At 35.6% G+C, this 144,179-nt stretch overlaps 1 protein-coding gene across 10 annotated transcripts; it reads right to left on the reverse strand.

Moving 5' to 3' along the window:
• Positions 1 to 461: 461 nt before the first annotated feature.
• On the reverse strand, positions 462 to 102,984 carry ZNF280D (zinc finger protein 280D). 10 transcript variants are annotated; one of them, XM_054451081.2, is made up of 22 exons: positions 102,818 to 102,910; positions 77,252 to 77,295; positions 77,071 to 77,139; positions 74,127 to 74,273; positions 71,169 to 71,234; positions 70,929 to 71,068; positions 63,636 to 63,753; positions 59,912 to 60,082; positions 59,653 to 59,762; positions 52,991 to 53,214; positions 49,386 to 49,543; positions 48,304 to 48,404; positions 47,417 to 47,563; positions 39,667 to 39,801; positions 37,520 to 37,827; positions 37,237 to 37,377; positions 29,250 to 29,312; positions 25,224 to 25,342; positions 17,067 to 17,193; positions 13,711 to 13,756; positions 5,491 to 5,546; positions 462 to 2,402 (listed from the first exon to the last, which is right to left on the reverse strand). In XM_054451081.2, exons 3-22 carry the CDS (start codon positions 77,096 to 77,098, stop codon positions 1,778 to 1,780), a joined length of 3,030 nt encoding a protein of 1,009 aa, XP_054307056.1. In that variant the 5' UTR covers positions 77,099 to 77,139; positions 77,252 to 77,295; positions 102,818 to 102,910; the 3' UTR covers positions 462 to 1,777. The 10 variants fall into 10 exon arrangements, with proteins under 10 accessions (XP_054307056.1, XP_063508715.1, XP_054307057.1 ...); XM_063652645.1 differs by lacking the exon at positions 17,067 to 17,193 and adding an exon at positions 25,037 to 25,073; XM_054451082.2 differs by having other exon boundaries at positions 77,071 to 77,132; positions 102,818 to 102,857.
• Positions 102,985 to 144,179: the final 41,195 nt, after the last annotated feature.

The following is a 144,179-nucleotide window of genomic DNA, read 5'->3' on the forward strand; positions in this document are numbered from 1 at the left end:
CCTGCTCTTCTAAGGTTTATATTATTCCAAAAATCTTCCATGATACAGAATTACATTTTAACAAGATGAAGGATGACAGCTAACGGCTCCTTCTCTCCCTATCTTTTCTTGGGAGCAGGAAAGATAAAAATATTAGCTCTCCTCCCCAAAATACTCAAAATAATTCATAATATATTTTGCCTATTTAGCCTCTTTAAATTGTTGAGCAGATAGAAATGTATAATATTAAATTCTATTTCTCTTGAAGTAAAAGAATTTATAAAGCAAATCTATTCTCACAAATATTACCAATATTGTCCCCTGTACTTTAAGTCCTAATTTAAAATAATGTATCAGCAGTTAAAGAATGTAGAATGGAATCCTCACTACTAACACTGATATTAAATTTCTTGAACAAGTATATAATTTCTAAAGGCACCAAAGGTAATCTGAATCAAGCAGTGATTGGAAAAATAGAATTATTCGGGGACAGATTTTTATTGCAAATATTTACTCAAAAACTACTATATACAGCAGAGTTTTAATCGCCATTTAAAACATTGAACATTCAGTGAAACAAAATTTAAGAATCCAAAGCACATTTTAAGAAGTAAAAATGAAGCATTTTAAATAAAAGTTTATTAGTATTTCAAAGCAAACTACGGTTCTTCATATTATTCATTTCTATATCTATTATATTCTAGATGATAAAAAAACTGAAAAATCAATTTAGCAGCCATCTTATAGATAAATTAGGCTAAATTTCCAAAACCAGTTCTTTTACATCACTGTTTTAGGTCCCATTTGAAGTTTTTATTTTACAATTACAGAAAAGTCACTTAAACATGGCTGAATACATGCCAAGACATGTTTTCAGTTTACTGCTTTACAATATCTATATTATACCATACTTTGGTTTGGCTTCCAGACCATTTTTATGGGCCTATTTCTAAAGAAGATCATTAAAACAATATTAAAAGCATAATAGCTACAGGAGTTTCAACAATGGGTTTCTACTTTACATTAATACAACTAATACATCAAAGAATTTCTACACAGCTTACACACTGACAAAAAGCACAAATATAAATTTATATCTTAATAATTCCACTTTCACTGAAAGTTTAATTAAGGTAAGCTTACAGCCTGGCAGGCTAACACTTGTATGGAGGTACAAAGATTCAAATATTCTGTTTACATGCGTCTGACTGGAATGTTATATTAAATCCAAAATTAAGTTTATGTTCTTCCAAATTCTCATTAGATCAGTTTAGTACTCTAAGCATGCTCCATTTACCAGCATCATCCTCATAAATAAAGCCTTCGTTAACAATGCTAATCAGCCATTGTTTTACATCCATTACTCCCCAAAAGTACATGGTTTCCAAATCCCTTCCTCTCAGTTAACTGAAAAGGATATACAGGTAATAAAGATTTTTAGCTTACGATTGATGGAAGTTTGAAAGGCTTTATAAATATTACTAATATCATCAATTCATGTCAGCAAGCAAATCCCATTTCCTTGAAAACCATTAAATGAGACCTTTCCACTGCAAATTTAATTATCATTAAAATCCTGTTCGTGTTTTTAAAAACTTTTTGGGAATCCCTACTAATCATGCTATTATTGGTGAATTGATTTGTTTGATAACATAGGTTGAACATACAGGTAAAGTGTATGTGTGACCTCCCTTACATATTTCCATTTCTGAACCTACAACAGCACCACTGAGCTCACCTGATAGCACTGTTCCAAATGCCCTTATCGTTGGTACACTGAAACTTAAAATGACTAATTTCAACTTCTTTCTTTTTCATCTTCCAGGTCTACTGTTGCCTCTGTTGTGCTAGGGTTATTTCCTCCAGGAATGTCATCTGTTTGATGAGACACTACTTCATCAGTCTTGGCTGAAGAATCACCACTACCTTTCTGAAGAATCTCTGTGGCTTCATACTCAAGTACCTCGGATGGAGTCAGAGGTTCCAAATGAATACTGCCTTGCTCGCTAACATCAGAACTAACAGATTCAGGTTCATCTCTTTTTCTCAAAAACTGATCAATGCTTACATTATCTGATGCTAATCGCAAATCCTTAATATTCTTTGAAGAAAATCTGGCTTCACTGGAGTTGTGATCTTTAATCTGATCAGATAAGATTATGTTTTCTGAACTTTGGCACATCTTCAACTCCATTTCCTGACAAATGTGTTGTATTTGTTTCTTCTTTTCCACTTTATCTGCACCAATATTTGAATCACAACTGAAGATGTTTTTTGAGCCAGTTTCCTGGTCTGCAAGACAGGTTTCATTTTCCTTATCTGAAACCGTTATGCTTTCTTCACTTTTTGTTGTTGATGAGCCTTCAAATGAATTTGCATTACATCCATTTTTTTCTTCTGAAGAAGCAGCTTTATCTTGTTTACTGAAAAATAAAGTCATTTATTATGTATTTCTTCAGAAAGCAATGTTTTTGAACACTATCAAAATAAAGACATGCTCTAAAAAATAAAAAGTCAAGGTACATTTGCCCACCAAAAAGGAAAACAAGTCCAAGTTCCCAATCCTTGCTATGGCAGTAAAATTTAGAAGGAGGCCGTTTTCTTAGGCAAGATTCTGAGAAACTCTGGAATCACATACTAAAAGATGTCTATCAACTAGTTTTAGTCCTGGCTGTCATTATTTTCATCTGTTCATATCTCTTGCCTGTTTCTAGTTCAAATTTACGTATTTTTATTAACTTGTAAAAGTACCTAAAAAAAAAAAAATTTGGAAAAAAATCTATTTTTTTTATGTTTTTTTTTTTTGTTTTTTTTTTGAGACAGGGTCTTGCTCTGTCACCCAGACAGGAACACAGTGGTGCAAATGTCTCACTGCAGCTTTGACCTCCTGGGCTCAAGCAATCCTCCCACCTCAGCCTCCCAAGTAGCTAGGAATATTGGCGCACACCACCAAGCCCAGCTATTTTTTTTTATTTTTCATAGAGACAATGTCTTGCCATGTTGCCCAGGCTGGTCTCCTGCGCTCAAGCAATCCTCTTGCCTTGGCTCCCAAAGGGCTGGGATTACAGGTGTGAGCCACCATGCCCAGTCTCCTTTACGATTTAAATAGCTTCTTATGTTTAGAATGTCTTTCCATACATAAAATCAGATAAGCATTCAAACATATTTCTCTAATTTTTAATAGCCCAATTTAAAAAAAATAAACACATGCCTGAAAAACTATATGTAAATATATAACATACATACACATCTGAGAGTGTGTGCATGTTTGTACACATATATATGTGTGTGCTTCTGTGTGTTTATTCTGGCCCTGATGTGTTAACAGAAACTATCTAGTGAATCACAAAATATGAGAAACAAGATTTCTAAGAAGATCACCAGTCCATTATCTAGATCTAACTAAGGATGCTTATTTTATGAAAATAAATTTAATGATTACATATACCTTATTTCTTACACTTAATCTGACATTTAGACATATTCCAATGAATTGCACAAATATCCTAGCAACATTTCCAAAAGATAATTTATTATTTACTAAATTATTATTTATATAAGGCTATTTCTCTGCTATTTGTTTTGTTCTACTGATTTGTCTTTAGACTATTCCTAAACCAGTAGCACCCAGTTTCAACAATTATTGAGTAACAATATACTTTAGAACTAAACAAATCACCTACAATCTACAACTCTTCCCGATAAATTTCATACTTTTAAAATGTAAAAGATACTTATCAAGGATGCTCATTAAAACAACATTTAAAATAGTGAATACAAAAAATCTAATATCTTTTTATCTTTTTTTTTGTTTTTTTGGGACAGTCTCACTGTGACGCCCAGGGTGGAGTGCAGTGGCATGATCTCGGCTCACTGCAACCTCTGCCTCCCGGATTCAAGTGATTCTCCTGCCTCAGCCTCCCGAGTAGCTGGGATTACAGGCACGTGCCACCAAGCCCGGCTAATTTTTATATTTTTAGTAGAGACGGGGTTTCACCATGTTGGTCAGGCTGGTCTCGAACTCCTGACCTCGTGATCCACCTGCCTCGGCCTCCCAAAGTGCTGGGATCACAGGCATGAGCCACAGCACCCAACCAAAAACCTAGTATGTTATCCAACAAGAAAGGAATGATTAAATACATTATGGTATCAATAGTGAGAAAAATATAAATCTTTTTTTAAGTTTGTCAGTTTCCGAAACAAATCCCATGTTTATTAAATTCGTAATTTAATTTGTAAAATAGTCTATCATGTAGTTAATATATTATTTTTTATCATGGAAAATTTTGCTTTTCTTCATTTGGATCCTGCCCATTTCTCTCTATATATATAGATATAGATATTTTTAAGGCTAGTCAAGTGAATCAGTGGGAGTGGAGAAGGAACAAAGAACTCTGCAACTGGCTGTGATCAATTATTTGTATCATTTTTGTTACATTATGATTGAGTGAGTTTGTTCACTATATTTTGTAATCATACGTTAGTGGTAGATTAGAAAGATTCTGATTTTTATACCAGGTTACTTTAATCAATACTCTCATTAATTGAATCACTTAACTCATTTTTTGGATCTTAACTGGTCAATTACATATGGAAAAAATTATTATTTTTTTCCTCATTTCAAATTTGTATAATTCTTAGTTTTGTTCAGATCATAATGCACTAACTACAATTTACAGAAAATGTTAAATAATACAGAGATGACTAGTCCACATTTTCTAACTCCTTAGTTGATTTTTTGTTAACATTCACCCAAGAACTTACAAAAAATTCAAGGTGAAGAAAGGGCGAGATAACTTTACTATTGAAGTATAAGAAACACCTTCATAGGAACTTAATCCATAACTTGCTTTTAGGGACAAAAAATTAATCTCAACAGACTAACAGGCAACCTACAGTAAAATATACAGCATACAGATATAAATGGGTGAAATTACTTAAAAGGCAAAATAAAATTACCCTTCTTTGGAATAAAATTCTAATTGGAATGTTCAGATTCTCTTCTGCTAAAAGACTGTGAAACAGCTTGTGTTCTTTAACATTCTACCAAAGTATGAAAATTTTAAAAGCCAATCCCTGAATTTTGAAACTATTGTGATCCTACCATATAAGTAGTCTTATAGCTTTTTGAAAATACTTTAAAAAAATCTTAAGATTACCTATTTGCAATAACTGTTCCTGTCCAGTAACACGTAGCATCTTGTAAATGTTTTCATTTAATAGGGGCAAAGAAAATCTGCCAACATTTTACTCGCTAGTAAGTAGTTTTTCAAAAATTTAACAACATAAAATATACTCTATATGTTTAAAAGATTTAAAAACAAAGGATATAGAGAATATTTTTCTTGGATTAAAGTTTTTAAGTTTTATTTTAATTAAGAGCCATTACAGAAAATAGCACTATATACAAAAATTTAAATAGTCCTTTGCCAGTTAACTGTGAAATAATGCAGCTCAAGTGTTATTTTGTATACTTGAATTTTATGAAATTCAGTTTTTCCTTATATTTACCTTTCAGAATTTGATGTTTCTGTTTCTCTTTCAGCCATGTTAGGTCTTGCAATTTCCTGAAATAATTAATAATACTTTTCTTTTACATTCACAGTTAATCTTAAAGAAAACTATTTTTATTATACTAAACTCTCTGGATAAAAGAAACAAGTGTGCAACTTAATATAACAAAGAAATAGAAAAATAAATTATTAAATATAAAATGTAATTAGAATACTCCACAATTATATGCAGGTTTTAAAAATGTTTTTAAACCTATAAAAGTTTCAGTGTACCAAAAGTTTCTGATTCAAGGTAAAAAAGCATTTACCCACTCATGTCAATATCTGCTTTTCGTAACCTCTATTTCAAATGTGGCTCATAATTACAATTACTTAAATAGAAAACTAGTAAAACACAACTTGAATTTGAATAACAAGATGCATCCATAGTATTTTATATAAATATATTAAGCACAGATATTTAGATAAAACATTTCTGAATTTATGATTTCATATTGAGTCACGGTAACCCTTCCACTGTCAAACCAAAAACATGAAACAGTACACAAAGTAAGAAATATTGTACTTATTTCAAATGTTTTACAGGGAAGAAAGAAAAGTGTAAAACCACAGTAAACCATAGGCCAACCTAACAACTTGTAACAATTACCAGCTATGGAGTACATATGATGCATGAAGCAGTATATTAAGAACTTTACATTCACTATCTCATTTAATCTACATATTAGATTTTATAAACACTATTTTAATACATGAGAAATAAGACTTGAGTGGGAACCCAAGGCAATACCACAATAACTGGTAAAGAACCAAGGCAATACCACAATAAGTAGTACAGATTCAAATCTATATCTACCTCTTAACCACTATGGTAGATGTACTCAAGCCTGTGAAATTGATAATGGTGTATTAATCACACACACTCATCTACTCACCATCTCAAAACCCTGCTAAAACAAGGGCAAAGAAATAAAATATTTTTACTCATAAAGATGAAGAAAACACCAAAGTATACTAATTGCTAAACAGATTTCACCAAATGTTTAGAAATAGGAAAGTCATTGGAAGAGTGGCTACTGATTTAAGCAGTATGGAGGAAGTTACAATCAATGTCTGCAGTGGAGGAGTGCAAGGAGAAGAGATCAATTTGCCCAGAGAACCAAAAACACCTGGTATTTGCAGGTGGTCAGTCTACTATTTAGTACATAAAAACAAAGCATTGCTGGGAAATCTAAATGCTCCTTCCCCGCAACTTACACAACAGGCACTTATCCCTTCCCTTACCAAAGAGGCTAAAACTTAACTTCCTTCCTTCCCTTTTTTTTTTTTTTTTTTGACAGAGTCTAGCTCTGTCACCTAGGATGGAGTGCAGTGGTATGATCTCAGCTCACTACAACCTCCCACCTCCCAGGTTCAAGCGATTCTCCTGTCTCAGGTCCCTGAGTAGCTGGGATTACAGGTACCCACCACCATGCCCGGCTAATTTTTGTATTTTTAGTAGAGATGGGGTTTCACCATGTTAGCCAAGCTGGTCTCAAACTCCTGACCTCAGGTGATCCACCCACCTCGGCCTCCCAAAGTGCTGGGATTACAGGCATGTTCCACCATGCCCAGCTAATTTTTTTTATTTTTAGTAGAGATGGGGTTTCACCATGTTTGTCAGTCTGGTTGTGAATTCCTGACCTCAAATGATCTGCCCACCTCGGCCTCCCAAAGTGCTGGGATTACAGGAGTGAGCCACCGTGCCCAGCCTAAAAGTTAACTTTCTGAAGTAGAGATAGTCTAGACTTATGAACACCAGGAAAAGCAAAAGGCAGGCATGAGATACTGAGAAAACAAAGTTTTAGTAAAAGTCCACGTACTTAACAATCCCTCTCCCTGCCTGGCTTCCAGAATGCCAACAGCCAGAGAACTCACTCCCCAACCTAGCACCCTCAGCTAGAAGCTAGATTTCTCTCTGGAGAAAATGATCAACCCCAAAGAAAAAATATTCCAGAATGAATTTTATTTTTTTAAGAGACAAGATCTCACTCTGTCACCAAGGCTGGAATGTAGTGGCACGATCATAGCTCAACTGCAACCTCGAACTCCTGAGCTCAAGCAATCCTCTCACCTCAGTCTCCTGAGTAGCTAGGACTACACAGTATGTGTTCACCATGACTGGCTAGTTAAAAACATTTTTTTTTTGTAGAGACGAAGTCTCCAGTGTTGCCCAGGCTGGTCTCAAACTCCTAGCCTCAAGGGATCCTCCTGCATTAGCTTCCCAAAGTGTTGGGATTACAGACATGAGCCACCACACCTGGCCTCTCCATAATGATGTTGAGACCATCCTCCTCAACAAAGAATCAGTCAGTTCAGCACCTAATTTTCCCACACTGAAGTCTACGCAATTTTCATGCAGATTGCGCACACAGTACAGTGGACAAATCCAGAGGGCAACACATTGTAATTCATATCATCCGTTCCCAAAGTATGATATATGGACACCTGGGGAATCCAAGCCACTTTCAGGAGGCATCTGAAGTCACAACTCTTGGCATACAAACAGTAGTGTGTAAAAATGGTGGCAAATTAATATAAATCAAGGCAGTAGCACCAAACCCAACGTGTACTAGTAGTCATTGCATTCTTCACCACCATACACATTGTATTCTTCACACCACATCGAGACAAATTCAAAAAAAAAACTTTATTAAATCTCAATCTTTGAGCTCATATCTTTTTAATATTTTGTGTGACAAAATGCAAAGAAAGTATGCATAAGACACAACCATTGCCTACTGAAAATATTTGAGTCTGTGATTGAGTTGTGAGTTGTACTTAACCACATTTTTTTCATAGAACAGGATCATTTTTATTTTAAAGAATGACTGTCAAACTATGAATATTTAGACTTGAGTTTCAGTAGATTTTTTCTTTTTGAAAAATTAACAAAGTGACCCTGTCATATCAAGGAAAACAACTGACAGTATTCATTTCCAGTAATAAAATCAAGCAAAAACTCCTACCCACCGCTGATTAGATTAATGCTAATATTTACTGTGAGTGCTTGATATTATATAATGAAATATTTCAACATTTGGAAGATCCAGGGCACTTAGAGGGCCAATATGTTCCAAATGACCAATGCATGACATTACAAAATTAGGCATGGATAAAAGATCCATTCAAAATGTAAAACAGACAAACAGATTTTGATGTAACAAAGCAAAAAAAGTCAGTGATATGGAGTTAGATTCCACAGTGCAACAAGCAAGAAAACTTCCACTTTTGGTGTAGTATCAAAGGAGAATAATCACAATTATTGGAAAAGATTATTAAAGTACTGGGTGAGGCTGGGTATTCTTCATACATTTCAACCAAAAGAATATATCACAACAGATTGGATTCAGAAACATGAGAATCCAATTTTTTTCTACTAAGCTTGACATTAAAGAAATATGCAAAAGTGTAAAATCAAGCCATTCTTTCTCACTAAATTTCTGTTGCTTTGGAAAATAGTTATTTTTCAGAAAAAATGTTATTTATGTTAACATATATTTATTATTTTTATTTTTGACAATAGTTTTTAAATATCATTATTTCAATTTCTAATATGGTAAACATCAGTAATTTTTGAGACTACAAAGGATATATTTAAATAGTATCCGCAGGAGTTCTGCAGTGTTCAACCTGAATGGCTATGCAAGATAGCCCTGTCTCCATTCAAACACATACGGTTTTCAATGATTATTTTAGCCTCATTCTTTAATTATGTATGGGCGGGTAAGGATCACCACACAACAAAATATACACCTTAACATGAAAAGTACCAAAATAAACAAAAAGGAATAAAGAAAGGGGCTTGCAGACATCAGATACATTGCTGGGTACAAAAGAAAAAAGTATATATAAAATATTTAATATCTCCAAAGAGGTATATGTTATTATATCCATTAAACAGTAACAAAAACTGTAAAAAAGAGAACTAAAGAACAAATAAAAAGTTACAGAGCTCTTCAAAATTACAAATATGGCAACTAAAATAAGTAATTAAGTTAAGAAAATTATTTAAAAAGATTGAAACAAAAAAACAAAAAGATAAAAGGCCAGAAAGAACATAACATACAATTAAATGAGCTAAAAAAAAAAAAAAAAAAAAAGAGTTGATGCAGGAGGCTCAATGTCAGAACAATAGGAGTTTCTTAAAAATAGGAGAACACAGAAAATAAAAGCTAGCATTTACCACAGAAATAAAACAAGAAAACTTCTCCCAAACAGAAATCTCCAAACTCCAAAGGTTTGTCAGATGCCTCATGCAATGAATGAAAAAAGGATGGGTGAACATATCATGCAATTTCAAAACACCAGTGACAGAGATAATCACTAAAGTTTCCAAAAAGAAGAAAAGTAACCTAAATACCAAGAAACTGGAGCAAGACATGCATTAGACTTAATACAAATACTGGATATAAGAAGACAGTAAAAACAACATTTTAAAAACTGCATGGGAATTGTTTTTATGTACTTCAGCCAAACTATCATTTGTATATTTTTAGATATGCAAAAACTGAAAAAAGATGCACACCTTCTGAGGAAGCTAGTAGAGGACACAATTCATCAAAATGATGAGTAAGCCAAGAAATGAGGACTAATTCATGGTTCAGCAAACAGGACATCCAATACAAGAGAGTGGCAAAGGATAATCTTGACATAACAGAACTAAGCACAGGCTTAGAGAGCAACTAGTTGAAGTTGAGGCAGGAAGTCCGGGAGGAGATCTTCAGACCCCTTCACTCCCCAACAATTTTTTTTTTATGTGTGTGAACACTGGAAAAACTATTTCCAAATATTAGAGACAGAAATTGCAACATTAGAAAAAAATACAGCATTAGGTGCACAGAAAACTAAACAAACGAGTAAAAAAGATACACATTTTTAACTCCAGAAAAATAACATAAGGTATAGAAAAGGAAAAGAAATCCAAATGTCCAACAATGATAGACTGGATTAAGAAAATGTGGCACATATACACCCATGGAATACTATGCAGCCATAAATAATGATGAGTTCATGTCCTTTGTAGGGACATGGATGAAATTGGAAATCATCATTCTCAGTAAACTATCGCAAGAACAAAAAACCAAACACTGCATATTCTCACTCATAGGTGAGAACTGAACAATGAGAACACATGGACACAGGAAGGGGAATATCACACTCTGGGGACTGTTGTGCGGTGGGGGGAGTGGGGAGGGATAGCACTGGGAGATATACCTAATGCTAGATGACAAATTGGTGGGTGCAGCGCACCAGCATGGCATATGTATACATATGTAAATAACCTGCACATTGTGCACATGTACCCTAAAACTTCAAGTATAATAATAATAAAAAATTAAATTAAATTAAATTTAAAAAAAAGAAATCATGGGGTACTTTCTGGCTCAGCATAACAGTCTCAAAAATTTTGATGTAACTATTCTGCAATCAGTGCTATACCAAGGCATATTGAAGCCTGAGGCAAAAGAAAAAATGAATGCCCCTATAAGTTTTGCTTTGTGTGTGATGTGTTTTTGTTTTGTTTTTTGTTTTTAGCAACAGGGTCTCATTTTGTTTCCCAGGCTGGTCTCTAACTCCTAGACTTAAGCAATCCTCCCACCTCTGTCTCCAAAGTGATGGGATTACAGGTGTGTGCCATTGTGCCCAGCCTGTTTTTGTGTATTTAAAAATTTTTTTTTCTAGAATGTTAGTCAGAAAAATATTGAAAAATTTAAAAGTAGGAGAATTAAACTCACATTAGCTTAAACTTAAAGATTTTGCTTATGCCAAACAGTATTATTTTATTCTCCTGGCTAATGGAAGCAAATGCATCAACAGTACATTTTCAAATCTAATTCTTTTCTTATTTTGTTTTCAAATGAGCAAACTGTCATGTACAATTTCTCTTGAACAAGTGACAATCATAAAAAAAGTTATATTAACTTCAGTTTACAGTTAAGCTTCATTTGCAGGATTCCACTGTGGCTGGAATTGTTTAAAATTTTTTAATACCATTTCCAAATCTGTTTAAGACTGCACTAAGCAAAATATGTTAAGAAGGTTTAGAAGACCCAAACACAAACTTGATTGTATGTTACTGATATCAAATGCTGCTTTAAACTATTTCATATAGAATTTCTATAGAATTTAAATCGTCAGAATATTTAAGTGCAAACTTAGTGGCTCGTCTTTGTAAATCAGATATATTTATACAAAACAACTTTTCTCCAGTTTAGAAATTCTAAATCTGAAAACATTTCACTGAATTTTTTATATATCTATATAAAATATGAAATTAGGGCATTTATAATCTTAATTTCTATTTAATAAGCACTGCCCTCATAATTATCAATACTCTTCACCCAGTGACTCATGCATTTCTCATTTGTTTACTTTTTTCATTTATTTTAAAATTTGAGAAGAATATGTGTATCTCTTGCTCAAGTTTTATGTTCATCAAATACACTTTCAAAATTACCTTCAATTGTTGTAAGCAAAGGGATAGACCTTTTATTAAGTGTGTAGCTTTATATGTAGTCATGTTTACTGATTGTAAAGCTTTAGCTTCTTCCACTTGGCTCAAAATATCCATACAGATAATCTGCATAACACTTTGTAATCTATTTGTACCAATATGCTTTCAATTTCAGCATAATGTATTTTGTCATTTGATATTATATCTTTTAATATTTGATAATCATCTTTAATTTGTGTGCAAAGTGTCTCAACTGCATTTATCTTGATGCCCATAAGGTAACTATATGTGATTTTAATGTCATTTTTAGACCAGACAAGAATATCCCATTTGCTCACTGAATTCCCCTACCCCTAAAATATATATCCTTTGTACAATACTAAAAAAGTTGATCATATTTAAATTCACAGAATGCAGCATTTTCTCCTGTTAAATTATGATGAGTTAAACAAGGAACAAATTTGGCATAATTATTTTGGGGGCAAACAGTGGCTTGTATACCCCTGTATAAACCCGAAACATTTGCTCCATTATATCCCTGGCCAGAATTTTTAATGTAAATGTGATAAACAGAAATGAAGACTACATAAAGAAATGAAGAGCATAGGAAATGGTAAAAATAAAGGTAAATATAAAGCTAATTTTAAAGTTTTTAATTGCCCTAAAAAAAACTGTCTAAAGTAAAAACTGTAATACTGCATTCTGTGTATTTACAACATATTTAAAATTAAAATATACAATAAGAATAGAAAAAACACACAAATTGTCAATATCATGAATGAGAGGGGATATCACTGCAGATTCCAAAGATTACAAAGACAATAAGGGATACTATAAGCAACTTTCTCAATATACATAAGATTAGAGTTCAACATATTAGGTAAAACGAACCCATTCCTCAAAAAAACTACAAACTACCAAAACTCCCTCGAGAAGAAATAGATTAAAAAATTAAAAAACCTGCATCTGTTAAAGAAATTTGTCGTTAAAAAATTTTTAAACAAAAGAAAACTTTCTATGGTACAAAAGAAAGCTGCTTGGAAGAAGGCTGATACTTCTGCCTGGGTTTCAGTTATATTATGCACCATTCAAGACAAAGTATTCAAAAGATAAATGCCAAATCTACCTCACTTCATTACACTCAGAAAGAGGCAAACAATCATTAAGTAATATCAACATAAATTGACATCAAGAAAGCAAGTAGTTGAGCAAAACTATTTCCACACACATCTATTAGACTGTCCGGTAAATAACATTTATATGATAATTCTGAGTTTTGCATTCAGAGTACTTGTTTAAAACATATTTAAGATACATTCAAAATATTTCTATTTTAAAAATTAGTTTAACCTTTTGACAGTTAAAATATCCCAGAAAATTAAACCTGGAAAGACTAATTTTTCCAGTGTGCCAAGTGATTGAGGTTTTACTGATTTGGGGATTTTTAATTCATAAATTTATCTCCATTACTCACTAGTTGAACTAAATAACAGGCAAGTGAAATATAAGATGTCTTTGTCAAAACAAGAACACCTTAAAATTTTACTTCGGGCTAGATATTTTTATATGTAAGGAAAATTTTAAATCTCGATTTTTTTCTTCCTCACAACATCCCAAATATTGTTGATGTATGCATGCTGAAATTGAAAAAAATTTTTATATCATACCAATAATACTTTCAAATGTATAAACCTTTAAGGTATAAAGTAAAACAAACTTTACCTTAGACACAGGTTCTTGTTCCTTTGTGGGAGCTTCTTTTTTTAATCTTGAAAACAAGATAAGTATTGAATATTTTATTTTATATGTACGATGGTAAAATATGAAACAGTTCTTTCTCTGCCAGCCTAAAATAATTAAAATGTAGATCGAAACTAATGTACATTTTATACTTTAATAGTAAATTGACCTCTGTAAATGTTTTAAGGTAAAAGTTAAATGTATGAGACTAAATAGTAGATTCAATAAATGTGCTAAATCAATAAAGACATTTATTTCCTTGTTCTCTAAAAACAAGGGCATTTAAGAAATGTTCTCTTTGCTAAGTACAATTTAAAATAAAAGACATACACATTAGTAAAACAAGAATTACTCTTTAAAAATTAAAAGCAGGTTATATGCTTATATAAGTAATATGCCTCAGTATTTACGATTACAGGACTTAAAAAGTGAAAAAAGATAAATATTTTATCTATTGTGAAATTCAACATGATAATGCCGTTTACATATATATTATAGTCAACTTACTCTGGAGGCAGTAAAATCACAGAAGTAATTAGAATTTTGAGGAATATATTCTCTTTAAAACCTCCATAAGCACTGCTCAAATATTAAAACTTCTTGATTTCTAAAAATATTAATTATAACTTATTAAAACATTAACAAAGGTATATGCCATCCAGAAAATCTTGTAAAATAATCAATTTAATCTAAGAGCTAGCTTATCCAAAGGATCTTTGTTTTAGAAGCTGCAGAAATGACTAAATATTATTTGTGATATTATATATTAAACTCAATTTTAATCTGTGTAAGTAGGGTACCTACCTGATCTGAAATGTCATTAATCAAGAGTTAAGTTATACATAATTTTATGAAGGCTTAATAGCTATACCTAAGGAATAACATGTTTAACATAAGCAGCAACTATATTATCTTAAATTTCATTGACCAAAAAAAAGATATCTAATAGGATAGAAATGTCAACCATCCTAAAAGCTACTCTCACGGCTAATCAATGAAACAGAGTTGGCAAAACCCTCCTTCTTCATCCATCCTTTGAGGGCATATTTGAAAAATTAGGGCTATAAATGTTTATACTTTGTTAAATATTAATAATTAACTGTATGAAATTACTTATCTGTACTTTAGCTATTAGGCAAAACTGCTACTTAAAATAGATTATGTCCTTTGTAAAACCACTATATTGGCAGTGCACTACAATAATTTACAACCAACTTGTTAAGCCAATTGAAATGAATAAAACTTGCACAAAAAATTGACAAAAGACACAAACGTCAATCATTTTGGGGGTTAAAGATTTTGTAATTGTCTCAAGTATTTAATTGTGCACAATACTTATAAAGATGAGATCACATCAAGTATACAGTATAACTTCACTGCTTTAATGCAGTATAAAGGAAAATAAGTTTTAAGAATAAAATTAGTTATGAAGTAGTAAGAAAACATGAAACATTAGTCTAAAAAAGCAAAAAGCATGAAAAAGCAAATTAATGAAGTTTTGAAATAAATGTGTATATTACAACTCATTTTTATTTCTAAGCATTTAGTTATTTTAAATTCAGTTTGAAAAACAAATTGGTCACAGAACAATTTAAATATTTCATGAAAGATTTTTCTCCCTCAGCTCATCATTGTAAATGTTATAAAAGTAAGACCTTTTATATTCTTATAAAAGAAATATTACCATGCTAATCATTTTAGCATATGCCTATTATAATAAATTAATTGTATGCAGCTATTAAAATGAGCCCCGTTAAGTATGTTCATTATTGCTGGCATTTCAACAGAGGAAACACAGTCCTCTTGCTATCTCTGCAATGGAGGTTGGTGACAGAGGTTTTTATTACTCTTTATTGTACTGGCAGGAAACTGGTAGGTGAGAACAAAGTAAGTTATTGAAATAACTTGCATTAAGAGGCCTATGATTTCAATCTTGTTTTGTGCCTTTTACCATATTAGCACTCTCTTTAAGGAACAGAATCATAATAACTAGTGAACACATTTAGAAAAATAAATCTTAAAAATATTTAGAAAAGCACACAGTAAATTTTAAATTATAAAATGCATCACTAAAATGTACACTCAAATTTTGAACTACAAAAGTATACTTTAAGACTAATACTACTAACACATCATTAACACTTTTAGAAAAGAAAAATTTTCTTACCTATAATTCTTATTTACTAAAGAGACCTGCTGAAATAGTCATTATTTTAGACATTCAATTACTTTGGTAGAAGACAGGAAATTTGCTAAGCTCAAAGTTCTGAGCTAATGACCCACCATTAGATAATTATACTTTTCACCTGTGAATGTTACAATAATTTTTAATAGAAAAATACAGTGTAGTATTTATAGCAAACACTATTTAAAATTTCAATGCAAAGAGAACAGAATGACTGACTGGTGATCAATTTCAACATCATTAGTGATCAAGATTACAAGAAATAACTTTTCCCCTCTATGAAAACCTGCTGAAATAGATCTTTCTGATGTATTTCTACAGGACAAGCTTTTCCCTCTAAACACTAAAATGACCCTATTTGCATTTTTCTGCAGGTCTTAGGAGCAATCCATACAAAATTTTTGTTTTGTTTTGTAGACGGAGTTTCGTTCTTGTTGCCCAGGCTGGAGTGCAATGGCAAGATCTCGGCTCACTGCAACCTCTACCTCCCAGGTTCAAGCGATTCTCTTGTCTCAGCCTCCCCAGTAGCTGGGATTACAGGCACATGCCACCATGCCTGGCTAATTTTTGTATTTTTAGTAGACATGGGGTTTCATCATATTGGTCAGGCTGGTCTCGAACTCCTGACCTCAGGTGATCCACCCACCTTGGCCTTCCAAAGTGCTGGGATTACAGGCATGAGCCACCATGCCCAGCCAATCCATACAAAATTTAACATTCTGGCTCACCTCCAGTAGTATGTTCCTTTGAGGTTTCATTCACACTATAAACATACCATGGGGTGAGGGGAAGAACTGTAAGGGGAAAAATATTAAGATTCATTTCAGCTAGGCCACATTCTTTCTTTCTGATGACATTTAAAAGCCAAAAATTTCAATGCTGATGTTAGAAATGTAATCTTTAAGAATATTTGTAAGCATACTAAAAAAGTTGAAAAGAGGCTGTAAAGCAACCAGTAGTAAAGTCAGCCAGTAATCATGACCTTCCACTTAGCCCAGGCATGGTGGCACATGCCTGTAATCCCAGTGCTTTGGGAGGCCAAAATGGGAGGATTGCTTGAGACCAGGAGTTTGAGACCAGCCTGGGCAACATAGTGAGACCTCATCTCTACAAAAAAATTTTTAAAAAATTAGCCAGGCGTGGTTGTACATACCTGAGTCCCAGCTGAGTCTCAGGAGGCTGAGGCAGGAGAATTGCTTGAGCCCAGGACTCTGAGGCTGCAGTGAGCCATGACTGCACACTGCACTCCAGCCCTCTGGCTTGAGCAAAACAGCAAGACCCTGTCTCAAAAAAACAAACAAAAAACAAACAAACAAAAAACAGCAAAATAAAAAGACCATTCACTGAGACATTCAGGGACTAAATCTAATATAGTAATCATCAGACTAAGAAATAACAGTAAAATATCTACTCTACCATTTCTGATCATTTGTTCTGAGAATTATCAATATATTTATATGTGGAAAGGATGCCTGAGCAAAACATTTACCAGGTTGTACATATTTCAGGGATTGTACTAAGTGTTTCAGTCCAAAGTTAAAAAAGACTGTCTCTCCTCTCAAGGAGTTCACTGTGAAAAAAACACAATGAAGCAAATGTTTACATTATGAAAAGGTTTAGAAAAGACATCTTTGTTCAGAGACCTAAGCCACTATGAAAGGGAAAGAGGCAAGGAAGCAGTGAAGATACTACAGTGAACTTGGTTTTGCAAAAAGAGCAAGAATTACCAAAGCAGAGTAAGGAGATCCAAGGCAGAGAAAAAGCAAAGAAGTATGAAACAGAGAAAGTATGAAAAAGCAAAGAAGTATGAAACAAGATGACAATATGAGAATTGGTGGTCTCATATCACTGAAATATCAGGCACAAAGCAAAGTAGTCCAAGATGAAACTGAAAACATACAAGAGCCTCTTCAGGGAAGGTCTTGATTGCCATGCTAAAGTGTTCATGCTAAGAACTTTAATGCTAATAGGAAAGTATGACCAAATTTGTGCATCAGAAAGACAAAGGTCTGTATTGGTAGAAGACAAGCTGAGAGTCCAGTTAAGAGACAGTTAATGACTTTCTCAATTAAAACAGTAACAGTGTCAATGGAGAAAAGGTTGGTTTAGGGAGATGAGAACAAGTTAAAACCAAAAGAATATAAGTATACACTGGATAAAGGTAAATGTGGAGAACAAATATGACCCCCTCAAATGCCTGCCCTGGGTGGTAAGAGATTATTCATGATATGGAATTCAAAGGAGGGAGAAAGCATTCTTTGAGGGAAAAATAAATTCAGTTTTGGACATATTGGATTTGTGGTGCTTACAGAACACTCATATGGAAATATTTACCACTCAGACCTGCCTCTTGTGTATCTCATCCTTATACACAATTCCAACCACAACTTCTATTTATTTATTTATTTTATTTTTTTAAACAAGGTCTCACTCTGTTGCCCAAGCTGGAGTGCAGTGGTACGATCACGGCTCACTGTAACCTCCACATCCCAGGCTCCAGTGGTCCTCTCATCTCCATCTCCTGAGTAACTGGGATTACAGTCACACCACAACACTTGGCTAATTTTTATACTTTTTTGTAGAGATGGGGTTTCACCATGTTGCACAGGCTGGTCTCGAACTCTCGAGTACAAGTGACCCACCTGTCTTGGCCTCCCAAAGTGCTGAGATTACAGGTGTGAGCCACCACACCTGGCCACCAACCATCACTTCTCTTCACATAACTTCAAAATCAACATCCAGGGAATGACTCCTCGATTTTTAATACAATTTGTTATTTTTCAAACAGTTGACAATTCAGTTCAGAAACATCACAGTGTATTAGACTTGGGTCCTAAGAGATTATATTATTCAACTACCCCCATCTTGCAGATGAGAAAATCTGAGGCCTAAAAATGCTAAAGTTATAAAGCCATTAAGCAATAGAATGAGGATTAAATGTGTGGGTTCTACTTCAAATTTCCACTGCACTGCCTCAAGCCAATTCCTCTCCTGTGCACCAGGCTCCCTTATGATCATGCCAGGAAAACTGAAAACCTTAACTGATCTCTCTGCCTCTATGTTTTCCACTCTAAAACATGCTGAGTATCACTGCTAAATTAATCCCCCTAAAAGACCAATTTATACCATTCTTTGCTCAAATGTTGTATTGCCCAAACATCATTAGGGCAGTATTTCTATGAAGTTTGAGCAATAGAACATAGGATTGGGACAGTAAACTGGTATGCTAGATTACTGTCCCAATCCTATGATTGTGTCAGTTGCTGCCTACCCTTCTGCAGAAAGAGGGCCTTAACACTGAAGCTTAGTCCTCTCCAGTTTCTGGGCCAATCACAAACAAGGCAGGATGTACACCTGGAACTACAAGCAGAAGCAGAGAAGCAATAGAGGATACTACCGAGTAGTTTACTCTCTGAAGACAGACTGACAGAATTTAAATTGAGGCTCTCCACTTAACAGGTATGTGCGACCTTGGGCAAATTATTTAACATATCTGTATCTCAGTTGTCTCATCCATAAAATCAGACAGTAACAGCTCATATCTCACAAATATGTGACAATTAAATGAGTAAATAAATGCAAAACACTTAGAAGAGTGTCTGCCACACTGTATGTGCTCAGTAAATGTTAGTTATTACTGTCATGGGTATGGGTAGAGTATAGAATCAATCTTCTTGCTCAGAATCTGCTTGAGAGTATACAACAAATTTAGTATACCATCTAAATATCTCTACTCCCATGTTTCCACCTCACCCTCAACTCAGCAGACATTAATTTTGATTGCTGGTCTATTCTCCTTAGGACCAGTTCTATTTTTTCTAGTATGAAATGATCTGCTAATCTTAGAACACCAGGGTATGATTTGGCCATCTAAAGCTATTATAACAAAGGGCAGAAAAATCATTTTAGACAGACAGAAGAAAGAACTAGGTAAAGACAGAGAGACAAGAAATAAAAAAGACCAAAATATTCATGTGTAAAAATGTGAATAAAAAAAATAAGACTGTCAATGTAGGCAGAAGATTTTAATGACAGTCTAGGACTCTATTTTATTATTTTGGTTTGTTGGTAATATTGAATTATACCCTGGATATTTCATTTATAATCTATAAGCAACAACCCTCAGGAACCAGAGACTGAAAAAAATGGTGGTAACCTCAGAGTCACTGGTAGAGATTGGTACAGTTTGTCCTAAATGAAAGACTACACTAAAGTTTCATTTATTTTTCCATCTCACTGGGTCTCAAATTCTCCCTGCTTACCAGATATCAAAGGCAGAAGTCCAAATTGCCAGAAACCACCACATCTTGATGCACAGGTCCTACCTACTGACTTGCAATTACATACCAGGAGCAAATACATTAAGTCTATTTTGAAAAGGAAGAACTATTTTACAGTTCCTAAAGATCGGTTTGAGATATTAATGTCTATGATAGGATGACAGAATCTAGGGGCTACAATCCCGGTCACATTTCAAAAGTTTAAAGAAGGAAACAAGCCCAAAATGAACTCAATAGATCAGTTTGGTTTTTTTTTTTTTTTAATCTTGCTAAATAAATGAAATGAAGACTCCCGACAATTTTGAACACATAAGAGCTATAGAGTTATAATTTAGGATTATGACCAGAGCCAATAATTCCTCCAAGTAAGTTCAAAATTTCACAGGAAAATAATGGAATGAACCCTTACAGATCTTCAATGGTCACAGATTCAATGACAGTAAGTATCTCTTAACAGAAATAATATTTTAAAATATGAGATTTATAGAAAAAGGCTGCCATTCTGTTCCTAAGAGTTTACTTACTGCTTACATTTATGAAAGATAATTCATAACTTATTGGTTTGAGAATGGCAGAATAAAGTGCTATTTCACCTTGAGAATAGGTCCAGATTCTCTTCTGATACAGCATTTCACAAAAAAATCCCATAATGCAATATATACATGATATTAGTGGTTTAATTGATTATGAAATCAGTTGACTATAGGCCCTGTAAAAAATGTGGATTCAGTGTCTACATTTCTAATTCCCTTATTCTGTAATTGCTTTGGTGCTATAAACCATGTTTTATTCATATTTCCAACACCTGACACAGAATCTTGCACACATAAAAAGTAGGTATCAATGTTCAGTGACAAAGAATATATGGGAGGGTTATCTATATCATACTGTGAATGAGCCATGTAGTTACTACTGGTGCTAAGTATAAAGCTCATTAAATTAGGGGGATTTAATAAAGTATAATACACACATTAACCTCTGTAAAACACATTTTACATATTTCTAACATCTTCAAAACAAAGATATTTTCAACTCGATTTCACAGAAAAAGAAACTGAAGTAACTTTACCTTAAATAAAGTTAGTGAGGCAGCTAGGTCCTTTAACTCTAATATTTTGACTGTCAATGTCTTTCCCATTGTACTTTGCTTAGAACAAACAAGGATGTCACTCAGAGAACTAAATCAACTTTTAAAATCTCTTCAAATGGTGGCTTTTAGGATATTTGATTCAACAATAAAATAGGGAACCAGTTAAGTAGCCTAGTTTAGCAAACTTGAGTTATTATGTATTTACCACAGATTCTTACACTCTCAAGATCTGTTAGAGGAAATTATCATTCTATTCTCAACTTTTTGTCAAGAAAAAGAAACTTACAAAACTCAAACCTTTACTTCTATTTTGTTATAATTCATCCACCCAGGTAGATATACAAGAAAACAGAGGAGGGGAGAAATGGAGGTAAGGGAGAAACAGAAAAGAACAATTTCATGACTGAGTTTGACTTTGCCTGTTTCATGTCTTCACTCAAATGTCATCTCTCAGTGACCCCTCACTAAATTAAAGATGGCAGCCTTCCAACTCCTACCCCATACTCCTTTATCACCCTTCTCTGATTCATATTTCTCCATAGTATTGATCATCATCTAACATATTATATGTTTTATTTACTTTTATTGTCTTTCACAAATATAATGTAAGTTCCATAAGAGCAGAGATTACAGTCTATATTTCTAGCAACTAGGACAATGCCAGGCACAAAGTAGATGCTCAATAAATATTTGCTGAATAAATATATGATGCCCAAAGAGGCAAAGTGTTCTGCCAAAATGTGACAAAAATAGGGCAAGAATCTGAGCCTCTGTAGTTTAATAATTATTTTTCTAAGAATGGTGATGGACTCAAACTCAACCAATCACATCTTTTAATCAACAGTAACCAAAAAGCACATATGCATGAAATGGCTATCTGACCAGATGAATAAACTGGAATAAAATGATGGTAAGGAGGGATCAGACTCAAACTAAAACTCATTGGCACCAAACTGAAAATTCAACTAATTGCTTACAATAAGCAAACTTTGTACTGACTGCCAAGTGTTTTATTTGAACCTTTTTTTTTAAAATGAATTTACTGGTGAAAGAACTTTAAGAGTTCATACTTTAAGAAAATGAATGTGATACATACTATAAAAAATAGAAGTCTATGTAAGACCACAAAGCAGTACAGTCGTTCCCTGGTATTGGTAGAGGATTGCTTACAGAACCTGCCCCCACCCCACAGGTCGCCCCTACCTCCGCAAACCTCCACCAGGAATAACAAAATCCTCAGATGCTCAGATCACTTATACAATGCAAATGCTATGTAAATAGTTGTTATATTGTATTGTTTTTTATTTGTATTTTTATTATTGTATTGTTATTTGTTATTGTTTTTCCCCCCAAATATTTTCAATCCATGGTTGGCTGAATCTGCAGACACAAAACCCAAGGGTATGAAGGATTGACTGTACTCCTACATTACTATATTAACAATGTGGTTTACCCTATTTTTGAACTATGACCAAGGTAAGGTGAATATCTGTAAATGAACTAATGTTAAAAATGGAAAAAGTTATTTTTTCTGGATAAACTTTTAAAAACTGGGTAGAGAGAGTAGATAACAAAAATTCCTAGAGACAAATAAGGGAAAAAAAAACCTAGTATATCACTAAGTCCACTACTAAGAAACAAACCACTTGTGGAGATTTTGGAAAACCTTTCACTTAAAATATAAATTAGTTTGGAAATTCAGAACTATTAGATTCAACTCTTTTGATAATTAATTGCAAGAAACACATCATATAATATGTGGTCCTCTAAATTGGCTTTAACTGGTCATCTAAACTGGCCTGCCTATCCTTATGGCTATTAAGTTCACAAAAGGCATTTTGCTAGTCTTTAAAATTTAAGAAATCAGTAGAGTATAGTAACCTTTTCATTGTGCTGCAAGAAAAAAAATGCAAGATATACTAAGTAGATATAGCACTGTCTGCAGCCAAGTAACAAGGCTTCCATATAACAATGAGAGCAATGTTCCTATTTATAAGATAAAATCTACACCCTTTATTCATTAGCAAATAATTCCTGAGGCACTTAAACAATATAATTTTTATTAAAAGGATAATAGTATAAAAAGTGTTTAGATCTATATTCAATGTAACTAAAATAAACACATGACAAATTTAAAATATATAAAGGAAAGAAATACATGCATTACTGGTTACCATATGTATGTTTTTTAACATGTTACCTTTACCCAAAGGAGCTACATTAATGGCTAAGTAGACATTACATCTTAGACACACAAATACGTAACTTTAAAACTGGCTCTTAAGGTCTGCAAGTAGTATTGCCAATTCTTTACACCTAAGAACTCACAATTAAGGTAATATTAAATAATAATCCCAATAGGACAGAGTATCTAATAATGTTTAATGGGCTTAGTAACAGCCAAATTTAAAATCTACAAATAGACAGCTACATAAAATCTGTAGAGAATTCTAAGAAATCTCTTGGAGTTCTTAAAACAAACACTAAACAAATTTTAAATAATATAATATAAAAACAGACATCATAAAATAGACATTAATAAATTTTGAGAACATAAAACCAAGCTATTAAATTAATTTTTAAAAAATCAAAATGCAAGAATTGGTATTGTTAAAAAATTACAGAATTAATACTGGTTAATAGATTTTATATGTCAGTAAAAATAACTGCAATTTTGGAACATAATTTTGGAGACCTGTTGTTCCAAGGATATGAAAGTAGCCATGGTTTCCTAACAACTAGAGTTTTTATATTCCTTGGACTGCATTCATGCTAGAGAAAGATTTAAAGGCAGCAGCCAAAATGACTAAACTTCAACTTGGATGCTGAAGCAGTGGTTTGATGGGCTTTTCTTGGTCATGACTGACTCATAAGCTTAAATCATAAGCCAAAGCCCCCAGTGGGAAGTATGCTCAATTTGGTGGGCCTTAAAGCCATCTCTGGCCAAATAACATCAGCCTTATGGGAGGCCAGCCATGTAGAAAGGGAGTCTCCCCAAGATCTGATTTCTTGAGGCCACAACCTAAGAGCAGGTCCCACAGTCAAATTATTCACATTCCTTGGAAAGAGAGAACAGGCATCAGTTGTGTCCATCGAAGGGGGACACTGTCCAGGTATACCCTGGACGTTTTTTGAAATCTCTGGGCTGCTTCTGCATCTGAAAAATAAGAAAAATAGCACAATGACAGACAACGAATGAGGAAAAAGACAATTATCTGGCCTAAAACTTAAGACGTATAAGAAATTAAGAAAGCAGACAAATAGACAAAAGACAAACAGCCATATAATTTGGAATCTATTATTCTGAAGGCAAGTACAGCAGAGAAAAACAAAAATTATTGTAAGCAAAGAAAAGACCATAGCAACAAACGTTATTTTTAGATAGCGCAAACTGGAGAAAAAAAAAATGTGTTAAGATATGTCAACCTGACACAAAGATAAGGTGGAATAAGAATCTAGTCCCATTTGAAAGCTGAAAAGAGCTGAATAATGAGAGCTAGTGTCATGAACTTGGCTGCTCAACTGCCTTTGTGTAAGAAAACATCTCAGAACTTTGAACTTAGGAAATTCCAACTTGTCTTGCACCAGGTCACGAGCTCCATAGAGCAGGAACCTATTTCAACAAGCAGCTTTAAAAAAAAAAACAACAACAAAATACTTTAATACTTTTCATTCGTATTAATGATACATTTAAAAATGCAATAGTGCTAAAATCCATCAAAGTAAAATGCACTGAATAAAAATTAAACTTACTCAGAAAGGTGCTCAGAAGTTGGAATACAAACAGAAACTGAAATTAGAAGAAAAGTTTTACATTTACAACAGCATATGAAATATGATGAGTGAGAATAACGATTTAGTAAAGAGACCATATTGTGGATGACCAAAAATACTGGAATAAAAGTCAAAAATCTAAAGTAGCACTGTTACATATACGTACCTTTCTGCATTACCACTTGGCAAGTGTGAGTTTTATGTCGACTTAAGTGTGTAGCCATATTATCTAAGCCAGAAACATCACTTAGGAAATCACAATTAAGGCACACTAGAGTAATGCCCCTAAAAAAAAAAAGCATTAAAAAAAGATTTTTATCTTTTATGAAAATCCATTTACAAGTTTGATGATTATTTTTCCATAATTTGCTTTTTGTGCCATACATAACTATAACTTCCCATTTTTGTTATATAAATTTGATACAAACTGAAATTATTCTCTGGAAAATGACATAGCCATGTCCAAATTATGCTACCATTTATTTACAGAAAGTATTTATTTTATACTTTTACCTGTCATACCAATTGTTAAAAGTTAGGAGTCAGAAGACCTAGAGTCAGTCTTGGCTCCACAACCAACTTGTGCAACTTAGGCAAGTCACATTCTATTTGTCCTCCCACGCATCTGCAAAGTGAAGATAGCGTATTCATTCACTTGATATTTACTGGAGCTATTTTTATATATACTGTACTACTAGGTATTGTGAATATAATGGTGAACAAAAAATAGTACTGTCTATGCTCGAATGGAGCTTACTTAGAATCTGGTGTTTTATTCAGTTGGAGATAAAATCAGAAGAAAAATGGGAAGGCTTTAAAAACAGATCATGTTTTAGCCACCATCGATTGTACATTATGTGTCAAGAGTTTTCCCATTTATTATTTCATCTGATTCTCACTACAACCATCAAGGTTGGTATTATTCTTACTTAACACTGAACTAGCTAAAGTAGTTAATAAAATACTAAAATCCACAAACTTGAGTTCCTCATCATCTCAGCACTGTGAACTAGGGAGTCTCACTCTGTCACCCAGGCTGGAGTGCAGTGGCGTGATCTCAGCTCACTGCAACCTCCATTTCCTGGGTTCAAGCGATTCTCCTGCCTCAGGCCCCTGAGTAGCTAGGACTACAAGGCTCATGCTTCCACACCTGGCTAAGTTTGTATTTTTAGTAGAGACGGGGTTTCACCATGTTGGTCAGGCTTGTCTCGAACTCCTGACCTTGTGATCAGCCTGCCTCGGCCTCCCAGTGCTGGGATTACAGGCGTGGGCCACCGCACCCGGCCTGAGTGCTGTAGTTCTTAAATGAAATGTGTAATTATTATAAATTTTTAAAGAGGTTAGGAAACAATTCCCTAGTTATCAATACTTTATTTTTGAGTACAGGAAGAGTTTTTGTCCTCACTGGATCTAACTGCTTAGCATTTGCTATTTGAAGTATCTGAATATACTTGACATAAAGTACATTAAGATTCTAATTTAAAATACATTTAGACTTGTGTGATTTTTAGCTGAAAGGTGTTTTAAAATATTAAACCTGTAAAAATACTAAAATGCTTCAGATAACTTAGCCACTATATGTTTAATTTCTTATAAGAGTTAAGCACTTGGGAGTTTGTTACACCAAGCATTTAAAGTGCTATTTAAAAGAAAATCAATTATGTTAAATGTACAAATGATGTTAAGTTGCCTAAAGTAATTTGAATTGTAAACAGAACTCTTGAAAAAAATTTAGTCTATTGAACTAGAATGCCCCGTGCCTCTTCTACCAGTAGAAACAATACCCATCCTTTAAAGCCAAGTAGGCCTAATACCTATCCAGATCACTACAAGAACTGTAATATTTTTCCTCTCTGAAATAACTCTCATCGCACTTATTAAAATTCATAGTTATTTATGTTCACACCTTAACTCCCACCCAATAAACTGTACTGTGCATTCCCTGAAGGCTGGTTCCAACACTGCTTCATCACTGTCATCTTTACAGGACCTGCTACTTTATGTGCACGACAGATACATAATAAATAGTTACGGAATGAATAGTCTATTTCAATAAGAATAATTACATTAATCATTGTCATATAGAATTATAAATATGCTAAGCTCCATTCACAGAAATTGAACAATTTTCAATTTGAGACTACCCAAGTTTAGCGAAAAAACATCCCAGATCTTTAAAATCACATAGTTCATTGAGAAACTAAACACACAACTGAGCTTGACAACAATGAGGTAAAAACTGAATTAAACTCTCATTCTTAGAATGCAATAAAACCATATTCACTCTTGTAACTGTTTTTAGTAAAGGTAACATCTAATGTAGCTTAATTATTTCCCTAGCTTCAGTAAATATTTTAAAAGTAGTATTAACATTTTAAAAATTGAATGATATTTTCTCTCCCTGTGAGCTACTAGTCTAACATCACAGATGGGACCTATTTTCCACGTACATCATTTTCAATATAGACATTAATTTATTCAACAAATATTTACTGAGTGCCTACTATGTGCCAGGCATAGACAAAAAAACCAAACCACACACCATGTAGTGAGAGAACACAGGCAATAAGTAAAATAAAAGTATGTTAGATGATCTAGAGAAAAGTAAAACATAAAAAGGAGATAGGGAATGCTGGGATAAAGCAAAGGGAAGAGGATACAGTTTTAAATTTTGTAGTCAAGGAAAGACTCACTCAATCAAAGTGAGGCCTAAAGGAGACAAAAGAGCTAACCATACAATATCTGGGGGAAAGCAAACTAGGCATAGGAAATAATAAATGCAAAGGTCCTGAGACATACCATCCCCTCTTCTACATTTTCCACTAATCCAAAGCATCAAAATAAGTATTGGCTAAACTTATCTCTACAGATCAGCTTGGTGGAACAAAGACACTGACATTTCAAGGAGCAATGGCAACATAAAATAAACAAACAAAGTTCAAGAAATCAGAAGAATAGGAAACAATAGCGCTCAGTGGATTCTAAGTGTGTGGTATAACCAAAGATAACTATCAATGCCTTTTATTGACAGTTCTTTCTGTATAGTAAAATTGTACAATTCTCTTTATTTTCAAAAGAAAATATAAGAATTATAAAAATCATATACTGATTTCAAGAATTCCAGTGGTTAAAGGAAATTTACTTCAAAACTAAAAAAGTGTTCATTCCTTTACCAGATAGCTTAGCTATCTTTTTAATATTCAAATACTGTTGGAGAGCCTTATTTTTGTTCTCATTTTACAATGCAAATGCATCAAGGTTTCCTCTGGACACCACCTTTCCCCTGAAATAAATTCAGCAAGAGAACAATGGCTAATCATACTTCTGGTCTAAGAACACAATGAACACAACTCTCTAATGTTCAGTAGCAATCATTTATATTTTCAAATTAGGTACCCTAACATCAGGTTTAAAAAAAGTTATAGCAAACCACAATGAGATACCACTTTATACCCATTAGGGTGACTATAATCAAAAAGAGATAATAAAAAGTGTTGGCAAATATGTGGAGAAATTGGAACCCTCAAACACTGCTGGTGGGAATGTAAAATAGTGGAGCTACTTTGGAAAACAGTCTGGTGGTTCCTCAAAGGCTCAGCATGGAGTTATCAAACAAACCAGCAATTCCAATCATAAGTATATACTAAAGAGAAATAAAAATACATGTCCATACAAAAACATGCACACACATGTTCACAGTAGTATTATTCATAAGGGCCTCAAAATGAAAACAATCTAAATAAATAAACTATGATATATCTTTACAATGGATTATGCAGCAATTTTTAACAATGAAATACTGATACATGCTACAACATAAATGAATCTTGAAAACATTATGCTAAATGAAAGAAGTCACAGAGGACCACATCATGTATCATTTTTTATATGAAATGTCCAGAATGGGCAAATATTACACAGACAGAAAGTAGACTAGTTGATGTTTAGGGATGGGGAGCGCTGGAGAGAAATGGGAATGACCACTAATGGGTACAGGGTTTCTTTCTGGAGTGATAAAAATGTACCAAAACTAACTGGTGATTGCTGCAGAACTCTGTGAATATCCTAAAACCTGTCAACACATAAATTGTATGGTATGCTAATTCTACCTCAATAAAGCTGTTGTGTTAAAAAAAATTTAAGTCATTACAATTTTTCAATAGAAAGAGTAAAAAAAAGATCAACTAGTTACCTGAGATTTTCTGAATGCTTCTTAAAAATACAAAACCTTTTGCTTGGACGGTTACTATGAAAGCTGGAGAAACAAAAGAGATTGTAAAAACTTTATTATACAATAAGTCACATTAATTTATAACTATATTTCAAGTCCATACTTAAGTTTCTAGTTTTTAATGAAAGATTATAATGTAAATAATAAAATAATGCCTGTCACTTCCATTTAATTCAATATTTTATCTAATATTCCATTTTACCTATTATATTCTAATGACACTATTTTCCTAGGCATATTCTTAGATGGTTAGCACTGTACCTTACCATTATATTAAAAAAGGAAATACTGAGAATTAAGAAAATGTAAAGAGCATCAAATTAAATATTTTGATTTACTAAGAGTTGAAAACAATTCTAAATTTTTGTTAATAACACGTGCTATAATATGAACAGTTATTAATAGTAATTCTTTTTTATTACTCTCCAATTTTAACGTTTGTGTAGGGGGAGTGGGGTAGGATCCAAATGATCTGGGAAGTAAACAGAACTTGAGCTAAATGCCATTGTTTACCATCTATAAATTCAAACATTTACAGTGTTCCTTGTAATTACTAGTAGGCTTTTTTTTCTTCTTAAGAGATGGATCTCACTATGTTGCCCAGTTGGAATCAAACTCCTGGGCTCAAGTGATCCTTCTGCCTCAGTCTCCTGGGTAGCTGAAACTACAGAGGGAGGCCACCAAGCCTGGCTTTCTAGTAGAGGGATTTTTATTAAAAAAAAAAAAAAAAAGGAACTCATGAGTTAAAACAATGTTTCCTCTAAGCACAGAAAAGAAAACTAACCAAATTTTGTAGCCCATGATAATAGCTTCTACATACCCTTTTTAATTCCAGTAAGGAAAGTTTCCTGTACTAGAAAGCCAGTATTAAACCAAAAGCATAAATATCACCTAACAGCTTACAGTTGTCCCTCCTCACCACCGTTATCCACGTTTCACTTTCTGTGGCTTCTGCTACCCACATACAGCACAATAAGATATTTTAAGAGAGACAGACTACATTCATATAATTTTTATTACAGTATATTGTTATTATAATTGTTCTATTGTTGTTAATTATCTTACTGTGTGTAATTTATAAATAAACCTTTATTATACATATGTATGTATAGGAAAAAAAAGTATAGTACACATAGAGCTTAATACTATCCACAGTTTCAGGCGTTCACTGGGGGGTCTTGGAATATATACCCCAGCAGATAAGGGGGACTACTGTATTTCAAAATGTAGTCTTCCCCCACCAACAACCCCATCCCCCGTGACAACCCCTCAACCTACAAAGGGCAGAGGAGCTCAGGAATTTGCTTTAACAAGCATTTTCAGTGATTCACACATACGCTAAAGCTTAAGAAACAGCAGCCAACACACCTGGGTCAATGCTTACTCTCAGATACAAGGTAATTGTCCCCAGAACCGCATGTATGTATAGGAAAAAAAGGAAAAAATATATATATACATATATTCCTACCCATCTATCTGCAGCTTTCCTTCATGCAATCACAGACTCTGTATGTGTCACTAGCTATAATCCCCAGAAAATATCCTCAGATTTCTAATAGTCATTTCTTCAACCTAGGAGTAATTACTATTAGAGTTTACAAATTTAAGATGGTATCACAAAAACAAAGTTTTGTTAGAAGAGTACATTGGGAAGTTGGAAAGCCCTGAAATTATATGCAAAAACTTGTATACCCAACTATATTTCCTCAGAGAAATAAGTCCAAGATTTTGTTTGATTACTAAAACATGTGAACCAAAATAAGTTATTTTTAAATGAGATTTAAAAGCTCTTTATTCTTTCTCTTCAAACAAGGAGACTATTTTTGGCTTATTTATCTATTAAATATAAGAGGAGAGAAAATATTACAGTACAGGGTCTTTTGATAGCCTCTGCATCTGTCTACAACTTATACCATATCATAATGTTGACCATTTTAAATTTTTAGTTACCTGAATTGTTTTATTAGAGTTTCTCATCTATAAAAAGGGATTTCTACCACCTGTTTGATTTCTCTGTATTTAATTCCATACTTATAGTTTTGTGTATCACAGGAAGGGAAAAGTGAATTCACAGCTCACACATAAAAAGGAAAAAAAATACTACCCTTCTTCCTATTAGCTCTCCATAAAGGTAATAGTAATATAGAAATAAATCTAAGAAAGGTTTTTTATTACAATATAGTAAAAATATAATGTTAAAACCTAATTTAAAAAAAAAATCCCTTACCTGGTTAGCTGACAGTATATAATTATCAAAACTCATTAAGCAATTCTCTAAAAATAGGTGAATTTTATTGTGTATAAATTATACCTCAAGAAAACTGAGGTCAAAAACCTCCTCTAATCATATTTTCTTCATAATCTTGATTCCATATAAGTAACAACCTTACTTTCTAAGAAACACAAAAGGAACAATTTCCTTAACAATTTTAAGACATTAGGCTAGAGGCTGATGATACAACAACAAAGGCAAGCTGCCTGCCCTAGAGTTTATGGTTGCTTGGGGGGAGTGTTTGGGCGAGAGAGGGGACGGCACAGAATGAATGCCCAATAAATATTTGCTAAATCAATGAATACATGTTCATAAATAATTAACACAAGATAAAAGTCAATAGTGACACATACAGAGTTTGTGGTTGAATGAAGGAAAGCTGCAGACAGATGGGGTAGAAGCCAGCTAACAATTAGGAGTTCACTGCAGTTAGAAGATTCTTACTGCTTCACTTCCAGGCAAAGCAAAGAGTAACTGTGAAGATACAGAAGGATTTTCAAGAGAATAAAAGGAGTTGAAGGAGTTGAAAAGTAGTTAGGAATTTGATATGGAAAGGTGTTATATTTTCCAGAAAATCTGAACTTCATCCTATCAATGTTAGGAAAGGATTTAGGCCAAAGAATGACCTGCCCAGATTTGCCTACAGCAAAAGAAAGGATGAACTGGAAAAATGGGGGAAAACTGTAGGCAGAAGACATAATAATAGTCTAACTAGTCCTATGATTATCATTTAGTGTCAATAAATTTATGTAAAATTTATAATGAAGTCAAGTAGATCTTTTTAAAATTCAGTACTGTCTTACCTACTGTGTAAGAAACAAATTTTTATACTAGCTTTCTTTTTCCTTGGAAATTTTAAAAATCATCCCTCAAAGCCTAAGTGAAATTTACAGAAAATCTTCCCCTATTTCTTGTTTAAAGATTTCATCTTTACCTCCTCTGTACTTTCACAGTCATTTGTTTATCACAATAAGCTAGGTAAATTTATTTCCCCTTCTAAATTGTGAAAATTACAATCAAGGACTCCCCCAATCCTAATAATGACAACTTAGAAATTAATAGCTATCATTACTTGAGTATCTCTTAAGTGCAAATTGTTATTAAGCACTTTAATACAGTTTTTCTAATAATCACAATAACTTTCTTTTCAAGAAATGCAATCTGAGAGTCAGATTAAGTAACTTGTTCAAAGTTCCACACATATACAGTGAAGCTTGGATTCAAATCCAGACTTGTTTGATTCTTCACCCCCAGCTTGCCATACTTCTTATCAAATTGTATTAAATACCTTACTAGTAGGTACATAATAAAATACATGAACCTGGTTGAAATAATAAAACTCTGCTACAAAAAAGAGATATTGCTTATGTATGTTAACTTAATTCTCTTTTATGTAAAGAAAAATGTTTCTTATACATCATTTTGAGGAATAATAGCAACACTATAGAGCAATTTAAATGCATATTTTTCAGATAATTTCTATTACTACCTAAAAGCTATAAGCCAATAAGGTACAATAATTTAAAGAACTGAACCTAAAAAATGCTGCTTAAAAAAATTAAAAATTACACATTTAATGATGCTTTTCTTTGAAAGGATCTTACTCAAACAATACTCCAACTGCTTCAAGATTTTTGAACACCTTCTGAGATTTTATTTAGGACCTTTTATAATTAAAACAAATAATGACTATCACCTGCAGTTTGTAATGTGCTAGGTGATATGATAAATACAAAGACCCCCTTCTTCTCTAGAAGATAATACAAACACAAATAAATACAATAAAAGGCAAAATAGGGCCAGGCGCGGTGGCTCATGCCTGTAATCCAGCATTTTGGGAGGCCGAGGCAGGTGGATCACCTGAGGTCAGGAGTTTGAGGCCGGCCTGGACAATATGGTGAAAGTCCATCTCTACTAAAAATACAAAAATTAGCCAGGCATGTTGGCGGCACCTGTAATCACAGCTACTTGGGAGGCTGAGGCAGGAGAATCGCTTCAACCTGGGAGGTGGAGGTTGCAGTGAGCCAAGATCTCGCCACTGCACTCCAGCCTGGGTGACAGGTAACAGAGCAAGACTCTGTCTCCAAAAAAAAAAAAAAAAAAAAAAAAAAAAAAAAGGCAAAATAGATGAATAGTACACAACTCAAAGAAAGTAATGGCTATGGTGATCAGACACTTGAAAAAAGAAGGTAAACTGAGAGGAAAGAACAGGGTATTCTGGGAACTAACAAGGAATACAGAATAGTCACTGTAGAAAACAAACATGGGGCCAGGTGCAGAGGGGGCGCTCAGCTATAATCACTGCACTTTAGGAGGCTAGAGTAGGCAGATCACTTGAGCCCAAGAGCCCATGACCAGCCTGGGCAAAATGGAAAAAATCCCATCTCTACAAAACAACAACAACAAAAAAATTATCTGAGCATGGTAGTGCATGCCTGTAAGTCCCAGCTACTCGAGATGCTGAGGTGGGAGGATCACCTGAGCCCAGAAGGTTGAGGCTGTAGTGAACTGTGATGGAGCCACTGCACTCCAGCCTGCGTTGGAGTGACACCCTTTCTCAAAAAAAAAAAAAAAAAAAAAAGGAAAAAAGAAAGAAAATTAATATGGAAGAAACTATACTCTGTGGAACATTAACCAACTTACAGGGATGGACTGGGGCAGGTATGACACCAAAGGGAAAAAGACCAATGAGAGGCTACAGAGTTACTACAGGATAGGAATTAAAAGTTCTCGTGCTTTGGAGAAAATTAGGCTTCTGTATATATAAACCTCAAACTTCTAACAAGAATCAACACTGCAGAGAAGAGTTTGCCATTCAGTGGGATGCACCTAATGCAATGAGGGAAGCAAGGGTACCACTGAGGTTGAGAAAAAGACAAAAAGACCTACCAAACCCTAAGAGTGGCAATGGAAGCTTTCAATTCCATATGACACTAAGAGCTGTGTGTGATGACAATGAACAAGAATTTCTTGTATATTGCAAACTAATTAGAAGAGTATATTTTGAATGTTCCCATCACAAAGAAATGATACATGTAGCTGGGCATGGTGGCACACACCTATATAGCTACTCAGGAGGCTAACACAGGAGAATCACTTCAGCCCAGGAGTTTGAGGTTGCAGTGAGCTTTGACTGCACCACCTAGCACTCTGGGGTGACAGAGTGAGACCCCATCTCACAAAAAAAAAAAGAAGAAATGAAGAAATGATAAAATTGGAAGTGATGGATATCCCTGGGTTTATTACATACTGTATGCTTGTAACAAAATTTCACATGTACTCCACAAATATGAAGTCGTCTCTATAAAAATTTTTAAATTAATTAATTTCACATGGCTGTCAGGAACATTAAACAAATTAAGTTTTAAAAAGTGAGTGACAACAATGTCAAATACTCTAAAGAAGTTACAGAGGAGTAAGAATGAAAAACAGTGACTAAATATGGTGATATGTTCATAACAGATAATCTTTAAAAGAGCAATGTTAGTTGGTAGGTGGGGGCAATACTCAAAAGGTAAAGAAATGAATCACAATAAAGCTGGTAGCAAACACTTTTTACAAATGTTAATGGTAAAAAGGAAGACAAGAAATAAGGAAAACAGGCAGTTGGGACAAACTGTCCTCTTCCAAAAAATTTTTTAAATACCTGAAAATGTTTGTAAGCAGAAGGAACCATATAGAGAGAAAGAGATGAAGATCCAAGTTAACTGAATATGGTCATGGTGAACTGGGGGAGAAAGGACAGTTAATGGGGAAGTGACACGTTAGATTTTTAAGATTAATATCTGATTGAAGGTAACAGGAAAAATATGTGGGGTTGAAAAGAGTTGATTTTAGGAAAAATAAAAAGGATGACCCACAATTGACTAATTAATTAACAGGCCAAATTAACAACTCAGAAACTAAAATAAAACCTTTAGGGTACTGAAGAAGGATTAAACAAATGTTGCAGGTAAAAATAAAGAGGTCTTTTAAAAAAAAAAAAAGACCTAATCAGAATTAAAGTTTTTGAAATCAGAGTTGATTAAATCAAGGACCATTCGATAGTCTAGAAGTGAGCACAGAGAAAGTTCAAAAGAGAAGAGGTTCAAATCTTACCTTGGCCTTTATGCCAAGTGAGCATGACTAAAGATGTAAAGGATTCTAGGACAAAAAGCCACAATCAAAACAGATGATCCTGAGAGTAAGGTTGACTACAAAATTAGATGGGTGCTACTAGGCTGGAAAAAGGAGTCAAAGCCCTGAACATCATGGGGTAATGGAAATCCAAAAGGAATGAACAGTTTATAGGAAGAGATTTAAATAGTACTGTAGTTTCAAGAAAAAAAAGACAGTATATGAACTTAACAGCTGATGTGAAATGCTGGCACTAAAGAAGCAAGACACCATGAGGCCAGGCCAATCATGAAGACATGGAAAAACTGAGAGAAGTGCTGAAGCCACCAAGAAAGGTAGGAGAATCCTTGAAAGCAGTAGTTGATAATGACCAGCAAGTAACAGAGAAGTCATGTGTAATCTGCAAGAAAGTCACTTATAATACATTAATTCTAATTTTAAAAAAAATTGAACAAACTTACTTTGAATAAGCAAACTCTCAGGTTTATATCTAAACAACCTTTGCCTACTTAAAAAAAAAATACAAACCCATTCTGAAGGAATAAAGTATTCCCCTAATGAGATCTAAAAATGAAAATAATGCAGACTCTGAAGGCTTTTCCTAACATAGTGTAAATACTAAGTACTCAAATAATCTAAGTTGAATGAATTAATGAAAAAGAATTCCAAAAGTGGCATCATAGTGGAATGGTGTCTCATTTTCACTGAATGGATGCAAGTACAGATGGCCTGACAGATGGATAAAAAGACACTTGGAATACAGAAAGAGAAACAGACTCCACTGAAAATCTTAAAGTCTCTCAAAGTGACTGCTTTAAAGAGGATGACGCCACTCCAGCCTGGGCGACAGAGCGAGACTCCGTCTCCAAAAAAAAAAAAAAAAAAAAAAAAGAGGATGACGCTCATGAGATTGCAAGTATTTATTTAGTAAATATATTTAAAATTTTATAATTCTGTTGGAAAATAACCATTATTGAAACACCAATGGGGCAATAAAAACTTCCATGGAAAAACTATTTCCCAGCCGGGTGCAATGGCTCATGCCTGTAATCCCAGCACTTTGGGAGACCAAGGTGGGCAGATCACTTGAGGTCAGGAGTTTGAGACCAGCCTGGCCAACATGGTGAAACCCTGTCTCTACTAAAAATCCAAAAATTAGCCAGTCATGGTGGCTCACACCTGTTGTCCCACCTACTTAGGAGGCTAAGGCAGGAGACTTGCTTGAACCTGGGAGGCAGAGGTTTCAGCGAGCTGACGCCACTGCACTCCAGCCTGGGCAATAGAGAGAGACTCCATCTCAAAAAAATAAAAAAGAAAAACTATTTCCCTAACAAACCTATTCTAATTTCATTAGTTTAATTTTTCTTAGAATTTTAGTCCCATAATTTCTAGTTACTGTGCTGAGAAATAGAACCAGGCAATATCCTAAAAGTTCCTTGTTAGATCCTTTTAGCTCCTTGAAGAGAAAAACTGGCTTCTAATAGGATAACTTTGTTTTCAAAATAGAAACTTGCTGAACTATAATTTTAATTGGCAATTTACACATTTAATTCATCTTACCTCATCATATGATTTACATAGGCTTTGCTACAGCTAGTGTTGTATCTGCAAAAACTACAGTGGACGTACGTAGGAAAGTGGTTTGCAAAATCTTTTATTTCGGAACAACACTCAATGCATTTGTGAATGCCCCGACGATACCTTAGGGAGACATAAAAAAATGATAAAAATATATTTTAAAACAAAAATAAGAAGGAAGAGCCTTATTAATGTTCTCTTAACTAAAGTATAAGCTTTTATACTTAAGTTTAAATTATATTATATATCAGGAATAAAAGATTACCTTAAATTCCTCAATGCTGTATTGACTTTACTTTTTTTATTGCTACTAGCCAATGTGCTTTGTTTCTTTTGCATATTAGAGATGTTTGGTTTGTATTTAGATTTACTTCCATTAGGCTTACTTGTATTAGGTTTACTTGCGTTGGATTTGATTGTATTAGGTTTACTTGTATTAGATTTTGCAGGATTTTTAGCAGTTATATTTTTAGTCCTTGGAGGTGAGAGCTGAAGGGTAGAAGCACTTGCACTAATGGAAGGTGTAGGTGAAGCTCCTGATTGCAGAGGTCCAACTGAAGCTCGAATAGTAACCTACAAAAATAAAGAGAAGATTTGCTTTAAGAGATTAATCAGTACATTAATATTAAAATATCATGGTACAAAAAAGTTAAAAATCAAGAATTTTGAAAAAAGCACATATAAACTACAATCAGGTAAGTCTCCCATTTATTCTAAATGTTCAAACTATTAAATGATATTAAACTTGATATTAAGTTGTAATATTACATTTTTGTATTGATATCAGTTATATGTTAACACAGTTATCAGTGAATAATTAGGAGTTAATACAAATTATATGAATATACAAAGAGCACATTCCATAGCTATTTTTATGCCCTGACTTAACTTTAAGAAATTCACAAACATAGAGCTCAAAATTTAAATCTCAAGCCTGAAAAATAATTCTAGGAAGGCCTAAATTACCCTTTAACAACTATAAAAGAAACAGATCTACAGTAAATGTGATCTCCTCTTTCCAGGGGCTCAGTGCCCAAGATTTATGCTTAGAAATGTTACGGGAGGAGTTACATCAATTTATTATACTGCGTAGAGGGCTAAATAATATTTAGAATTTTCTTAAAGTAAACTAATACAAAGTTCATCATTTAGTATTCAGAATGAGAAAATGTTTAATTTCATCTGTTGGTTGACAATGAAAAACACAAGTGCCTACCAACATTCTGGTTAATCATTTGACTATACCCTCCTCCTGTATTTGAGGAACAGTCAATAAGGAAGTCCTATGTCATACATGTGCTTGGGTAACATACAATGGCACTGGACCAGCAATCAAAAGGCCTTCCTAGCCATGTGACCTTGAACAAGGAACTTATCCTTTCTATGCTTCTTCACATCTATAACATGGGGTAATTAATACCTGCCTTATTAACCTCAGTGGATTGTGGTACGAATTAGACAACAGAATGTATGAAAAAGTACACTGAAAGTCTAATTCTAAGGTGCTATAAAAACATTTAGTATCATTATCATTAATATTATTATTATTAATAAGGGAAAAAATGAGAGAGGACTGCACTGCTTACATTAGTGTTCTGCATGTCTAGTCCCAACATGGAATGAATGGATTGCAGGGAAGGATGCTGGATAGCTTCTCTTGCTATCATGTCTTCAGAGCATGGCTTTATATTGTTTTAGTTAATTCAAATAACAGACATACCCACATTCAAAGGAAAGTACCCAAAGCCAAAACTAAATGTTTTGGGGATTATTCACTTTGGATTATCCATGCCTCTGTTTCCCTCCACTGGAGCAAATATTCAAGAGCTGACTGTATATAAAGAAGTCAGAGAAAACAGATGTACATAAGGCAAAAAGGGAAAAGTAAATTACAATCATCAGTATGCAGTCAGACATGTGTTTGCTCACTTAAAACACAATGCTATCCAGCAGTAGAACTTGCTTCTCAGAGTAAACTCAGTAATAACAACTGCAACAAACATCTGAGAACCTATGGCACTCAAGGCACTATACCAGATGCTGGGGACACAAAGATAAATAAAACATGATTCCTGATCTCAAGCATCTTATAGTTTAGCAACTAAAGTCAACATATACACTTTCAACTGAAAGCTCAAAAATAGCCTATAAAATATTGAAACAACCCATTCACCCAGGAAAAGTTAATTGAGTTGTACTTTTTAGAAAGGACTACTACTCTAACCTAACAGCTATCACTGAACTCAAAACAATGGTTACAAGTTTTTCCTTCTACACATAAAATTAAAACCTAAAATTAGAGTCTGAGCAAAAATCTGAAGTCATTTAAAAATATATTCAATACATAAAGCCGGGCAGGAGTTAATTTCTATTATCATACAAAATGTTAAAATGCAATATATTTTAACTCACTTTTGTTCCAGGAGGCAATCCTTCTAGTTGTTTAGGTTTTATAAATGTTCGATGGTGTTGAGTCTTATGATCCATTTTCTCCTTGCATGTCAAAAACTGCAGCCTGCATTTTGTACAACGATGTATTCCTTTTTTCTGTTTAGAAAAAAAACAGAAAAAGGGGGAAAAATAATTTCAACAACTACAAATCCTGTGTCCTGAAACTGCTGACTTAATTTTAATGATACCTAAATAATGTAAAAACTTGCGGTGTAACATCTCCTATCATAATAATATAAAATGCCTCATTTTTTAAAAGTCATTACATTAGTATTTGGGTTTCAAAAGTGTTCGCTACCATGTAGGAACTGTACATGAAAGTTCTATCAATAGGTTCTAATAAAACTTCTATTAATTGTGGTGAGAAATCTCTTTCAATTATAAACTTGAAGTAAACACATACTTTGAAAATGAGATGTACTATGTTTTTATCCTAGAAAAAGGAAATTATTTCTAATTTTTGCTATTTCTAGTCGGTTGAAAAGTTGGTAAAATAAACTCTCTAAAACCAAATAAATCTAACCAGACATTTCAAAGAAGGTTATTTTATAGAAATGGTTACATAAACCAATGCTGTCCAATAAGATCTCCTATGATAATGAAATATTCGAGAGCTGTACTGTCCAACACAGTAGCCACTAGCCACATGTGGTTATTGAGCACCTGAAATGTGGCCACTGTGACTAAGGAATTGCATTTTTAATACTGTTTAATTTTAATTAATTTAAATCTAAAAATCCATATGTGGCTAGTAGCTACTACATCAGACGTGGATGAAGACGCATAAAACAGAACAACTGAACTTACTGAGAACCCCTTGACTGAGTCCCTCCTCAAACCCAGTCCTGTCATTATTCTACAGATGGGAAATGGGACCCAAAAAAATTCTAAGGCACTTCCCCATAGCTAGTTAGTGACATTACCAGACACCTGATCCAGTGTTCTTTCTACTACAGATTATCAACTGCAATTTTTACCCTCATTGTTTTATATATATATATATTTCATATATATATATAGTGGTTTTAGAGAAACCACTCTTTTGTCGTTATATGTTGTTTTACATATATATATATACATATGCACATGCACATAATTATACAACATATAATTATAAAGGAATGCCTTATCTAAAGCTGTATCTCTGCCAGATACATCACTATGTCCATTGAAATACAACTGTTTGTTTATTTATTTATTTACTTTTAAGCTCAGGGAACATGTGCAGGATGTGCAGGTTTGATACACAGGTAAACGTGTATCCCGGAGGTTTTTTGTACAGATTATTTCATCACCCAGGCATTCATTAGTTATTTTTCCTGATCCTCTCTCTCCTCCCACCCTCTGCCCTCTGGCAGGCCCAAGTATGTGTTGTTCCCCTCTTTGTGTCTTGTGTTCTCATCATTTAGCTCCCACTTATAAATGAGAAAACATGGTATTTTTCTGTTCCTGCATTAGTTTGCTAAGGATAATGGCCTCCAGCTCCATCCATGTCCCTGCAAAGGACATGATCTCATTCCTTTTTTTAGCTGCATAGTATTCCATGGTGTATATGTACCACATTTTTTTCATCCAGTCCACCATTGATGGGCATCTAGGCTGACTGCATGTCTTTGCTATTGTGAATAGTGCCACAAAGAACATATGTGTGCATATGTCTTAACAGAACGATTTATATTCTTTTAGGTATATACCCAGCAATGGGATTGCTGGGTGGAATGGTATTTCTGTCTCTAGGTCTTCAAGGAATTGCCACACTGTCTTCCACAATGGTTAATTTACACTCTCAGCAACAGTATAAAAGCACTCCTTTGCTCCATAACCTTGCCAGCATCTATTATTTTTTGATCTGTTAATAATAGCCATTCTGACAGGTATGAGATGGTATCTCACCGTGATTTTGATTTGCATTCCCTAATGATCAGTGATGTTGATTTTTTTTTCATATCATTGTTGGCCACATGTATGTCTTCTTTTAAGAAGTGTCCATATCCTTTACCTGCTTTCTAATGGGGTTGGTTTCTTTCTTGTAAATCTGTTTAAATTCCCTATAGATGCTAGATATTAGACCTTTGTCAGATGCATAGTTTGCAAAAATTTTCTCCCATTCTGTAAGTTGTCTGCTTACTTTGTTGACAGTTTCTTTTGCTGTGCAGAAGCTCTTTAATTAGATCTCATTTGTCAATTTTTGCTTTTGTTGCAATTGCTTTTGGTGTCTTCATCACGAAATCTTTGCCTATGCCTATGTCCTGAATGGTATTGCCTAGGTTTCTTCTAGGGTTTTTATAGTTTTAGATTTTACATTTAAGTCTTTAATCCATCTTGGGTTAATTTTGGTATATGATGTAAGGAAGGGGTCCAGTTTCAATTTTCTGCCTATGGCCAGCCAGTTTCCCAAGGACCATTTATTGAATAGGGGAATCCTTTCCCCATTGCTTGTTCTTGTCAGGTTTGTCGAAGATCAGATGGTTGTAGGTGTGCAGTTTTATTTCTGGGTTCTCTATTCTATTCCATTGTTCTATGTGTCTGTTCTTGTTCCAATACCAAGATGTTTTGGTTACTATACCCCTGTAGTATAGTTTGAAATCAGGTAGTGTGATTCCTCCAGCTTTGTTCTTTTTGCTTAGGATTGACTTGGCTATTCGGGCTATTTTTGGTTCCATATGAATTTTAAAATGGCTTTTCCTAGTTCTGTGAAGAATGTTCATGGTAGTTTAATGGGAATAGCACTGAATCTATAAATTACTTTGGGCAGTATGGCCATTTTCACGATATTGATTCTTCCCATCCATGAGCATGGAATGTTTTTCCATTTGTTTGTGTCATCTCTGATTTCTTTGAGCAGTGATTTGTTTAATAGTTCTCATTGCAGAGATTATTCACTTCCCTTGTTAACTGTATTCCTCAGTATTTCATTCTTTTTCTGGCAATTGTGAAGGGGAGTTCATTCATGATTTGGTTCTTGGCTTGCCTGTTATTGGTATATAGAAAAGCTAGTGATTTTTGCACATTGACTTTGTATCTTGGGACTCTGCTGAAGTTGCTTATCAGCTTAAGAAGCTTTTGGGCTGAGATGATGGGGTTTCTAGATATAGGATCATGTCATCAGCAAACAAAGATAGTTTGACTTCCTCTCTTCCTATTTGAATGTGCATTATTTCTTTCTCTTGCCTGACTGCCCTGGCCAGAACTTCCAATACTATGTTGAATAGGAGTGGTGAGAGAGGGCATCCTTGTCTTGTGCTGGTTTTCAAGGGGAATGCTTCCAGCTTTTGCCCATTCAGTATGATACTGGCTGTGGGTTTGTCATATACGGCTCTTATTATTTTGAGGTATGTTCCTTCAGTACCTAGTTTATTGAGAGTTTTTAACATGAAGAGATACTGACTTTTATCGAAAGCCTTTTCTGCATCTATTGAGATAATCATGCGATTTTTGTCTTTAGTTCTGTTTGTGATGAGTCACATTTATTGATTTGCATATGTTGAACCAACCTTCCATCCTAGGGAGAAAGCCTACTTGATCATGGTGAATAAACTTTTTGATGTGCTGCTGAATTCAGTTTGCCAGTATTTTGGTGAAGATTTTTGCATTGAGGTTCATCAAGGATATTGGCCTGAAGTTTTGTGTGTGTGGTTTTTTTTGTGTGTTTGTTTGTTTGTTTTTGGCACAACCAGTTATTTATAAAAATCAAGTGAAGTAATATATAGGGAAGTACCTAGCACAGTTACTGGTATACAGCAAGCACTTCATAAATGAAAGTTCTTTATAAAATTCAAAGCAATATATAAATATGTGTTACAAGTCTATTAATAGCTGGATCTTAAGACTTTTTTTTTTTTTAACATAAGGTCTCACTCTGTTATCCAGGCTGGAATGCTGTGGAGCAGTCTTGGCTCACTACAGCCTTGACCTCCTAGGCTCTTAAGACTATTTTACAAGTGTGATACATTGGATTACATCATAGGTACAGGCAATTTAAACAAATTCACTTATATGTGCTCAAGGAAGAAGAGAAAGACCAAAAAATAGATACCAAAACAACAGAGCAGGTAAAAAGTTCACCAGAGTTGAGTTCCCAGAAATCTTTTCTCCGTCTATAACCACTCAGTAGGTTACATCATCCAGTTTCATGGTTTTTAAATACCATCTATCCAACTGCCTACGTAACATTACTGCTTGATGTCTAATACGCTTCTCAAATCAACCTGAACAAAATTGAACTCGAGATTTCCTTCCTATATCCCTGTCCCTCTCCTACAAAAAAAATCTGTTCCTTATTCAGTCTTCCCCATATCTCAGTATATGAAAACTCCATTCTTGCAACTGCTTAAGACACAAAATTTAATCTCTTTCTCTTACATCTATTGTCAAACACATTAGTAAAACCTGTCAGCCCTACCTTCAAAACCATTCATAATCTTTCCACTTCTCATTACCTCGTTCAACCATTGCTACCATACTGGCCCAAGCCACTTACCTGGACTACTATAAAAACTTTCTATCTTCTCCCCCTAATATCCTTTCTTCTCTATGGACTTTTCTTCCCATAGCTGCCAGTAATAAAAACATGGCACATCTTTTTACATGCTTAAAAATGTCTAGTGCCTTTCCAAAGTCTTGGCTGTGGCTTACAAAGCTCCACATGAATTGGTCTGCATTCTATTGCTATAACCTCATCTCCTATTATTCTTCCTCCTATTAATTTACTCTGCTCCAGCCACACTGGCCTCCTTGCTATTCTTTGAGCATCCCAGGTATACACTCACTTCACTGCCTATATAATGTTACCTCTCCGAGGTAATTCACATGGCGTACTCCTTTATATCCTTCAGAGAGGCCCATGTTTGAACATTCTTTATACAACATCCTTTTTTGACCACTCCTGTACTCCTACCACCTCCCCAATCTTTAGCACTCCTCATCTTCTACATTTTCCTCCCACAGTACTTATTGCCAGCATATACATTCTAACACACACATAAACAAATGTATTATCTTTCTCTACTATAATGTAAATTCCAGAGGGCACAAACTTGGTTTTGTTCACTGCTATATGATACCTAAAGCAGCCCCTAGCACATACTAAGGCACTCAGTAAATATTTCTTAAATGAATAGTGAGGCAGAAAACAAGAGATTAACAGAGAAAATGCATATGAGTAGCATGTACAATTTAGTTCAAAATATCTGCCTTTTCATTCAATGAACATTTGCCCAGAGTCCTAAGGTAGATAGAATATATTAATCTACCAGTTCCTTAGTTGGACTCAAGTCTTCCACATCTCTTTTATGTATGCATGCATCTCAATGCACTCAGGGTGATGAAGATACTTTTTTTTAATAACACTATGTTCAACAAAAGAAACAGTGATCTATTCCAAGTATAAATAAATAAATATCTGTATTAAACTTTTTATAAGTATACTATATTGTTTGGGAGACTTGAGAGATTTACAGGTAATTCTTACTATATGTAATTTCTACCTTTAGACCTAATGCCAATGTGAAATCCAACTCTGGTAGAGCAGTAAAAGCTTGGATGCTGAAGTCTAATTTTGACTCTGCCTTTATTAGACAATGTGACATTAGGCAAGTTACTTTCTCTAAAGCTCTGTCTCCTCATCTATAAAACCGAAATAATAATATACATCTAGTGGCTGAGAGGATTAAACAAGAAAATACATGTAAAGTACCAGCTGATCCCATAAGGTAAGTAATTAGTGTATGTCAACTGCTTGTTCTATTAAAGCTCTAATGAGCATATTTAACAGATCTGGAATTTCTGTCAATATTTCTTAAAAGTCACACAAACTGGGTTATTAACTCTAAAATCACTAAAGACATAATAATATAATCTTTAAAAAAAAGTTACAACTGAATTCTTCAAAGACAATAAAATGAGGCACGGAGTCAACTATTCTGATTGTCTAATACTTTGGTAATAATGTTATCTCAACTACAAGTTTATAATCCCACTCAGCTATGGTTTTCCAGTCTTGTAAATAATTACACAAATTGTAAATACCTTCAAAGATGCCCGATGATCCTTATTAATAGACTGCCCCCTCTTTACTGCTGGCTATCTACCTCCCAGGCACTCCAAACAAAAAAGAAAATTGGCAGCCATGGCAAGTTAAAACATACAACTCAGGGCATGACAACTTGCTTATAAATCACACAGCCCACATAGCGGGTCCTTAACTCTCTACCATAGTTACTATTCTTCCCACATCTCTATCTCACTCTATAGTTTGGCAAAGCACCCGGGAAAGATTATGTTTAAAAGCCCCATCATGAACTAGAGCTACTGCTTTATACCTCATTCTCCCTTTCAAAATTAAAGTCCAAAGATGAAATACAGGGTACCAAGAACAGTGTTTCCCAAACTCTGTTCATAAAGAAATGTTAATAGGTACTGTGCAAATACAGAAGTCAATGGTCAAAGAAGTTTGGGGAATGATACATACTATATCCTTTCTTGGAGATTTACGACGTCCATTGGCATATTAAAAGCTCTGAGAAGTCCTGTTTTAAAAAACAAAACTGCTTGATTTTATAAATCCAGACATTTAATAAACTTATTGATCAGTGATGATTTGGGGGAAAATATCTATTAACACCTGATGGAACACTGTTGGGGAAACCCTAGAATAGATCTTGCCAGAAACTCTCAAGGATGTGTGGCATCCTAGTCACAACACAGGTGATCCCAAATTGATCTGGAAATTCTACTTTCATGATCTTCTCCAATTAAAAACAGTAAGTCAATTTCATGATTAACAAACAACTGAAAATGACAGCAAAGTGAGCACCAATGCTGAATAAATTGGCATGTCAATTTAATCAATAATAAGAGAATGTATTGAGCTTTGTAGTGAGTTGACAAAATTTGATTACATGATCAGATTCAGTAAATCCATCGGCTTCTAATTTTGGCAAAGGCACTGTTGTTCTTTCAAGCACTCAAGAACAGGATTAGTGTTGCATCAAAATTTTTAGCCCAAATAAAAGATGGTTTAATTGCTTCAGGAAAAGAGCCAATAAGCATAATATCAGAATTCAAGGGAGGGGTACAAGCACTAATATTGAGTTCCAAAATTATATAGCAAAACTGGTGGAAGCCATCCAGGGAACAAGTGATGATCTAAATATAGTTCTCTGCCAGAGTTCAAACATTGATCAGTAAGTGTCATTACTATTCCCATGGTCACACAACTATAAAAGACAACTCCAGGTCAATGACAACATGTCTTCTCATAACGATAAGGGGTTAGAAAGTTGAAATAAAGTTTGAAGAGCAAAATGAAAAATAAGATTATAAATCCTCAATCTTTTCTTCCTCAGTTCAAACTCATTTTTCCCTTTGTCCTGATAACTCCCTTCAAAATCATTCTCATATCTACCTTTAGACCCTGAAATAGTCAATCTTTTGGATATTCCACTCACTTTTTTCTTTTTCTCTCAATCCTCGGCTTCCTATTTCTAGCTATCTTTCAGAATTTTCATTATTTATGACCCACACCATCACCAGAAAGCAAGTAAGGAAAAGAAGTGGAAGTTTCACAAGCAATTCAACATGAAGTGTAAATTATAGTGTCATTTGGAACAACTCTGCTTCTCTTGCAGAACAAATCTAAAGATTCTCCAAGTCATAATCAGTTTTTTCACTAAGACAACATAACAAACAAATAAGAAATGGTAAATCTCACCTGATGCTTCATATAATGATGCATATATGGTGTTGCAATTTTAATAACTTTGAGGCAAAACGGGCATAGCAAGTTCTTAGTGTTTTCATGGGATGTTCTAAAATGAGTTTCTACATCAGAAAATGATGATGATCTATAATTGCAAACCTAAAAACAGAAAGAAGGCTTAGTTTAACCTGAAAATTTAAAACTGATATGTAATTACAAAGGAACAACGATGGATAATTTGTCAGGAGAACATTAAGTACTACTAATCTAGCTCTGATGCCTTTGCAACCAAGAATCTCACTAAGGCAACACCAAAAGACCATCTTTGAGACATTAAATGTAGCTTTCAAAGTTAAGGGATACATCCCAAAACAAAACTAGATCTCCTTCTCTTAATCAGATCTTTTTATCTATCACCTTCTGTCTTGACTTGAAGTTTCAAGCTTTGGCACCTCTTGCTCTGTAAAATGTTTTTCTGCTACATGAAACAGCATTCTCCTTTAGATTGTTAATGGCCTCCAGGTTTATGGCAATGGCAATTTATCTTTTCCTTGCTTTCCTCTTCCTTCAAATTCTTCTTCTTCGGAAAAATACTTTTGCCAAAGCATTTGGTAGGGTTCTTTGTATCGAACAGCACTTTGTATTTCCCTTGTATGACTACATTCTTCCCTATGTAGCACAGTAAGTCCATATGTTTGTTTTTCTACATACAACAGGACTCATCTTTGTCGAGTACAGAGATAAGCAAACAAAAGCCTGTGGACCAAACCCAGCTTGCTGCCTACCCCTCATATAATGCATAAGTTATGCCAAGTTGCTGACCGCTCGTCTAATAGGCTTAAATTTTATAACCGAAACAACAAACAAACACTTAAAAAAACAATAAAATGTATGTGTACCTGGCAGACATATGGCATTTCACCAGGTTTATGATTGTCCTTCATATGTTGTAAAAGAACATGTTCTGTTTCAAATGACAGTTCACAGATTTTACAAATAGCTAAATGTGGGAGAGAAACAGTATTATAATATTTAAGATATTCATATAAAAATTAATTTTATACATCTATATCAACAACAATAACAGTAGCAGTAGGGACAGTTGGTGAACAGTTAAATAGCTTGTTAACTATGTGCAAAGAACAGTTCTAAGCACTCACATGACCTCACCTACATTAACTCAACTCCTATTAACAACCCTGTAAGAAAGGTATTTCTATTATCCGCATTATTCAAGTATTAAGTAACGTGGCTAAAATCTTGTAGCTATATTAAGAGGCAGATATGGGATTTAAAACCAAGCTATCTTGCTCCAACATCTGTAACTTTCTTTTTTTTTTTTGGAGACAGTATCTTGCTCTGTCACCCAGGCTGGAGTGCAATGGAGCAATCTCGGCTTACTGCAACCTCCGTTTCCTGGGTTCAAGTGATTCTCCTGCCTCAGCTTCCCAAGGAGCTGGGATTACAGGCATGCACCACCATGCCCGGCTAATTTTTGTATTTTTAGTAGAGACGGGGTTTTGCCATGTTGGCCAGGCTGGTCTCAAACTCCTGGCCTCAAGTGATCTGCCCACACTGGCCTCCCAAAGTGCTGACTGGGATTACAGGCATGAGCCACTGCCCCCGGCCTGTGATTTTTAACTAAAACAGTAGTTCCTTTTCCTATTAAAGTTTAAATGAAGAGCAATGATTTAATATTTTAAAACTATGATACTAGGCTCCTAATTTAGTCCCCAACATATAATGCATAGTTTATGTCAAGGAAATTACCATACTGAATTACTCGCAAGAGGCACTTTAATATTAGTAACTAATTTTATTTAAAAGTTTATCACAGTTAAAACTTGGCCTTTCAATTTCGCCCTCAAATTCCAAAGTCTATTTCTTATTCTCATTTTTCTAACAGGCTTCTTAAGGTTTTCTCACAATTTATATTAACGAAATCAATAATATGGAATATTTACATGTATTGGTAACTTACTAGAAAATTCATGGGGTGTATGTGTACTTTCGATGTGACACTGCAACTGAAATGGTGTGGGAAACTGACGGTAGCAGTGCTGGCAGGTGGTATGGTTTTCCCAGCTCTCACTGCTCTGCTTCTCAAGTTCCAAATGGTGTTTCATGTGGTTCATAAACCTATAAATGGTTGTCAACAGGTGCAAAACTTGAGATTTAAAAACAAAAAGGAAATCTTGCAAACAAGAATCTGAACCTAAATCTTAAAAATATAGATGTATTACTCAAACTCTCAAAAGTCTTAAAGTTGCCTAGGAAAGTATGCACTTTTAAATAATCACTTTCTTTAAGTGGCTAAGTGAACATCTTTTTATCTTTGCTTTAAAATAATTCATTCTTGTAATTATCTGAAAGATCAACAATTTGATATAACTCTTAATCATTATTTCAGATTATTTTTAAAATTGTTTTAGATAAAAGAGCAGGCTTCTGATCCATACTTGAAACCCTATTTACATTTTAAAATAAAATACTAAAAGAAAGGAAACCCTATATCCATACTTGAAATCCTATTTACATTTTAAAATAAATTACTAAAATAAAGGAAACCCTATCACCAAACGCAGCTACAGAGTCAGGAGGAAATCTTTTAAGGCCTTGAAAATATACAATAGATTCCAGCTGCTTAAATGACAAACTACTGGTATTTTTACTTGTATCTTGGTTTCTAAATGCATATAATGGCAGTTTTGATGCCTACAATTACAAGAATCTTTTGTTTTATTTAATGATATTGGTTTTCTGTTAGCACAGACTGTTCATCTTAACTTGCAGACAGTGCCCTTTGTAGGCAACATACATTTTTCAGTTTTACATTCTGCTACTTCAGCTTCCCTAATAGGCTTCTATGAGCAGGAATTATGACCTTCAATGGCAGAGAGTGCAATATAAATGGTAATACATTTAAAAGAGCTTACTAAAGCTTTTTGCTGAATTTGAGAGTAAAGTTATTCAATAAAAACAATAATTTTTAGACTAGGTCAACTGTTAACAATTATTCACTTTGAATCCCTAAAAGAAATTATCTTGCAACTAAGTGATAATGTCATCAATCTAGATAGCAATCATCATGAAGATTATAATATATACCTCTTTTCACAAATTTACAGCACTATTCTCTTTAGAGTGGGCTATGGTACACCTTGAAATATCTTTTCCTCCTTTGGTTTTAACAACAGCTCTACAAATGCTTACAAAAAATCCTGGTCTTGGTTAAATATTTACGTTTAGAGTAAAGATCATGAGCCATTAAACTTTCAGCTCACAGCTTTCGGCACTTAAAGTCTATTAACATAAAATGTTCCCTTAACCAATTCGCTTTTTCCCTATTATTATATGAGTTCCCATCAGCTCATACTTCTCCAACCAATAGAAATGAGGGAAACAGCAAAACCTCTTGCAAGGATGTTCACAGAACAAGATAAATCTAACTATTTTTAGTGACACTCAATGTAGGAAAGAAACTCCATACCACAATATATTGACGTGGCAGAGAACAGAAATGAAATGTTGAGCTATCAATTTCTTATTATTCCCTATAAATATCAAGTTGCCTTCCCAGTTTTTACTGTTAAAGTAAAATATTATATAATACATTTAACTTCTTTGTTCATGAGGTGTTTACCATTAAGGTTACATTTAATAAATGATCAGTATTTTTTAAAATACTCAATTCCTGGATATTATCAGATACAATTTTCTTAAAATCTGTAAATATTATGAAAGCCTAAACATACGTAGCTAGCCTTCATAAACATAACCAAAAAAATGAATTTTTCATTTTCTTTTTATTTTGAGACCATCTCGTTCTGTTGCCCAGGCTGGAGTACAGACACACGATTATAGCTCACTGCTGCCTCAACCTCCCAGACTCAAGCGATCCTCCCACCTCAGCCCCACAAGTAGCTGGTACTACAGCTACTTGTGCGTCACCATGCCCGGCAAACTTTTGTATTTTTTGTAGAGATGAGGTTTCACTGTGTTCCCCAGGCTGGTCTCGAACTCCTTTGCTAAAGCGATCATCCTGCCTCAGCCTCCCAAAGTGCTGGGATTACAGGCGTGAACCACCATGCCCAGCCTCATTTTCATGTTTGATATTAAATGGGCTAATCTTAAAGGAAAGGCCAAAAAAATACTGCTGAAATAACATAACCTCATATTTCAGTACAAGAAATTAAGTCAATGAACCACATTGCTCTGCATTTTACCATATTTGCTAACATGATTTCCCGATGTTGGCATGACATCAGAAATAGGTGGTAGAGTTCTACTGCAACACTGTTTCAACATTTTATCTCAAAATACACTTTCCCTTTTGTTAAACTACTGCAACCATTAGCTATCGATGGCCCTTAAAGCTTGATAAGAGGAGGTAAAGAAATAAGAAAATTCATATAAAATAAGTGAAAAAACTTTGAAAATTATAAAGCACTATCATAAAGAAACCATTAATAACTGTTATAGGTGTATATCACAGTGTATTTCAGGACTTTTATATATGCTTCTTTTTGGACCCAAGGACTCACAGGAAAACAAATAAATGCTGAACTCAGAAGTAACTACAGCTGCTTTGAAATGCTAATTACAGATGACAGTTACCAAGAATAAACACAAAAGGCATACACATATGTATATGCTGTACACACATGCACAAACACAATGCAGATTACTTTGAAATGCACCAAAAAATCAGATAGTTCTAAGAAGGATGAAGAGATACATAATAAAGCAAGTAGAGTAAAATGTTAACGGTAGAATCAAGGTGGTTAAGTGTACAAGGGTCCAATGTGAAATTTTCAAAACTTTGCTTAATATTTGAAAATTTTTAGAGTAAAGTGATAGGAAAAAACCTTATCTAATATAAATATCAGACTACATAATCAACAAATCATTTCATTAAATTTCTTATTACTTTTCTCTTGTTACTAATTTATATAGAATAGTTTCAAAGATTAAAACTGAACGATTATAAAGTACAAATTTCTAATATTTAAAGCATTCATATATTCCACTGGGAATTAAATCCCCAAATTTCTAAAGGTGTTAAATTTTAAAATCAAAACAGACATGTTCCCTAGAACTGATACATCTCTAAAACTGATAACTTTTCCTGCAAGATGAATGTTCTAAAAACTATAAATATAAATTGAAAAATTTGAGCATTACATAGATTAGTATGGAGGAGCTCAACCTGAACAAACATAGAGTGGTTCTTCTTGTAATGTGAAGAAATATAAAATTCAAAGGCAACTAGAAAATAAAAAATGTCTAATAAAAATTCAAAAATCACTACTAAAACAGAAAAAAGAAGTTCATTTTGTCTTAAGTTAAAATAAACAGTCCTTTCTTAAGCTATGTGAAAGAAATATAACTAACTGGATCCAAGAGTCAAACTCCATAACACAAGAAAGGACAGAAGCTTTTCAACAAGAGAATCTGCCTTTATTCTCAGTAGAAAGTGTTAAAATCACTTACCTAGAATGGCACAGAAAACACAAAATAAAGGTATAACATTTTTATTTGCAGCATTTCAATTTTCAATAGAAATAAAAACAAGTATTTACATACCTAATGTTATTTTTTAGAATTTTCAAGCAACTGAAGCATTTAAAGGTTGTGTGAGTCTTCTGTTCTTCCTGGACATCTCCTTCATGTTTTCCATAATAAAAGTCATTAACTAACATGATCAATTTTCCTTTCTCTGAATCAATAGTTGTGTTTTTATTTACTGTACTTGAAAATTCTGTTTTAGCCAGTCCCAAAAAGTTATTTATCATGTCTGGACAACAATACTGAAAGAGAAAAAAAAAAAAAAATACAAGCCTTACTTATTCTTAAAAAAAAAACACATACCAAAAAGTGATTGTGTGTTTACACCTAAGGCCAGACCATTAAAACTATGCTTGTAATATATCTAGAAAAATAGTCACCAAAAATTTGTGGTGCATGTACATAGTCTAAAAATTCAAATAATAAACACCTATTATCTTAATGTAAAAATTCAAAAAGATTTGAGAAACCCTAAAACCAAGACATGGCCATAGCTCTAACAGCTTTACCCTTGCAATTTGCCTTTTTAGATGTAAATATTTAATAATAATCTGTTCCTTAACCAAAAATCATTAATCTCATGTCCAAGTCAAGATGTATAGAAAAGAAATGTTTATATGCCTTGATGTATATATTTAATTATCAAGTGATATACAAAATTTCATAAAGCCTGGTTGAGGAAAAATTAAAATATACAAAAATTATATAATATAGAATAGTCTCCTTAATTAGAAATGTGGATAATCTTCTGTCCCAAATGTAAAATTATCAAATTACAGTGCAAAGTTAGTCTATGAACATTAAAGATTACCCTAAAATACCTATAAATTATGATACCCATAATAGATGATAAATTACTTACTGTTTTTCTATTTTTTTAACAGAAAAGTAGGATAGGATCAGATTTTTTAAACAAACATATAAACTTCGTTCACAGAGTACCTTTTAAACAATGTTTCATATCTCTATAAAAGAGCTGAATAATAAACCATCGACAATCAAAAATGAACAATAACTTGTAGTGAATTAGGGTGAAGGATTTAGTCATTGAGAACAGCAAAGTATCCTTGCTTATCCAAAAAAACAAATAAGCACCTTAAGAGATGAGAACCAAGCTTAGATTTAAGGTTTTATAGGAGGATAGAGTAAGCTACGGAGGGGCATAGCTGAGCTATGGTACAATATCAACTGGTCATCTTTTATTCAGCCCTGGTACCTTTTAGTTTTATTAATAGATCTTCACTGCAACTCCTCATTTGTGGATTAAACATTCTGCAAATATTAAATATGTACTTTAATGCCATATACTATAGTTTGACAAATATCAGGCACCATCTATCTATCATTCTTATCTTTACTCCTCCACGTTCTGTTGCTTTGTTAGTGCCCTAAAAATTTAGGTGGGTTTTTCAGAGCAAAGGAGGTGAGACCCTATTTTTACAGTTCAATAGGCCTTCTCATGTGAACATCCAACATCAGTCAACATTTTCCTCTTTTCCTCCTGAGAGTCATCCAAAAGCTACACAACCAAATTCCACAAATTGGTTTATCATTGAAACTAAGGGTCAGATAAAATCCACAGACTCCATAATATACGAAAGCACTATTCAAAGCAGCCAACATCAGGCAGATGGCATTTAACTAGAAGTAAACCAGAGAAGTAAAGGGGACCCAGTGGCAACAGATCTTAAAGGGTCAGTAAAAATATACATCTTAAAGGTGAAACACATATTCTGAATCACAAGGGTATAGCCTCTGTTTACAAAAACAGGTGCAGAAGCTGAGGCAAGAAGGATGGCAGCAGAAGTACCCCAGACCTGATTCAGTAGAGAGAAGCAGACAGGCAGTGCTACATAAAGAATCAGACACACAAGTCACAATTGCAGGAAGCCTTCTGCCCAGCAAAAAGCTGTTCAAACCAGCTAGCAAGCTGTGAGACTATCCTGGCAACCTATGCTTCCTCCTAAAAGGAACTTGTATAAAACAGCTGGCCCAAGAAAATCCAACTTGTTAAACACGATAGGCACTCACATCTAAACAAAAATACCATGTAATAAAAGAAGGCAAATAACAGAAAAACATAAAATTCTAACAAAAACATCAGAAATATGCTGCCATGGAGCAGATGCAGATGAAAACAGTAGCCACAAATTTTAAAAACATAATGAAGCAATTGTCTCTATTTGGAAGACCACAAAGCAAGAAAAGATGCCAAGACAACAAGATATTTAGAAGGAAAAAAAAAAAAAGAGTGGCAAAATCAAGGGTGAAAGTATAGGAAAAAAATAAAATCAGAGACATGAAGACAAATTAGGAAGGAATACAGTGGTGAGTAGACATTGCAAATAAAATAAAGGAAACATATTAGTAGGAGAAAAGTCCATTTAAAAAAATTAAGGATTAGAAAAAAAAGACATATGCCAGGGAAAGAAGATAAAACAAATTCATATTGGAGATGAAATTGTATGGAATAAATATTTTAAAATACAATTCAAATAAACTGTGCTAAATCCAAATATACAGGTTGAAAGAACAAGGTGTATGCCAGAGAGGACTCACCCAAAATTCTCAACACCAAGTTATACCATTATAAAATTATCAGTCTTCAAAACATAAAGAATGTAGACAACCAAAAAGCTATAGACAGCCAAACAAAAAGATCAAACCACTTATAAAAGGCAAAATAATTCAGCTTGTCCCAGATTCCTCAAAAGCAACACTGAATACTAGAAAACGGGAGCTATACCAACAAAATCCTGATAGTGGGATTCAATTTACTTTATATTAGATCAAACTGTCTTTCCAGAATGGACTATAGTCAAATTGCTTTGAACATGAATGACCTCACAGAAAGATGTTTTCAGACTCCTCCTAAATGAAATTACTACAGAATGAACTTCAGCCAAACAGAAAACCAAATAAACCATGACAAAAACACTGATGATGAACACTGGATATATTTACTGTAGAAAAAGATCAAAACAAATATGACATAAGGTTAAAAAAAAAAAACAAAACACAAATGTAATGTCATATGCCCTGACAATGGAAAAATAATACAATGAACAAATAAAAATTGGGAGAGGATAAAAGGACAAAGAGTACAAGGTCAAGAGTTCATAGATTGCCTCACAGTTCATAAAGGAATATCAGTTAGAGCCACCAAATAAAGTAATATAGGTATAGACATTTTAACAGCAAAGGTAAACAAATGCTCAGACAATATTGACTAAAATCAAGTAGCAAAAAAGAAGGAAAAGATGGGTGGGTTACAAACAGGAAGTTTCATGCTACTTTAATCCTTCCTCATAGAAAAGAACAGTAGAAAATTGCTAAAGGAATAGACTAGTGGAGTTATACATTAAAATTAGAAACATAATCAGGAGAACAAAACTACAACTCTCTTAGAAACCCAAGCTACACACACATAAAGCAACCACATTGTGAAAGGCTTTTAAAAAAGAGAGAAAGAAAGGATTAATGAAAAATTTTAACAGAACTAAGACCAAATAAATCTATCATATTGGTAAATCTAAACCCACTATTAAAAGAAGAGATTTTCATATAGGATCACAAGAGAAAAATCAACTTTGCTAAAAGCAAAAGGCACACCTAAAACAAAGTAATTCAGAAGAGTTGAAAATAAAAGAATAAACAAAGAATACACCAGGTAAATGGAAACCATAACGGGGGTTGTGAGTCTAACATGAATTTGGGCTAAAAGTCACTAACCATTAAAACCAAGAAAAGGATATTTTCTTAAAATGCTAAAGGATACATTCATAACACAGTTATTTTATTTTATTTTATTTTTGAGACAGTCTCACTCTGTTACCCAGGCTGGAGTGCGGTAGTGGTGCCATCTCGGCTCACTGCAACCTCCGCCTCCCAGGTTCAAGCGATTCTCTCACCTCAGCCTCCCAAGCAGTGGGACTACAAGCATGTGTCACCATGCCTGGCTAAGTTCTTGTATTTTTAGTAGAGATGGGGTTTCACCATGTTGGCCAGGCTGGTCTTGAACTCCTGACCTCAGGTGATCTGCTGGCCTCGGCCTCCCAAAGTGCTGGGATTACAGGTGTGAGCCATGACTCCCGGCCTCACAATATAGTTATAAAAGCTAGATTCTTCTATATCATAAACAACAGCAACAACTTTGAAACAAAATTGCAATATATGAAAGAAAATACTAGTAATGAAAGCTGTGGATTGAAATGTGGTGTTTCCCAATCCAGGACAGATCAAGTGGACTAAATGGAAGTGAAGACACAGAAATATAAATATAATTAATAAGCTATATTTGGTTGATAAATATCAAATTCCATACCCCAAAGGAGAAATAATATACCTATTTTCAATCTTCCACATAATATTGAATACCCCTTATACTTTACAAAAAAAAGTATTTGTGAAAGCTTGGGCTTTACCATTAAAGAAACTGAGTTTTGAAAGCTAGTTACGCCAGTTAATTGGTTATACAACAATGAGAAAAAATATCTCAAAGAATTTTCTAAGGATTAATGAAATAATGTGTTTAAAACTCAGTACTGTGTCTGACACATGGTCTCAGAGAAACACATTTTTCTAATTATTGTAAAATATTTGATATTTTAAATATTTTTCCATTGAAAGAAAACATACGCTAGTTGGCAAAAAATAATTCACAAATAATGTAAAAATCACATTCTTTTCAAAATGAAAGTTATTATAATACTAAAACTTTAGCTGATACATAAAAATATATAAACTAGAAAATAAAAAGCCCCCACAGATTTAAACTTTCCCTTCCTAGATTTGGAGACTATTCTTTCAAGATTTCCTTACGATATAAACACATATACTGTTCATATTATCTTCAACTTAGTTCAGTTGTAAGAAATACAATTTCTTACAATGACAGAGATACTTTCCTTATTTAAAATGTCACAGTGTTCTATTATATTAATATGAAAATTCTATGAAGTTCTGGTTGTTTCTACTCTAAGTAATTACAAACCACGTAGTAACACATAAAAGCCACATTTTGGAGAATGTTGCCATTCTCTCCAGATGCAGAGATATATATAACATGCCACAATTTCTGTACAAAATAGAAAATAAGAACACTCATATTTACTTGTACATCCAGAAAGAAACCCAGGGAGCATTCAAAACAAACTAATAAAAAATTATTTTCTTTGAGTCATACTAGGAACCAGGTAAAAACGACACAGAGATAAGATTCTTCACATGTATATCTTTGCAGGATTTTTAATTTTGAATCATGTGACTGTATTGCACCTACTTAAAAAATTAAATAAAGAACGTAGTCTTTGTTTTCTTCATCTATAATGCAAAACACAAAAAAACATCAGAAACCTCATCAAAACATTACATAGAACAGGAGAATTGAAAGTACTTCTACAGGATAATTCTCCTATAAGACCAAAGCACAACGTGCAGTTATCCAGGGCTATACTCTGAGAGTAAGGACAGACCAAATATGGCTCTGTACATGAATAAGAAGACTGTACTTATAATTTTTTAAGTTTCCTTATTTTTTTCTACCTTTTTTGTAGAATACTGAATTTCAATAAAAATGTGTCGATCTCTGAAACAGCAAAAACTTTTCCTAAGTTACTTCTTTGCCACTGCACCCCTCTCCTTCCTTCTTTTCCTTATATAATCTACACTGCCTTTTTTCTGATCTCTTTTCTCCTTTCCTGTCATTTATACTGGGCATGCAAGGGGAGTACAGACCATCTCTACACAAACACAGCACGATACTATAATATCTACTAAAATACTTTAAATGTTACCTAAATCTCATACTTCATTAGTACTTTGAACATTTCTTAAAAACTAAATTCAGGGGCTTCTTGTACCAATAAAAAGCTCAAATTCTGTAATCCCAGCACTTTGGGAGGCCAAGGCAGGCGGATCACAAGGTCAGGAGATCGAGACCATCCTGGCTAACACGATGAAACCCCATCTCTACTAAAAATACAAAAATTAGCCGGGCGTGGTGGTGGGTGCCTGTAGTCCCAGCTACTTGGGAGGCTGAGGCAGGAGAATGGTGTGAACCCAGGAGGCGGGGCTTGTGGTCAGCAGAGATCTGCCACTGCACTCCAGCATGGGTGACAGAGCCAGACTCCATCTCAAAAAAAAAAACAAAAAAAACCTCAATTTACACAATTATATGAACTATATTCTGGACTGAGTTAAAACAATTATTTCATATGAAATGCTTCAACATTTGGAGTTTATACCTGAGAGTTAAAAATTAAAATGTAAAACTCAGATTTTCATTGTGTAATGTGACATGTACATGTTAACATGGACACAAAAATAAGGTAACAGAATTTTTAAGTTATACGCAAAAGTAAAACGTAATAAAATGCCTGTTTTATAAGAAGTTTGAAGAGTATGACCTAATAAATAAAATAATCAGATTAATACATTATTTTTATTTAAAATTAAAATACAATAAGCATACATTATAATATATACAAATTTAAGTTTTAAAATTTGAGGATTTAGGAGGAATTTGAGAATCTATATAATCATTATGAATGTAAATTTTTATTTAAATTAAATGGAAATACCAATGAGATTATTTCTGGACAAACCATTAATTACTGTAATCGTCAGTATTTTTAGAAATGTGCAAACTTTTTACAAATTAAATTTTGAAAGAGTTTTACCTTCATGTGATTTTTCAAAGGATCCAAAAGATTGAAATGAATGTTGCACTTCGGACAAGCTCTTGGAAAAGGTGTTCCATTTTTAGATTGATTTGATGAGGTATTTGTACCTAAAATAAATTCAGAACATTTATGACTCAAAATTCATCACTTTTTAACTTTAAATAACCACTAATAATACTTTTAAAATTTATAGCCACTGCAAAAATGTATGTATAAATACTGTAACTTCTTTTTATGTACCAGATTTCATATTTACCTTTTGCTAGCATAGCCTGGGAAGAAGTCACTGAAGGAGATTTAACTGAAGGTAATACAGCTGAGGAATTTGCTCCAGAAACACTTTCGCTGGGCTTAGGCTTCTTTGGATTAACATTATTTACTTCAGAAGTAGAAGGACGTTTTGATAAAAATGAACTTTCACTCATACCTGCAATAATTTAAATAGAAAAATATTTTTAAAAATTAGAATATTATTTACATCTGAGTAAAAATACTTTGGAGCTACATTAAAGGTAATATAATTGAATTATCATATCATGACAATAATGATAAAACTTGATATGATCCAAACTCAAGGGTGTAAAGAAATTGCACATTATTTATCATGGACTACATACATTTAAATAATTTAAAAAATAATCCCTCTATGAAAGAAAATTCTAAATATGGCTTCAAATAAAGAAATATATAAATAGCTATCACAAAGGGAGCCAGACCAATATTCCAAGCCAAAAAAAAAAAGTATACTATGAATAAGTTCTGACAAATGAATTATCTTTAGATGCTTAAGTGCATTGAGTACACTAGAGTTTGTAAAAAAACAACAATCACCTGTTTCAAAAATTTAGAGATACTCTTAAGATGCTTTTTTTAATTTAACAACTTAAAATGTCTAATGGAAATTTAGTTCTTTCCTACCTAACAAACTGAAGACTGGGTAAGAGTGATCTACTCATGGCTTTGAGTGGTATTACCCATTTATCGCTACGTACAAAGTGGAAATAACTAATCTTGAGTGATAATACTTCATTCATTTATATGAAAGGACACACAGGCCAGGCATGGTGGCTCATGCCTGTAATCCCAGCACTTTGAGAGGCCAAGGCGGACAGATCACGAGGTCAGGAGATCGAGACCAGCCTGGCAAACATGGTGAAACCCCGTCTCTACTAAAAATACAAAAAATTAGCCTGGCGTGGTGACAGGCACCTGTAGTCCCAGCTACTTGGGAGGCTGAGGCAGGAGAATGGCATGAACCTGGGAGGCAGTGCTTGCAGTGAGCCGAGATCACACCACTGCACTCCATCCTGGGCCACAGAGCAAGACTCTGTCTCAAAAAAAAAAAAAAAACAAAGGACACATAATGGAAGTAGTAAGCATAATGATTTTCACACATAATGGAAGTAGTAAGTATAATGATTTTCACACTATGTTCCCCAGAAATTAATGGGTTTGTTTTAGAGAATATATTGAGCATGTCTAAGAGAGAAACTCTTTTTTGTTTTATTTATTTAAATTTTGCATAAAATTTTTATATAAGGATTTCATTCCTAAAAATACTTCCCCATTTGAAAACCATTTTGTTAAGGCTAAAGGATTTTAGTTTTATTTAATGCATTCTCAAGAGAAATGAGGATATTCAGGCTATACCAAGGCTCGGAAAAGTTTTTTTTTTTAAATAACATTCAACTGTACTTTGTAAAAGAGATTCTAAAACTGTACATCGTATTTTAATCCTCACAATTGTACATTAAAAGTAGAAATGGTAAGGTAACTATATTAGAATTATTCCAGGTTTTTAAGTCAGACAAGATAAGTTCAAATCCACACCTTGTCACTCTCTAGTTATGTATTCTTAGCTTAATTTCTCTAAGCCTGTTTCCTTTTTTATAAAATAAGTTATAAATTTACAGAGCTGCTTTAAGGACCAAATAAGATAATGTACTTAAGGCACCCAACAAAACATCTGGTACACAGAAAGCACTCAGTAATAAATTACAGATATTATCATTACTAACAAAATATTTTATATTTAACTTACCTCAGAGGGGAAAAATATAATAATAGATTAACGTGTCAGCTTTTTAATAAGAGCAAACATTACAGCAAAATAAGAGTATTATACTATTTGGCTTCTCTGTTTCATCCTTTTCAGATAACATAAAAATGATTTTTTTCCATCTTCAAAATACTCGATTACTGATAGATATACTGTAGGTACATGGGAAAAATTCTGTATAATCACATTCACATTCTTGTGAGATGTTTAAGTTACCTGAAAAACCAATGAATGCTGGAATTCTGAATTAAGCATCTGATTATATAGGAGGCTGGACAGTAGAAACAGACTGCTTTAAGAACTTTTAAAACAAGAAATCTCAAGGTTAAATAAAATCACTCTGTATGTGTTTTAAATTTTGATGCTTTAACTTATTTCTGTGTTGTGTTTGGCTTGTGCTGCTCCCTACCCTCAACAGCTCTCTCTCTGCTGGTAAAAATCCTATTCTCATTCAAGATTTAGCTCAAATTCAGTTTTCTCCAAACCCCCATAATCTCCCTAGATGGTAGTCTGTTAATCATGTTACTGAACATGTGGCAGATATCATTCATAATTATCATTCAGAATAACTGTGTTGTCAAGTCTTTTAAAGCTTATAATGTATTCTCACATTTCACTTGGATTTGGACATTAAAAAATCCCTAAGTAGAGCAAGAATTAAAGTTACATGTCCAAATGAATGGTTCCAGATGTGAAGAATGAATGCATTCTACAAGAAAAATTAAAATCTCCCTTTTAACAATATGAGAAAACCAAAGTGCTTAGGTAACTTAACAGAGACTACAAAAATCTAAAGAACAGAGGATCAAATCATCCCACTTACTGCTCAGGCTAAAGTCCCACTCACTGAAGTAGAACACTTATACAGAAAGAATAGGAGTCATTATTTCTCTTTATTCCCAAGAAGTTTCAAGAATTTAGACTTTTCCTATGAATAAACTCTACATGCTTCATGAAACCAGACTTAAGACAACTATTTTTTTCTCCCTGTTTCTTTTGGTTCTTACCTATTTCACAAACCAGATTGTTACTAAATATGTAAGTGACACCCAGAGAGGTGAGTAACAAATCAAGTATTAAAAAAAAGGAAAAACAGTTTAAGTTTATAATAAAAGTATTACTATTAAAAAAAAAAACTGGGAGAGGGTTTGGTAAATTCTCCGCATTGATTTGTTAGTAAATCTAAAAATTCCAAAAAATCATGTATACGTACGTCTGTTTAGTCAAATATTTGGATGCAAATTGCTAAGATACAGAGTAACTACCTTGATTACAGGGAATTTTCAATTAGATACAATTATTTTATAGTACACTAATTTATTTTAGATTAATGAAGAACTTTGTTACAGTATACAATCAAAGAACTTTAAATGTTCCTCAACAGGGAAAGTTCACTAATCCTTCAATGTACATTTAATGAGTACTTACTATGTACAAATCACTATTTATTGTTGGCAGTTTATAATAGCACTTTATAATCATATTGAACTATCACGCTGAAACAATTAGAATAGAAAGACATTAAACTAATTAAGAAATCAACTATAACCCTATATTTTTCACACTAGTATCCATAGAAACTAATTAATACTTTTTTAAACAGAGTATTTAGGCTACCTGAGAAGTTCTCTAACTCACAGAAATTATTTTAATATTTCTCAGCTATGGTTAGCTCCAAGTGAGAATGAGTTCAAAGTTGGTTAGCTTACTTAATAGGAAGAAATAAAATATTCTGTCATTAAATAGGATTTTACAGAAAATTACCCACGAAAGGTATTCAAGAACTACTAGTGACGTTCAACCTTACAATATATAAAAAACTTCACACAAGGGTAGGGGCTTCAAAACAGAAAGTCAATCTCATATGCATATTCATCAAGTTTCTTTCTATAATCTTTATGAAAAAAATACTAAAACCAACCTGCCATAGAAAGTGTTGGTCCCCCTTGGTAATGTGATAATCTTGTATCCTGGGTCAAGTCAAATAGTAACTCTGATGACTTATTAGACACAACTCGTGATGAGTTTGTTATATAACCCTGTCAAATAGTTCAAAGGAAAAATAATACATTTATTCAACAGTTATAATTATTTCAATATAATTATATATTATGTAATTTTATATAATTATATAAGAATTTTATTTCATAGACATTTATAAAAGTAAACTTAATTGTATGCCCAATATTCTAAGGAAACCCTTTGATAACTCAATTATTAGTAAGTTAAAAACACAAAGATAATTGCTACTTTGCCAAAATTATCATCTACTGAAACTGAAAGCAAGCTATTACTTAGAGCTGGTTTACTGCTGACTAGAAAACTAAAATGGAGGGCATATTCTTAGTCCAACTTCTTCAAGGTAAAAGAAACATAAATCAACTTATATATCAGTAAGATTGATACACTTTAGATGACTTCTAAAGATTCAGTATCCCCATTAAAGGGCAAATAATAGAACTTAGCAAAATCTTTGGGCAAAAGCAAGGAGAAAAATAAAAACCATATTTACATGACTAAAAAAATTAAAAGCTTCTACACCTCTAAAAACCTCACATCTGAGATATCAGGGCAAACAAATGGAATCAATCTGCAGTACTGTGCATCAGTGTTAAGGATGAATATATCACATAATATGAATTTTGAAATCATCTTTATTGGAGAAATGTATAAGCTATGCATCAGAAAGAGAAAAAATGGGCCCCACGCACTTTCCATCATCCCATAGAAAGCCATGCTAGGCCAGGAATCTTCCGTCTTATCAGGCAAATATGAAAGCAAACCAGTCAGCAGAGTGAACAAATAAGAATGCCAGGCAGACAGGGTTTAGAACAGAAGTTGTTTATGGGAATAACTGGGGCCAGCTGTCCTGCTCCTGGAGGCCTCGGGACTCAAAGGAAGTTTTAGCCCTTCCATCAGCAGAAAGGGTGGTCCAAACTAAAAGGAAGATCTTAAGAAGAGAGGAGTGAAAAGTATGAGATGAATGATAATGGGGTCAAGTATAAAGCAGTATAAAGTTATAATATATATGAGCATACATATATGGTGTACATAATTATGAAAAATATGGTCAATATAACTTAGGGACATACACTCCAATATTATTATACATTAAATATAATCACACACACACACACACACACACACACACACACAATTATACTCCAATACTATTAATACTTCTAAAAGATACTCATTGTGGATGGTAAGCTCTCAGAGTGACTTTTGGACCATTCTACATGTCATAATACATAACAAGCAGATTAACAATGATTAAAAATTAAAGGAAAAAAAGACTATCACTTTAGGAAAAATATGGGCAAAGGACATAAACTGAGAGAATTCAGAAGTCAAATACTAATGAACAACACATACGAAATACCTTTTTTCCAAATTACTAGCCAAAGAAATGCAAATAAAAACAACAGCAACATTTAACTAATGAATTGGCATGTTACCATAATATCTACTATAAAATAAATTAATTAGCCACTACTCTTAAAAGTGTCAAGTTCATGGAAGACAAAGAAAGAATGAACAACTAGAAAAGACGAGGAGATTAGAAAGAAATAACTGCAAGGTAGGATCCTGAATAGGATACTGGGCAGGAAAAAGAACATTAATGGGAAAACTGATGAAATTCCAGTAAGGTCTATAGTTGGGTTAATGTTAATTACCCAGTTGTGATAAGATGTTAACATAAATGGAAACTGGGTAAGGGGTTTATGGGAGCTGTTTGTACTATTTTTTCTGTGTCTAATATTAGTTTGAATTAAAAAGCAATGATAACATTCATTATTGGCAAAGTGGAGCTTATATTTTAGTATAATTTTTCTGCATAAAAGCTTTGGCAGTAGCTAGTGAAGGCTTTAAAAGGTTCACTTCCTTTGTGTGTGTGTGAAATGGAGTTTCACTTTTGTTGCCCAGGCTGGAGTGCAATGGCCTGATCTCCGCTCACTGCAACCTCTGCCTCCTGGGTTCAACTGATTCTCCTGTCTCAGCCTCCTGAGTAGCTGGGACTACAGGTTCATGCCACCACACCCAGCTAATTTTCGTATTTTTAGTAGAGACAGGGTTTCATCATATTGGTCAGGCTGGTCTTGAACTTCTGACCTCAGGTGATACACCTGCCTTGGCCTCCCAAAGTGCTGGGATTACAGGGGTGAGCCACTGTGCCCAGCCGGTTCACCCCCTTTTATCTAATTATTCCATTTTTAAGAATTTATGGTAATGAAATAAAAATGTTTAAGGGAAAATTAGTTATAACAGAAAAACAATTATAACCTGTATGTCTAACAATGGAGAAATGATTAAACTGATAAACTATTGTGCAAAAATTAACTTTTTTTTTTTTTGAGACAGAGTCTCACTCTGTCACCAGGCTGGAGTGCAGTGGTGTGATCTTGGCTCACTGCAACCTCCACCTCCTGGGTTCAAGCAATTCTCCTACCTCAGCCTCCCGAGTAGCCGGGACTACAGGTGCACGCCACCATGCCCAGCTAATTTTCGTATTTTTAGTAGAGACAGGGTTTCACCATGTTGGCCAGGATGGTCTACATCTCTTGACCTCGTGATCTGCCCACTTCAGCCTCCCAAAGTGCTGGGATTACAGGTGTGAGGCACTGCACCCGGCCAAATTAACATTTTTTTAGGAAATGTTCCAAGTAGAATGTTCAGTGAAAAAAGAGAAATATGTATTTGCAAATACTATAGGGTCCTGATACACTCTTCTCACTTTTCTAAACTCTGTCCCCAAATACATATTACCTCATAAAAGAAACATAAAAGTTTTATTATTATAAATTAAGGAATATTCAAGTTTTAAGAATTTTGCTTTATTACTAACTTTTCTATTGACACAGGTTTGTTAAAAAGTTACGGAAACAAGCTATTGATGTAACTCAAACTAATCCTAGAATTTGAGGCCTAATAGGCAGATGTAGGCATTTGGGCCTCAACACGTAGTATTTTCTTTTTATAATGCCCTATGATTTAACAGTAATAAAACATAATCTTACTTCAAAGTAAACATTTTCTCCAAATATTTGTGAAAAAATGGAAAAGTTACTTCTGAGTTTCAAGTTACTCACCTTTCAAACTGAAATAATAATTACAATTGTTTGTTTTAAATGTACTTGCTCTTCATGGTACATGTATTATATCAAGCAGCTGTCACAACAATACTAATAAAGACCTAATATTATTCCCCATTTTATAAATAGGTAAACTAAGGTTAGGTGGGGTCGAGTAAGGCTCCCAGTACAGCCCCACTTGTTGCTGATGGAGCTGGAAATAGAATCCAGATCTGACTGATTACAAAGCCCATGCACTTAAGCTATATCACATTGACTTTCTGGGTGATAATAATATATCCCATCCCTGCCAATCCGAAAGCGATGTTGAGATATGACATTCCATGAAAAAGTAAAAACACACACACAAAATATGACGTAAAATAAAAAACTACTAATTATAGTTTATTAAAATGACTTCCAAAATTCAGAGAAAAGTCACTTAAACAGGATTCTCAATTCATTCCAGAATACTCCTCTGTCATTCTTTGACTGCACAGTAGAATCACACTTGAAGAGTTTTTAAGAAGCTATCATTTCTGGGTTCCACCCAGACCAACTGGCAAAACCTCTCATTTTTTAAAAGAACCCCAAGTACTGGGAACCATCAACTGAGGTGCTTTGATTTAAAAACTATGCCCAAAACATTCTGAGTCAGAAAAGAATCTAATTCCTAACTCTTATAACACCAAACGTACAAACTCTTGTTTTTATTTTTTTTTTCCCCATCCTCGGTCAAATGTTGGAAAGATTTTTACCTAACAAACTACTAAATAATGTTTTCTTTTTCTATTTTTTTCCCTCAAATGCCAAACAGCTTATAACAAGCATAAAAGAAACCACTGAGTTAATTTGATTCCAACTAATAGCAAAGAATTTTTACATTCTGGGTACCCTTCCAGCTATACCTTCAGGAACACCTATTACTTTTTTTTGAGATGGAGTCTCACTCTGTCACCCAGGCTGGAGTGCAGTGGCAGGATCTTAGCTCACTGCAACCTCCACCTCCCAGGTTCAAGTGATTCTCCTGCCTCAGCCTCCCAAGTAGCTGGGATTACAGGCGCCCATCACCAGGCCCAGCTAACTTTTGTATTTTTAGTAGAGACGGGGTTTTGCCCTGTTGGCCAGGCTGGTCTCAAATTCCTGACCTCAGGTGATCCGCTCGCCTCGGCCTCCCAAAGTGCTGGGACTACAGGCGTGAGCCACCATGCACCAGCCACCTATTACATTTTTTAAAACATTAAAAATAGCCTGTGGAACCTTAGATGATTCAAGATAGAGACTCAGCAGTCTCCCTTATTGTTCTTATTATTTAAACAATATACATTTTTAGGAAAATTTACTACTATTTTTCTGAGACAGTGGTGCCCTAACTCTTTGGCTTCAGAATCATCTTATGCACTTTAAAATTGTTGAACCCAAAAAGACTTTTTGTTCACATTGGTTATATCTATCAATATTTTCCATATTAGAAATTAAAACAGAGAATATTTTATAATATTTATTTATTCATTTTAAAATAACAAACTCATTACAGATTAACATAAATAACATTTTAATGAAAAATGACTTGCAAACGCAAAAAAAAACTAGTGAAAAGTGGCATTGTTTCACATCTTTGCAAAGCTCTTAAATATCTAGCTTAATCAAAAATTGTTTTAGTCTCTTATCTGCTTCTGCCTTCGGTCTACTAGGACATGTTGTTTTGGTTGAGGAATATTATTAAATTCTGCCTCACAGGAATATATAACTGGAAAAGGGAGTGTTTTAATAGGGTTTTAATTAACTGTGGATATACTACTTTGATACTATACCAAAACTGAACAGTTGGTACTTTCTTAAAGGTTTGTTGCAGTGTGAAATCTGAAACCGTATCCCAGAACACCCGTTCCATTAAAATCATTGGTCTATCTTAGCTTTTAAATGGATGTTTTACCCATGCACACTTTTGTAGTATATATACTAGCTATGTGGAAAACACTGGTTTCACTGAATTACACAGGTCTTCCAAATGGTGACATAGTTCATTACACAATATTTTAAAAATCATTATTTATGAACACCACCACCCATCAGAAAACTCTTAAAAGTATTCAAAAGCTGCCAAGATCATGGTGGCAAATGAGTTTTCCAAAATTCTAATTTCTGCTTAAAAGTTCAAATTTTACCATTGGTAAGAAATATTACTATCAATTACTTTTGCTGAAGTGACAGGATTGAGGAAATGTTTGCCAAACAATCAAGATTGACTAAGTGTGTGTGGCAGACAGATTCTAAAGTGGCCTCCATGTAAATGTCATTACCCATAATCCCCAGGTCCTGGTATCATGTCCTGTGTAATTCCCTCCCACTGAGTGTGGACAGGACCTCTGACTTGCTTTTAACCAACAGCATACAACAAAGGTGACAGGCTATATATGATTTTTGTGTACGTGATTATGTTACCTAAGACTGTCAGGGCATCTTGCTAAGGACTCACTCTCACCTGCTAGCTTTGAGGAAGCAAGCAGCCTTATTGGGAAGACCTACCTGGCAAGGAGCCAGCCAAAAGCCAACAAGATACTGAGATTCTCAGTCCAACAACTCTTAAGGAACTGAATGCTACCAACCACCATGTGAACTTGGAAGCAAATACTTCCCCAATAGAATTTCAGATGAAACTGCAACTTCAGGGACCACATCTTGAATGCAGCCTTGTGAGATCCTTAAGCAGAAAACCCACCTAAGCCATGACCTGATTCCTGACCCACAGAAATTGTGAGATCATGAGATAAAGAGTGTATGTTGTTTTAAGCTGTGTAAGTTTGTGGTAATATTGATACACAGAAATAATTATCTAACACACCATGGTTTGTCAGTCATTCTTTCATGTAACAACAAAAAAAAATCAGGTAGTTTACCTCACAATTTAATCACACAAGTGCTTTTCCTCAAGACAACCATCATACTTCAGGACACAGAGGTACTTTATGCATACTACCCATGTCATCACACAGAATATTTTAAAAAACACACATTCAAGTGTAGAGAGTTAACAAAACTGATAACATTTTAATACTTCATCAGGGATTGGGTATTAACTGAGTAATACTCAGTTGAGTAATGTAGTTTACTGTGAGTGCATGGCAGGTGATTAATACAGAAACTACAAGTACACTTTGGTGGCACTACCTTGATTCACACTAAGGCACCAGCAGCTTATCCACCATTACTTTAGCATCACCAGTGCAAATGCCAACACAGTGGAAAAGGAAAACAGTCTTTGATTATAATGACAACACTGTTGACCCTCAAACCTCTGAAAGGGTCTTGGAGAACCCCAGGGGATTACAAACTACAGTCTGAGAACTGTTCAAGTAAGGCAATTTTTTCATGTCTAAAAAAGTGTACATTTATATACAACATGTATGTATGTATGTGTGCATATACATATAAACTATGGGTTAGGTTGGATTGAAATCCCAGATCCATCAACTGCCAGCTTTGGGATCTTGAATAAATCTTTCAACCTCTATGAGCCTCAGTTTCCTCAACTAAAAATGAGGATAATAATAGTGTTTATTTCATGGGGATGTTTAAGAACTAAATGAAATGAATTTACCTACAGTATTTAACACAAAGCCTTACACATATTAACAGCTCAATGAATGTTAACTATTACCATTTTCTATTACTTTTTGTAACAAAAAAAGTGGGAGTTTTTTGTAATAGGAAAAAATGTTTGTTTTTTTTAACTAACTGAACTATGAAGGAATGTTTTCAGAATCAGAATCAGCTATGATGATCACTTGACTGTTTTCCCAATTAAGAATACCTGGCCCCGTCTACAATCTTAAATATTTGTCATTATGCAATATTTATTGCTGATTATAATTTTATTCATATTTTGATAGCATAGTTTTCATTACTGTACCTATTTAGGCATACGGCCTGTTATTAACAGGTTGGGTAGTTAGCTCCTTCAGTTATTACTTGGGGTACTGCTTGAGCTAGCAAAAACATGGTGACATTTTCTGATGCTAACTGTGCTTCTACTGGATGACTACTTATGACAGTCCAGAATTGTAACTGGGTACTGTTGATATTGATAAACAACATCCAATGGATCCCTGAGCTGGCTGTATAGTTTTAGAAACACTTACAGGTTTAGAAAAAGGCTGAACAATAACAGAACTATCTGAAGATCTAGACTCAGGATGAAAATTTATTGGTGAGGCAGGCACTGGATTTGATGTTGGATTCGTGTAGTGTTGACTTGTAGGCTTGAATGCAGCAGTAATACCTGTATTTTAAAGTAACACAATATATTGAAATTATTTGTACATAATCAATTTTGTCAAAATACTTCACTTTAAAATTAAAATAGTATAATAATACTGTACCTCGACTGAGTGCACCATTCTTTAGTCCCCTTGAATATGAGCTGGGGTTAACTCTGTTCAAAATATCTATAAAAGATTATATTTATTTTAAAATTCATTGTTTGAATGAAATACCTATTAAGATAATAGAAATCATGAATTGAAAACATTTAAACAGATTTATGGACGGAGTATATAACTAATCACTGATTTAAGAATATAGTTCATTTTAAACACATACATCTTTATCTAATAAAAAAAGAAACAAGATAACCAGACTTTGTTTTACAGACTAAGAACAATCTTTCTCATTGTAACGCAAAATCCAAAAGCCAGAAGGGAATGACAAATCTGACTACAGGTGAGTCAAAACATTGTGCTTGCAAAGAAACATCACATAGTTAAGAAAAATTTTCCAAAAATATATTTATATATAACCTATAATTTAAATGTATATCTTTCTTTGCATGATGACAGGGCTGTTACATACAGTCAGGTTCCTATGATTCAAAATCAAATCCTTGCCCAACCTCTACACTTCATTCACTCCTCTAAAAGCCTTGAAGCTGCATTACAGAAAATCTCATTGGATTATCTACTATTAGTTTTGAGTTAAAAAAGAAAAACTATCAGAGATTGCAGACTAAAGTGAACCAATCGTTTATCATAGCATTTTATTAGTTAAGAGGTTTCAAATTCACCACTACACCAGAAGTCAATCTGAGCCTGCCATGACTTTCAGGATCAATTTAAAGTTCCTCATTCTCGCATGCATGTAAACTCTGTAACTTCTAGCTTATCAAATTATAGTTTGGAAGCATGAGGGTTTGCCTAAAATTGCTGGTTAGAAAAAGGTAAAAAGCACCAAAAAAAACCCAAAAACACCCACCAAATCTCATAAAAATTTCTTTTATCTTCCTCACAGTAGAAAGACACCAGATCCCATTAAGTAATTCTATAAAATAATGGTTCACACAGAAATATGGTTGTTTTCTGATAAGGTCAATGCAGTGCTCTGTAATTAAACACTACAGAAGTCTTATTAGAGAAAGATCTACTCAAAGAACTTGAAACTGTTTTCATTCAGAAATTCAGGATTAAATATTTACTCAAACCATGAAAGAGCTATTGCTGTAGTACTTTTTAGTGGGTGTAGTTTATGGATCACAAGTTTTTGCCCTCCTTTCTTGCAGTTTTATATAAACATTTAACTCATGTTCCATATGTTAACATATTTTATGGCTTACAAATAAAACAACAATAAAACCATTTAAATTATTCACCTTAACACTGTAGAAAAGAAATTCTGTTGTGGTCAATCCCCTTCTTGATGGAATTATTTTAAAACTAATGTACAATGTTCTACCTGAATACCATGAAGAGTCATCTACAATCAGTATAAATTCAACTTGAATCTTAACTGTCATGTTTTCAATAAGAGTTTGAATTTTGCAATATAATATTTCAGTATAAAACAATAATTAATAGAATATTATGTCCCACTATCACCAACGATGCCATCATGCCTAATTCATTTTATAATCCAAGTGGCACTACACTTAGCATTCCATGAGAGATGACCAATGTGCCACAGGAAACAGTATTGAAAATTCAATTGGTGAAATTACTCTCTCTCTGATAAAACTGAATAAAGGTGCCAATCCAAGTTTAGAGGTAAGCGAAGCAAGAACTAGGCTTTCTGAAAATTTTGGTCTCTTAATCACATTTTTAAGCACTACCATGGTAAGTAAACACACACACACACTAGTAAACTGGGTACATAAAATTCTTTGGTAAATTCTCCTGGCTTCAAACAAACAAGTAAATGAAATGGAAAAGAATCTATTTTCTCTTTCTCCCTGAAATTTGTACATTATTTCTCTGCACTGTCATACATTTTTGAGTGGACATTTTAACAAATGTCATCAGTATCTGCACGTTAATATTATAACAATGTCAAGCCCAATTCTCTAATTCAAAGCTAATAAGCCACAAAGGTACCAAGTTGTTCTGCCCAAAAGCCTTAAGGATTTAAATGTACTAAATGCTACATCATCCAAGTACAGTGGCTGTAGACAGCGCCATTCTCTTTCATGAATATAAAAAGAAGTTGCTGGAAGACGGATATGGTCAGAAGCTGCAGCTTCTATTGGTACACCGGCCAGAGTCTGTGCAATCATTCATCACCTATACATTTTGAAGCCATGTATAGATGACACTGCAGTGAGGACTAGATGTGAGAAGTCCCGTTTGAGACTAACAAAAACTCACTTCGTATATTCTGAAATTTTAAGCAAAGCATTCCAAATGTTTTATTTTCTCTTCTTCTGGGTTTGAGAAAAATAAAAAAGAATAAACAGATAAATATGTTACTTAAGGCTAAGTGCAGTGACTCACACCTGTAATTTTAGCACTTGGGGAGTCCGAGGCAGGTGGATCATTTGAGCTCAGGAGTTCGAGAGCAGCCTGGGCAGCATGGTGAGACCCTGTCTCTACAAAAAATACAAAAATTAGCCAGGCATGGTAACACACGCCTGTAGTCCCAGCTACTTGGGAAGCTGAGGTGGGAGGATCGCTTGAGCCAAGGAGGTTGAGGCTACAGTGAGCTGTGACTGCACCACTGCACTCCAGACTAGCGACAGAGTGAGACCCTGTCTCAAAATAAATAAATAAATAAATTACTTAACTCCATTAAAAATTATGATTTCTAATCTCAGAAGACCTCCAGGGTCACCAGCTAATCTCAGTCCATTTCTCTTTTCTGATATCTGATATTTAATCTCTTACCTCCTTCCTCAAGTCCCCAATCACATCCCCATCCTGAGTTTCAAGTTCTTACTGGCCTACCACCCAATCTCTGATACCTAACTCTTTACAGTGGAACATGAACATCAGGTACCTATTAAACAGTTCACAAGTTTTTCTATTAGAAATAATACCTTATAAAGCTTGGTTTCACTAAAATTAGTAAATGCTTACTTGAAATTGCTGGTTTTGAACTTGATATCTCTCCAACAAAGATTGGCTCATCATCATCGTCATCCTCAACTTCTTTTACTTTCTTCTGCCATGGTTCCAGCTCCTCTTCTTCACATTCCATAAACAGTTCTGCCATTTTTGAATTACCTAATTTTCAAAAGGAGAGAAGTAAACCTCATTTTTGAAAATAAAAACATTTTTGTAATACATAGCATTAAATTTAAGATGTACTTTAATAATCTTAATAGCAATTTCTGAATTGATATTTGTAGTCAGTATGTGGTAACAACAGTGAGAAATACAGAGCTTACTCTCTAAAATATTAAATAGTAAAATTTAGATAAACAGATAATCAATGACAGTGGTTATTTACCGTAGACAGAAAATTTGGAAGTCAAATTCAGTGAAAGTGAGTTTCAGTCATATACATAGAATATGATTATCTCTACAAAAAGGATTATACCCATTGTCTTTTAAAAATGTATTCACAAAAGGCAGATAAACTAAGAATAATAGGCAACAGGTGGGAGATAAACTGGATAAACTAAACCATATTCAAGAATGCCAGGCAGGATGGGAGCAGTGGCTCACACCTGTAATCCCAGCACTTTGGGAAGCCGAGACAGACAGATTGCTCGAGGTCAGGACTTTGAGACCAGCCTGGCCAACATGGTGAATCCCCATCTCTACTAAAAATAGAAAAAAATTAGCCGGGCATGGTGGCCCGCATCTGTAATCCCAGCTCCTTGGGAGGCTGAGTCAGGAGAATCGCTTGAATCTAGGAGGTGGAGGTTGCAGTGAGCTGAGATCATGCCACTGCATTCCAGCCAGGGGTGACAGAGTGAGAGTATGTCTTTAAAAAAAAAAAAAAAAAATGCCAGGCACAGAACACAGCAGGGAAGAGATGCTAGAATAGAATACGGAAAACTAATTAGGCTTATTCGATTAAGGGCAAAGTAGATATTTCTCACAGGAAGAATGTCACAAATCATTTCCCAGTCTAATGTTATAGTATCGTCCACCTACCAAAAAAAAAGGCCTTCCCATTTTCCTAAATGCCATCAATATCATGAAACTTTTTTCTCTAAACTGTACTACTTTACTAATTATACAGAGTTCTTCAAATCTAATAATTAAAAATACTAATTTTCATTGGCAAGTCATAACTTAGCATTTGTTTTTTAAATACTTGAAATACCAGCCTTATTGTGTGTCTCAGAGCGATTATTTATACCACTTCTTCTACCTAGAATATCTTTCCTTCTCAGCTTCACAATCTATATCACTCCAGTCTGGAGCAAAGAGAGCAGAGAGTTGATATCAAGTTGAATAATTCAAATCTTTACTCCACTGTTTCTAATCATATGACTCTAGAGAAGTTACTTGAACCTATTTTCCTCATCTATAACACAAGTATGATATCTACCTAATAGAAGTATTACATAGATTCAAGAAAATGCCACATAAAGCATCTAAAATCAAGTGGATACTCAACAAAATATTAACTCCCTGGCCCTCCTAACTCTTGGTTCAATTATAATTCTTCTTGTAAACCATTAGATTTTACTTTCCTTCAAAATCTGAACTACACTGATAATCAATATCATGCAATTCAAGATTTAACATATATGATCTCAAACTGCTATTTTTTCATGTGTCTTAATTTTATATGTCCAAGGTCATATAGGAATACATTTCCCCCTATACATTAGAGGGGCAGTAGGCACACATGGCATATAATAATCTATGGACTAGGCGAAGTCAGAAAATGCATAATTTTAAACAATTAGGGAGACTCGTTGTATAGTAATAACAAAAGTATCATTTATATCCAGTTGGTGTACGTATAGGCTGAACTGTGTTTTCTCAAAATTCATATGTTTAAGACCTAACCCTCACCACCATAGAATGTGACTATATTTGGAGATTGGGTCCTCAGAAGTAATTAAATTAAAATAAGGTTAGTAGGGTGGGCCCTAATCTAGTATGACTGGTGTCCTTAATAGAAGAGGAGATTAGGACACAGATACAAGCAGGAAAGGAGATCACATGAAGATGTAAGGAGAAGATGGAGGACAGGCACAGTGGCTCACACCTGTAATCACAACACTTTGGGAGGCTGACGCAGGCGGATCACCTGACGTCAGGAGTTCGATACCAGCCTGGCCAACATGGTGAAACCCAGTCTCTACTAAAAATAGAAAAAAAATTAGCCAGGCTTGGTGGCGAGTACCTGCAGTCCCAGCTACTCAGGAGGCTGAGGCGGGAGAATCACTTGAGCCCAGGAAGAGGAGGTTGCAATGAGCCGAGGCTGTGCCACTGCACTCCAGCCTGGGTGAGAGTGAGAATGTCTCAAAAAAAAAAAAAAAAAAGAGAAGATGGCCATCTACAAGTCAAGAAGAGAGGCCTCAAACCCTTCCCATATGGCCCCCAGAAGAAATCAATCCTATCAACACCTTAATCTTGGACTTCTAGCCTCAAGAATTATGAGAAAAATGTCCATTGTGTAAGCCACCCAGTCTGTGGTACTTTGTTATGGCAGCCCTAGCAAACTCATATAGTATACAAAGGTCTTCCTTGTTCTTTTTAACAGGGCACTGCCATTGTTAATATACCCAGGACATATTTTTGAGAAAAAAAAATTTTAATACATAATAGCTTTACAATTTTTTTAGAAATAGTTTATTTTTTGTCTATGTACAGAAGAAACATGTATGATTATATGTACCAAATTAGTAAAAGTAGTTTCTTCTGATAATGGGGGAAAACACTTTTATTTTACTTTTTTATTTATATTACTTGTTTTTATGTGAACATTTGTTACTTTAACAATTTTAAGCATTTTTGTTTTTTAAAAAATGTCTCCCAACTTTCATCCTTTCTCCTGAAGTAAAGTGATACGAAAGCCACACATACTAGTATTAGTTGTGGCAGCAACACTTACTTTTTGGTTGAAAAGGGTTGTCGCCCATCAAGCTGCAGAGATGACTTTCTGTAAATTGTCACCTAAGTACTGACACATGATATCAGTCAATTTAATGAGTCACTTTAAGTAACACCAAATATTGAAACATGAAACTTGGGATTCACAAATTATTGGATGTAAGGTTAACCTCTAAACTCACCATGTGACTCCAGACAAGGCAGCAAGTTATTTCTGTTTTCCTTCCTATAAAATAAAGATACCAACTATTAGGGTGGACTTCATTAAATTAGACGTATACATATTTAATCTTTTCTCCTATACAGAGGTCAATTATGTTTGATATATCTAATATACACATATATCAGATATAGTTCATATAGTTCATTTTACATAATTGGTTCATTCCTGAATAAACCCAAATTTAATAAATAAATGGTGATTATACTTGGCACTTAATACTTGAAGAAATGTGACGATTCGTAAATTACAAATAATTTTTAAAAGTATTTAGTAAAAATGAGTAAACACCTTACAATGTATTGTTTTTGGAAATCTAACTTTTCAAATGCTGAGTGACATTAATCTTTAACTGTTATCTTTTCTTTGTATTTCAGAAATACATGTAATTATTTCCACAAGAAAACACAATTTTAAACAAATTTTAGTTTATATCTTTCTGGCTTTTTATCAACTGAAAGGGAACAGAAAATTCATTGGAAATATTTCATCATAGATTAATTCATTCAAAAAATAACTACTCATGGCCTTCTGTATGGAAGGGAATGTGCTAAGCTCAGGGGAAAACAAAAATGAGTAAGTCACATTCCTAGACTTCAGAAGTTTACAATCTAGTATGTCAATAATTTATTTGGCTTTAAAAATGCTGTTAGAATAAACATTTTTAAAAAAACTATTTGAATTGCTTTATTCAAACTGGGAATCTGTTTTTTGAATTTCCACGCACACGCAATAGCATAAATTTTACAAAATAAACAAGCTTTTATTAAACTGAGTTATAAAGCAAAAAACGTCAACAACTAAACAATGGAAATCTAAAACACTGGAATATATAACTAATTCAACCTTCACTTTCCTCTTTATCCTTACGCTGACAAAAGCAAGCTTTCCTACTTTTCAATTTCCAAATTATGTAAACTGAATTAGTACAAAGGAAAAATTATTACTTTAATTTCAGAAGTTATTGTTATTAATTCAGTTATTCTGAGTTACTATCACATAAGACTCTAGTGAATCTTGTGCTTAACTAAATATCCCCTAGTTCTAAAGTTGTACTATTAAAAATCTCTTTAACTCAATTTTTGAATAGCTGTAGCTTGTCCCACTAGCAACAGTATAATGCTTATTCCAGATAAATACATGATAATTCTTGCTTCATATTAAGGACTTATCAATACCAGGAACACAGAATATTTTTAAGATTCACAATTACATATCCTATGGACTCATACATAATGTTTTTAAGTGATCATATAAGTATCTATTGGCTTCAGAATTTTGTTGGTAAGGCACAGAATTCTATGAAAGATACCTGACTTCAAACTATACTACAAGGCTACAGTAACCAAAACAGCATGGTACTGGTACCAAAACAGAGATATAGACCAATGGAACAGAACAAAGCCCTCAGAAATAATACCACACATCTACAACCATCTGATCTTTGACAAACCTGACAAAAACAAGAAATGGGGAAAGGATTCTCTATTTAATAAATGGTGCTGGGAAAACTGGCTAGCCATAGGTAGAAAGCTGAAACTGGATCCCTTCCTTACACCTTATACAAAAATTAATTCAAGATGGATTAAAGACTTAAATGTTAGACCTAAAACCATAAAAACCCTAGAAGAAAACCTAGGCAATACCATTCAGGACACAGGCATGGGCAAGGACTTCATGTCTAAAATACCAAAAGCAATGGCAACAAAAGCCAAAATTGACAAATGGGATCTAATTCAACTAAAGAGCTTCTGCACAGCAAAAGAAACTACCATCAGAGTGAACAGGGAACCTACAGAATGGGAGAAAATTTTTGCAGTCTACTCATCTGACAAAGGGCTAATATCCAGAATCTACAAATAACTCAAACAAATTTATAAGAAAAAAACAAACAACCCCATCAAAAAGTGGGCAAAGGATATGAACAGATACTTCTCGAAAGAAGACATTTATGCAGCCAACAGACACATGAAAAAATGCTCATCATCACTGGCTATTAGAGAAATGCAAGTCAAAACCACAATGAGATACCATCTCACACCAGTTAGAATGGCAATCATTAAAAAGTCAGGAAACAACAGATGCTGGAGAGGATGCGGAGAAATAGGAACACTTTTACACTGTTGGTGGGACTATAAACCAGTTCAACCATTGTGGAAGACAGTGTGGTGATTCCTCAAGGATCTAGTACTAGAAATACCATTTGACCCAGCCCTTCCACTACTGGGTATATACCCAAAGGACTTTAAATCATGCTGCTATAAAGACACATGCACACGTATGTTTACTGCGGCACTATTCACAATAGCAAAGACTTGGAGCCAATCCAAATGTCCATCAATGATAGATTGGATTAAGAAAATGTGGCACATATACACCATGGAATACTATGCAGCCATAAAAAAGGATGAGTTCATGTTCTTTGTAGGGACATGGATGAAACTGGAATCCATCATTCTTAGCAAACTATCTCAAGGACAAAAAACCAAACACCACATGTTCTCACTCATAGGTGGGAATTGAACAATGAGAACACTTGGACACAGGAAGGGGAACATCACACACCCGGGCCTGTCGTGGGGTGGGGGGACGGGGGAGGAATAGGATTAGGAGATATACCTAATGTAAATGACGAGTTAATGGGTGCAGCACACCAACGTGGCACGTGTATACATATGTAACAAACCTGCACGTTGTGCACATGTACCCTAGAACTTCAAGTATAATAAAATAAATAAATACTAAATCTGCTGCCAGAGAATATATCCAACAAAGATGTTCAAGGGAGACATCAAAGGCCTCAGCTCAGAGTTGGCTCTTTAAGACAGCCAGAAAAGGTCAGGCGCGGCGGCTCACGCCTGTAATCCCAACACTTTGGGAGGCCAAGGTGAGTGGATCACCTGAGGTCAGGAGTTTGAGACCAGCCTGGCCAACACAGAGTCAAACCCTGTCTCTACTAAAAAATACAAAAATTAGCTGGGCGTGGTGGCACACGCCTGTAGTCTCAGCTACTTGGGAAGCTGAGGCAGGGGAATCGCTTGAACCCAAGAGGCAGGCAGAGGGAGGTTGCAGTGAGCTGAGACTGCACCACTGTACTCCAGCCCGGGCAAGAGAGCAAGACTTTGTCTCTCAATAAAATAAAATAGCCAGGAAAAAAAAAAAAAGAGGACTCTCAACTTCAACTACTAACTCAGGTACAGATTACATGCCCATATTTAATATACTGTTTGCATGGGGGAAAAATGAATTCCAAGTAACTGACTTAAAATAAATTCCATTCATTTATGGATACTGCCCACATAAATAATTATAATTCCTATTTTATAAATTTTTGGTTTCAGTTTTTATCTAAAATTAAACTATAGCTTAAAACATTTTTTCTATAAAAAAATTAGAAATCAATGGAAATGTGGGTCTAAGTGTTTTAACTATCTGAAATTTTCACTTTCATCCATTGACAGATATCACCCGATGTAATGCTGCTGTGTTAAATAATATTAATACTGCATGTGATCAAGTACAGAGCACATACTACGGACACAGGTGTGCTATATACTAGATATAGTCCTCTTTACTTTCTGATAAGAAAAAAATTAAGCAATTTCACAAACTACAACTGTAGTTTCTGCACATTTAAAAAAAGAATATTGCACTAGAAACCAGGAAAACCAAGTCATAGTACCAGCATGGCCACAACTTTCTGCCAAGTCATCTTCAATTCTAGCTCTCAGGCTTATAGTTCAACTGAAAGATTCTGGCTTAATTCAGCTCAAAATCTATTGTATACTTTAAACATTTAGTAACCATGAAGAGTAAAACATGGTGAAGAATGAATGCCAAATTCAAATTCTGACTCAATCACTTATCACCAATATGATGTTGGACAGGTTAGTTAACCTAGTGCCTTGCTTTACTGCTTTTTATATATACATTTACCATTTACATATACATATAAAATAAAAATAGACATGTCATTGGATTATAGTGAAGATTAAATGAGATAATATATGTAAAACACATCTCAGTGCCTGGCACATAGAAACCACTCAATGATGTTTAACTCTTTTTAACTCTGAGATAAATCCCATTTTAAAGAACTCTAGGCCAGGCATGGTGGTTCACACCTGTAATTCCAGCACTTTGGGAGGCTGAGGCAGGTGGATCACTTGAGGTCAGGAGTTCAAGAACAGCCTGGCCAACATGGTGAAACCGGGACTCTACTAAAAATAAAAAAAATTAGCCGGGCATGGTGGAGCATGCCTGTAATCCAAGCTACTCAGGAGGCTGAAGAAGAATGGCTTTAACCAGGAGGCAGAGGTTGCAGTAGTGAGCTGAGATCGTGCCACTGCACTCCAGTCTGGGCGACAGAGCAAGACTCAATCTCAAAAAAAAAAAAAAAAAAAAGAACTGATCCCAATTCTATTATACTGGAATTTACGTGCTATCAGCTAAGCATTTAGAAATCATTTTGTTTTATGGTCATGCATCACTTAAGGACAGGGATAAGTTCTGACAAATGTATCATTAGATGATTTTGTAGTTGTGAGAACATCATAGAGTCTATAGTACTTACACAAACCTAGATGGTATTGCCTACTATACATCCAAGCTATACGGTATAGCCTATTGCTCCTAGGCTATAAACCTGTATAGCATGTTACTGTACTGAATACTGCAGGCAATTATAACACAAATCACTAGGTAATAGGAATTTTTCAGTCCATTATAATCTTACAGGACCACCATATTATATAATGCAGTCTGTCCTTGGCCTAAACATCATTATGTGGTACATGACCTTCATTACAGTGAAATTTCTCATGATGAAATTTTAGCTTTATAAATATATCTTACAGACTGTGGCTCTCAAATCTATCCTATTTTTCTTTTTAAAAATTTTCATCTTTTTAAAATGAAATGCTTTTTAAAAAAGCATTTCTAATTAAAATATACACCAAAAAAAATTTTAACCGTCATATAAACATAACACACTGTTAAATTATATACTACTAAACTAATAGAATAAGTATCCAATTCAAAAGTACCAACATATAAAAATTAACATTTAGATAAGGTATCTTTATACCATTTCTATTAAGAAAAAAACGTTCAGGCTGGGCATGGTGGCTCATGCCTATAATCCCAGCACTTTGGGAGGCCAAGGTTAGAGGATGGCTTGAGCTCAGGGGTTCAAGACCAGCCTGAGCAATATGGCAAAACCCCATCTCCACAAAAAATACAAGAAAATTACCAGGAGTGGTGGCACATGCCCCTGGTCCCAGCCACAAGAGGTTGAGGCTGCAGTGAGCCAAGACTGGGCCACTGCACTCCAGCCTGGGTGACAGTGTAAGACCCTCATGCCAAAAAAAAAAAAAAAAAAAAAAAGAAAGAAAGAAAAGAAAAGAAAAAACACTCATTCTACATGTATCTTAGTATTTTATTTTCTAAAAAATAAATAAATAAATAGCTGGTAATTAAAACACAAAAGTGATTATGAGGAACATAGTGAATGGTTAGCTTTTTTTTTTTTTTTCTGAGGTGGAGTCTTGCTCTGTTGCTCAGGCTGGAGTGCAGTGGCACCATCTCAGCTCACTGCAACCTCCACCTTCCAGGTTCAAGTGATTCTCCTGCCTCAGCCTCCCGCGTAGCTGGGATTATAGGCGCACACCACCACACCCGACTAATTTTGTATTTTTGGTAGAGACAGGGTTTCACCATGTTGGCCAGGCTGGTCTCGAACTCCTGAACTCAAGTGATCTGCCCGCCTTGGCCTCCCAAAGTGCTGGCATTACAGGTGTGAGCCACCATGCCTGGCCAAATGGTTAACTTCTACATCTCCCCCAATCGCATAAATTCAAGATATACAATCAATAAAATAATCCAAAAAATCACATTATAAACTTAATCTTTCTTTTTGTTTCCCTACCATAAAAATGTTTTAATTGGGGACTGCATTACTAACCAAGAAGTTGGCAACACCAAAACAAGATATGATCAACTTAATAGATACAAAAAAGAAAACTATTTCAAATAGTGAAAATTTATAGTCAAAATAAGTATTGCACATAAAAATGAAGTTCAACTAACTCATAAAGTTAGCTCAAGATAATGTTCTATCTATAAAAAAACTAACAATTTACTTATATACTTAAAATGAGCTTTTCAGTGGAATCATTTAGATGACACTGGCTTATTGGTTCAGTAAAGTTTGATCTTTCACTTTTTTACTCTCAGAAATTTTCCAAGAAATCAGGCATTTAAGTCATTCTACTTAAATCAGCTTCTGTTTATATTCTATTTCATTTTATAAGCAATTCTTTAGTCTTTATGTTACTAATGGCATACTGAAATGGAGGACTATCATTTTAGAATTCCAATCTCAAATGAATAGAGCTTAAAGGATACAAAGTGAATTCTTAACTATGAATAACAATCTAATATTTCAAACCCTGATTTTGTGATCCCTCAAGCACTTCCAACTATCTCAATAAAGTATTCAAAAATTAATTTTTATTTAATGTTCATCACCTTACAATCATATGAAATCTTTTAAGTAAAAAGAGCAATTTTTAAAACTCCTGTTGTATATCCCCTTACTATCCATTGCCTGTTGATTCCATTATGGAAAATTGGAAATTACTGTAACAGGATTAGAAAAGCAGTGAATGATGATACCTACTTTGGCACTATAAGACAAATCTGTGTGATAGCAAATGTAAATCATAAGCGATAAACAATAATATAATTAAAGGAGAGACCTATGATTAAAATGATTTAATAAAATTTAGGTATTTAGCTATGAAATTTTATAAAGAAATTAACTTACTATATTTTTTATTTACAACCTTTAAGCAGATGAAATTTCAAATCAATACTTCCTTTTGTGCCTCAAGTATTTCTTACAAATGTTTTAGTGTTAGAAAACTAAGTATCTTTTTTCAGAATCAGTCCAGTTGTTACTGTTAAAAACCAGTCTTATTCTTGAAAAGGGCACATTCCCACCAAACGAACTTTATTACTAAAAACACCTGATCAGCAGCTAAAACACTGTAGACAAAATACTGGATGATTATAGAATCTTAAGAGACCGTAGAAGATAAATCTCACCCAATTTCTGAAAGATTCTAATTTTTATGAAGACTATTGTTTCCCAATAATAAGCACTCTAAGGAAGAAAAGATCTTTAAAAAGGGAATATATGGATACACCATAGTTTTTATTTTTAAAACAAACCAAAAATATCGAATGTCATTTTTAAAAGACTATATATTTGAAAATCTTAACAGTGAACAGGCAAAGAGAAGGGAAAAGGTTGGAATTCAGTCTTGAAAGAAGTGGCCTTCAAAGGCGATCAGGACTAGAATAGGGAAAATCCAGGTCCTGGAAGAGGCTGCTCTTTCCAAGAATAAAAAGATAGAGCAATGAGGCCAGCTTTCCCTGCCCATCTCCTAACTTGCACAAAAAACTTCATTCTCTGAAGGTAACTTATCAAAGAATTAGCACGTTAATTCTCTGAAATTAAGATAAATCCAGATGGATTCCTTAAAGCCAAAACAATTCTCCAAGTTAGTGAGCTCAGTCAAGACTTTGAAAGGACAATAAAATACTTAATAATATTAATGATTAAGAATTTGAAAAATAATATATTTTCTTTCTAATGCAAGATGCAAATCTCAACACTTTTTTCATAGGATATGAAAAGGACCCTATCTCAAAAAGTTACCTATTAGGGGGATTATGATGAATACATAAAGATCTTATAAAAGAGGATATGGTTGCTATAATTATAAAAACTAAAAGTGGTACAGCAGAGGTTCTTGATAAGGTGTTGGGGGCACCATAGAAATAAAAAAGTTAGCAAAATTTTGTGAATACTCAATTTGTGGAAAGATAAAGACAGTGCATCAAATTCTCATAACAGCCTATGAACCAAAAAGTTAAGAGTTTCTAGGTTAGGAGTTTGAATAAAAGCAATCACACTAGCCAGGGGTTAGGAAATACCCTATCATGGAAGAAACATATGCATTAATCCTTAAAGTAAAAATGTTTTCATTAGCACTTTTTTAAAAAAATAAAACATGTTTACTGAAAATGGTTCAAACATAAGTGTATATAAAGCACAAAGTAAGAATCCTATTCCCTCTCCTGCCCTATTCCCAATCCCACTCACTAGAGTTTGGTGTGTGTGATGCAACAGATAATAGTGATTGAACATAGAGTTGTGGTTAAGGGATAAGAAGGGTATTCCAATGCCTTGAATGACTTAACTAAGGGCAATATTTATAGCAATGATTTGAATAAAAGCTATACTGTGTGCAGATTCAATTTATACATGAGTAGAGAGTATAATACATGTAAACTAGCATAATGAGGCTTTATCCAGTCTGTCCCTAGTTCTAAAAACAAATGAAGGAATATGTTAATTAAATAAATAAATGGAATGAAGCTTTAAAAGATCTCAATAAGAGAATGAATGGTAGTAACAGTTTTGTATTTGCCCAAAAAAAATTAACAAAAATATAAATTGAAGATGTCTGCTGAAGATGTACCAGAAGATCTACATGACAGAAGGTCATTTATTCCAGAAGTGCACATTTGGCCCTCCCTATCCGTGGTTCCACAACCACAGATTCAACCAACCATGAACTGAAATATTCAGAAACAAAACCAATAAACAGTAACAACAGAACAATAAAAAATGCACATTTAAAAAATATATAACAACTATTTACATAGCATTTACTTTGTATTAGGTATCATAAGTAATCTAGAGATGATTTAAAGTATATGAGAGCATGTGAATAGGTTATATCCAAGTACTACACCATGTTATATAAGGGACTTGAGCATCCTCAAATTCTGCTATCCACTGGGGTCTTGGAACCAATCCCTCATGAATACTAAGGGACAGCTGTACTGATTGAACATGTACTGTGTGTTGGGTAGGAATACAATAATGAACAAAAATTAATACATAGTTACTGCACTCATGAAACTTATGGTCTAGAGATAGGGAGAAACACCCATACAAAGAGATGTAAAATGACAATGGTAAGTGCTATGAAGGTTATGAACCTGGAATTATAGTCAGCATAATCAAAATTGGCTTTGCTAAAAAAAAAAGTGATGATTAAGTTGTTATTTGAAGAAAGGGTTGGAGTTAACTAGGCAAACAGGAGAAGGAAGGGAGGATTCCATGAAGAAGGAACTGAATGTGCAAAAGACCTATGGCAGAAGATAAGCCAGCAAATATGAAAAGCTGCAAAGAAACTATTGTGACTGAAGAAAAAAAAAAAAAAGCAAGGAGTTACATGGGAAGAGATAAGACAATAGAGATAGATAAGAGTTAAACAATAAAGCACCTATAGACTGTGTTAAGAAATTCCGTCCTTATCCTAAGAACAATGAAAAACCACTGAGGGATTTTAAGTGGGGACTGATATCAGATTTGTGACACAGTGTCAAAATAACAGAATTTGAGTATTAAATCAGAGCGAAGACTATTTTACCCTATTCTATACTAATCAACACCCCCACTTGAAATACTACATATTGGCCATGATTCTTTCAACTATAAGCAACAAAAACCCAACTCAAACTGGCTTATGCAAAAGGATATTTATTGGCTCATTTGTAGCAATAACTACAGGCATAATTCAAACAATATCATGTGAATCTGGTTTCTTTCTCCATTTCTGGGCTTCACTTCCTCTGTATTGATTCTATCCTCATAAAGGATCTCCATTGAGGATGACTGTAACAGCTCCAGTCGAACCATCTTCAATGTTGAAATCCAGGACAATGACAAGAGGCCCAGCTATGATTGGAGTTGGTTGGCTTGGCTAAAATTACATGCCCTTCCCTAAGCCAACCACTAAGGGAATGCTATGGCATTGTGATAGGTTTGGGCTTACATCACATGCTCTCCCTGGTACCAGAGGGAGAGTCTTAATCAAAAAGCACAAGAATAAAGATTGGAGGAAGAATGGAAAACCAAGTAAGAGTAAATAGATGCTGGGTGGCAAAAATAACAGATGTCCACTACAAGGAATTCAGAACTAGAGCTTTGTCTAGGTCAAGATGAAAGGACTAAAGTTATTTAACCTAAAAAACATGAGACTATAGGGTGGGAGAAGTAAAAGCTATTTACGGAGATTTTAAAGTTTGTCATGAGAAAGAAGGAAAGAAGGTGACTTGATCTTTGTGCGGCTCAAGTAATAATAACAACAACAGTAATATTTACTTGTTTTGAGCACACTAGAGAATTGCTAGTATTGAGCTTTAACATTACTTCATTCCTTACATTCTACTATGTTATCATTATAAATTATACAATATGATAAATATATAATTATAAAATAATTGTAATTAGTATACATTAACATTAGCTAACATTAAGTGCATACATTATTTCATCTAATCCTCAAAAACTCCTATGAGGTAGACACTATTATCATCATCCCCTGTTTACAGCTGTGGAAATTTAGTTATACATGGTAAGTACCTCGCCCAAAGTAACAAAACTTAGTAGAGGAGCAAGGATTCAAACCCAGGCACTTCTAAGACTGAATATTTCAGACACAACACTATTTGCCTCCATCAGGAATACTGGAATATTTGGAATACCGAATTACAGGGAGGCAGACTTCATCTCAATATAAGAACAAAACAATTAGCAGTTAAAATATCAAAAACTAAGATGAACTCTAAGTGAGAAAGATCACCAAAGAAAAATATGAAAAATTTAAGCATTATGTGATTGAAAATGTTCACTTTCAAGATCCCTTCAAGAACCCTTCCAACCCTAACACTGTAAATATTTCCGTCTAGTGGAGGTATGTAAATTTCTGCCTACACTGAAAGATATGGAAGATTTTTCATTATTTCAGTTAAAAAAAAAAAAATCTAATTAGAAATGTTGAATTATGAAACTTCATTTTTGAATTAGCAATAAAATATTTGATAATCAACCTGCTATATCCAAATATTTTCTAAGACCCTTCAAGTACAATATAACGAATGAAGCAGTTAGGTTGAAGCTCAACACTGAGAACAAAAGTCTTGAGTTAATTCAAAACAAGTATATTCTTAAAAAAAAAAGTAACAGCCAATAATCTTAATTTCATTTTAATAAAGATATCTGCGGGCTTAAATCAAAACTCCCACTGAAATCAACTGCTTCACAGACACAGATTCAGATCAAACATCTCAAATATTATAGCATCATGATAAATCAACTTTTTAGAATTTTAACGTTTTTGTAAATGCAAAATTCTTTTAATATAATATTAATACATAGAAAGGCTATGCTTCAACAGACTGCTCAAATCTACAATGAATCTAAATCAGTACAGTTATTAAAAGCTTTAATATGAAAGAAAACTTTTTCACACAGGGTACAGGGAATATCTTCCTCTTCATCACTTCCTCTTCATCCAACTAAATTCTCCTGCAAACCCAATCCAGGTTGCAAACCACTTGCTCTAGTTACTGCTACCCACTTTGTCAGTCAAAACTGAGCTGAGCACAGCAGGGCAGCTACAGCATTATTTACCCCACAGTGCTTTGCTAAAAGCAAGTATCCACCTCAAGATCCCAAAAACCCTCCCAATAGCCAAATCAAATTACCTTTTCTTCATTTGCATTTTCCTTGTTTATCTTGCAGCTATTTTAACCCCACTTCTTGAAATATCATGCTCAGTAATTTTCTATACACCAATAGTCCTGTGTACTCACCTACTTCTTTTTAACTCTTTAGAGATTCTCCAGATCACTTCCTCCTTAAATAATGTAAAAACAGGTTTTCCACAAAGTTTAGACCTCAGTCCCACATAAACTGTTCCCTAACAGCAGATCTAATAAATCCCATAGTCTCAGCTATCAATTCTCAACAGCAGCCTATAAGATCAGAAAATATTCACCTCTGCTACAGTCTGAATGTTTGTCTCTCAAACCTCATGTTGAAATTTGATCCCCAATGTTGCAGGTAGGGTAATGAGAGGTGTTTGGGTGGAAGAGACAAATACCTCACAAATGGCTTGGTGCTGTCCTCAAGGTAATGAGTGAGTTCTCAGTCTATTAGTTCCCACAAGAAATGGTTGTTTAAAAAAAACGAAACAAACAAAACAAAAGCCTGGCACCTCCCTCCTCTTTCTCTCACTTCCTCTCTCTCACCTTATAAATCGCTACCCACACAGACTCCCCTTTGTTTTCTGCCATGAGTGGATGCAGCCTGAGGCCCTCACCAAAAGCCAAGCAGATGCTGGTACCATGCTACTTGCAGAACCATGAGCCAAATAAACCTTTTTTCTTTATAAAATGCCCAAACTCACGTATTTATTTATTTATAAGAGCACAGACAGAGAAAGACACCCTGACATCTCATCTAAGTCCCAGTCCTTCCTATTTTACTACTGAAAACTGCTATCTAGATATTTAAACACACCTCAAATTCAGTAAATGCACACTTCAGAGATATTGAGGGCTCTGTTCCAGACCACCACAATAAAGTGAATATTGCAATAAAGCAAGTCACACGCATTGTTTGGTTTCTCAGTGAATATAAAAGTTAGGTTTACAACTATAGTGTAGTCTAAATGTACAGTAGCATTGTCTCTAAAAAACAACATATATACCTTAATAAAAACTACTTTATTGCTTAAAAAAAAAAAAAAAAAGATAATGCTCATTTGAGCCTTCAGTGAGTCATAATCTTTTTGCTGGAGGAAAGTCCTGCCTCCATGTTGATGGCTGCTGACTAATCAGGGTAGTGGTTGGCTGAAGGTTGGGGTGGCTGTGGCAATTTCTTAAAATAAGACAATGAAGCTGGGCACATCCATTGACTTTTCCTTTTACAAAAGGTTTCTTGGTAGCATACGATGCTGTTTGATAGCATTTGATCCACAGTAGAACTTCTTTCCAAGTTAGAGTCAATCCTCTCAATCCTTGCTGGTGCTTTATCAACTAAGCTGGTGTAATACTCTAAATCCTTTGCTGTCATTTCAACAATGTTTACAGCATCTTCACCAGGAATAGGTTCCATCTCAAAAAAACTACTTTACTCATCCATAAGAAGCAACTCCTCATTCATTCAAGTTTTATAATGAGATTACAGCACTTAGTCACATCTTCAGGCTCCACTTCTAAATCCGGCTCTCTTGCTACTCCCACCACATCTGCAGTTACTTCCTCCACTGAAGCCTTGAAACTCTCAAAGTCATCCATGAGGGCTGGAAACAACTTCTTCCAAACTTCTGTTAATGTTGATATTTTGACCTCCTCCATCAATCACAAATGATCTTAATTGGATCTAGAATGGTGACTCCTTTCCAGAAGGTTTTCAATTTACTTTACCAAGATCCATCAGAGAAAACATAATCTACAGCAGTTATACCCTTACAAAATGTATTTCTTAAATATTAAGACTTGAATTGAAAGTTGAAATGACTCCTTGACCCATGGGCAGCAGAATGGATGTTGTGTTAGCAAACATGAAAACAACATTAATCTTCTTGTACACTTCCATCAGAGCTCTTGGGTGACCAGATGCACTGTCAATAAGCAGTAATATTTTGAAAGGAAAATTTTTTTCTGAGCAGTAGGTTTCAACAATAGGCTTAAATTTTCTGTAATTGACGTTGTAAACCAGGTTTACATCTGGTTCAGTAAACCAGATGTGCTGTCATCCAGGATTTGTGGTTCCATTTTTAAAGCATAGGCAGAGTAGATTTAGATTTTTTTTTTGGGGGGGGGTACAGAGTCTCGCTCCGTTGCCCAGCCTTGAGTGCAGTGGCACCATCTAAACTCACTGCAACTTCTGCCACCCAGGTTCAAGTGATTCTCGTGCCTCAGCCTCCCGAATAACTAGGATTTACAGGCATGCGCCACCACGCCTGGCTAATTTTTATATTTTTAGTAGAGACGGGGTTTCACCATGTTAGCCAGGCTGGTCTCGAACTCCTGGCTCCTGACATCAAGTGATCCACCCACCTCCACCTCCCAAAGTGTTGCGATTACAGGCATGAGCCACCACACCTGGCAGATTTAGCACAATTCTTAAGGGCTCTAGGATTTTCACATTGGTAAATGAGTACTGGCTTCAACTTAAAAGTCACCAGCTTCATTAGCCCTTAACCAGAATCAGCCTGTCCTTCGAAATCTGAAAGCCAGGCATGACTTCTCCTTTCTAGCTCTGAAAGTCCTAGATGGTATCTTCTTCCAATAAATAGAAGTCTATTTAATCTATATAGAAAATATATTGTTCAGTGTAGCCGCCTTCATAAATTATCTTAGGTAGATCTCCTGGATAACTTGCTGAGGCTTCTGCATCAGTACCTGCTGCTTCATCTTATACTTTTATGTTATGGAGACAGTGTCTCTCCTTAAACCTCACGAACTCATCTCTGTTAGCTTCAAGCTTTTCTTCTGCAGCATCTTCACTCTCACAGCCTTCATAGATCTGAAGAGAGTAGGGTCTTGACCTCAAGCCTTTGGCTTAAGGGAATGTTGTGGCAGGTTTGATCTTCTAGCCAGAACATTACAACTTCCTCCATCTTAGCAATAATGCTGTTCCACTTTCTTATCATTCATGTGTTCAATGGAATAGCACTTTCAACTTTCTTCAAGAATGTTTCCTTTGCAATCACAACTTGACTGTTTGGGACAAGAGGCCTAGTATTTGGCCTACCTCTGCTTTTAACCCGCCTTCCTCACTAAGCTTAATCATTTCTAGTTCTTTTTATTTAAAGTGAGAGACGTGCAAATCTTCCTTACACTTGAACACTTACAGGCCATTATAAAGTTATTAATTGGCTTAATTTCAATATTACTATGTCTCAGGGAATAAGGAAGCCCATGGAGAGGAAACTAGGGAAGAGCAGGCTGGCGGAGCAGTCAAAACACACACATTATTATATAAGGTTACCATTTTACATGAGTGCAGTTTGTGGTGCCCCAAAACAATTACAATAGTAACATTAAAGATCACTGATCAGAAATCACCATAACAAATATAATAAAGTCTGAAATATTGCAAAAATTACAAAAATGTGACAGAGACAAGAAGTGCTCACGCTCTTGGAAAAATGGCTGTGATAGACTTGCTCAACATAGAGTTGCCACAAACCTTCAACTTGTAAAAATGCAATATCTGCAAACCACAAGTGAAGTACAATAAAACAAGTTATGACTATATTTCCAAAACTGAACATATCTTCCCCTGAAAAATTATTTCTACAGCATTATTCATAATAGCCAAAAAAGCAGAAACAACCCAAATGTTCAACTAATAAATAAAATGTGGTATATCAATACAATGTAGCATTATTTAGCAATTTTTTAAAATGAAGTACTGATACATGCTACAACATGAAACCTTGAAAGGGAAAGAAGTCAGTCACACACTGTTTGATTCTATTTATATCTAATATTCAGAATAATGGGTAACAGGTTTCCTTTTGAGGAGCTGAAAATATTACGGAATTAGTGTTGACAGTTGTACAACACTATGAATGTACTAAATGCCAGTGAACTGTATATTTTTAAATGGTGAAATTATGTTATATGAATCTTACCTTAAATTATAAAAGTTAGTTTTACTTTTGCATTTCTCTTTTTCTACTGAACTGCCATCCTTCTGATCTTGAATCCCTGGAGGTTTTTTTCAATGTCTCCCTCTTTTAATTGTATCTAGTCAATTCCCCAATCCTATAGACTTCCTTCAAAATATTTCCCACACCATCCTTGCTTCTCCATCCACTCAATACTTGGCCAGGCCCATAGAACCTCACACCTAAAGTGAAACAGATTTACTTTATAAGATTCACTTTATATAGCTGCTCTTCAGCTTATGACGGGGTAATGATTAAACCCATCGTAAGCTGAAAATATCGTAAGTTGAAAATGCATTCAATACACCTAACCTACCGAACATCACAGCTTAGTCTAACTTACCTTAAATGTGCTCAGAACCCTTACATTAGCCTGCGGTTGGGGAAAATCATCTGACAACACAGTATACTGTATGTTAGCAGTTGTTTACCCTTATGATCATGTGGCTGACTGGTAGCTGCAGCTTGCTGTTGCTGCCTAGTATCACAATATGGTATCATACCACATATCACTAGCCCGGAAAAAGATCAAAATTCAAAACTTGAAGTACAGTTTCTACTAAATGTATACCGCTGTCACACCATCATAAAGTCAAAAAAACTTAAGTTGAACCATCTTAAGCTGGGGACTGTCTGTACTCGGTCTCTCAGCATCCAGATTTTTGCTTTCATCTCTTCAATAAAGAGCCCCTAAATTAACAATTTACTAAAATAATGCTTTCATTCTGTCATTTACCAATTCCAAATTCTTTAATAACTTTCCAACCTATGCAGAGCTGGGTTAGGTTATCCTAGTGCTAAAAGCTTCCAGGTGCAGTGAGGTGCAGAATAGGTCAAATGCTCTAAGGAGCCAGCACTTCTAAAAGTTGTCACTGCCAGCCTGTAAGGCTCACCTGCATTGTACAGCCCAAATAGAAGAGAACATGTCATTCTGTAATAAAAAGGCTGACGGTGAAGTGAGGGAAAACCAACGCATCGTATCTTATAAAATGAATACACAGTATCTGGCACCCAGTGTTATTCCAATGAATAAAATGAACTTTTTCTAAGACTTGATTTCCTCATCTGTAAAGGATGATAACACCACCTTTTGCAAAGAAGTATTTGTTCTGATGATGGAATATGGTAACTGTGAACATACTTTATAATCTCTAAAACACTACAATGAAAGAAATCAAAGAATAGAAAGACATCTCTTGTGTATAACTTCTCAAATGAACAGACACTACAATGTAGTGTCACCAAAGTAGTGCCAATTTTCTTCTTTACCTTTTTCTATTCAATAAAGTTGTCAGATCTATTTTTTTTCTCATGGAATGTAAGAAAGCTATTTCCATGTTGCATTTTGGTTATGAGGGCCTTTCTAGCAGCAGTCAGCAATCCTGTATAGTTGAGAGTCAGATAATCTTAAACCTTGAATAGGAAAAGCAGAGCAAGTAAAAAAACAAAGCAAGAGATACAACAGAGATTAGGATTATACCTAAAACCCCCAGGCCTCTCTCAAGCCCCTCCAGGCTTAGCTTCTTAGATTTGCCAAAGGTAACCCACAAAATAAGGAACGCACAGGAGTGAAGCCTAGAAGCAAGGGGCAAATTAGTTCATACACTGATCATCTTTGCTTTGGTTACTAGCCCTAGTCAAAATGCATATCAACTCAAAGGCATTCAGTTAATAATGTTAAAAAAAAAAATCCCAAACCTGATCAAAAAAAAGATGTGTGGTTGACTAAGCTTTAAGGATGGAATCTTTGCCTGGGAGTCCAGAAACCCCAAACCTGAGAAATTTTTTTCAATATGTATTCATTTACTTAAAGATAATAATGAAAGCAGTACATATTAATATATTTTTACAAAAAAAGCGTATTTCTCAAAACAAAAAATTTAGAGAAGAGTTGTATTGTTTTACATTTTTGCTACATTTTTGCACACCTCATTAATATGTCTTAATAAAGACAGCTGGATTCTCTTACGACCTTCTGCATTCAACCTGTTGCACTACACTCTTCTGTTGAAGAAAATACAGCTTCACAGGAAAAGTATGCGGTAAAGGGAGGACCTAGTAGAATCCTTCAAAGAGTCTCAAGTCCAAGACCACATTTAGAGAATTACTGTACTAGATAAACACAAGTCAAAGCCCTTTTTAAAAAAGAAAGCTAAATTACTATACTAGCTGGTCAAAAATTTGTTAAGTTACATACCAATCCAAAAAGTAAAGCAATAATTTTAAACTGTTGGGGAATATTCAGGTGACTAAAAAAAAAAAAAACTAAGAAAAAGTATTTATCGAACATTATGTGTAAGGCATTGTGTTTACAAACACAAAGAGGCAAAGCATACATCATCCCAAAAATTACTTTGTCTTCATCCTGTTATACAAAACCAGAAAAACAGGAATGTTTGCAATGAAAATGACTGAAATGAAATACTTTTTTGGTGTAATCCACTTAACCAAAAAGCCTAAATACAACACCTGATGTGCCAGGGTTCCAATTAATAATTTTTTATTATGAAAGGTCTCTGAAGGTAAAGCTTGGAACAAAGGTTAAAAAAAAAAAAAAAACTGGTAACAACAAAAAAACTTTAGAACAGAAACCTCAAGGAACAACTTTCTAGGTACTGCCTGTATTCATTAGAGATGTATTAAAGTACAACAGGCTAAAAACAACCTATTATGGAAGTAGAAGAGGCAGGTAGGTTTAATGTGTGTATTGGAGAGGGGTGGAACTCTAACTGTCCAAATTAACCATTAAAGTTCAGTATACTATCGGAATCCAAAGGAAACTATTTTAGTTTTTTACTTTCTTTCTTGAGCAGTTCTTTTTAGAAAGACTGACATTTTATTATTCACGTTGTTTCCTAGAGATCTTTAAACAAAGAAGGGAAAATTTACTTACTACTTTAAAATAGATGAAAACTCATTATATCTTATAATTATTATGTGGGTCTATAACAGAATTCTTTTATCAATCTAAAATACATTATGGGATGTTAGTGGCTTTATTTTTCCTACACCTTGGAATATTTTGCTAACTCCATCATTCTAGGTATTATTTCACCATTGTTCATCAATTAATCCCAACTATGCTAAAAAAATAAAATAGGACTGCCTAAAAGAATAATACAACAGTGAAATAAATCATGACTAATGCATTAGCCTTAATTTTTCTCATTTATTTTCCAGTTTTCTTATAGTTTTGTAAAAATATTGCATCAACTTTCAAAGACATATGGAAAACTGAAGACATTTTTGTAGTCTATGTCAGGGAGGGAAAACAATTCCTCTATCACCTTTGGTTCAGTATCTCATGGCCTGTGAATTAAACTATGAAAAGACACATTCACAAGAGAAGAAGCATACAATTTTTATTAATATTTACATGCACAGGAGTTCACAGAAAAGAAGTGAAACTCAAACAAGTGGTTAGATGTAGAGGCTTTTATACTATTTTAACTCCCCCAAAAAAGGGAACTTGGAATTTCAGGGACAATAAACCATGGGAAAGTGACTAGAAAAAATGGGAGAACTAATGGAAAATAAGGGTTATTTTAGTAAAATTTGTTTATACAAACTCATCTCTGCCTTGACTCTCAATCTCAAGGGAAAAGAGTTGCTCTTCCCTCCCTGTTATAAGAAGGAAATTGGCTGGGCGTGGTGGCTCATGCCTGTAATCCCAGCACTTTGGGAGGCCGAGGTGGGTGGGTCACCTGAGGTCAGGAGTTCAAGACCAGCCTGGCCAACATGGCAAAACCACGTCTCTACTAAAAATACAAAATTAGCCAGGCATGGTGGCGCACACCTGTAGTTCCAGCTACTCGGGAGGCTGAGGCAGGAGAATCACTTGAACCCGGGAAGTGGAGGCTGCAGTGAGCCGAGATCACGCCATTGCACTCCAGCCTGGACAACAAGAGCGAGACACCGTCTCAAAAAAAAAAAAAAAAAAAGAAAAGAAAATAGAAATTAATGCCCTGCTACTACTAGGCAAATAAGGGGAAGGCACAGAACTCTTCCAGCATCTATTGACTTTCAATTGCCTTCAACTCAAAATAATCCTCATGCTTAAGTGGCAGATTCTGATCCCCTTCATCTGTTTTTAGTTTTCACTGAATACAGTTAAGAACTCAGACTTTATTTTCTGCCCAAAATGGAAGAGAAGAAAATTAACAGAGGAAGGCATTTCACAACTATTAGATGAACCAGAAGATTAACACAAAGATAGACAGGAGCACTTTAGACTCTTAATGATGGTACTGAAAATGACTTTATAAGGGAAATCTCAGACTGAGTCCTCGGATGAGTTACTTTAGATAAATTCCCTCAAACTTAATCAATGAGAGAACAACGTATTTCTAAAAACAAAAAGGAAATACGGCATTCTCATCCAGCGGGAAGAACTTCATCACACAATATTTTTACATTAAGAATATGGACCATGCTGTTCTGCTCAAAGAAAACGTGACAGTCTTTCATCCCTTACAAGTGTATGCTAAAATTTTACTTAATACATTTTTAAGAGACAGGGTCTCACTCTGTCACCCAGGCTGGAGTGCAGTGACACAATCGCAGCTCACTGCAACCCAGACCTCAAGTGATCCTCCCACCTCAGCCTCCCAAGTATCTGGGACCACAGGCACATGCCACTACACCCGGCTAATTTTTTATTTTTTGTAGAGACAAGGTCTTCTTATGTTGCCCAGGCTGGTCTCAAACTCCTAGGCTCAAGCAATCCTGCCTTGGCCTCCCGAAGTGCTGGGATTACAGGAATAAGCCACCACACCTGGCCTTGATACAACGCTTAAGTGCACAAGTATTGAATGCAGGTGTATGCAAAGGTGACTGGAAGGAAATACAAAATATAGACATTTTAAAAAATTCATTGGATTGATCATTCTAATTAGTTGTTTATAAATCTGAAATTGAACGTATCTTGCAATTGTGGAGCAAAGAAGGCCGTCCTGTCTTCAACAAAATTATGAACCATCAAAGGTTTCAAAAATTCTTCCAGTATTGCATTTTGATGATGTACACGCAAAAAGACAACCCAGAAGGAATGACAAGCAAGAACCTATTAGGGAAGCATTTGAAATTTAGAATCAGTATTTATAAGACAAATAGTTCCAGGGTCATGTATGAAAGTTGCTAAGTACAGACAGTCTCCAACTTAAGATGGTTCAACTTACAACAATTTTTCAACTTTATAATGGTGTGAAAGTGCATTCATTACTTCAAGTACTCATACAACCATTCTGTTTTTCACTTTCAGTACAGTACTCAATAAATTACATGAGATATTCAACACTTTATTATTAAAAAATAAGCTTTGAGTTAGATGATGTTGCCCAACTGTAGACTAATGTAAATGTTCTGTGCATATTTGAGGTAGGCTAAGCCAAGCTACGATGTTCAGTATGTTAGGTGTACTAAATGCATTTTCAACTCATGATACTTTCAACTAATGATGGGTTTATCAAGGATGTAACCTATCGTAAGTCAAGGAGCATCTACAGTTAATTCCATTCAGATGACGTTGCCCATTTCAGGTAGAAATACCTTCAAAAGGTGAAAAACATGAAATGAAAATCTGAGCAACAGGTGACAATGAAATAGGATAAGCTTGGACAATGCAGATCTACACAGAGATTTGGAAAAGGCATGAAAGTAGAATCAAGATTGATATATACGAAATGACAGAAAAATTTCAAAATTCTGCCAGACATATAACTTGTGACAAATTTTTTACAAATTTAGACTCGGCTGAATATTATACAGCATCAAACTCTCCTTAGTTGGCACTGTAGGAAGAACAGCGTTGAACTTCTGTGAATTTTCACAAATTGAAAAGCAAAAGAAGTCAACTGCACAAAATCTGGATTTCGAATTTACTTCATGATTCTTATTGTCCTAAGGAAAACTATACCTACTCTTCTCAGCGCAATGCATTCTCAACCATCAATGAATTTTAAAATCCTTGCATAAATTAATCTGAAGTGATCTGTATTACAAAAAGACTACAGGAGTGATACATTCAAAAAGTGGGTCAGAAACAATACTTGGAAGAGAATGACTTGAAGATGGCTTATGACTGATATTAGAACTGAGTACACTTTCATTGTATGGGAAAAGCTTCAGTTACAAAACTGTAAGTTACCAAGAAGAAATTCCTCATGCAACTAGGAAAATAACTTGCAGAAAATAGGAAGGGAATGTTGTCTTACCCTCTAACCACAATGATTTCTGCACAGATCTGAAAATGGGAAGAAAGGAAGATGTTCTTTGTATAGATACAAAAACTCAAAAAGAAAAAAATGTGTGTTATAATGAGAATGTTTACGCAAAGCGTTCAAATGTGATGTATATTTGTTGTAGGAGTGTTATGTAATTAAATGCATGAAATAGATTTTTTTTTATTTAAGTATATACAAAGATATCTGCTATATTTAAATTCTTATTAAAAGCTCCAATAAGTTGTTTTACATTATGCTTTATTTTTACTCCTATAAATTATACATAATAACTTAAAATGCAAAAAAAAACAGTCCCTTTTGACTCAGATGATAGTGATAATTGTACACTTTTCCTCGTATACTGAGGGTTAAGAGAATCCGTAAAATTGCTCTGGAGAAATGAATCAAAATTCTAAACATACAATTTTTGATATAAGGCACCAAGTAAATCAAGTCATTATTTAAATCACTATTTAAAGCAATCTGAAAATTCAAAGTTTTTAATTCCTCTCTAAAGCAAGAAAAAAACTATTCAGGATTTATATATTTAATTAGTGAATATGCTGTAAGTACTCCTCATCTTCCAAAACTTGCTTTTGGAATAACAAAATATGTTGTCAATAGAAATAGCCAATTTCCTGTCACCTAAAACTACAGTTGACTTTTCATTTGTGAAAACTGCTATTTCAGTGAGCCAATGCTGACTAATAAAACACTGGAATGAAAAAGGACTGGATTAGTAGCCTAACTGGACAGATGTTCCAGTTGATGCACTTGCAATCCTCCAACATCAAACTACTTCAGAACTTTTCTATTTACCATAGCTTACTGCGGCTAAAATGGTCCTAAGCAAACTTTCAAAGAAGGCAAAGCTTTCTGACATCTACTTTCTGCCTCCTCTCTCCTAGTCTCCCTAGGCTCTGATGCCAACACACAGAAGCATTCCAAGTTCCCTAAAGTAGATGGGTTAGTATTTCCTCCAGAATTGTCTCCACTTCTCCTTCTTCCTAACTTCCAAAGCCATACCTAAACGACTGCTCCCAACTGCGTTTATCAGATTACTGCAGGTAAATTCCTACCAACTACTAATGCCAAAATATCAAACCACAAATGACTTGCTAATTGCAGAAGGAAATGCTTACAATGGAAAGATAGCTTGTCACCACCTTATCTAAGAGATCAAATTTAGGATTATTAATAAGACAAGCCTACTCTATGTGCCTTTGGATGTTGTATGCAATGAAGTATACTGCATGGCTTATGAAGTATTCCTGTCAAAAAAAATATTAAACCTGAATATATTCAAGCCTTTAGACCCAATTCCAAGTTTAGAGAAAACAGAGAGGATAGGGGGAACAAATTTAAACACTATGAGGAGGAACTATCACTAAAACATGGAATATGGGTTATTCTGTAAGACTACAGAGCTGGTCTCTTCAAAAAGTCAATGTCGCCCAGTGCTGTGGCTCACATCTGTAATCCCAGCATTTTGGGAGGCCGAAGCAGGTGGATCACTTGAACCCAGGAGTTTGAGACCAGCCTAGGTAACACTGCAAAACCCCATCTCTATAAAAAATACAAAAATTAGCTGAGTGTGGTGGCGTGCTCCTGGGTTCCCAGCTACTCAGGAGGCTGAGGTGGGAGGATGGCTTGAGCCCAGAAAGGAGGTCAAGGATGCAGCGAGCCAAGACTGCTCCACAGCACTCCATCCTGGGACACAGAGCAAGCACCTATTTCAAAAAAAAAAAAAAAAAAAAAAAAAGACTGAAAAGGAATTTTGAAGAAATGGGGAGAAATGTGAATATATACTACACCACATGTTAGATTTTAAGGAATATTCTTCACTTTCTTAAGTGTGAATGCGGTATTGTTACATAGAAAAATGGCCTTGATCTCTTACAAAATACATACTGACACACATACAGCATTTAGGGCTGAACTGTCATATCTGTAACGCACTTTGAAATGTTCAGAAAACAGAATGTGAGATAAGTGGAAAAATGCAAATATGGCAAAAAGGTAGCATTAAAACTAGGTGTTCAAATGGGCTATTTAACTTTCCAATATTTTCGAAAAAAATAGCAAGTTGCAAAGTTAAGAAATTAACTCGAAAATAAAAATATAAAAGCCAGGCTAGATGGTGCACACCTGTAATCCCAGCTACAGAGGCTGAGGTGAGAGGTCAGCTTGAGCCCAGGAGTCTGAGACCAGCCTGGGCAACATAACGCCCTCATTTCAGAAGTAAAATATAAAAATATCAACGAAAGGGCAATTGAGTAATATTTCTTAAAATCTTTAAGTGAGCCTTCTTGCCTATTCTCGTCTACCTCATTCCCACAAAAATGGGATATACTAACGTTGAGCATCGGAGAAGGAGTCAGAAGACCTAAGGTTCTATTAATATAATTGGCCTTGGCTCTTCCTAGTTAGTGACCTCATTAAAGTCCTCTCCCTGAGGCTCTGTTTCCTCGCCTGCAAAATGATTCCAGCAACCCAGACCACTTCAAAAGGGGCTAAGAGAGAGAAATCAGGGGTTATCAATGAAAGGCACAAAAGCAAGACACAATTACAACGGTATTTGTGGTGATGTTAAAACATCAGAGGCACACAGCCCTAACAATGGTATAAGCAAACCAGTGCCTTCCCTGGTTAAGTTTCTGCGTGGAGACAGCTGGAGGTGGCACAGTAGTCCCCCAAAGCAGGACACCTTACAGATGCTAAGAGGCAGCTTTTGTGCTTTAAAACTCTCCTTCTAGCGTTCCATTTTATGTTTCATGACACTAAATAAATTCTGTCCAAACCTGAAAACAATAAAGCCAAATATTTACGATGACAGATTTTTTTTTTTTTTTAAACAAATCTTCGCAAACAAAGGCCTTTGGCCAAAGGTCTCCCGTGCTTGCAGAAGCGGGTTCACCTTGACGTTTTTCCTCTCCAGCAGATTTCTCCTTAAAAGCGTTAAAACTTGAGATAAGTTGGGAGGAACTCCTTCCATCGCTGGAGCAGGCTAAAACCTCAGAGTGAGATCATTCTTTCCGTCTCAGTAAGTGAACCCTGCAAAGCTCAGAAAATTTTGTCTCCAACTCCACGTTTCTCCTCAGGGCCCTTCTTCTGTAGACAATAACGGGAATTCTATGGCAGTGCAGGGGAGGTCCCTTTGACAAAAATGAGAGTGCAAACGTGGAACGACCGGTCATCTGGGCAAAATGAGGGGCCCTGTGCCTGCAAATCCCGAATCCCCTTTGGTCTCCTTTCCTACGACTGAAGAGACACGGGAGTGGGCTGTGGTGTGAGGAGCATGGGTCTTGGCCAAACATCGGCACAAAATGTACCAAAGGGAGTTGCCTCCAGATAGAAAAGCCAAAACCAGGCTGGGGACAAACAGGCGCACAGGCCTGGGAGGCGAGGTGGCGGAGGAGCAGAAGGCGGCGGCCTGCGCGGCCCAGGCCTGCAGCAGCCGAGGCGGCCGCCGCGTCGCGCCGGGATCCCTCCTCCCCCGCCTGGGCCGACGCAAGATGGCGGTCCGGCCGCCGCCGCGCAGCCGGTCTCCTCCCCCGCGCTCTGGGCGCTCCCGACGACCCGCGCCGGCCTCAAGACCCCCAGTCCAGCGCCCCCGGAGTGAGGCGGCGCAGGCCGCGCGGGAGGGCCTCTGCCTGCTGCAGCGCAGGGCGGGCGGGGGCGGGGGCGGGGGGCGCTTACCGTGAGCGGAGCGGATCGGCCTGACTGGAGCCCTGAGGAGGAGGAGAAAGAGGAGGAGGAAAAGGAGGAGCACGAAAAACTACACTGCGGCGACGGCGGCGGCTCCCATTGCGGAGCTGGCAGCCGAGCCGTGGAAAGGGGGGGCTCTCGTGCAGCCGGCGCGCTGCCTCATGGGTAGGCTCCGGGTCAGCCTCCCCGTGTCCGAGCTCCTTGTCTTCTCGCCGACGCGGGAGGCGGGCACCGGCATGTGCGCCGCGTCGCAGGCCCTCGAAGACCCACGCGCCCCGCCACGCGCCGGTCGGGGGCGAGGGTCAGGGCCGTGCTCCCATGTGGGTGCGAGCTGCTGGCTGGTGTGGCCAGGAGGCAGCCCCAAAATCCGGACTGCTCGGAATTTGCAGGCGAGGAGCCGTGCGTTCCGGGCCCTCCGCGTGTGTAACGACCCCCAATCCGTTTGCTTGGAAAGTGAAAAGGTCATGGGATAGAGCCGCCCTTCGAAAGAAGCGCGGGGCCTGCGGGTCGAAGACTAAACCAGAAGAGAAAAAGGAATCGTCCGTTTCTTTAAATAACGAGCTGATTTTACCAAGTCCGTTTTAAATGTGTGGTTTTGCTTGTGACCCCTGTCGAAGTCAAATACGAAGAGACGAATCTGTACATTTAGCGTTTTATTTGGGACACAGGAATTGCAAGTTCAGGTTGTTTACACCTACAGGGTGGTCTTCAGTATGTCAGAAGAACAAAGAGGAGTTAGGGGGTTTTATTTTTTTAAAAAAAGTTTATTGTTTTTCTAGAAAGTTCGTTGACATTTAGTAAAGTTTTGGGCAGCTGGTTAGTTCTGACTGGTGAGGGAAGGGGGTTGGTAAAGCTTGCCCTATAGCTGCAGCAGCTTCTTTCAGAAGATAAAACCTGAAGATAAAACTTGTTTCAGGTTACAGCAGGCGGTTTCAGCAGCCAGCCTTGCTGAGAATTCCATTCTTAGAGCAATGTTATGTGCCCTGAGGGCTTCCCCCACCACTGGCTTCTCCTCTCTTTTAGTTGGCTATGACAAGAGTGACCCAATTCGAATGATTAACTTTCACACTCTAATTCCTAACTCTGCCATCTGCATATTAACCTGTAATAGCATTTTTTAAAGTTTGACAACGAGAAGTATAGGAAATTTACAAGAAGAACACTTGCCAAGATACTGCTTGCGTAAATACTTGCTAAAGGTTGTATTCTGATCTGTAAGGAAAGTTTCCTAAACTGATTGTCTTCTCAAGAGCAATGGCATTACTGGTGCAGCTTGTGAGTGACCAAGACTTGAAATCTTGCCTGTTAGGATCCTTAACAGACAGCCTGTTCGATCACTGAATCTTGCTAATTTGTCTTCCTATTTGAATTGTTTCTTCTCTCTCATCTGGCTTTCCCCAGTTTTTCTCAAGTGTTTATCATTACTGTAGTCTCCATATTGATTACTGCCCCCAAATTAATCTTCCCCAAAGACCACCTGGATCACTCCTACAGCTCTGGTGTACTTGGAGGTAACCATGACCTATCCTTCTCCCAAACGAGCCTGGGATCATCTACCCAGCTTTCCCTTTCCTGCTGGCCCTGAAAATAAACTTTACAGGAAAAGACAGAAAATAGTCAAAACAGCAAACATGGAAAGTTTAAAAATTCCAAAATCTTGGAACATTCTTAAGACATCGTTTTTCAAATGTCCCTAAAGGTTAGCAAAGCATGCTACAGTGTCAGGCGAAATTACAACAAATTTAAAGATCTCAGTTGGCTTTATTGCAATTCTAGATTCAGGCACCACTTCATTCCGTAAAACAGAATAGGTGTTCCCATGAATGGAGCAGATGTGGTTGGCTTTATAGACAGAAAATGGGCTGAAGAAAGAAGAAACAACAAAAAACAAGTTGGTCATTTCAAAGTTACACTCCTTGTAAGGTGGGGCAGTGAGACAGAATAATAGAAAGAAAACTGATTGGTTAATACCAGGTTACTCCAGATTGCTATTGTAAGAACAACAGCAGCCGGATGTGGTGGTGTGTACCTGTAGTACCAGCTACTGAGGAGGCTGGGGCAAGAGGATTCCTTCAGTCCAGGAGTTCAAGGCTGCAGTGAGCCATGATCCTGCCACTGCAGTCCAGCCTGAGCAACAGATCAAGACCTTGTCTCAAAAACAAACAAAAGCGACTTAAAACAGGGAACTTCATTATCTTGGGGATTGAAGGTTTAGACTGGCCTGTTTGGGAAATTAGGCTGTTCTCTCCTGATTTCTCAGAAGGTCACATAACAACTCAGTTTCAGTTTTGTAAGCATGGGTAACTCCATGTTGATTTTTAGTCTAGTCTGTTGGGGCTTAGTGCAGGAGTTTGGTCCAAAATAATGGCATCCTCATAAAAAGGAATGAAATAATGGCAGTTGCAGCAACCTGGATGGAATTGGAGGCCATTGTTCTAAGTGAAGTAACTCAGGAATGGAAAACCAAACATTGTATGTTCTCATAAGTGGGAACTATGTTGTAAGGATGCAAAGACATAGTAATGATACAGTGGACTTTGGGGACTCCGGGGAGAGCGTGAGAGGGGAGTGAGGAATAAAAGACTATACATTGGGTAGAGTGTATACTGCTTGGGTGATGGGTGTGCCATAATCTCAGAAATCACCACTAAAGAACGTAGTCATGTAACCAGACACCACCTGTTCCCCAAAAACCTATGAAAATAAAAAGTAAAAATAATAAAATGATGACATCCTATTATTTTTATTTATAACAGGATGAAAGAGAAGGTTGCACTCTGTATTCTAGAGTCTAGTCCTCACTTTGTAGAGACAAAAGCTCAATGTGAACTAATTTGAATCCTGGGGGATGATTCATACCAACCAAACTTACTGAGGCTAATGTGTAAACCAAAATTGTAATTATTTTTTGTTGTTGTTCATGAAAAACACAACTGCCATGGAGACCAAAAAGCTGGTTAACATATTTTCATTCAAAGGGACATTTACATGAGAGGCCAAATTACAAAAGATGACTCATGAGAATAGAATCAGCACACAGGAAGTTATTTGGATGATTCTGACATCGTCCTTCAAACTTCTGACATCCTACGCCCTTGGCCTCTACAACGCCGTTCTTTTGGTTCTTCTGACTTATGGTCTGAGCTTTCCCATCATTTTTTATGAGCTTCTCAGACTTATATTCTCAGCTTGTTTTACATGTTACACACTTGCTATAGATACCCTCACAGTACTCATTCTCCTTAAGTGAGATTATGCTCCACATCCTTACCTGAATTATTGCAGTGAATATGGGTGATCTCCCAGCTTTCATTCCACAATTACTTTGTGTTCATCCATGCAATTTGGACAGACGTAATACACCGCACAGCAGGTCCAAGAATTGTCCAACTGGCCAAAAATTATCAGAGTTACCCTCACCCTTTGAACTAGTTTCAGAGGCCAATCAGAGGGAAGCCTAGGATTTTTGTTTTATTGCAGAGAATAGAGAAGTTCTTTTTTTTCTCTGAATGGTGTAGCATTCAAATGTAAATACTGGAAGAGCTACATTCTCCCTCTTTTTTTTTTTTCGTTGCTACTAAGTAGAGCCAACTGAAAATAAAGCCAACACGTGAAGGAGGAATGGCTGGGAGAATCAATCATAGGGAAAGGAAGCCAATCCCTGAGAGAATCATAAACCTTCAAATAAAACATCACTGGAACCCATACTACCTCTAGACTTTTCTGGTTTATGAGCTAATAAATTCCCTTTGTTGTTTAAGCTGAAGGGATCCAGAATAAGCCATTGTGGCATAGAAATTATTTTGAGCTGAATATGTTTATGTTCCTGAAATCCCTTATCTACCTAAAAGCAGAGCCTTTCAAAAGAACCCAAAAGAACTCAATTGTTATAAATTCCCTCCAGGGAGCAACCAAGGAAGATTGAGTCACCGTCAGAGACTGTGAGAATGTCACCACATCTAAACAGACATTGTCAAAACAACTATGATATCTCCCATCTATTCTCCAAAGGGCCCATTTATCTTTCCCAAAAGTCATTTCCATAAGTGCCCTTTCTGCTCCTTCCCCTTGTAAGAAGTCATTTGTTTTCCATCAGTGCTTTTCTCCCCCTCCCCTTCAGGGAAGTATATGAGTCTATAAGCCCCAAATTCTAACCACCCTCTGGAGTCAACACTTCTTTGTGATCTCCCTTACATACATATGTGATTAAAATCTGTCTTCTCTTGTCCTTTGTCAGTTTAATTCACAGGCCCCCAATTATAGAACCTCAAAAAGTCAAAGAAAAGTTTTTCCTCCCCCACAAGGCCAATTTGAGTTGAATTTTCTGTTACCTGCAACTGAAATCATCGTTAAGTGTGACAGAGATAATGATACATATTCACCATCTTATTTTCCTCTTTGCACCCAGGAAACCTATGTTTCCCAGCTTCCTTACCTTTTATATTGGGCTGTGTAACTAATTCTGGACAGTGGAATGTAAACAGAAGCAGTGACCCTCCCATGCAAGCCTGACCTTAAAACTTCCAGTAATTTATAGTTCCTATTTGTTTTTCACACACCAGTCAGCTAGATACAGAAAACTCTGAGAAGCTGGGGAATGGCAGCAACATTATATAGAAGGACTCTGGGTTTCTTAAAAATTGCATCAACACACTGATCCTCACTGGACTGATTGGAGCAAAAAATAAACCTTTATTGGGTTAAGACCCTGACATTTGAGGGTGGTTTGTTGCAATAGCTAAAATCACTAACTCTGATTAATAATAGTAATGGCCTACAATAACAAAAACTAAAATGTGTGTCATTAGCTTAGCACAGCAATCAGGTGGGAATTGAGGAAATAGATGTAGGAGGGTGGAGAGCTGAAGGTTCACATTAGACAGTGGTTAAACTCTTGCTTACAATATCTCACAAGGCAAATTAGTATCTACATAACTTGTAGAGCTAAGGGAAGAGTTCAGAAAGCAATATTAATGGTAGATGTTGGTGATTTTTGATATTTTTAGCAAGATGTTATCAGAAGGAGATTAGCGTAGAACAGAATTAACCAGCTTATTGTTGGGGGGCGAAGGAAATTTTTCACATCTGAAGATTTGAGTCTGCTGAAATTACCAACAATAGAGAGAATAACAGGAGAAAAGGCATACAAAGGTATTAACATGGTACTGTGCACAGGAGTCATACAAAACATAAGACTCAAAGAAGGGCCAGACAGTTGACACTCAAGTACCCTCTTCATAAGGGAGAAGAAAATAGAAGACATAAGCAATTTTGAGGGGTAGGAAATGATTTTCAGAAGACATGAATGAGCTCAAAGAACAGACAATGGTCTGGGACAAAGTTTTCTGAGCTCTGGGGGAGGTGGCAACAAGTTGAAGGAAGGTGAGGGGCACTAGAACACCACTAGAACACCAATAGAATAGGTGTTCCCATGAATGGAACAGATGTGGTTGACTTTATAGACAGATAAAGGACTGAAGAAAGAAGAAACAACAAAAAACAAGTTAGTCATTTCAAAGTTACTTTCCTTGTAAGGTGGGGCAGTGAGACAGAATAATAGAAAGAAAACGGATTGGTTAATATCAGGTTACTTCAGGTTACTATTGTAAGAACAGCAGCAGCCAGGTGTGGTGGTGTGTACCTGTAGTTGCAGCTACTGAGGAGGCTGAGGCAGGAGTATTCCTCCTACTGAGGAGGCTGAGGCAGGAGTTCAAGGCTGCAGTGAGCCATGATCCCGCCTCTACATTCCAGCCTGAGCAACGGAAATGAACAAAGACGGTCTTCTTATGCAGATAAAATCTCCCAGGTAATCTCAGTTGCCCTGAGAAGAATAGAGGAACAGTCTGTCTGGGCATGATGATGACTTTTAGTCTTTTCTCTTCTCCTTATGGTTAATCTTCGCTGGTTATTTGATGAGATTCCTAGGGAGGAGGCTTTAGAACAATTGCATTTCTTTGGAAAAAAGTTTTCTTCTGTAAGATAAGGGAACTTCCAGGGAGAGCCTCTCCCTGTGTTTGGGGGTTGCGAGGACAGAAGAAGGTTAGAAAGTCCTTTATTCTGAGGCAACTTCTAAGCGTTTCCAAGTTTCTTTAATTCAGAAGTGCTCAGCACACCCCAAAGCACCATACTTTGAGGTATCGTTCTCTGAGCCCTAACATTACAAACAGAAATGAAAGGGAACAGAGAGAGTCCACCATTGGGGGACTTTGCAGGGTTGGAAAACACTACTTCTTCTACATTCCAAACAGAGATGTGACTTTAAAAGGCTTTGAGCAAGGAAGCACCAGTAGAATTTGAACAAAGTGACTTGCACTTAGGAAAAGATCAGATTACACGTGTTTCAGATAGCACCTATTATTTCAGATAGCCTCAAAGTAACGGCCATTAAATTGAAAAAGAAAATTTAGTCAAAAAAGCAGAGAAATAAGGCAGCTTTTAGAACTATGCCTCCAGAATAAATACTGTTGATGCTTCAGTATTTAAAGGTAGGTGATATTCATCTACCTTTTTTGAGTGTTCCCATTACCTGAAGTTTCACTGTGCTTCTATTTTCAACAGCTGGGATCTGCAACTCTTTTTCACAGGACTGTCCTTAGGCTTTTGGAACAACTTTGCATGCTTTCACAAGGACTGGAAGTCCCTGGGAAATTATATCCCTCAAGGGCAGTTCTTAACCAATGACTGATAAATGCAGGAGTATGGAAGCTTTAGCTCCCCCTGTCTTGGGTAGGAACAATTTAGACACATAACTTTCACTCCAGAATTTCCCTGTAGGATCAAGCTGAATATACCCTCTGTAGGGTTTTACCTACAGCTGTATCCTTGGCTTGTGGGCAAGTTAAACTACTATTTATTCCAGTTCCACAGCCACCCTTCTTGCTTTGTGATGCTGGGAGCTAGGACTCTACAAAACAACTTTGTGCCTTGCCAGTTGCTGGTAGGCTCTGCCAATAGGGGGAACTAAAGAGGGACTGGAAGACTGGAGGAAGAAGAAGGGCTTTGCTCCTTCCTGTTTGCCTGTTTTTTCTTCCTGTCTTCATGAATCCAGCAACTTTTCATCACTCAAGCAGTGACAATTCAATCCTGTAACAGAGGCTCCCAGCACCATATATTGAATAGGGTATCCTTTCCTTAGTGTGTATTTTTGTTGACTTTGTCAAAGGTCAATTGGTGGTAGGTATGTGGCTTTATTTCTGGGCTCTCTATACTGTTCCATTGATCTATGTGTCTGTTTTTATATTACCATGCTGTTTTGGTTACTATAACCTCGTAGTATATTTTGACATCAGATAATGTGATGCCTCCAGCTTTGCTCTTTTTGCTTGGAGCTTTGGCTCTTCAGGCTTTTTTTTTTTTTTTTTTTAATTCCATAAGATTCTTTTTTTTTTCTTGAGACAGAGTCCAAGTCTGTCACCCAGGCTGGAGTGCAGTGGCACAATCACAGCTCACTGCAGCCTCAACATCCAGGACTCAAGTGATCCTCCCACCTCAGCTTCCCAAGTAGCTGCACTACAGACACATGCCACCACACTCAGCTAAATTTTCTTAAATTCTTTCTAGAGGTGGGGTCTCGCTATGTTGCCCAGGCTGTTCTCAAACTCCTGGGATCAAGCAATCTGCACCTCCACCTCCCAAACTGTTGGGATTATAGGTATGAGCCACCATGCCTGGCATTGGTTCTATAAGAATTTGAAGCTTGTTTTTTCTAATTCTGTGAAAAATGACATTAGTAATTTGATGAGTTGCATTGAATTCATAGATTGCTTTAAGCAGTATGGTCATTTTAGTGATACTGTTTCTTCCAATCCATGGGTTGTTTTTCTATTTGTGTCATATACAATTTCCTTCATCAATGTTTTATAATTCTTCTTATGGAGATATTTCACCTCCTTGGTTAAATGTATTCCTAGGTATCTTATTTTTTTTTCTTTTGCAGCTATTGTAAATGGGATTGAGTTCTTGATTCGGTTCTCAGCTTGATTGTTATTGGTGTATAGAAATGCTACTGATTTTTGTATGTTGATTTTGTATCTTGAAACTTTACTGAAGTCGTTTATCAAATCTGGCAGTCTTTTGGAGGAGTCTTTAGGAGTTTCTAAATATAAGGTCATGTTATCAGCAAACAGAGATAATTTGACTTTCTCTTTTCCAAATCAGATGCCTTTTATTTCTTTCTCTTGGCTGATTGGACTAGCTAGTATTTCCAGTACTATACTGAATAGGAGTGTGAAAGTGGATGCTTTTAACTTTTCAGTAAAATGTTGGCTGTGGGTTTTCATATGTGGCTTTTATTATTTTGAAATATGTTCCCTCTGTGCTCACAACATTACAACGTTTTTATTGTCTTTTACAAAAGTAATGGTCTGCAGCGGATTGGAATTTTTTTTAATTGGTCCTTTCCTACAGATAGTTTGAGAAGTTCCAATTTTTTTTTTTTTTTTTTGAGATGTGTTTTTGCTCTTGTCACCCAAGCTGGAGTGCAATGGCGCAATCTCGGCTCAGTGTAACCTCCGCCGCCTCCCGGGTTCAAGCAATTCTCCTGCCTCAGCCTCCCGAGTACCTGGGATTACAGGTGTGTGCCACCACACCCGGCTAACTTTTGTATTTTTAGTAGAGACAGGGTTTCACCATGTTCACCAGGCTGGTCTCAAACTCCTGACCTCAGGTAATCCACTGGATTTGGTCTCCCAAAGTGCTGGGATTACAGGCATGAGCCACTGCGCCCAGCTGGAGAAGCTCCATTCTAACATGACTTCTAGCTTGACCCCTAAAACTTGTCAACATTCTCCCAGCCTTTTTTGTTCTTGGGTCAGTCAGATGCAGAGGATCAACCAGAGTATTTTGAGCTCTAGAAGACATGGGAGCTACTGCAAAGAAGTAACCTGAGGTTTCTGAATGGTTGATGGAATAGAAATATCTCCCCCACCAAAATCAGAGGATTGCTCTGAACCATGAGGTGCATAGAAAATAAACCTTATTATCTTAAGCCAGTAAGAATTTTTGGTAATTTTAGTAGCTAGTGTTAGTTATCCAAATACAATGTCATTGAATTTTCCTGTAATACTGACTTTTATCTATGTGGCCATGATCTCAGAATTTATACCTTCAAACCACATCCCTCTCCAAAGCATCAGAGCCATATATCTAATCACAAACTTGAAAACTTCTTGTAACTATCCCACAGGACCTAAAAGCTCAACATTTCTAGAACTAATTATGCTTCTTTCTCTTTTTCTTTCTGTATTCCATTTTGTTGAATCATATCACCACTACTTCAGTTATCCAACTCTGAAAACTGAGAGTAAACCTCTTCTTCTCTTTCTCTAACCCACTATAACCAGCTGACCCTGTACCACGTTCTGAAGAGTCTGCCTTCTTTGTGTTTCCCCAACACTTACTTTACTCTCAATTCCTAGTTATTCTGTGAATCTCACTTGAATTACTACAAAAATATTTTATTGTATACTCTTGCAATTAATTCCTTCCAGTGTCACAGAAACAACTTTTCAGAAAGCAAATATAAGTGTGTAATATCCATACTTCAAATATATATTAACCATTTTCATAGTCCTTGAGATAAACTTCATACATAAAATGACATACATGGTGTGTTAGACACTATGGATTGGCCACTTCAATGTCCCCCCATTCTCCTAATCGGAGATGATGGAAATCTAAAAAATAAAAAATAAAAAAAATAAACAAACAAAAAAACCCTAAAGTCCCCATACAGTAGTGCCACCGGAGCTCCAGATGTAGTAGATTCTGCCAATTTGATGGGCTACCACCAGATTTGGAAGATAAAAATGAGGCAGAAGTGATATTCTGTTGTTGTTGCTATTGGCAAGCAAAGTTATGAAGATGCTGGTGTTAAGAGGCAATTGCAGTAGTTAAACTTGGAGTCCTGATATCTATTCACCAGCTTCATGGACGTGAGAGGCAACTGATGCAGCCTCAATGGTAACAGCAGCAGTGGCTTCCTGAATCCTAGATCTCAGCTATGAAGTTATAGCAGCCCCTTGATTTCTATTCTTCCAGCTTTTCTGCCAATGTTATATTTCCCCGAATTAAATACTTTTCTATGTGAAATGCCTATTTTCTCTTTCTCCTACATTATAACTTGACCAATTAACATTACATAACATACAAGGCTTGGCCAGGCGCCATGGCTTATGTCTGTAATCCTAACACTTTGGGAGGCCAAGGCGGGTGGATCACCTGAGGTCAAGAGTTCGAAACCAGCCTGGGCAACATGGTGAAACCTCGTTTCTACTAAAAATACAAAAATTAGCTGGGCATGATGGTGGGTGCCTGTAATCCCAGCTACGCAGGAGGCTGATGCAGGAGAATCACTTGAACCCAGGAGGCAGAGTTTTCAGTGAGCCAAGATTGCACCATTGCACTCCAGCCTGGACCACAGAGCAAAAACTCCGTCTCAAAAAAAAAAAAAAAAAAAAAAGTGGCTTTCATGATGTGTCTCCTATTTCTTTCACCAACAATCTCATGACACTTTTCCATGACCGCTCCGTACACATTCATCCCCATACATTGTATTTAAGCTGTGCTAAACTGTTGCACATCCACAAGTGTGCCATTTTCTCATGACTCTTTCTATTTCAAAGGCCATTTTTACCCTTTGTCAACTCTCTAACTCCTGCTTATTCTTTAAGATTCAACTTGAACCTAATCTATCTACTCTGGGAAGACTTTCCTGATACCTCTGCCTCCATCTGTGTGCTTGTAATGGAAATTCCTCATTCTTACTTTTTGCCACACAGCATCTGAGTCCCCTACCTATGTTTGAGATGTTGCTATTATGAGATGGAGGCTTCCATCTCTTTAAAAACTGAAAAAGCCAGATGCTTGCTTTCCCACATCCCTTGTAATCAGGGCATGTGCATGTGATCTAGGATCTACCAATCAAATACATATGTCCCAGATTTTGAATTAGAAGCTAATGGCATGAAAAAGAGCATTTTTTTGCAGAACTCTGACAATGTATAGCAACAAAGAAGGCAGCTAAAATCAATTTTTAGAGGCAATAGTGCCAGTAGTTATAGCAACAGTGTTGTATTAGTGGTGTGGGCAGTTATAGTGGGAGTGTCTGTGCTACTGGCAATAACAGTGGTGTCCTCTCCAGCCTAGTTTTGTGTGATTCTGGAAGTTGTACGTGGTTGCATAGTCTCTGGGACTGGTTTTTAGACCTTTCAAGAGACTTTGTGTACTAACCAATAGCTCCTTAATAAATTCCTTTTCTGCTTGAGTACTCCAGAATCTGTTTCTACTGGTTATAACCAAGAGCTTTGAGTTATATAATCCCGCTCTGCTTTTTCCAATTGCACTGTGTATGTGTGAGTTTGGATTATTGTTCAGCAAATATTTGCTCCTATAGACTCCAATTATAGTTTCTTTCCTGCCCCACTGACATTAGTCTTGATCATATGTTTTGGGTTTTGGCCAATGGGATGTCAGCATCTGTAAGTCAGAGGTTTGACATATGCTCTGTGCTTGCGCTTGCCCTCCTATTCCAGTTATGAGAAGAGTATTTCCCAGGTTGCTGCTGATTATTCAGGCTAGTCCCTGAGTGAGACACATGGAACAGACCACATACCCCAGGCGCCTTCTGGTCCAAAGACGAGGAACATATGGAGCTGACCTAAACCCAAGCTGTATCCTAGAGCCCAAAACCCAGGGGTTGGAGTCTTACCTATCTAGCCCGCAGACTTATGACCTAGAGAATACAATTGCTATTTTAAATCACTGTATTCTTATGCAGTATTGTATCCATAGCTGACTAATACAGTATGTAATTATTATTAATAGTTACAGCCATAGCCAGCCTGTATTATAATTATTGGTTTACTGGTCTGTTGCTCTCTACTAGACTGTAAGTTTGTTGTGAGTGGAGACTGTGTCTTATTGGTCTTTACATTTTAATGCTTATTACAAAACCTACACCAAGACTCCGTGAACGTTTGACAAATGCATAAACAAATGAAGGAATAAATGGCAAGCATTCTTTGCATTTTTTGGTCTATTGCACCACTATAGGAGCCGTGTAGGACAATATGTCTTTATTAAAATATTTCTTCTGCTGCCAAAGTATGGTAAAATTGATTAGATTGAGCTGGATTGAATTATAGCATAGCAATACATTCATCTTTTCCTGAGACTATTCTCTTTTTATCTTGTGTGAAGTTTTGGGCACTCCTCAATCAGGTAAAAACACAGGACCAGCTCATAATAAATATGCTCAATGAATTTAATTTTAACTTGCTTTCCAGAATTTCTTAGTTACTGATTTACACACAGACCCTTCTGCTTCTTTATAGATAGTTGGTTACTTCTATTATGTACGGATTCTACTAGTTTCACTCTCAAATATTAGATTAATTTCTTTGCTATCAATTTGGGCTTATCTTTAGTATCTCATTATTGCTTTCATGTACCAAATACCTAACCCATAGCTGAGACATAATAAAAGTTTGTTAAATGAATTTGGCATTTGTTATATTAATAGTCTCCAGAGTATGTAAAATTTTGATGCAATCATTTTGACTAGGGTACATTTTGGTACAGACTAAAATAGAAACTCTTATACTTTTTTTTTCTTATTTTGACATAATGTGCAAAATGACTGTTTTCAGCCCATTCCTGAGCCTCCTGCGATTACTGACATCCTCAGCTAGGGTGAAGATCAGAAATGTGATGAAGCTCAGGAATGAAGTGAGTATAAGGAATGAGGCATAAACAATAAAAATGAATTTATGTTTTGTCATAACCATGGCCATTTTGATGAGTCTGTAACTACAGCAAAGTGACTATGTCAAAAACAGAATTGAAAGCTATGCGTACATCCTGTCTCCCTACGTTTAAGCCCTAAAGCAGTAGTAGTAAGGTACTGGACCATAAATAGATATGTTGTCTATAATGCAGAAAGCAAATCAATTTCTTGGGAAAGAAAAACTGCTTGAATTAAAACCAGAAAATAATTTCTCTATTGGGTCATCACAGGCAAGATTCTATGTATGGTATGTCTTAATCCAGAGGTAGATTTTCGTGTATCCAGAAAAATGAATGAATTGCAAATCCTTCCAATGGCCCTCCTTAGTGTTTCTTTCAGCTGAGCTTTTAAAATACAGTGAACAGCTCTGAATTTGAGATTAACTCTCCTGAGAAATACCTAGAAAACATCTATTCATCGTCACTAATTAAGTACAGAGCCTTATGTTTTAATAATCAGCAGAGCTGGGGGGTAGCATTGACATTTTCTGGCGAAGATTAAAACATGAAAAAAGCTACATGGATAGAAAGTCACTCAACCTGGTACTTGGAGTTGTGCCAAAGAAATAAAGTACTAGGAATAAGGATGAGATTGTCTTCAGAAAGTAATGTGTGTCCCCTCTGAATTACAGACAAATGAGTTACTGATGTTTCAGAGTTCCACACCATAAAACATGGCAGCAATAATTTTAGTATGGAAAATGTTGAATACCACCAGCACCCTTTAACAATAAAATTTGTATACTAAAATATCCGTAGAGCATCAAGATGTTAATTTCTTATTATAGAATGGCCCACCTGAAACTTGCCTGCTTTTTGAACTTAATATTGGCCCAAGATGGCTACAGTTGAAATTTATCAGGTATGAAAGTGGAATTTTAAATGATATATTAAATAAGCAACACATAAATGAAGCCTCTAATTTGTAGATGATGAGTGGAATAGTGTTTTTAAAATGGAATAACCCGTGTTGCAAACATTTGAGATCTATAGTGAGATGGCCAAGTCATCTGAAATGAGTTTCTTCATTAGTTCTGGAACATCCCTAGTCATTATTTCTTAAAGTGTTTCCTCTGCTCCTTTCTCTCCTTCCTCTTCTTTTATAACTCTGATTTAAAAATGTTAGATTCCCCCACTCTCCTCCATGTCTCCTAACTTTTCTTATATATTTTCTTTTTTGTCTATCTATGCTACATTCTGCATAATTTCTTAATATATATGTCTTCTAATTTGCTGTTATATTTATCCACTGATTTTTTTTTAAGAGACAGAGTCTCACTATGTTGCCCAGACTGGACTCAAGCTCTAGGGCTCAGGCAATCCTCCCACCTCAGCCTCCCAAACAGCTGAGATTACAGACACACACCACCAAGCCCAGCCTGTCCACTGATTTTTAATTTTTTCATTTTTTATATTTATTTCTATACAATACCATTGGTTCTTTTCAAATATGGTCACTTTTTAGACTATTTTGATGTTTTAAATTGTGAATAGGCTCTGTCTGATAATTTATGTATCTGCTAAATTTCATGTCTATATTTTTTCTCATGAGATCTTTTCTGTTTGTGTGTGTGTATGTGCATGTGCACATGTGTGTTTTACTGTGCACTGATTAGTGTCCCTAAAATATTATGTAAAGGAATTCTTCGAGGCCTAGGATGAAGGTTACCTTCTTTCAGTGAGGATTTTCCTCTACCAGTCAGAACCACATTATCCAACTTCATGGTTTCATGTTCCCTGACTATCCAAACCCAGCTCTGTAATTCTTGGTGGGGCACAACTTTTCAGGGAGGAGTTCTCTCCTTTTCTTTTTACATCTGTTCTTCTCAGTGTTAAGGCAACATTCCCTTCTACCTCTGGGAGTATGGGAGGGTAGTATAACTAAATATCTGAGATTGGGAAAAAAATGTATTTTTTTTTTTTAAGACAGAGTCTTGCTCTGTCACCCAGGCTGGAGTGCAGTGGCATGATCTCGGCTCACTGCAACCTCCACCTCCTGGGTTCAAGGACTCTCCTGCCTCAGCCTCCCAAGTAGCTGGGACTATAGGCTCCTGCCACCATGCCCAGCTAATTTTTATATTTTTAGTAGAGACAGAGTTTTACTATGTTGGTCAGGCTGGTCTCGAACTCCTGACCTCGTGATCTGCCCTCCTCGGACTCCTAAAGTGCTGGGATTACAGGCGTGAGCCACCACACCCAGCCAGAAATGTATGGAGGCTGGGAAGTCCAAGATTGAGGGACTGCATCTGGTGAGGGCCTTTTTGCTGGTTGGGAGTCTTTGCAGAGTCCTCAGGCACTATAGGGTATCACATGGTAAAGGGGTTTATGATCGGTGGCCCTACTGGCTTTTTTAAATAACAGATCTACTCTAGTGATAACTAAATCATTCCCAAGATAACTCATTAATTTATTAATCTATTAACCTACAAACTCGTTAATCCACGAATGGACTAATCCAGTCATGAGGGCTCTGCCTGTTAAAGGCCCACTTCTTAAAAGTGTTTCCTTGAGGATTAAGTTTCAACATGAGTTGAAACCATAGCAGTATATTTCAGGTTTTCTTTTACTCTGAGGGTGACACCCCTTTGGGGTGCTAGCTCAGTTAGGGAGGGGTCATCTTGTAGGATCCCCTCCTTGGATAGGCCCTGGGTACATCTGCTAAAACCAAGGTTCAAATCTGTCCAGATCAACAAGTCCCCTCAGAGAAAAGCCATCTTCAGTGCATTCGTGCTCAGCTTATCTCTCCAGATTCCATTGTTTTCTTAGATTTTGGCCAGTAATTCCTTACTACCTTGACAGTTCTACAATGCTTCTGAGAAAAAAATTAATATTTTTTCCAACATTTTTATTTTTTTCAGCAGGAGGATTCAGAATAGAAATAAAATACATAACTTTAAAATGAAGAGAGGAGATAAAAGGGAATGAAGAAAAATTGATCACAGAAGACAAAAAAGAAACACAAAGCATGGTAAATAAAAAACACGAACTAAAATAGAAATGAATCCAAGTTGCAAAATGATTCATTCAGTATGATACCATTTATATAAAATTTTTTAAAACATAAAATAAAATCACATAGAATGTATTAAAATATTCATGATAATGAACATACCAACTTCAATAGAAATGCTAGTTCAAGAGAAAGGAAAGGATGAAAGGGAAGAAATGGAGAACTTTATTGTATTCATTCTGTTTACCTAAAAGGAGAGAGTGAGGCTGGGTATGGTGGCTGAGGCCTGTAATCCCAGCATTTTGGGAGGCCGAGGCAGGTGGATCACCTGAGCTCATGGGTTCAAAACCAGCCTGGGCAACATGGCAAAACCCCATCTCTACCAAAAATACAAAAAATTAGCCAGGCATGGTGGCACGTGCCTGTAGTCCCAGCTACTCAGGAGACTGAGGTGGGAAGATTGCTTAAGCTTCCATTGCTTAAGATGGAGGCTGCAGTGAGCAGTGATCATCCCACTGCACTCTAGCCTGGGTGACAGAGTGAGACCCCATCTTGAAGGAAAAAAAGAAAGAGAGAGAGAGTGAGCTGAAGCAAATATGGCAAAATGCTAATGTCTGTAAATACTGGTAGTGGGTACATATGTGTCTGTTACATTATTGTTTGTATTTTTCAGTATGTTTGAAATGTTTCCTAATTTAAAATATTTTAAATAAAACTTAATTCAGTGTGTTAAAAGTTTAAAGGAAAAAGTCATATGATCAACTTAGTAGATGCCAAAATTATTTAATAAAATTCAACATCCATCCCTAAGGGGATTGGGAAGCAACCTTAGTAAAATAGCAATCGAATGAATGTTCTGTATAATTTTTATTGGCTCTGGAGAAATGCCAAGAGAGCACTAGGAGATTCAGACTTCAACTTTTCCATTTTAAACAAACTTATGAAAACAAAGTTGGGAAACTCTTGGCAAATATAATAGTTCAAGAGAAGGAGCAGAATGGCTAAGTTACATGCAAGTCCAGGACTAGGGTGAAACCAGAGAAGCACCTAGGATGCAGTTTAAAGGAGACAGTCTCCTCAGTCATCTCACTCCAGTCCTGGCCCACATGGCAGGTGTTATGTTTAACTTTTTAAGAAACTGCTGCATCCTTGCCAATACTTAGTATGATCAATCTTTTATAATTTGAGACATTCTAATAAATGCATATATGGCTTAAAATTTTGCATGTTCCTAATGACTAATGATACTGAGCATTTTTTCATGTGTTTATTTGCCATCCATATATCTTCTTTGGTAAAGTGTGTGTTCAAATGTTTCACCCATTTTTTATTGGATATTTTCAAATATTTAGATTTTGAGAAATCTCTATATATTATGAATACCAGTCTTTTATCTAATATATGGCTTGAAATTATTATTTCTGGTCTGTGGCTTGTCTTTTCTTTCTCAGAACAGTGTCTTTCAAAGAGCAAAAGCCCTTAACTTTGTGGTATAATTTATCACATTTTTTAATGACTCACACTTTGGGTGATGATATGTCTTTACGTAAGCCAAAATCACAAATATTTTCTCCTGTTTTCTTCTAGAAGTATTATAGTTTTAGGTTTTAGATGTAAGTCTATGATCTATTTTGAATAAATTTTTGAATATGTTTGTATATGGTGCAAGGTATGAATTGAGGATATTTATTTATTTATATACTTATTGAATATGGATATCCAATTATTCCAGAATCATTTGCTGATAACCTTTCTCCATTGCAATGCCTTTGAATCTTTGTCAAAAATCAATTGATCATATATGTGTAGGTCCATTTGTGGATTCTCCACTCTATGTGGTTGATCTGTCTATATTTTTACCAATATCATACTCTCCTGATTAAAATAGCTTTATTTATCATACTCTCTTGATTAAAATAGCTTTACTAAAAGTTTTGAAATCAGGTAGTATCGGCCTTCCAATTTTTTTCTTTTTTGCAAAGTTGTTCTGGCTCTTCTAGGTCCAGTGTATTTTCATATGAATGAAGAAATCAGACTGTTAATTTAGTCAATAAAAGTCTGCTGGGATTTTGAATGAGATTACATGGAATCTATAGATCAATTTGGGAGATAATTGGCATCTTAAGAATATTGAGCTTTCATTTCCATAAATGTGATTTATTTTTTCCTTTATTTGGGTCATTAATTTCTAGTAGCAATATTTTCGTCTTTTTAGTGGACGGGTCTTACCCATGCACTGTCAGATTTTTTTCTATGTATTTCATGTTTTTGATGCCACTGTAAATAGTAGTTTCTTAAATTTCAATTTCAATTGTTTGTTGCTAATATGTAGAAATAAAATTGTATTTTTTAAAAAATTTACCTTGTAACCTGTAACCTTGGTAAAGTCACTTACTAGCTCTACCAGCTTTTTTGTAGAGTCCATGGGATATTCTACATATATGATCATATGGTCTGCAAATACAGTTTTAGTTTTTCCTTCCCAATATGGATGCCTTTCTTTCATTTTCTTACATTATTGTACTAATGTTGAATAGAAGCAGTGACTGTGTACTGCTTCTATTTTTCTTTTTTCTTTCTTTTTTTTTGACACGGAGTCTCGCACTGTCGCCCAGGCTGGAGTGCAGTGGTGCAATCTTGGCTCACTGCAACCTCCCTCTCCCGGGTTCAAGTGATTCTCCTGCCTCAGCCTCCTGAGTAGCTCAGATTACAGGTGCCCGCCACCACACCCAGCTAATTTTTTGTATTTTTTTAGTAGAGACGGGGTTTCACCATGTTGGCCAGGCTGGTCTTGAACTCCTGACCTCGTGATTCACCCGCCTCGGCCTCACAAAGTGCTGGGATTACAGGCGTGAGCCACTTTGCCCAGTGACAGTGTACATTTTTCTATGGCTTCTGATCTCAGAAGATAGAAATAAAACATTTAGTTTTTTATCTATAGGGTTTTTTGTCAATGTCTTTTATCAGGGTGAGTAGATTTCCTTCTGTTTCTCATTTGCTGAGAGTTTTTATCATGAGTGGATGCTAGATTTTGTCAAATGTTCTTATTGCAACTATTGAGATTATCATTTTTTCTTTTTTAGTCTGTCAAAATAGTGAATTACATTGACTGATTTTCAAATGTTAAGTCAGCCTGGTATTCCTGGGATAGACCTTTTTTGGTTCTTTTTATATTACTGTTGGATTCGATTTGTTAAATTTTTAAAAATATGTTTACATCAAACTTTATGAGGGGGATTGGTCTGTGGTTTTCCTTTCTTAATAATATCTTTGACTGATTTGGGGGATCACGGTAATTCTGGCCTCACAGTATGAGTTGGAAGTAGTTGCTCCTCTTTAATTTTTTAGAAGTGTTTATGTGGAACTGGTATTATTTTCTTCCCCAAATGTTTGGTAGAATTCACCAATGAAGGCATCTGGGCCTGGATTTTTTTTGTGGGTAAGTTTTTAAATACGAAATCAATCTTTTAATAGATATATAAATATTTACGTTATCTGTTTCTTCTTGGATAAGCTTTGGCAGTTTGTATCTTTCAAGGAATCTGTCCATTTCATCTAAGTTGTCAGATTTATTGGCATAAAGTTGTTCATAATTTTTTTTATCCTTTTAATATCTGAAACATAACCTGTATTTGTGTTACTGCTCTCATTTCAGATATTGTTATTAGTGTATTCTCATTTTTTTTCTAGATCAGTCTGGCCAGAGATTTATTTATTTATTTATTTATTCAACCTTCTCAAAGATTTAGGTTTTCACTGAGTTTCTCTACTTTTTCTGTTTTCTATTTCATTGATTTCTACTCTGGTATGTAGTATTTTCTTTCTTCTGCTTATTTTGGGTTTTTGTTTTTTCTTCTTTCTCTAGTTCCTTAAGGTAGAAAACCTGAGGACTTTACTATTTTCTAACACAAATATTGAGTGCTATAAGTTTTTAAGTACAGCTTTAGCTGCATCTCATAAATTTTAATTTGTTGTGTTTTTATTTTTGTTCACTTAAAAATACTTTCATTCACTTCAAAATCCTTTAATTTTTTTCTTTGACACATAGATTATTTAGAAGTATGATACATATTTTCCAATATTTGATGATTTCCCAGATATATTTTTGTTATTGATTGTTAATTTTTTAGTTTGCCACTCGCCTGCCCCCACCACTCGCCCCAAACCCCTGGACCACTGATCTTTTTATTGTCTTGATGGTTTTGCCTTTTTACAGACTGTCATGTAGTTGGAATTGTACAGTATGTAGCCTTTTCAGACTGGCTCGTTTTACTTAGCCACATGCATTTGAGGTTCTTCCATGTCTTTTCATGGCTTGACAGCTCATTTCTTCTTATTACTGAATATTTCATTGCATGGATGTACCACAATTAATTTATTCACCTACTGAAGGACATCTTGGTTGCTTCCAGTTTTTTGCGATTACGAAGAAAGCTGCTATAAACATTCATATGCGGGTTTTTGTGTGGACACAAGTTTTTAAATCATTTGGATAAATACCTAGGGCACTAAGAGGCTGATTTACTTGCCCAAGGCCATATAATTATGGAGTAACACAGACAGAACTTGAACTTGAACGAACTGACCCAGAGTTTATACACTTAACCACTATGCAAAACTGCCTTTCAACATTTGATACAAGTCAGACAAACACGCTAAAGGAAGAGTCTGCAAATGAGGCGGCTTGAGTCAGATCTTGGATGAAGACTAACAGTTGATAAATAGAAGTAGAAAGAAACTTTCAGTGTAGGGTATGGTGAAATGCTACTTGGAAAAGCACAGTGTGGGATAATGGTGATGGTTGCACAACAATGGGAATGTACTATTAAGTTATTCCACTGAATTATAAACTTAAAAATAGTTAAAATGATAAATTTCATTATGTGTATTTTACCATAGTTTTCTAAAAAGTATAGTGTGTATGTTGGGTTTTGGGTGTAGGAGTAAATTATTCTGATTAAAGTTTTATTAGGGAAACAAAAGGAGATGAATATGTAAATTTAGAATAAAATCAGTATGAACTTTTAATTATATTCTACGGTCTAGGAGAATCTGAAAATTTTGCAAGGTGGAATGGACATGAAATCTACAATTTCAAAGTGTTAACCTGTGCTGTATAAAAAATGTATAGAAGTCTCATACAACATAGGTTATGACAAGGGACAAGGCTGGAGAGAACAGGTTCTCTGTTGTTAAGAGAACCAATTCAATTCAACCTAGGTGCATTTATATATGCATTATTTAATTTTCTCTAACAACAGCTTTATAAGGTGGATATTACTGTCCCTAATCTATAGTCAAGGAAGCTAAGACTTATGCATATTTGTATTAGGCAAAAGTGCAGTAATTAAAAACCAGATCTCTTAATTTCAAATCCAGTGGGATTCAAAATGGGTAGCTGAAATTGAAATAACATGGACTGAAGAATCATACAGACCTTTGAATCCCGGTTCTGTCTTATTAGCCATGTGGCTTTGAGAAGATTATTTAGCTTGTCTGAGCCTCAATTTTCTCATCTGCTAAAGTGTGATGAAAATAGCCATCTCCTATGAATTAAATTCTACATACATAAAGTGCTAAGTACATAGCACCCAAGAAGTGTTCCATAATTGTTAATCCACTTTCTTCCTCCTGAATCTCTGACGTTTATCTGACATTTATTTTGTAGAATATATGTGAATCAAGTTATTTGTTGATTGGTGATATTTAAAACTTCTTATTTGTAAATTTAGGCTTTCCTGCATTGACAAATAATAAATTTTCACACATTAATCTCTTTCTGGCTAGAAGAAAAGCACATTTTACTAATTAAAGGCAAAAAATTCCAAAGAAAAATTATGAACATGGTTTGGAAACTCATGTACATATTTATTTAACACCATTTCATATCTTTAAGAAGGCTTTTGGAAACTTATTTAGAAAACTGAAAGTCCTTGAATACCAAGTAGTTTAACAGGAATTTTTTAATGAGTTAAGTGTAAATGAATCAAAAACACATGAATTCTATTTTCTGTAAATAACACATGGTTTTGAAACTGAAAACATACTTGGGAAAAAAATGTGTCCTGTGTATTATTAAATTAAAACTCTTTTAAAAATGGTGCTCCCCAAAATGAGGCAAGCTTCATTTAAATTCTAGAGTGCTATGGGTTGAAGTTCTCTTGGAGAGATCACAGCATATTTTATATGTTTGATTTTGAGATAAGATTACTTTAGGATAGTGTCCAAGGCTCCATCTGATGAGATGTTTTAGGTTATTTCCATTTTCACAAGGGGTAGAATTAATCTTTTTTTTTCTGGACAAAAGAGAAAGCGATTGTGTTCATCAACATGAAATGTTCACGTGGAAGCAACCCTAGGACCTCAGACATGAGAGTATTGGGGTGGGAATGAGTGGAGAAGTATTGGTGAAATGTAGCACCACCATTTCCCAGGATGAATAATTTATTCTGTCAGAAAGGCAGGAGAACTAATCAGCTAAATTTTCATCAACATATTAAAGCTTTTCACTAACATTGCCAAGTAATATATGTCTCTAAGTATTTTAGATACACCGTGCCTATGATTTCCTCTTTCTCTCTCTAGCTCTGTCTCTGTTTTTATTAGAAGGAGACGGCTACCACATCTGGGATCCAGATGAGGCAATCATAATTTTAATATTACTGTTCTTCTGGTTGGAATCATCCAATTCCTTTTTCTGGTATTCAGAAGAGTTTCCACTGATTTGAAGTGGGAGACATTGCCTTTTATTATTTGCTGTCCTTCTCTCCCCTCAGATGGTAAAACTGACTACATTTTGTTAAATGTACAAACTACATTTGTGGAAACTGACTGCATTTGTGAAATAAAAACATGCAGATAAAATTGCTTTGGAATAAAACATATGTTTGTGCAGTGAAATGGGCCCTAAGATATGACCAAACAGACATTGATTAAAAGGACCAGAGCACTGGCAGAAGAATAGACATACAGATCAATGAAATAGAATTGACAATCCAGAAATAAACCCTCACATTTACAGTCAACTGAGTTTTAACAAGTGTGCCAAGACAATTCAATGGGGAAAGAATAGTCTTTTAAAAAAAAAAAAAAATGGTGTTGGGACAATTGGATATCTACATGTGAAAGAATAAAGTTAGACCCCTACCTTATGCCATATACAAAATTTAAGTAAAAATTGATCAAAGATCTAAATGAATCAAAGACCAACTCAAACGAATCAAAGCTAAACTATAAAACTCTTAGAAGCAGAAGAAAACATAGGCATCTGCAAGACCTGTAATTTAGCAATAGCTCTTAGATGTGATGCCAAAAGCACAAGCAACAAAAGAAAAAAATTATGTAGACCTAATCGATATGTAAAACTTTGTGCTTCAAAGCATACCATCCAGAAAGTGAAAAGACAATCCATAGAATGGAGGAAAAGTTTGCAAATCATATTTCTGATAAGGGACTTCTATCTAAAATATATAAAGAACTATTACAACTCAATAATAAAAAGACAAATAACCCAACTTAAAAATGGGCACAGGATTTGAATAGACATTTCTACAAAGAAGATATACAAATGGCCAATAGAACATAAAAAGGAAATTGATGCCATTAGTCATCAGGGAATTGCAAATCAAAACCACAAGATACTTTGTACCTATAAAAATTAAAAATAAAACATTTTTTTAAATAATAAAAAATTAAAATAAATAAAAATTTAAAAAACCACAATGAGATACTTCATTACTACTAGGATGGTGATAATAAAAAATGCAGATAATAACAAGTGTTGACAAAGGTGTGGGTACATTAAAACTTTCATGCACTGCTTGTGGCAATGCAAAATGGTGCAGCTTCTTTGAAAAACAATTTGTTTATTCCTCAAAGTTTAAACATACAGTTACTATAGGACCCATCAATTCCACTACTGGGTACTGTATATAACCAAGATAAAAGAAAACACGTCTACACAAACACTTATACATGAATGTACATGGCAGCATTATTTTTATAGCCAAATGTGGAAAGACCCAAATGCCCATCAACTGATGAATGGATAAATAAAATGTGATAGATCCATACTATGGAATACTATTTGGCAATAAAAAGAAACAAAGTACCGTTGTCCTTCAATATCTGCAAGCGATTGGTTCCAGTACCCCCTGAGGATACCAAAATCCATGGATGCTCAAGTTCTTTACATAAAATAGTGTAGTATTTGCATATAAGCTACACACACCCTCTCTTATACTTTAAATCATCTGTAGATTACTTATAATACAATGTAAATGCTATGTAAATAATTATACTGTATTTTTTTATTTTTAGTATCTTTATTGTTATTTTTCCAACTATTTTCAATCTCCTATTGTTTTACTTCATACATGTGGAACCATGGATATGGTAGGCCCTCTATACTGATAGATGCTGTAACATGAATAAACCTTGAAAACATTATGCTAAATAAATGAAGCCAGTCACAGAAGAACACATATTTTATGATTCCATTTACATGAAATGTCTAGAAGAGGCAAGTCCATAGAGCCAGAAAGTAGATTAACCATTGCTTACTTAGGAGCTGGGAGAGTGGAGAAAAATGGGGCAAGAACAGTTGACTGCTAAAGGATATGGGCTTTCTTGTTGGAATGATGAAATATTCTAAAACTGATGATGTTATAGATGCATAACTTTGTGAATATACTAAAAACTATGGATTTGAACATTATGAACAGGTGAATTGTGAGGTGTATGAATTCTATATCAGTAAGGATTTTACCAAAAAAGGAACCAGTAACAGTTGATAAATAGTAATGTGTGGGCCAGGCACGGTGGCTCAAGCCTGTAATCCCAGCACTTTGGGAGGCCAAAGGAGGTGAATCACTTAGGCCAGGAGTTTGAGAGCAGCCTGGCCAGCATGGTGAAACCCCGTCCCTACCAAAAATACAAAAATTAGCCGGGTCTGGTGGCAGGTGCCTGTAATCCCAGCTACTTGGGAGGCTGAGGCACAAGAATCGCTGGAACCCAGGAGGTGGAGATTGTGATGAGCTGAGAATGTACCACTACACTCCAGCCCATGGAACAGAGAGAAACTCTGTCAAAAAAAAAAAAAAAAACAGAAAAGAAAAGAAGGAAGGAAGGAAGTTAGGTTAGTTATGTGATTTTTAACCCTTAAAGTATTTTAGATAACTTACACTTGAACTACTATGTTGAATTTCAGGTTAAGAAGTAAGAGAAGGAGGATAAATGGTCTCTAACAGTATGAATATAATTCCTTTCTCTTTCTTCTATTTATTTTCTAGTGATTTCTCAATGCACTTATTAAAATATAAAACTGACTTTAACACTGGTTATATAATAATTGATCTGACATATATTTCCTTCTACCTAGCATGTGTCATGCCCTGTTTTTGGTACTGGACACGCAGAAGTCAGAACAAACTCCCTGATGTCAGCTTATATTCTAGTGAGGGGACTAGAGTGGAGGTGGCAGAAAGGAAGTCCACTTTGAGGAAGTGATATTTGCACAGAGACCTGGATAATATGAAAGCTCTGGAGGAAGAGAATATCAGGTAGAGGAGAATGCCGAAGAATAAAGGCCCCAAGTTGGGAGGAAGCTTAGTAAATATTAGAGCAGTGGTTCTCCAACTTGAGCTAACACCAGCATCAGCTGGAGGGCTTGTTAAAACAGATTGCTGGCTCCACACACAGAGCAACTGAATCAGTAGGTCTGGGATGGTGCCCAAGAATTTGCATTTCTAGCAAGGTAATGCTGATCCTGATGGTCTGGGGAACCATGCTTTGAGGAGTACTGTTTTAGAGGAACAAGAGAAAAACTAATGTGGCTAGGTAAATTTGAGTAACTGAGAGAATGGTAGGCAGTAGTGTGCTGAAGGCAGCTTATACTAGCTCACGAGAGCTGAAATTGTACATCTCTTTCCAACCTTGCAATCAGTGATGTTACCTTGGTAGCTGATATCAGGCATGGTAGGAGTACTCACACTTTGGAAATTGACAAATGCTACAAATCAAGGATCCTGCTGCTGGTGGTAGGGATGAGGTCAAAGAAGTAGGGAGATGCCAGAATTGGAAGTCTTATATTCTATAATGAGGAATGTGGATTTAAGTATAAGGATAATGGGAAGCCTTGAAGAGTTGTGAGCAAAGGAGAAACATTATCTGACTCCTGTTTTAAAAGGAATATCCTGGATGCTAACTGGAATATAGATTATGGGGGATATGATTGTACCCTCCAAGTTCAATCTCTCCTTCTTAGGTGCAATTCGCTGCTCAGCTAAAGCTACGTTTCTCAGCCTTCCTTGCAGTTGCATGTGGGTATGTGCCTAAGTATAGTCCCCACAGGAATGGAATATGAGTAAAATGATTTGTGAAATTTCTGAGTCACTGGATAAAGAATAAATTCCTTGCCCTGAATGTCTTTTCCCTCCCTGAAAGCCACAACTCAGACACAGCAGAGACCTAGTGTTGATATGCAAATGATGACAGTACCCAAGGAGATGAGAAGCAAGGACTCAGAAGCAGCCCTGGTCTTGGGGTTTTGAAGAGCAGAGCTCCCACCAACCTATCAACCTGTGAGAGATAAAGCAATATATTTAAGCAACAAGCCAATGTATCATTGGGTCTCTGTTACCATAGCTTAATCTTACCCTAACAGCAGGAGAGGTTAGCGTAAAGGCAGGGAGATGACTTAGGAGACCATTGTAATAAATCCATCAAGAGATGATGGTGGGTTGAATTAGGTTCCGTGCCAGCTGGGCCTATTTGCTCTCAGACCCATTCTTCTCCCTTCCTTTGCTCTGCTTAGCTAGCTGGTCCCTGCATTCTGCATTTTCCAGGATCCATTTCATCCGGCTTCTGGCTGGCTTTAGGCACTGTTTGGAGATGGAAGAGCCCGAATAAGAAGCAAGTTCATTTCTTTCTTTCCTTCTGTCTTTCTTCTTCTTCTCCTTCTCCTCCTCCTCCTCCTTCTCCTTCTTCTTCATCTTCTTCTTCCTCCTCTCTCTCTCTCCCTCTCTCATGTGTGTGTCCCAGTCAAGCAGCATCTCTGGCAGGGACCCAATGGCTCTTGCTTCTGCTATTCCCACTGTGGTTAATCTCTGGGTAACCTTGCCATCCCCTCTGGCTTCTCGCTTCTTGCATCATTGTGTAACTAATTCCGTGCATTAAATCTCCTCTGTTTTAAATAGTTTCTGTATTCCTGGTTTAGCCTGGACTGGTACAGAGGAGGTAATGGATTAGTGAGAAATATTGGAATAAGGACATATTTTGAAGGTGGAAAAGACAGAATTGATGAGGTATTGGATATGTGGTATGAGGAAAGTGCTTAAAGCTTAAAACAGCCCATTTCCTTGCAACTTCCCCAATAAAATGCTTCTCGGTCTTACCAGTCTCAGATTGCACGATCATTTACCTAGCACCTCAAAACAAAAATCTGAGGCTCATACTTTATTCATTGCATTCTTCATCAAATCCATTATAAAGCTTGATCCCAACTTTTGGGATATGTGGGAACTTGTCTGGAATTATAAGAATCCAGGTACACCTCATCATACCTTATCAAAAAGCTCAGACTGGAAACAGAGCCAAATTCAGACACTACTGATAGTTTCAAAAACTCCAGTGAACTTCACAAAGACTATACTTTGAGAAAGAAACCAGATTCTGTATGTAGGCTAGACAGGCCGGCCACTGGACCATTGCCAAGACAACTTCAGGGGGTGTGGGGAAGTACAACAATCCAGGTTTTACTACATCAATTGGGAAACCAGAGCATTTTTAGGTAAGCTGAAACATGGGAGCTCAAACATGCTTGAAGGATCCTAAGAAAATGGAAAGTGATTACCAGTTACAAGGCCTGAGGCTGAGAAAACGTCTGTTTTCTTTTATTTGAGACTACTGAAGACAAAGACAATCTCTGGGAAGAAGAAAGCCTTCCCAGTTTATTAGCTGTGTGACCTAGAACAATGTTGTTATCCTTCCAGGCTTTAGTTTGCTACTCTATTAGAAACAGGCAAAGCATTACCCACCTTGCAGGACTGTTGTATTAAATCATGTGATAGGCCTTCAAACATGGTGCATAGCATGCATTCATATTTATTTTTCTGTTCTTCCCTTCCTCTTCTCCCATGTGAATAACATTGTAGAATAGATTAACTATAACTTGCTGTGACTTAGTATACTCTCAGTTAATAACTATTGATCTTCTACACATGTGGTCCCCAGAGCAAATGTAGGCTGTGGTTTGATTCACAATTAAGATAAAATGTTTTCACTGCAGAAATTCATTGCTAGCTTATTTAAGTTTGTGGAGAAAATGTTTGTGGGTAATAGAGTAGGGTGCAAAAGTTTTGGTAAGAAAGGCAAAACATTGTCATTATTTGTGTTACATGCAAGATTAGCAGTTGCAAATGTAAGGACCATGGCCTCATAAAGAGCTCCTCTTCAATGAACACTATTGTTTGATTCTCTTCACTTCCTTGTTTGTATTAAAAAGTGGCAATGACCTATTGCATACTGCAGGCAGTTTGTATTTAGTTGCTTCGTAATAAGTTTTCTTAATACATTTTGTAAACTTGATTTTAAAATATTCCTTATTTTAAAAATTGTAACTCCCAATTTATGAAGCCATTCTAGACAAAGTCTAATTGAAAAATATAACTCAGGATTATGAGGACAGAGTGAGTTTTGTTTTATTTATTCTATTTTTGACATTTAAAAAATGTATAATAATAAACAGGCATTAATTTTTCTTCTGAAAAGAAATTAAGTTCCAAAATACCATAGTGCCTGTATTGATTACCTTAAATTCTCTCTGCTCAACAGTTGGCCTGCTCTTTCTCTGCTCTCAACAGTTTACAGCCAAATCAGAATAAAAAATTAAAATTACTGTAGTTACTTCCCCACATAAGTGGGTATAATTGTTAATTTTATATGTCAACTTGGCTAGACCATGCTATCCACATATTTGGATATTCACATATTTGGACATCTAGACTGGGAGGTCAAACACCAGTCTAGAAGTCACTTTGACTGTATTTTTAAGATGGCATTTAAATCAGTAGACTTTGAGTAAAGCACGTTGCCTTTCATAATGTGGGTTGGCCTCATCCAGTCAGTTGAAGGCCTTAAGACAAAAAAGGATCCCAAGGAAGAAGGAATTCTGCCTTCAGTCTGCCTTTGGACTCAAGCTGCAACATCAACCCTTCCCTGGGTCTCCAGCCTGCCAGCCTGCCCTGCAGATTTCAGACTTGTCAGCCCCAACAACCACATCAGCCAATTCCTTAAAATAAATCTCTCTCTCTCTCTCTCTGTATATCTATATTGATACCGGTCTTAATAGGTGTTTGTGACTGGGGCCTGTTGTGGGGTGGGGGGAGGGGGGAGGGATAGCATTAGGAGATATACCTAATGTAAATGACGAGTTAATGGGTGCAGCACACCAACATGGCACATGTATACATATGTAACAAACCTGCACATTGTGTACGTGTACCCTAGAACTTAAAGTATAATAATAAAAAAATAGGTGTGTGTGGGGGTGTGGGGGTGTGTATATCTGTATCGATATTGAGACCAATATCAATATAAATACACACACACACACACACACACACACACACACACACACACCCTACTATTGATTTTGTTTCTCCGGAGAACCTGACTAGTAATACAGTGGGGAAACACTTAACTGGGCATTAAAGTAGCCAAAATACTTTGCTAGGTAAAAGATTTTTAGAGCTTGTAAGAATTCCTGTTGTATTGTTAAGTTTTCATTGATACTCCATATCAAAATGCCACCAGATTTTTTTCCCTATGACTGTTAGAAATGTGACTGATATAAGAATCTCACTTTCCTTTTTTCATTTTTTAACGGATTAAGCTAGACATAATTCACATAACCATATAGGTCAACTATTTAAAGTATATAATTCCATGATTTTTAGTGTATTCACAGAGATGTACAGCCATCACCACAATCAATTTTAGAACATTTTTATCACTCCAACAAGAAATCTCATATCCTTTAGCAGTCACTCCCATCCTGCTCCCCTCTGCCCAGCCCTAGGTAACCACTAAGCTATTTTCTGTCTCCCTAGATTTACCTATTCTAACATTTTATATAAACGGAAGCATACAGTTCAGTAAGCAGTCTTTTATGACTGGCTTCTTTCACTTTATATAATGTTTTCAAGGTTCATCCATGTCATAGCATGTATTGGTATTACATTTCTCTTTCTTGCTAAATAATATTCCATTTATGGAGATACATATTTTATTTATCCACTCCAGTTGATGGATATTTGGATTGTTTCTACCTTTTTGGCTATTATCATTTTCCTTTTTCTTGATCATAGTACTAAAATGTGAAATGACTAAAAGGGAAGAAAAAAAAGTACTAGATCCTGGAAAAATTCTCAATTAAGTGAATAATCACTGAATAAATAAGTTATAAGAACACAATATTTATTATAGGCGCAATTTCTATTAACTGATCATTTCCAAAACCATAACTATTAATAAAATGCCTTGCAAAATATGTTCTTATTGCAAGTATTTGTGCCTAAGTGCTTCTGTTTATGGGAGAAGAAATTCAAATAGCAGTCTTGGCAGTATCACTCCAGTTGTATAAGCCAAAGGATTAAGAGTACTTTTAAGAAGGAGTAACAATGTGTTCTGCTTGGCTTTGGAAATGATGGTAAATTTATACATAATGTATGGATGATTATATTATACCCATATGAAGCTGTCAATCAAAACAGAATTTCTGTCAGATGATAGTTTCCAATTCACAAAACTTTTTTTTTACATTAGAATCTTTGCTGGATTCAGATCATATTGAACGTCCACATTTCTCTGTCACTTTATTTTTAAAAATCCATTTCTAAAAATGAAATGACTGGATAATTATGACTTTGAGCAACAACTATCCATGCCAGCCTGGTACAGGAAAGCTTAATTCTAATCCTAACATCACTCTTCATATAAAATAAGAGCTGTTGATATTGCAAAATCCCAGGGTGGAACTTCTTTTAATTTCCCTTAAACTAGCTGGTCTGGCCAGTATTGCTTCACAGGATATAAACAGAACAGTAGCTAAGCTTCCATAGAGCAGAGGTATGCTCTAGGAAGAACAATAAAGTCAACTGGACTTAGTGCGGAATGAAAGGCTTAAAAATTCCATAAAATAAGGAAAGAATGCAGGCATTACTTATAGGCATTTTAAAAGTTTTTGCCTTCTCACCAGAAGTACTCACCTACCAAATTTTACTTTTGGTTTCCCTACAGGTATGGTTATATAATTTTAACTATCAGTAAAATAATGTGAGTAGCAACTTGACTTGCAAGCTAGATCAGATTGTTAAGAGGTAATGTTTATCTTGGATGTTTCTTAATTTCCATTTCCTCTCTTTCCTTTCTCAATGTTCCTTCCTCTAGAAACAGTTTTTTTTAAAGTAATTTCCACAAAGATGTCAATGAAAACTTGCTTATTCTCAAAGAAATATAGGCATTTTAAAAGAGGCCCTAACAACACAAAACAGTAAATTATTACTGATGAGATTTCACATATTGTACATAGATCAGAGGTACATTTCAGGGCCTTCTTGAATCCACACTATCTTCACAGTAGAGCAAGCCCCTGCTATACACTCATAGACGTAAAAACTTGACTTAAGTCAAGTTTTTGTTGTTGTTGTTGTTGTTTTGTTTTGTTTTGTTTTTAAATACCAAGTCTCACTCTGTCGCCCAGGCTGGAATGCAGTGGCATGATCTTGGCTCACTATGACCTCCGCCTCCCAAGTTTAAGCAATTCTCCTGCCTCAATTCTGAGTAGCTGGGATTACAGGCTTGCACCAACACACCCAGCTAATTTTTGTATTTTTGGTAAAGATGGGGTTTCTCTATGTTGGCCAAGCCGGTCTCGAACTCCTGACCTCAGGTGATCCGCCCACCTCAGCCTCCCAAAGTGCTGGGATTACAGGCGTGAGCCACCGTGCCCAGATAAAGTCAAGTTTTTCATACATAAATATGTTTAGTTGGAAGAAAGTGGAGGGTCATTTTTTTTTTTTTTGAGAGATGGTGTTCTTGCTATGTTGCTCAGGCTAGTCTCAAACTCCTGGACTCAAGTGATCCTCCTACCTCAGCCTCTGGATTCACTGGGACTTCAGGTATGTACCACCATGCCCAGCTGCAAGGGCTATTCTTAGATCACAATCACAGTATTGGCTAGTAACAGCTGTTTTCCTTCAAATCCGAAACTTGTAGGAAAGATGGAGTGATAGAAAATATATTGATGGTTATGACCATAGACTCAGAGAACATAAAGGTGTTGCATGCGACATACACAACTAGGAATAAGCCAGCGCAGGCCTCCTTTTGCGAGGCTGCTGCTTCTTGCTCTGCCCTCTCATCATCATGCTTGTGATTGCAATTGTCAGCTGGGTCTTCTTGGTTCAAATATAAATAATCTTACCTGCAAGATTCTCTAACTTGAAGGTTTATAAAAACAATAATACATTTATTTGAGAATCACTTATCCTAAGCTATGGAAGAAGAATTAAATACAGATTTCCAGTTTGAATATAATGAAGTAAAAATTGGCATTTCCCCCTTTTGCTCTAGGAAATCACCCAAAAGAAGAATGAGAAACAGAAACACAAGCTAGGATGCATATGAAACTTTAAGCCACAAATAGGTAGAAGGGCTGCCAAAAGCAATGAAGAGCAAACAGGATGTGGGAGGAAGCAGAAGGAGATGCCTGTGAATGCAAATCCCTGAGACAATTGGCACTACCCCAAGATGCAGAGTACTCCCAAGATGCAGAGCTCTAATCCTCATGTGTCCTAACAGGGGTGGTGGGGTGGTGACAGAAGTATCCGTGACCATTTGATTCTGAGAAGTAGAGGTGGTAGGACTGAACAGACTCACGTGATAAAGCCATATTTTAAGAAACAATCTGTTGATGAGGCAGAGGATTGAAAAAAAGAGCCTGGTGTGAGTCGTAGAGCTGCCTATCTTTGTCAGTTGGGGAGAGGTAATAGTTAGATGGACTCTCACACTTTGCTGGGGACCCTAAGGAGAGCTGCTAGCCTTGGACACAGCTCCAGCATCTCCATCATATGAACCATTTACAAGTAGCTAGTCAAGAAAAGCCCTTTCATCCAAAATGAGAAATCAAGAATAAACCATCCAGAATGAATGAATACACATATACATTCATTACATATATGTGTGTGTATATATATATACACATTATATATATTCATTATATATGTATATATACATATATATTCATTATATATGTATATATACATATATTCATTATATATGTATATATACATATATATTCATTATATATGTATATATACATATATATTCATTATATATGTATATATACTTATATATATTCATTATATATGTATATATACTTATATATATTCATTTTATATGTGTGTATGTATACATTATATAGATATGATGAGAACACACCACGTGTGCGTGCACACACACACACACACGGAGAAAAGGAACAGAAAAAAATAAATGTAGGTGAACTCTGATCACAGAAGTGTTTCCATGGAGCAGATGAAAGTTTCGAGCAAATATTTTACCATGGATTTAACAGTTAATGAAGAAATCTATGTATAAAATAAGAGCACATATGTACATACAATGGAGTATTACTCACTTTAAAAAGGAAGGAAACTGACACATGCTACAACGTGGATGAATCTTGAAGACATTGTGCTGTGTGAAATAAACCAGCCACAAGAAATACAAATACTATATGATCCCACTTATATGAGATACCTGGAGTGGTCAAATTCATAGAGACAAAAAGTAAATTTGTGGTTACCAGGGGCTTTGGGGAAGGAAGAATGAGAATTAGCATTTAATGGGTACAGAGTTTCAACAGGAGGAGACCAAAAAGTTTTGAACATGGATAGCAATGATAGTTGCACAGCAGGGTGAATGTGCATAATGCCACACAACTGTACACTTTAAAATGGTTAAAATGGTAAGTTTTATGCTATGTAATTTTACCAATTTTTTAAAAAGACAAGAACATACAGCAGATATACGAGACTCAGGAAGTAGCCGGGTGTGATGGCACATGCCTGTGGTCCTAGCTACTCTGGAGGCTGAGGCAGGAGGATCGCTTCAGCCTAGAAGTTTGAGACTACAGCGAGCTATGATTGTGCCACTGCACTGCAGCCTGGGTGACAGAACGAGACTCTGTCTCTCAAAAAAAAAAAAGACTCAGGAAAATGGAGAGACCAGGAAAGTGGCTTAAAAATAGAAATGGAGTCAAAATCAGAAGTAGCACAGTGGAGACTAGATACTGATGAGAATACAGAAAGAAACATAGAAGTTAGCAATGAGATAAGCAAGCAAAATTAAGGAAAATAAATAGAATTTAAAACAACTAGAGATAGATAAAATGTAAATAAGTAGGGAAGACAGGCAAAGGAAATCCAATACACAGTTATTCAAAATCTCTATGTAATGAATTAGAAAAAGTATTTGAAATACTGTGGAAGAAAATGTTCATTTTGAAAGGGCATGTCAGGTCTCAGGAAAAATTGACGCATAATGGCCAACACTGAGACATATCCTAATACAACTGCTAAACTTTGAAGATAAAAAAATAATCCTTTGAACAAACAGACAAAAACAATGAGTCATCTATGCAGGGTAAAAACAAAACAAGCTGACATAAGATGTCTCTACAATAATATTCAATTCTAGAAGACAATAGGGAAATGCCCCTAAAATCTTCATGGAAAAAGAAGTATGACCCCAAAATTTTATATCATCCAAATTATTATTCAAATGATAAAGGCAAAGAAATTTTTAATATCCATGAACTCTGTGGAAACAGTTGGAAAACATTTGCAATTCATATCACAAAGTCCCAACTTTTTTATCTATAAGAATTAAAAAAAAAAATCTAGAGACAAACCAATAATCCAGAAGATAAATGAGCAAAGAATGTGAATGGTTTACATGAAAGGAAATAAAAAGGACTCTCAAATATATATGAAAAGATGCTCAATTGCATTCATAGTGAGAAATGCAAATTAAAATTAAACTGACCAGATGCAGTGGCTCACACCTGTAATCCCAGCACTTTGGGAGGCCCAGGAGGGGGGATCCCCTGAGGTCAGGAGTTTGAGACTAGCGTGGACAACATGGTGAAAACCCGTCTGTACTAAAAATACAAAAATTAGCCAGGCGTGGTGGTGGGCACCTGTAATCCCAGCTACTCGGGAGGCTGAGGCAGGAGAATCACTTGAACCTGGAAGGCGGAGGCTGCAGTGAGCCAAGATCTTGCCACTGCACTCCAGCCTGGGCAACAGAGTAAGACTCCGTCTCAAAAAATAAAAATAAAAATAAAATAAACTGAAATATTACAGTTAACTCATCAAATTGGGAAACATAACAAAGCTTGATAACACTGCATAAATAAGAGTGTGTGAAAGAGGCATTTTGTTTGTTTGTTTGTTTGAGACGGAGTCTGGCTCTGTCACCCAGGCTGGAGTGCAGTGGCGGGATCTCGGCTCACTGCAAGCTCTGCCTCCTGGGTTCACGCCATTCTCCTGCCTCAGCCTCCTGAGTAGCTGGGACTACAGGCGCCCGCCACCACGCACAGCTAATTTTTTGTATTTTTAGTAGAGACGGGGTTTCACCGTGTTAGCCAGGATGATCTCGATCTCCTGACCGCGTGATCCACTCTCCTCGGACTCCCAAAGTGCTGGGATTACAGGCGTGAGCCACTGCGCCCGGCCTAAAGAGGCATTTTCATATATTGCTGTTAGAAACATAAATTGTCATTCTAACTGGTGTGAGATGGTATCTCATTGTGGTTTTGATTTATGTTTCTCTGATGGCCAGTGATGATGAGCATTTTTTCATGTATCTTTTGGCTGCATAAATGTCTTCTTTTGAGAAGTGTCTCTTCATATCCTTTGCCCACTTTTTGATGGGGTTGTTTGTTTTTTTCTTGTAAATTTGTTGGAGTTCGTTGTAGATTCTGGATATTAGCCCTTTGTCAGATGAGTAGGTTGCGAAAATTTTCTCCCATTTTGTAGGTTGCCTGTTCACTCTGATGGTAGTTTCTTTTGCTGTGCAGAAGCTCTTTAGTTTAATTAGATCCCATTTGTCAATTTTGGCTTTTGTTGCCATTGCTTTTGGTGTTTTAGACATGAAGTCCTTGCCCATGCCTATGTCCTGAATGGTAATGCCTAGGTTTTCTTCAAGGGTTTTTATGATTTTAGGTCTAACGTTAAAAACTCAGGAAACAACAGGTGCTGGAGAGGATGTGGAGAAACAGTAACACTTTTACACTGTTGGTGGGACTGTAAACTAGTTCAACCATTGTGGAAGTCAGTGTGGCGATTCCTCAGGGATCTAGAACTAGAAATACCATTTGTCCCAGCCATCCCATTACTGGGTATATACTCAAAGGATTATAAATCATGCTGCTATAAAGACACATACACACGTATGTTTATTGTGGCACTATTCACAATAGCAAAGACTTGGAACCAACCCAAATGTCCAACAATGATAGACTGGATTAAGAAAATGTGGCACATATACACCATGGAATACTATGCAGCCATAGAAAAATGATGAGTTCATGTCGTTTGTAGGGATATGGATGAAATTGGAAATCATCATTCTCAGTAAACTATCGCAAGGACAAAAAACCAAACACCACATGTTCTCACTCATAGGTGGGAATTGAACCATGAGAACACATGGACACAGGAAGGGGAACATCACACTCCGGGGACTGTTGTGGGGTGGGGGGAGTGGGGAGGGATAGCATTAGGAGATATACCTAATGCTAAATGATGAGTTAATGGGTGCAGCACACCAGCATGGCACATGTATACATATGTAACTAACCTGCACATTGTGCACATGTACCCTAAAACTTAAAGTATAATAATAATAAAATAAAAAAAAACATAAATTGTACAACCTCTATGTAGGATTATTTGGCAACACTTGTCAAAATTACAAACACATATACTCTTTGAATCAGTAATTCTACCTCTAGGAATTTATCCTGCAGATTAGTTACATATGTGCAAAATGACATATGTTCTAGAAAAGTCTTTGAAGCATTCTTTGTAATAGCAAAAGACTGCAAATAAATATCCATCAAGATGAAGTTGATCAAATAAATTATAATGCATCCATTCTATGGAATATGATGCTGCTGAAAAAAGAAGGGTAAATGTTTTACTGATATGTAGTAAGTTCCAATATAGTTTAGTGAAAAAAAAAACAAGCTTCAGAGTATATAGAATGCTATCATTTGTGTGAAAGGCAAAACTGTATGTTTATATTTGCTTATATTGCATTGAAGGATATATAAGATTTTGGTAATATTAGTTGCCTGTGAGGAGGGAAAGTAGGTCGCTGTATTGGAATTGAAGAGAACGTATTGCTGTATACTCTTGAGCAATCAGAATTTTGAAATGTTAATTCATTACCTATTCATAAGTAAATAAATAAGCAAGCAATGTGTGATTCTGTTGTTTACATGTAATATATTTTCTGCAGAATCTGTGAATTCCCTTAGCTGGGAGTGGCTAAAGGAAATGCCCTTATCCTAGGCTGCCTATTCTTTTTTCAACCCATTTCTGAGCTATCTCCCACTCTCTTTGGAATCCTACCCTATTCATAGTTCCTACCCTATTCATAGTTCCCTGATTGCCTGAGTCAGAATGGTGCTTCTTAGCAGCAACACTTTTAAGACAAATTTCAAATAATTCTCATGGTTATTCACATGCAAACATCCATAAATTTATGAACAGAAATCTTCATAACCCTCTGACTATATTTGTTTTTTAATTGCATTCATCTTAAGGAGAATTCCTTTTAGTTGTTTTAGAGTCTGCCAAATTAGGAAAGCTTCCCTTCTCTGGGATAACTCATAGTTTACTTCTTTGGTAACAATTAGACAGAAATTCAGAATTCTAAAAAACAGAAAACAACTCCAGTACAGCCACCTAATTCCCCTCCTTACCAGCAACTAATATTACCTACCAGTCAAAGGTGATTAATATGCTCTTTTATTTTCTATCAAATCCAATGTCCAAACAATAATTATATTTAGCCATGATCTTTTCAGCTGTTTGCTTGAAAGTGGAAAACTTCAATTGTCCAAGCAATCCTGGGCTCTAAGTTTGTGTAGCTTGTTCATAACTGGAGGTGAACAGTAGATGGAATATAAGAAACCTTCAGGTAATCCCTGCAGGGTATTTCTAGAATATTCCTCTAGCAAAGCTGGGGATATCCTGACCCCCTACAAAGTATATATGTTTGACTTTTTTACATATATATATACACACACACATATACATGTATATACGTATACACACACGTATATATATGTAATCTTTCCTGAGATAGAGATTGTAGCTTCCTAATGAAATTTACTTATAATCTCCTGATGCCCTATTAAGCCTCCACCAATAGCAAAGTCCTGTTAGACCGGTTTATGCTAAAGCCTATTTGATATTAAAACACAAGGAAAGGTCTTTGTCTAAGTAGATTAAGGAGACATAAATCAAGCAAGTCAGATTTCTAAACAAGGGAACTTTAAACATGGAATTTGCAAATGCTATTCATTCGTGCCCCATGCAAACATGCAGATATTGCTTAGTGAACTTCGGCCTACCAGGCTTTAAAACAATGGTTATAACATTAGTATTCCTCTTCCCATGATTGCTGCCAGAGGAATTTCAGTCCCTGTTTGGGGATTTTCACAGTTATTCCCTCTTAATACCCTCCAATATCCTTTCTCTCAGATGCCACTTGGAACTTTGTAAGTGGAATGGTTTCTTTGCCTCTGCGTGGCAAGTTTCTGCTCTGTGCATTTCATATCTCTTCTCTGGCACTTTTCCCTTTCATCTTACCTTCTGGCTAGAAGAGTAACTTCTAGCTCAAATTTAATTAATAAATTTAAAATTTTAATTTGAGGAAGGCTATGTTTTATAGTGTAACCTTATTAAACACCGTCTATTTCACTGGGCTGTAGCCATCTCAGTTTTTCTGATTAAATTGCTTAAAATCTGCTTATGTTCTCTACAATGTGGTCTGTTCTTTGAGTCATATTGTTGTCCACCTTGATTTAGTGCCATTGTCCCTTCATGTCCCTATATTCATTTTGTTTACCAAAAAAAAAGTTACAGCCAGGTGCGGTGGCTTATGTCTGTAATCCCAGCACTTTGGGAGGCTGAGGTGGATGGATCACCTGAGGTCAGGAGTTCGCAACCAGCCTGATGAACATGGCGAAACCCCATCTCTACTAAAAACACAAAAATTAGCTGGGCATGGTGGTGCACACCTGTAATCCCAGCTACATGGGAGGCTGAGGCAGGAGAATCACTTGAACCAGGGAGGTGGAGGTTGCAATTAGCCAAGATTGCACTTTTGCACTCCAGCCTGGGCAACAGGAGTGAAACTCCATCTCCAAAAAAAAAAAAAAAAAAAAAAAAAGTTACTTATCATTGTCCTTAACTCGGTTGGGATGAGATAAAGTGGGTGATGTTCCTCTCATCCCTGCAGGCACATATGGAAAGCTCATCACTTTTATGACCACTCCAAGGTACTGGAAAGACCTGTGTTATTTTAACCATAAATATGATCTCAGTTCAGAAATTTGAATACCCATATCCATAAATAATCACAATTCTGAATTTCATTTAATGTTTTTACTTGCTTTTGATACAGGGAATGGGACACACATGCTGTGATTGTTTCTGGTTACTGCTATGACAAATTACCACAACTTAGTGGCTTAAAACAACACAAATTTATTATCTTATAATTCCTTAGGTCAGAAGTGTGACTGTTTCTTCACCTTTCTTATATTCTAGAGGGTGCCTTCATTCCTTGGCTCATGGCCCCCTTCCTCCATCTCCAAAGCCAGTAACATCACAACTCTCTGACCCTTCTATCACCACATCTCTGACCACAGCCGGGAAAGCTTCTCCACATTTAAGGATTTAGGTGATTTGATTGGACTCACCTTGATAATCCAGGATAATCTCTCTTCTCCAGGTCTGCAACCTAATCATCTACGAAGTCCCTACACCACTCATCCAAGCCGGCATCCTCTCTCACCTGTATCTCGCCTGGATTATGGCAATAGCCTTCTATCTGGTCTCCACTGTTCTACTTTTGCCCACTGTAGTAATTATCCTCACAGCAAAATCAGAAGTTTTGTTCTGAACATTTTAAGTTTTGAGACCTATTAGACAATTAAGAGGATTTCAAGTAGTTGTCTTGTATACAGATGGATCTTCAATTCTGAAGCTCAAGGAAAGCTTTCAACTGGAGATGTAAATTTTGGAGACATTGCCGTGCAGATGGCACTTAAAACTATGGGGCTGGAAGACATAACCAAAGGAGTAAGTCTACATACAGAAGAAGCTGAGGACCTAGTCCTGGGGCATTTCAACATTTAGAGATTTCAACAAGGAGGTGTTAGCAAAGAATCCTAGTCTGTCTGTGAAATGAAGGAAAACGAGAACTGTGCTACAGTCTGAGACTCTTCCTCCCCAGTTATCCTTCCTTCCCCCTCTCTTTTCCCAGGTATCAGGCCTGGATGATAGTCTAAAGCACTCCCCAGGTACTCCTCCACCCTCCCTTTATCCTCCACAGACATTTCCCCAATAAATTTCTTACCCATCTAATTCCATCTTGGTATCTGCTTTTCAGAGTACCCAAACTAACACAGAGTAGGTTAAATAAAGAGCAGGAAGAAGGCCAGTCATGGTCGCTCATGCCTGTAATCCCAGCACTTTGGGAGGCCAAAATAGGAAGATCCCTTAGGCTAGGAGTTCAAGACCAGCCTGGGCAACATAGTGAGAACCCATCTCTAAACAAACAAACAAAAAAAATTTAATAGTCAGGTGTGGTGCTGTGCTCTTGTAGTCACAGCTACTCCAAAGGCTGAGATGGGAGGATCCCTTGAGCCAGGAGTTCGAGGCTGCAGTGATCCAAGATCACAACACTGCACTCCAGCTAGGTTGGCAGAGTGAGACCCTGTCTCTAGAAAAGGAAAATGTTTTGAATAGTAATTTGAAAAATAAAGAGCAGGAGGAAATAAACATTATAAAGAGGAGCAGACAAATTACACCTGGTGGGGGAACAGAAGGTCTAAGTTTGTTGTTGTGAGGTCTTACAGATGTGAGTTATTACAGCATGGTTGTATGTTGACCAGAATTACCCAATAGAGAAAGACAAACTAATGGTGTAGGAGACAGAGAGGGCAGTTCCAGGAACAAAATGCTTGAGTAAACAAAAAGGAAAGGGATCCAGCGCACACAGACAGAGATCAGGCAGCTGCCAGTATCTTCCCCTCTATACCTCCTCCATAGTTCATTTAGCACTTCAAAGCCAGAAAGAGGCTTTCCAGGGCAATTCTTTAACACATATTATCTCATTTGATCCTCACAACTATCCCATGAATTGGCAAGCATTAGCATTCTACGCATAGCAGATGAGAAAACTAATGTTCACAGCGCTTAAGTAAATTTCCAGAGTTTCTATGATTAGGAAAGAGTAGAGCTGAGAGTTAAAACA

The sequence above is a fragment of the Pongo pygmaeus genome, chromosome 16, assembly GCF_028885625.2.
Source record: "Pongo pygmaeus isolate AG05252 chromosome 16, NHGRI_mPonPyg2-v2.0_pri, whole genome shotgun sequence".
NCBI lineage: Eukaryota > Metazoa > Chordata > Mammalia > Primates > Hominidae > Pongo > Pongo pygmaeus.

What these genes read in the sequence shown, in the direction of transcription:
- ZNF280D (XM_054451081.2), bottom strand. Translation starts at nt 77,098, where the DNA reads ATGGGCGACAACCCTTTTCAACCAAAAA. An exon ending in CCAGGCTATGCTAGCAAAAG is followed by an intron (nt 59,763 to 59,911) that starts GTAAATATGAAA and finishes AATTTATTTTAG; the next exon opens with GTACAAATACCTCATCAAAT. An exon ending in AACAAGAACCTGTGTCTAAG is followed by an intron (nt 5,547 to 13,710) that starts GTAAAGTTTGTT and finishes TAATTATTTCAG; the next exon opens with GAAATTGCAAGACCTAACAT.